The sequence below is a fragment of the Tauraco erythrolophus genome, chromosome 4 (genome assembly GCF_009769465.1).
Source record: "Tauraco erythrolophus isolate bTauEry1 chromosome 4, bTauEry1.pri, whole genome shotgun sequence".
In the NCBI taxonomy this organism is placed as follows: domain Eukaryota; kingdom Metazoa; phylum Chordata; class Aves; order Musophagiformes; family Musophagidae; genus Tauraco; species Tauraco erythrolophus.
Window position 1 is genome coordinate 52,671,125 of NC_141468.1, and position 144,179 is coordinate 52,815,303.

At 40.9% G+C, this 144,179-nt stretch overlaps 1 protein-coding gene across 2 annotated transcripts; it reads right to left on the bottom strand.

Annotated features, from left to right (window-relative positions):
• Nucleotides 1–2,914: 2,914 nt before the first annotated feature.
• On the bottom strand, nucleotides 2,915–78,284 carry EEA1 (early endosome antigen 1). Of its 2 annotated transcripts, XM_086610917.1 has the most exons (30): nucleotides 78,261–78,284; nucleotides 69,124–69,216; nucleotides 66,078–66,200; nucleotides 53,590–53,717; nucleotides 49,746–49,800; nucleotides 49,536–49,601; nucleotides 48,664–48,703; nucleotides 47,697–47,804; nucleotides 47,489–47,610; nucleotides 45,575–45,730; nucleotides 40,429–40,545; nucleotides 35,303–35,641; nucleotides 30,884–31,033; nucleotides 29,739–29,858; nucleotides 29,305–29,508; nucleotides 28,512–28,712; nucleotides 26,955–27,068; nucleotides 25,602–25,757; nucleotides 23,528–23,667; nucleotides 22,587–22,917; nucleotides 21,037–21,138; nucleotides 19,384–19,578; nucleotides 18,357–18,539; nucleotides 11,325–11,510; nucleotides 10,736–10,867; nucleotides 8,696–8,881; nucleotides 8,153–8,391; nucleotides 6,563–6,683; nucleotides 6,125–6,223; nucleotides 2,915–3,849 (listed from the first exon to the last, which is right to left on the bottom strand). In XM_086610917.1, the coding sequence occupies exons 1-30, from the start codon at nucleotides 78,282–78,284 to the stop codon at nucleotides 3,727–3,729; spliced, it is 4,353 nt and encodes a 1,450-aa protein (XP_086467043.1). In that variant the 3' UTR covers nucleotides 2,915–3,726. The 2 variants fall into 2 exon arrangements, with proteins under 2 accessions (XP_086467043.1, XP_086467044.1); XM_086610918.1 differs by lacking the exon at nucleotides 66,078–66,200.
• Between the last annotated feature and the right edge of the window lie 65,895 nt (nucleotides 78,285–144,179).

Sequence of the window (144,179 nt, forward strand, 5' to 3'; positions counted from 1 at the left end):
CATCTCAAAAGGCTGAATTAAGAACAACGCTACTAGAGCTTCTACCACTTCCTCTTTCCTGCAGAGCACTTTCCTCAGCTTTCATAGGTTCCCATTCAAAAGCAAAGAGCATGAACACAAGTGAGTCTTTTAACCATTTCCCTAGCTCCCCAAGATATTTCTATCATCTTCCTCTGCCTCATGCATTCTGTCCTTGTGCAGTTGCGGGAAGCTGCTTCTTCCCTCTCAAAATCTCTTCTGCTCCACGTGGCCGTCGTTCACCCTGAGAGCAGCACAAGGCTCCGTGTGCTACACAACAGGGCAGAGCTGATCCAGGCTGAAGCACGACTGTCACATCTTTACCTTTCCCACATTTCTGAAGTCACATGTCAGACAAAGAAAGGCCTGAAAGCAAACTCTTTGGATTCTCTCAATAAGTAAGTAGAAAAAAAATTCCCAAAGGCAGAGATTCTGTTCGTATTTTCTATTCAAAAGATTCTTATGCCAAACAGTTACACAGACGAGGAGAAACAGTGAGTCCAGAGGCTCTGTTCATACGGAATCATTGCAGCAATTGTTTCTTTTGAGTAAGCAACTCTCAAGATCGAACCAGAAAGGCAGGTCAGTATTTCACATAAACCACAGTTGTACCTCAAACTCTTCTACAGCGAGGAGAACCAGTTACAAGACTCAGCTGGCTTTTGGGAAATAAGAATTTAATTTTAAGAAAACTCCTTGAGGCTGCACATGTAGAACCAGACAGGTAAGCTAAGAAGGATATGAAACATATCGATGACTACTTCTGGAGAAAAGGGATTAAGAAGTTTTTTTTTACTTGAGAGTTAGCCAGGACTAGACATTTTTCATAAAAGAGATTCTTCTTCATTCACATATAGAGCTGCCAATAGATAAACACAGAGGAACCTGCCTAATGATGGCTAAGCTTCCATCATTGTGACAGAATTTAATTCCTTACCTAAGGCAAGAAGTAGAGATCTTAACAGTTGGCACAATTTTGTAAGACACAGAAGGGCCTGGGGTGCAGGGAATTTATTAGGGTACTTAAGACAAAGGGTCGCTCTAAATATTGGAAGGCATGACCCCCGCTCAGAAGAAATAACCTTAACAGTTTTGAAATAACAGATACAAAGGGAAGAAAAGTTAGAGACAGGCAAGCAAGAACAAACAGGTATAAATAAAATCACAACAAAAAAGAAGTTTGGAGCCTACATGAACTCTACAAGAAACCTCTGTACCAAGTACAGAAAAGAAAGTATGAATAAGACATATATATTGGCCTCTTATTTAGAGCTTGGCTTACAAATAAGCCAGTAGCAGGAGATTCACACCACTGTTCTGAGCAGACGAAATCATATAATTAACATAACATTTAAGACCCTCTCCAGTAACGACTGTCAAGATGGAGTAATGGAAAATTGAGGTTTGTTAGGTGTAGCAGGAGTTCGGCTTCTTCCATGAAAAGCTGAGGGAAGGGACAGAAGAAAAGGTCAGATAAACTGCAGCAGTTTCAAAGAAGCCTTTTTCTTAGCAGGATACCTAGCGAGGAAGGTCTGGATATCCCTTAGAACAACAAGGACCTCTCAGGGCTTCCAGGGTATGGGCAGAGAAAGAGATGTTCTACAGACTACTACCAGTATTGTTGGCTTGCTTTATAAAACCCACATATAAGGGTTTCTGGAATATTAAAATCCATCCACCGAATATTGTCATGGTTTGATGTGGAGGGGGGGTGGTTCTGGTGGCAGGAGAGGGGTTTTGCTCCCTGCAACCTCCCCGGTTTTGGAACCGGGTTAGGCTTAGTTCTGGCCACCAGATCAGACTGCCATCCCCCTCGGGATTGAGCCAATAGGGCGCCTCTGCGAATTGCCCTATTTAAGTCAGGACAAAGGGACCGGAAAAGGTGCTTCGCCCAGGATCGAGCAGAGAAGGGAGGAGGGCACTGCCCCCGCTCCCTGGCCCCCCGCCGGGCAGCTGCCTGGGTCGGGCCGGCGCCGCCCACGGAGAATGGCGGCAGCGGAGCCAGCTGGGGAACTCGGGGGCACCCCACTCCCGGGGTGCCCACTGGGCTGAGTTCACCTGGAGAGGACTGAGATCTGAGAGAAACAGCTGCATCGACAGCAGGTCAGTGAGGATGGAGCGGGAGGAGGTGTGCCGGAGCTGAGTTTCCCCTGCGGCTGATGGTGAGATAGCAGGTGGCCCCTCTGCAACCAGGACGGCCTCAGTGGAGCAGAGACCCACTCGCAGCCCGTGGGGAGAAGATGCCTGAGCCTGAGGATGGTCGTGTTGGGGTGCACGACAAGGCAGAGAGGCATCTGGAGTCTTCGTGACAACCCACGCCGGAGCGAGTGGCTACAGCTCCCTAAGTACCCGAGACTGTGGTAAAGCCCACACCGGAGCAATCTGTGGGGAAGGATTGTTTCCAGTGGGCTGGACTCACGCTGGAGAAGTTTGTGGATTTTTCCTCGTGGGTAGGGGATCCATTGGAGCAGGGGAAAAGGGTGTAAGGACTCCTTCTCCTTTAAGAAAGAAGCAGCAGTAACAGCACAGAATGAACTGACCTGCACTCCCCCAGTCCCTGCCCCCTGTGCTGCTGGGGGGAGGAGGTAGAGCCGGGAGGAAAAGGAGTGGGGGGGGGAAGGTGTCGGTTTTAAGATCTGGTTTTGTTTCTTTCTGTCCTCTCAAGTAATCGGTTTTTGTTTCCCTTTGTCCTTCTAAGTAATCATTAATAAACTGTTTTGCTTTGAGAAAAGCTCTGCCTGTTTTGCCCAGGACCATGGTTGGTGGGTGCTCCCTCTGTTCTTGTCTCAGCCCTCAGTCCCTTTGGTTTTTTTTTTCTCTCCTCTCTATTTTACTGGAGAAGGAGAGACTGTGTGAGTTTTAGTTGCTGGATCAGCCTAAAACCACTACAAATATGTAAAAATGAAATCAATTAATACGGGATGGAATATTGTAACGTATCATGTAATATTCCTATAATGCCAGCTAAACTTTGTCTCATCATTTGTTCACACGTACCTTCTCTCAGACACACACACACAAAAACTATGCAATACAGTATGTGTAAAGATGTTCCACCATCCAAGCGCTGTCGTTGGATAACGACTCGGGTTCCGATACTACAACAAGTTCTAAGTGGGCAAATAAAACTGAGTTGGAGTTGAGTCCAGCTGTTACCCTCACTGCGGAGTTTGAACTTTAGAGAGAAAAGTCCAAGAACCAGAGAGATAGAAAGAAAACAAAATCACAAGGGGTTATAAAGAACATCAGATATGCAATCAAATGCAACAATCAGTTATGCTTTTACAGCAACATTTGATACATAAAATCCTCACAAGTTTTTGCATCTTCCTTTTTCTTTGAAAGAAACAAGAATAAACTGCAATATCACATAAACGTCGTTTCTCTTGAACAAAAAAATAAAAGATAAAAAAATACATTGTTACTCCTCTGTTTAAACTTTATTTACAAATAACTGGATATTTCTAATCTAGACATAGAAGCTCTTTCCAGGATAAACGGCAATAAGCTATGGATGATCTGAGCCCATGTCTCACAAAAAATACAATAAGTTTTACTTGGTATCAATAAACATTTTAAAATATACTAAATTTTGCCAAGTGTTACAATCATTGTCCAAACTGAATAGTAGTCTGAGTGCTGAACGAAGTGCATCAACAGAAATTACAGATTTTAGTGTAACATTTCTTTGTCACTCACGATAGCCAGTTATCCTTGCAAGTCATTAAAGCAAGTATCACAGACCCGGACAGGCTTCTTAGAAGAAGGAGTTAAGGCATTCTTTGCCGAGCACTCGGCACAGAAGATATTTCCACACTGTCTACAATGGTGCTGTGAAAGAGAAGAAATACACATGCTCAACATCAATGACAGGGAATCAATCACTAGTAGAGAAGCACTATCATTTCAAGTGAACTCTCATATTTCAGAATTTAGTTTGAATTTTGAAATAGTAGTTGCACAGCACACAGAAGGACAAGAGTAAATCCTTTCTAAAATGTATAGGAATAAAACATTCAGAAGCATTTCACTCAGTCAGGAGACTTGTTTTGGAAGTGAGCTGGCTGAATTTCATCCTCCTCTAGAATTTCTCCTCTTGAACTTGTTCTGGTGACATAAAACATGTGCTTTTTGCATGTAACTACCTGTCTTCAATTAGGAAGTAGCCTTGAATCAAAGGATCTAGAAGCCCTTGTTCAATGGCTAGCCAAAGGACATCACTACTAATAAGGCAGGACAGAGAGAGCCACCTAAAACCAAGCCAGGAAGCACTGCAAAATTAACCTCATGAATATCCCTCATCTACTTCACTGCCAAGTCACTTGTTGGAATGGTGGCAATCTGTGGATGAAGGGCAGATCCTGCCAATTGAGGGATGCTAACATCTTAGCTGACCCCAGCTGTTTTCACAAAGGTCTGACTACAGACCTAAAACACATCCAGCTGTTTCTTCTGTTCCATGTTGTCATGGTTTGATGTGGGGGGGGGGGTGGTTCTGGTGGCAGGAGAGGGGTTTTGCTCCCTGCGACCTCCCTGGTTTTGGAACCGGGTTAGGCTTAGTTCTGGCCACCAGATCAGACTGCCATCCCCTTCGGGGTTGAGCCAATAGGGCGCCTCTGCGAATTGCCCTATTTAAGTCAGGACAAAGGAACCGGAAAAGGTGCTTTGCCCAGGAGGGAGGAGAGAAGGGAGGAGGGCACTGCCCCCGCTCCCTGGCCCCCGGCTGGGCAGCTGCCTGGGTCGGGCCGGCGCCGCCCACGGAGAATGGCGGCGGCGGAGCCAGCTGGGGAACTCGGGGGCACCCCACTCCCGGGGTGCCCACTGGGCTGAGTTCACCTGGAGAGGACTGAGATCTGAGAGAAACAGCTGCATCGACAGCAGGTCAGTGAGGATGGAGTGGGAGCAGGTGTGCCGGAGCCGAGTTTCCCCTGCGGCTGATGGTGAGATAGCAGGTGGCCCCCCTGCAACCAGGACGGCCTCGGTGGAGCAGAGACCCACTCGCAGCCCGTGGGGAGAAGATGCCTGAGCCTGAGGATGGTCGTGTTGGGGTGCACGACAAGGCAGAGAGGCATCTGGAGTCTGCGTGACGACCCACGCCGGAGCGAGTGGCTACAGCTCCCTAAGTACCCGAGACTGTGGTAAAGCCCACACCGGAGCAATCTGTGGGGAAGGATTGTTTCCAGTGGGCTGGACTCACGCTGGAGAAGTTTGTGGATTTTTCCTCGTGGGTAGGGGATCCATTGGAGCAGGGGAAAAGGGTGTAAGGACTCCTTCTCCTTTAAGAAAGAAGCAGCAGTAACAGCACGGAATGAACTGACCTGCACTCCCCCAGTCCCTGCCCCCTGTGCTGCTGGGGGGAGGAGGTAGAGCCGGGAGGAAAAGGAGTGGGGGAGGGAAGGTGTCGGTTTTAAGATCTGGTTTTGTTTCTTTCTGTCCTCTCGAGTAATCGTTTTTTTTTGGTTTCCCTTTGTCCTTCTAAGTAATCATTAATAAACTGTTTTGCTTTGAGAAAAGCTCTGCCTGTTTTGCCCAGGACCATGGTTGGTGGGTGCTCCCTCTGTTCTTGTCTCAACCCTCAGTCCCTTTGGTTTTTTTTTTCTCTCCTCTCTATTTTACTGGAGAAGGAGAGACTGTGTGAGTTTTAGTTGCTGGATCAGCCTAAAACCATGACAGATGTCCAGACAGTGTTTAGAAAGCAATAGTCACAAAGCACCAGATCATGTTGATGCTTCATATTTTCACCTATATCTAATTTCAACAAATTTACATTCCTTTTATACCTGTAAATCCAGTTCAGAATGCTTATAAATAAGTTTATTGTAAATACTCTTAAATCAATGTAATTTTGCTTGCTCGCTTAGGGGATTGAACTATTTTAATACTGTTTATAAACTGACGCTGTTAAAATGGCAAAAGAAGCATGAATGAAGTAAGCTCCAAACTTTAATTTTAATATTTAAGGCATTGCAAGCAATAACTGTACTTTGAGATGCCCCAAGTATCACAGCACTATTAAGGCCATTTTCTGAAGTTTGCATCCCATCTAAGAGTTTGAGAGCAATAAAAAAAGAAAATCCCCACAGACACACAGCAAAAAAACACCTACCCTTCTCACTGTCACTGAAAAGCCTTTTCCACAGGCCATACAATTCTGTACCTCATTGTCTTCTGCCCATTTCCTGTTGAGGGCTTGAGTGTGTTTGATCTATATAGAAGATACAAAAAAAGGTATTTTTTTTAAACTCATGTCTAATTCTACTAATTTTCTCTGTTTTCACTGCACACACTACCCAGTGCCATACAAAAGCACCAACTCTGCCATAATACTGAGAGCCTATATTTGTTCAGAGGGAAATATTCCAAGTTTCAAAACTATGAGCAGATTTAAGAACCCACAGACAGCAATACAGCCCTCATACACCACAAGCATAACGTCTTAATCACTCTAGAAAGGTAACCCACCACGAATTTGACACAAACTTGAATTCTCCTAAGTTCTCATACAGAGAATCAACAGGTTTAATTGCTCCACATCAAATTATACCTGTAATGACTGGTTTTCTCGGCCAAGTTCCTGCATTGCAGCAGTAGTGTTGTCCAGCTTTTTCTTCATTTCTACAAGTTTGGCTTGAAGCTTTTCAATTTCTCCCTCACTTTTTATACACCTGAGGAAAAACAGTAAATAGTCAGCTCAAAGCATATGAGGCAACGTACACTGCCTCCTTTGGGCAGGTTGTCACGACTGAGAAGTTACTCTCATAAAATTCAGTCAAAAATATCCTTACTGTGAAAAGTTCTTGGATGGAAAAGACTGGAAAAAATGTTCTGTTGTAGCAATCAGTTGAAAATCATCTGGCATTGCACCCAAATACCTGTGGCTTATTAATACCTGGAGTTATTCCCAAAACCAGGGACAGTACTGAATGCAGTTCATCAATAGCAAGCCCTGCTAAGTACTCCTGTGCAACAGGACACTCTCACAAACCAGCTGCAGTAGATCAAGTCAGATAACAGAGCAGAAAAGAAACCTTCTTCTTTTAGCAAGGCCACCTTCCATCAGCTGAAATTCAGTTAACTGTCGAAAGCCAAATTTCAGAGGGTGTTTTTCTGCCAAGCTGTAAACAGCTACTGGCTGAGTTCAGCACAGTATGGCAAGGGATTGCCAAAGAAAGAGAGTCTCACTTGAATTGATCCCATCCTTTCCCAAGGTCTACTGCTCAAAAACTAAATCAGCAAGCTTGACAGTATCAGAAAAAGTTTTCCACTCTGCCTACAGCAAACATATCAGGAAATAAGGATGAAAAAATTTTCCTGTCTCACAGGTGATTCTTCTACCCTTGTAACGGCTGCGTTCAGGTAACTCCCGCTGCCTTGCACGCCTCCTGCTGCCTGAAGGAAAGGCGCTCTGCTTACCTAAGTCTTAAACATTCTGTAGAAGCAACAGCAGAACTGGAGAAGACTGTAGGTTTTCAGAAGGAAGAAAATGACTCTTGTGTAAACATTAGTCTATCTAATACAATCACACATTCAACAGTGAGCAGTAGGCATAGCTACAAGTCCCTAAGCAAATTCTATGTTACTAGAGGCACTAAGGAGCCTGTTCCAGGCTTCGGGATGACTAGGGCATCTACTCTGATTGAGTCAAGGCAGGGGAGCCTCAGAGTTATGGACAAAGGTAGTTAACTCAGGTAAGAGAAGCTTCCTCTGCCAGGCCTTGCAACAGTCACACAACAGAGGAGATAAGAAGCCACAACCTACACACCTCAAAGTTCAGAGGAGCCCAATGGATTTGGAAGGCTCTTAATGGACAAGCATAAATTTTCAGGTATAAGCACAGAGCTGTGGCTTTGGTGATAAATAAAGTCCTGATAAGCCTGTCTGATTTTCTACAAAACGGTCACCCTGTCAAAGCCCACAAAGAGCACAGTTTGTTCCCAACACCACTTGCTGTGCTTTGGCAGGGACAACAGAAGGTCACACACTCTGGAAACTGCACCCACAGTCCAGGCACTAAGACAAACACGGATTTAAATAACGCATGCATAAAGAAGCCTGAATCAACTGAAACAAGTTTTCAGCGTGAGGTTATCCATTTCCCAAACTATGCTTCCACATCGTCATGATCACAGCTTACCTCTCCAGCAAGGCTCTTCTCTCATCCTGATTATTCTGCACTGTTGCTTCCAAGACGGCAATGTCCCCACGTAAATCATCCGTCTGTTTCTCCAGCTCGCTCACTCGCCTCTGACTGCTTTGCCACTCTTTCTTCATGGTAGCCAGGTTCTCATTCAGAGCTGTGACCTGCATAGTGAGCTTGGTCTCCTTTTCCTCATGTTTCCGTTTTTCTTCTTCTCTCTCTTTTTCCTCTGTGTGCTAAGAAAACAATTGAACAATGAAAAACAACTGTCCAAGTATTTTTTCCCTAATCCCTACATTTAATTGAGGCAAAGAATCTTACTGTACTAGAATCCCTACTTTTAATCAACAAACCCTGTAAGACAAGGCTGTCATCCCACTGAACTTCCCTACACCATTAAATGCCTCAGATTTCTGACCTTGTCATTTAAAAATTAATGTAATGTGAAATTGATGTCAATTCTTTGCTTCCTCTCTGTCCCTAAAAGAATCCAAAGGCATGTTCATAAAACAACAGTCTTATACTCTCTAACATACTAACCAGTTTAGCTTCAATTTCAGTGCATTCTTTCTTCAGCTCCTCTTCTCTCTTTTTCAGCTGATCTTTGACAGCTTGATGGGTTTTTTTCTCCTGTTCCAGAGCTGAATTCATATTATCTATTTTGCTCTGCAGCTCTAATTTCTGTTGAATCAATAGCTGTTTTGCATCCTTGAGATTTGCTACCTCCTGTTAGAATACAGATCTCAAAGTTAAAGTAGCAACATTGAAAGTGTAAATGCTTTAAATTCAAAACTATTGTAATTCTTTCCAAGGAGAGGACAGCAATAATTTTAGTTTTATCACTGGAAGAAAGGATTATTTTATAGCACAAAGTATCAGTGATTTTAATGATTAAAGATTTTAAACTTACATCTATATTATGAACAACATCCAATTTTTTAAATTAATTTAATGTATGTTTCTACTAAAGAGTGGAAGCTCTGATGGATTATTTTCTACAGTTCTTTGAAAAGATACGTCCGTTGTCATTTTTTAGTCTGTTCTAAAATCTACTTCACATTGTTCTCTAGTTGCAATAATGAGGTTCAAAATGTTGTAATGACAATGTAAAAATCAAGATGGAAGAAAGCTCATTTCTATTAGTCTTAAACGTATAAATAATTACCCTATGTGCTAAGCAAGTAGGATGATACATTCGGTTTTAAATATTAGTTTTACTTGTTCTTCTGCAATAAAACATAAAAAAATCTTGAAGTAGAATGCTTAGTTAAATTTATAGGAATGGATTTCCTTAAAATTACACAGCCAAGCTGGCAGGTTGTTGTGGTTTAGGCCAGGACACAGGTACTAACAGATTGATAGGACTGCCAGTTTTCCGTAAATTAAAACTTCTGTCACAAGTCAAAACCAAACCAGAGGCAGTAACAGAACATATCCTGAGGAATGGGAGATGCCCTATAGATGCATATCTATCCACTTCCTGGTAGGAGAAGGGAATCAGAATGGATGCTTTTAGGAGACGATTTCTGGTTCAGTCTGCTTGTATGGAGATGGAGAGATGAATATTAAGCTGTCATTGGTGTGTATACATTTTTATATACATCTTTACAAATGTTACTCTTTAGAATAGAGATTTTAGTAATGGTAAAAATTACAACAAACTTTCCCTAAAATCCAAGAAAGTAATGGGCATAGATTGCCTGACAGAAACAAAGTACAGACTTCTATCTAAACATGAGACCATTTTTAAACAGTGGAGAACAAAGCAACATCTGAAACTCCTAAAGTATCACATTACTTTCTTTTTATTATCGTATAGGGACTGTACCTTCATTTATACTTGTGCAGCAACTTAAACCTTGTATGCTCAACAGATGCAAATATAACTCCTACTAGTATAATATGGAAAACACAAACTATGGCCCTTTTAGGAGTGTTTGCTTCTACAGAGACTAAAAAATTAAATACATAGAATGTGGTGAGAAAAAGGTTGTTTTACTGAAGACTAAAAATTATTTAATTAAAGCCTCCGAACTTTTACCGTTTAGCGACCTCATTTGATTGTTAGGACTCTGGAAGAGAGTTAGTCTTTTATGAGGCTCCTGACATTGTTTCTTCCCTGAGTGTGACTTTTAAAAGACATTTTAGAAACCACAGCACACCAAGGGAGTTCCAACTCTACCACACATCCTTGAGAAGTACCAGATGAGTCATGAATGTGAAGTTTTCCAGATATTCTAGGCACTTTTGGACATCTCTGTGCACTTCAGAATAGTCAAGCAAGGGTGTGCACAGTGAATCTATGGTGAAACAGGAAAAAAGCCAGGACATACAACCCACCTTGAAGCTAAGACGAGTTATGTGGTCCACCTGGCCAAGAACACTGGGAACCAGCATTATCATTAACTAAGTCAGCATTGCTCAGAACCTCAACGAAATCTGTGCTTTGGTTCCCTTACCTGTAATACTGGTATTTACAGCAACCATCTTTGCAAAGCCATTTCAGGTAACATCTACTGAGTAGGCACATATTTCTTATCAGATAACCAACTACATGAAGACTAGTTTGTCTCGATATACCTTCTCAAATTCTTGCTTGCAGGCTCTAAGCTCTTCACCCAGCTTGGTACTTTCTTTTTCAAGTCTATTTCTTATTTCTTGGAGCTCTGTTGTTTTACACTTTTCATTAGCCAAGTCTTTTTCTTTCAAAATCTTGAAGGAAATAAAAAGTGCCAGAAACGTTACTTCTTTGAAATTCACCAAAAAAAAGAAAAACAAAAAAAACCCGCAAAGAACCAAAAAACATTCAGGGCCCAAAACCTACTTGGCAGCTTTGTAATTAAGAGGAAACAACTGCCACATATCGCTATCCACAGTTCACAGTGCAAACAATTAGCATCATGTTTGCAGTTTTAGATTTAAAACTAAAAATGTTTTCCACATGTCGAACCACTTAGAACAAATTATCAGCCTATTTCAAACCAAATTCACTTCAACTGTCTGTTAAAAGTCTCTGCAAGAGGTTCAGTAGAACTGCCATTGCTATGCACTACAACAGTGTCAGGCCCCCAAAATACCACTTGTTTAGAGATGTAACAGATATTTATAAAGGGTGCTTGTGTGGGGTAGATGTGTCTGTGTGAAGATTTCAAAAGACAGAGGCACTTACCCTGTCATTCTGAAGATCCTGTAACATTTTGGTCTTCTCGCCCAGCTGCTGCTCCTTCTTTGATGCATCCTGCTCCAGCGTAGACTTTGCTTTCTTCAGTTCCTGAATCTGCTGGTTATTGCTAGCAATTCGATTTCTGCTGGAAACTAATTCTTCTTGAGCTAGAGCAAGTTTTTCTTCTGTGGACTAATTACAAAGAGAGCTCTGCAAATTATCTGTCAGTATAAAAGCTTCAGATACTCAACAGTCACTTAATTCCTCACATGGAAAAATCATTATCTAGCATGCAACATTTAGCTTCTAACACTGACAAAGCATAGTTACAGAAACTTTTAGGTTATGAGGTTACTCTAAGTAAAAACAAACTACCCCAGTACCATTTCCAGCAGCAATACCTTACTGTACATATTCCAGCTTGCATCCTTCCACAGAGAAAAGATAAAAACATGCAAAAGGGCAGAGAATGAAAGGTGATTGATGAAAAAGGAATGAACTTGAATTTGCTCACACAAATTTATTCTATTCTCTGGGCAAATGAACTGCTACATAACTCTAGACAGCTGTTACTTAAGAGGCAGTGAAGCTATACTGTGAAGATTTCAAAAGTCATTCTATGCTACTTTTTACCAATGGCTCAATGAAGCTACTGTTAGAACAATCATGAAATTTTTGAAAATCCTAAAATGAAATGTACAACCTAAAAATGTTCATATCAGGACAAAACATTTCATAGTCTCAGCTGCATTAGCATTTTAAACACAAAACTTAAACTTCCATTCAAAATCTACTACAGATTTTATTTTAATTCACCTGCAACTCTCCCCATTACCTAGGAAAAGAACTTGGATTTATCTCTCTACAACAGGTCGCGTAAACCCAAGAAACAACCTAAAACTTGCACTCAAGGCTCATTCTACTTGGTCACAGTAAAAATCAAACTTTGGGCTTCTTCTTGACTTAGTATTCTGGAGGTTATTTTTTTTAAAGCCTTTGGCTTAGGCAAAGACTAGCTCCACTTAGAAGCATGTTCTTTCACAAAGAACCAATGAGAAAGAGAAATATCAAATTCATATCCTCCACTCTGCTAAAATATTGGTATTTTATGGAAACTTTTGATGCTAAGATACAGAATGTGAAGTGAGGAGATTTATTATTAGTGATAAATTTATTACTTCAGTGCACCACTAAGGATTTAAAGTCTTTCAAGATAAACTAAATTCTTTTTGAAGCTCTCAATTAAATCCTAATCAAACCTGTTGTTGAAGGTTAGTGATTTTAAAAGGAACAATAAAAACACAACTTTGACTTCACTTAATTATGCATATGTTTTAGCAATTCCCATGTTGATTTATAACCAAATTGATTTCTGATGCCTCCCAGCCCTTCCTTGTAATGTCCGAAGTGCTTTGCCTGTCGAGTCAGACTTAGTTCAAAACACCAACAGATAGAACACTGCTGATTAAACAGCATTTTCAACAACCCCACTGGCTCTCAAAAAGCTCAGACTGGCTTTTAAAATTAATTTGCAGACAAATTATTTGATATGCTTTCTGAGCTATTACAGTTTATGACTTAACACTTTGCAAGGTGTTAACTCAGCAAATGTTTTAAGCAAAATACAATGTGCATTTGCAATTTCAAGCTTGCAGCAAGGTGGGTCTTTCAGAAAGCAAAATTATCTCTCTCTGCTCCACTGTGAGCAGTGTAGTACCATATTTTCCTAGCAATGAGAAAGGATGGGAAGTGTAGCATCCTCACAGAACATCTTCACAGAAAAAAACAATAGTCTCTCCAGTTTTAGAAAGAGGTAAAATAAAGACACAGCTTTTATTCAAATTCATTTCCAATAGAAGAAATGTGATTACATCCAATTTGCTAGCACAGGATGATGAAATGTGGCTATGAAGTGGACAGTGATACTCAAATTAAAAGCCTCACCTAGGGGATATTCTTCTCTCATTGCTCCCCTTCCTTCCCCCCAGGTGTCTACACTGGACAGGTTATCTCATTGTGTCTACACCTAGGCTAAGACAATGTAAACGTCCTTTTAAGAGGAGCCAGTATTAAACATACTATGCACTGCATTACGCACAAATGTTTCTACAACTCAGCAGTTTCTGATAGAGCAAACTTGGAATTTTGCATACAATTTAGCATACTACAGCTTACATATACAAGTGCTGCTTAATTGTTCTCTGATTAATAATGATGCTACCTACCTTAATTGGGAAACTATTCAATAGAATTTCTACAGTAAATGCACCTTCTAGCTATTTATGCCTGCCTTTCTGCTTTGCTCAGAAGTTCCTCGCAGCATCCTTTCAAAATGAGCAGAAATCTTCTGGCACGTGGTTAAATGTTCCAGTTATTATCCTTGCTCCTGGCTTAGTCTGCACTGAGACTGTACTTCAGCCTGATTCTTTTGGACTGCTGAGGAGCCCACATCTTTAACACAAAATCACTTCTCAAAACATCTGATGCCATTTACCTTATTTAATTATCATTCAGTTTTGCAATTGCTCCCAAACTATGATAGGTGTTCTGCCAACAAGATACCCCCAATCCTCACATAGCTGTTTAGGATGGCAGACAAAACTGAATGCATAGAAAAGGTACATACAGAACAAAAGAAGGCAATCTTAGTTACTTTTGTAAATAAAACCAGATCTTTGGATGACTAGTATAAGGTTTAAGTAAATAAAAAAATAAGAAGATATCACAGTCTAATTCAGTACAACTTGGGCTGCTGCAGTGCAAATAATAGTGTCAACAGCAGAACTAGCTGGGTGTTAGGACCTGGGCTTGCTCATTCTGCTTAAGCAAGGTCTACAAATGAGCATTTTAGTCTTTATGTCCCATCTTCTCCCCCCTCCTCCAACTCCAGCCCACGAGGAGAGACATGAAATTATTCATAGATGCCAACCTGATCCCACCTCACTTCTTAAGAAGTAGAGTTAGACTGACTGTAGGCAATTTAGTTTCCTGACTTGCAGACCTGAGGTTTGGCAGCATGAATATCATCCCAGAATGTCTGCTGAAGATACACTGACAGCGATGCCAATATTGGAGGCAAAGAAACATTCTTTTGAGAACACAGAGGAAACCAGGACTGACTACAAAAAGTGCAAATGCCAAGACTGAAGGATACTTGGCAGAGCTTGGGAGAGTGGGATTCACACAAAGTGTATTTGCACTAACTCAAAATCAAGGCAAAAAAATAAGTTCTGCATTTTTATTAACTCTTCTATATAAAAATTGCCTTCTTCACAAAAAAAAAGTTTCATGGGTATATATATAAATATTTATGTATTTTATATACACACAAATGTATTTTGTGTATATCTATATACACAAAAATATTTAATGGTATTCTTTTTTTTGTTTTATATATATTCTGTTTTATCAAAAACTGTAGGTTTTACAAGCACCAAAATCCTGCCCGACTTCTTTTTCCTGTCACAGAGACAAAAACATGCGACTTTAGTTACTGTCATAGACGGTGCATTTTTAAAACAAAGTAAATTTGCAGCAAAGCGCATTCACAAAATTATAACTACGTCTCACTTCCAAATTGATTACACCACTTCTCACTTCTCCTCTGCTAACACCGAACCAAGTTTGCATCTGGCTACAGCTACATAGCTGGGATCTTCTGTTACTGAACCAGAAAGGAGGATTTTAAGGGGACCTGTCGTTCTCCAGCCACGCTGAAAGCGCTGCAGAGAGCATAACTCGCTTAACGCTTTGCGTCTCTCCCTCATGGAACGTTCTATCTCCAACTGCAAAAACTTTCCCGAATCCTTTGCTCACTTTTCAGTCCCACCTCAAGTCTCCCAGCCGGAGCCGAGCCGGCCACGCCAGCAGTGACATTCCGCAGAGATGCCAGCAGATGGTGCTCTGTGTACGGCCCGACTCGGCCATCCCCTCCCAGGAATCAGCCCCACCACCCTACTCACCGCAGCCATCCGCTGTACGGCCCCGTACCATCTGTCCTCACGCCTGAAACCTTGGCCTCACTCATAGCTACGCCAACGTGGGAATATTTCAGCTTTCCCTTAATATTTTTAATTAAAGAAAAGCTAGCATTGGCAAAATCTCATGATAGGGCCTGGCCATGCCTCTCCTGGACAACGCTGATCTTCAAACCGTGCTGACTCCACACGGCTGTGCAGGGAGTTCGTATCTCTATTAAAAATCCTACACTGAAAGACACGGAAGCTCACCTTACATACAAGTTTTAATAACTTCTACTACTGCCTCCTAGTCAGATTAAGACCAATCTGAACCTCAGCCCGTCCACTGGCTTCAGTTCCAAACCTGAACCAAAATCCACAGCTCTGGCTCAAATGATCTACTTTTATCAGCTCACCTAAGGCGAAATATAAAGCAGACAACTAACTTGGAACTGGACTATGAAACTTCTCCATAAAGCTCTTCTGACTTGAGTGGTATTTTGCTATTCAGGTCTCAAGACTAACGTTATCATGCCGAGGCTTTCTGAATGTGCGTTTTCCTTTGCAGTTTCCTGAGACAAGTTATTGCTTCTTCAGGTTCACATTGCAATGAGGCAGCACATCCACAATGAAAGATCTGCCCCCCAGCTTTTCTCTCTTCTACATTTTACAGAAAAAAAGTGGCAGCAAGTAGACCTCACTAATCCTAATTAACACACTGTTTGTTTTTTTAAACTAAAATCTAGCAAACAGTCTCTGAGTTGGTATATCACTTCAGTACTGGGGACCTCAATCTTCTTCAGGCTCTCTAGGCTCCACAGAGACTTACATAATACATCAAGTTCCCTGACTGCTCATCTTGAAAATCTTGTTCTTCCGTTGCGATCACCTTATTTTACCTTTTTGCATGGATGTTCTCTCTCTCCTTTGCTACCATCCCCATTCAGGTTCAAAAGCACATGGGATGTCTACTGTCCTATTTTACACTTGCCAGAACAAGAGGTCATCAAAATGGTTTAATAACACTTATTCAGAGCTATTTTTGCAACAAGCAACACTTAAATGAAAACTATACCAAAAAAAACCCAGTTATTGAGCACATCTGATGCTTTTACAGGTCATTGTATTACCAAATGTTGATCTAAATGCATTGCAGGAAATTAACTCACAGACATACATGTGCTATAGTAACTGATCATAAGAAAGAGTATGTTTAAATCACCTTTGCTTATTAATCATGTTGATGTTCTTCACTTTTACATAGTGATTCAACCAAGAAACACTAATAAATAAAGCTTCTGCAACCTGCAGGGAAATGTGGCAGGTAATCTAACTCTACAGAGCAGGAGCACGATTAATAAAACTCCAATGGCCTATATGTAAAGGACCTATTTATCTTTTTCTTAAAATAACCCCGAACTTGGAGCTTGGCTAGGACTCCACAGCTAACATGGGTCTATCTGAAACAGCCACATGACCTTTAACGAATTTAGTGGTGGGACCAAAAGGCCTCCACTGGGACAGGTGAAAGGGAGCTCTGAAATCTAAGCAGTCACCAATGGGTACCGGTTTCGACTGGGATAGAGTTAATTTTCTTCCTAGTAGCTCCCATGGGGCTGTGTTTTGGATTTGTGCTGGAAACAGCGTTGATAATGCAGATGTTTTTGTTACTGCCCAGCAGTGCTCGCACAGAGTCAAGGCCTTTTCTGCATCTCACCCCACCCCACCAGCGAGCAGGCTGGGGGTGCACAAGAAGTCAGGAGGGGACAGAGCCACGACAGCTGACCTCAACTGACCAAAGGGATATTCCATACCATATGACGTCATGCTCAGCATGTAAAGCTGGGGGAAGAAGGAAGGGGGGGACATTCGGAGTGATGGCGTTTGTCTTCCCAAATAACTGTTCTGCATGATGGAGCCCTGCTTTCCTGGAAATGGCTGAACACCTGCCTGCTGATGGGATGTAATGAATGAATTCTTTATTTTGCTGTACTTGCGTGCACAGCTTTTGCTTTACCTGTTAAACTGTCTTTATCTCAACCCACAAGTCTCCTCATGTTTACTTTTCTGATTCTCTCCTCCATCCCACCGCAGGGAAGTGAGCAAGTGGCTGTGTGGTGCTTAGTTGCTGGCTGGGGTTAAACCACCACACAACGGCTCCCTTTATACATAACAAAGCAAACAGAAGCTGACATCTAAAATGGATCAGATGATCTGTCCAACCAAAGTGTCTATTTCTCTCCATAAACTTCAGAAGAGCCTAGAACAACAGTATCAGACAGACACAGACAAAGCTGTAGCGGCATTCATCTGAAGTGGTAAGTGCCAAAGCCACTCATCTTGCCAGTAGACAGCCTGTCTCTGCAGCACAGTATGTCCTGGGACTAACTGGAGCATTGGCTTAGCACTGACATGGAAGAGGAGCAGAAAAAAGGACAAAAACCACCTTTGCTGACTGACTCATCTCCCAGCAATACTTCTTTGAAGGCACTACACCCTAATACCAAATCAGATAAATTCATCTTAGGAACAGCAAAAACTTCAAGGACTAAGTTCAGATAGCTGTATTCCAGGCAGGTCCCTAAACCTACTCTTTCTGTTAGTTTGGTATCTCTGAGTGTTGTCAATCAGCCAGGAAGAAGCAGAAGGGACAAGGACATGGGAAAAGACTGACAACTAAAATTCTAGTTAAATCATCTATAAGATGGTAGTTACTCACCTGCTGGCAGAGACTTTGCCCTAATTAGCTACACTGTTGAAATTAGTTGAAAGTTACAATATATGACAAGAAGAAGCAACGCAAAAAATTAACTCTTAAAATAATACAAAAATAAATCATCTTTCACTTTGCTGCTGCACAAATGCAAGTGTAATTCAGGCAAGCTGGTACATACCCTTGGCTTTAAATTAGTTTAAGGATGTCCTTTGTCTGCAGGGAAGGGACTGAACAGCATTAAAATCTATATATGGCAGAAAAGCTTTTTTCCTCCTATACACTTCTTGCACTGTTTCTTGGTCTTCAAAATGGATATAGACAGATCTACTAACTCACATATGACATTAATATTACTGTAAGTACCTTAAGATCTTGCCTGGTTGCCAGCAGCTCAGACTCTTTCCCATAAAGGTCCAGCTGCAGCTTCTCCATGTTTTCCTTATGTTTTTCATGGGTCTTCTGTAACTCTGCTAGCTTGACTTTCTCTGCTTTAAGCTCCTGCGATGACAAAATTGACTGCTGTTGCAGTTTATTCTCCAGTTCTGCCTGAAACATAAGCATAGCAAGTTTCAATTAAAGTTACAGACAGTAAAGCAAGCCTAACCATTTCAATAAACTGCATTTCTACTGCAAGATAAAATTTTTTTCCACTTACGAAACAGCACTTCAGTAATCTGATGTTTGTGATTTTACAGTAATATTTTGTAACTAATTTAACAACAAAATTTAATTCATGTCAGGAGACTAAGTGACATTAAGACCAAACATTAAAAATCTAAATAATGTTTCCAAGTCCTAAAGTTTCCACAGAAAGACTAAAGCACAAATATGATCATGTGGCATAGGGCAGCCAAAGCTGCAGCAACATTTAACAGTGCATGGCACACAACACAACATTCCCTAATGTTGTAAGATATTTGAACTCTTTCCATTATGGTTTACGAGTTTCATACTGTCACTTAGATAAATTCTTTTGGTATAATAAGAGCAGACTTGGTTTAAAACTGCCATGGATGTTCCGAAACGCTGCAAATTTGTCTAAACCACTCTCAGAAAACTCTACTGCTTTACAAGAAAATGGCAGCTCTTGCCTCATAGCATGCTCCTGAAGCAAAACAAAGACATTCAATCTAGCCATTTTTATCACTTTACAGAAATTCATTTCCTACAGAAGCCATATTTCAGCACCGGTTCTTTTTACTTTATTTGTTGTTGTTGTTCCAATTTCCAACAGCATCTGAAGACCTGGTTTCCATATCCTGACCTTATCATTTCCAACAAGACTACAGCAAACATCTGTACATCACAAAGATATTGACATAAAAGCTGCAGCATTTATCAGAGAAATTTACATTAATTTTCTTGAAGGAGTAAGAGAGGCCAGTCTTACCTTTTCTAAAAGGGCAGTTTTTAATTCAGCTTGCAGTGTCTCGCTATGTTTTTTCTTCTGCTCAAAAGATTCCTTTAACTCTCTCAGCTTTCCCTGGAGATGTTGCTCATTTTTTTCTTTCTCTTTCAGAAGACCTTGAATTTCCAGTACTTGTGCTCGTGCTGAATCAAGTTCTATCGACAACTGTTTAGAAATCTATATTCAAAAATATTAAATAACTGTATATAAATTTAACTTAAATCACTATTTCTACATGCCTATTTGTACAACTGCATGTTGAACCATGTGGATGACAAATTATGTAGTTCAAAAAGCAAACAACTCCACAGACCAAAAACTGATCAAAGCTGTTAAGGATGAAGATACAGCCTCAGGAAATCAGCTCCTAGAAGACTGCTAGGAGTTGGGGAGAATCCCTTAATTGCAGGAATCTGAAAGACCAGCCCTATTCTATTTTTCTCTAGGCACCTGCTGTCTTCCTCGGCCAGAGACCAGATACTAAGCTACATCTTTCTTGTGGTCCAGTATGCCCACTCGTACGGTTTTGTAAAGAGCTGCAGATTATTTGCAGCAAACAGTTTCCAAGTATGCTACTGTTGTTTCTTGCACACAGAACCAGACCATCCCACAGTATCACTGCTGCTACTTTCTGCTTCAGATCTAGGTGCTCCAACACTGCCAAGTAGATTTAGATCTTAAGAGTTACTGTAATACATTAAAATAATTTTTTATTCCAAATTTCCTACCCTTAGAACAACTGCAGTCCTTTTCACCATTAAAAATTAATAGCAGGCAAATCTCCACCCAGCAGTAGTCTGGGCTCTTCTGCTGCCAGCTGCAGCAGATATCAAACTCATCCTCCTGCACTTGCCACAGAGCACCATAGTGCTTCTGCTGAACGAGAGAGGAGCCAGGGGAGTAGCAGCAGTAGTCATAGAGCAATTACCAGCACACCTGTACATCCACAAACCCTCTTTCAGGCACTAAGAGTCCATCACAGTTCATCAAATTGTGTCCACTCATCGTATCTTTTCTGATTCCTTTAGGGAACACACGACAGCTTGGGTAAAGAAATCCATGAAAGTGGATTTGGCCTTCAGGTTGCCAGCTGGACTACGTGATTTTGTAGTTTGAATGCTCATCTTTAAAAAAGAAGTGCATTTGATTCTTATGCAGTCACAGGCAATTATACAAGTTTGCAAAAGCAACTAAATCCTTCAAGGACATCTGAAAACGTCCTGTCAATCACTCAGAGAACAGACTGATCAGGCCTCAGACTAAAACAGATCTAAGGATATGAGATAATAATTTTTATTGTTCACAGACCGTAAGTATGAAAAAAAAAAATCGAGGACAAGGGACATGGTAATACAAAACAACTGTTTCACTAATGAAAAAACCTGGAGAGCTAAAATCACCCACTAGGGTATGTGGGGCAGAGAAAGACAGGATTAAAACCTGTTTTTTAAAACTTCATACTAACATCTTTGAAGATTTTAGTATCACCTTATTTCAGTGCCTCAGGCAGGTTACAATTTGAGAACTGCAACCTCTTTATCTCTCATCAGTCCCAGCACGTGAGACTGAAAATGAATCTTTTAAACATTTATTATTATTGTTTCAGAGAATTTTGAAACCAAGTGGACAGCTTACCCCCTCCTTCTTTTCCAGAGAGTTTTTCAATTCATTCCTCTCTTTAGCTACAGTCTCTGTTTGTACCTGGAGCTGGTGTTTTACTTCTTGGCAAGATTTTTCCTAAAAAACGGAAGACAAGCAAATTATTTCTGTGAGCTTCTAAGACTGAGTTCCAGGTATTTCTGCAAGACCTATAAAGCTTTGAAAAATAACACTTTCCTTTTCAGAGAAAAAGCTTTCCTTCTCAGCTGCAGACATGTTTTTAGCTAAAAACTTCTCAAAACTTTAACAGTGGTAAATCTAAGCTGAACACAGCTGATACCCTGTACTTCACACGTGCAGGCACATGCCAAAGAAGTTTTTTGATTAGGCATAGTCTCCCTGTTCAAAGCTGATGTTGGCAGCCCTTCTTCTCATAGGGAGCAGTAGGCTCATCACTCTCCTCAGGATCCAAAATTTCTTTATGTTATAGAACTCACAAGCAAGTACATTTGCAGGATTTGTACGCCAATACCACATTTTAAGCCCAAATACTATGCACTTAAGTCAGTGGTGAGTCTCCAAATGACTACAGAATTAGAAGCAGAACCAGGACTCCTATCTTTAAGTCTAAACTGGGGAGAAAACCCTTCAAGTTTTTAGGAGAAACAAATATTTAAATAGCAGTAACTAAGTAAAGCAAACAAAAAGGCTTATCTTAAAAAGGTGAAAGAGTAAAGGAAAAAATGTTATTTTTAACTAGGAGCAGGATTTTTTTTTAGATCAGAATAAAAGCAGCTATGAACGGGTTCTGGGAAATGTTGACATGTAAGACGAGAAAGGCCCTACCACGTCTGAGGCAGGGGTATCAGAACAACCATGTAAGAAAATTTATAAAACGTGTATTGATATAGTGCTCATTCACATTACCAACGAAACAAAAGAAAGAAGAAAAAAAAAGTGTTTCAAGCCTAGTGAGAGTTCACTCTTGTTACCATAATAGACTGCTCTGGTCGTCAAGCATTTGTTGCTGTACTACCACTTGTGAGACCTCTATGAAATTCAAATAGTTCTACTAAACGACAGACAATGTTACTCTGCCTGCAGTACACAGCCTTCCAGCGTGTCCGGACAAGTGTACAGCAAAGTTCTCTACAAAAGACTCTATAAAAGAAACTAAAATTGCCTCAGAAAAACATGTTTTTCAATATGGTGACACTTTAGCAAAGGGTTTAAAACTGTGTTTTGTAATAAGGCTGATGTATTTTTTTAAAAAGGGGACATTTCCCATCGAATTGTTTCACTACTTTTCTCCAGCTCATTTCCTTCACCATATTAAAGCCATGCAGCAAGGAAAAAGGGATCCTGTTGTGTGATAAGACTGATGTTTAGCAGCACAAACATCCAGACAAAAAATTTTAAGGTAGGACACATGTATGAACAACTAGAAATCACAATTTGTTTTTCCTTAAGGCAATTAATTTCCATGCATTGTCATTGTATGTACACTGATTTCAGACAGAAAGCAAAGTCATTTCATCAGACTGTAAATACACCAAACTTAATGCGCAATGAAAGAAACTACTAACCATTTCTGCCACTGCTGCTTTTCCTTTTTGTATTTCTTTTTCTAATTCCTCCTTTCTTTTTTTGAAGGATTCAGAACTTTTTGAGAGCTTGTCTTTGGTAGCTGTAAGGTCCTTTAATAGCGTATCCTTCTCTAATTTCACTTGTTGCAGCTCTGATGTTACTGCTTGCATTTTACAGTCTAATTCCTTGAGTTGTTTACTTGTATCTTGATTTGATTTCTCAAGGTTTTGTTTGAGGCCAGCCTTTTCCTCCTCCTGCTTTGAAATTTGCTGTTTCGCTTGTTCGAGGGCCTCAGACTTCTTCTGTAAATCCAATTTAGCACTAGACATCCTGCAAATAGAAAGAGAAAAATAAAGTGTGTTGTTTGGGTTTTTTTTTAAATTCTTCTTCAAAGGTTCTTTTATATCATTAAATGTTTTTATTATTTAATATATTAACTGTAGAACTGCTTAAAAGTATAACTTCTTCATCTAGAACACAGGTTTTTTGTCTCTCCAATGAAGACATACCAGCCACTCTAAACACTACTTTGAGATGGATTTTTCTTCCTCAAATATTATGAACAGGAACTACCCCTTTGCTGCTTATGCATAAATTGCAAAGTAGTCTTTGAAAGTTACAGAGCTGTGGATATTTAAAGGTGGACCTCAGTACATCAAACTGTTTAGCTGACAAGAAGCACAGTGAATAAACTGAAGTGTATTGAATCACAGTAGTCAGTGATCCACATGAGACAACATGGCGGATGGAGTCTGCATGGCATGCAGAGTGAAAGAAAACAGGTGGGATATAACTCAGTTCTCAGAGCAGAGGGAACACACTGCTTTTATCTATGATTTTAAGAAATCACAGGAGAGAAGAACAAAATTTCAACTCCAGTCCAAACCACTCTAGTTTTACGTCTGACTTTGAAAAGTACTATAAAACAGGAAACGCATACGCTTCTCTTGCTGCTTCAAGTTGTTTACTTAGTTCTGCTGTTCGGAGGTCTAAATCTGTAGATTGCTGTCGCTGCTGCTGTAGCTCCTGAAGAGCTTGTTCTTTGCTTGCTTTAACATCAAGAATGTCAGCTTCAAGTTTCTGAGACAGAAAAATAAAAAGTTAGAGCCATTAGAACACAACCAACAAAGCAATAAAAAGTAGAAGTCATCTAGTCTGTGAGTACCATTTACTGCATAAAGTCTTTACTGTAGAAAGCAGTCACAGTTCTCGCACTCCATCTACCTATTTAATTAGTTTGCTATTTATCTTTCATCATTTAGTTCCTGCAAACCTCTTGCTCCTCCAGAAGTAAACTGTTTTGGTGAAGCATTCTGAAATTGTCTTTAAATTAAATGTCAAGCAGACATTTTACTGCAAAGTAATAGACAAAATGCATAAGACTTTAAAGAGCCTATCCAAAAAAAGGTCATACATAGTGCCCAGCTTTGGGGCCGGGTTCTCAGCCACCATCGAGTAGTTTCAGCAGTTTCAAATGACTGCTGAATTACATATCCCAAGAACTCTGCCATTCTTTACAACAAAACCAAAGACATTAACTACAGCTGTAAAGAAATCCTAGCTTGCCTGGAAGAGGTTTCTCTTAGTTTGTTTTAAGAAGGTACTTGTTCATTTACATGGAGTATAAAGAACACAGGAGTCTCCAGCAAATGGGCACTGCTTAGACTCCTCATCACACTGGCTGTTTTACAGGCACTTCCGCTTTCATGCAGTAGCCATAAAACAAAATGGCCAAGTTTCTCCAAGAAAATTCCTGAGGGCTTTTTGTTTTCTTTTTTTTTTTTCTTTTTTTTTAAATATCATGCATTCAACTGGAATAAACCAAAGAATGGTGATGACACCAAGATTTTACACAGAGTTGCATTCCTGTTGACAACATCAACAGCTCTGCTCAGTTTCACACTTCAACTACCAGGAACCTCATAAAATCTTGTGCAAGCAAGCACTGTATTCCTCCCAAGCATTTGTCTCTGTTGGTTACTTGTGAAACTTTAGCTTTCACAGCTAAAGGATAAAAAATAAAAACAGAAATAAAACCAGGCAGAAAAAAACAGCATGCAAAAGCAGAGAGAGATGGAAGTACAAAATAGTTTCACTAGTAATGCACTGCTTTATTTTTTAATTCCATTCAATTTAAAATTTAATACGGGGAAAACAACCTCCCTTCTCTTCTATAGAGCACATAAGCTAGGGAAAACACTCCACTTGGTCTTGAGCATAAAGACCACTAATCTTCCTCAAAACAGACAAACAATACTGCAAAACCAATTCTGCATTGCTCCTGAGACACCTGCATCACATGGTTTTATGTATCACGAATTTTGACCACCAAGAATGCTTACCAAATACTGAACAAAGGTTAAAGCCCAAATTTAAAAGCTCTTGAGCATTAGCACTAATTCATATCCTTAAATAAAAATATTAGTATCTCAAAATACCGGAAGATTCTGCAAACCTTCTGCCAGAATTATGTGTGCTTCAAGACAAAAACTGATTCCAGAAATGGAATGCAAACCTTAAGATCAAGTTAGAGGAAAAACATTGATAAAAAAATCTTGATAAAATGCCTCTGTAGAAGCCTGCTGAAAGGCTTTAGTAACAAGTTCAATCAGACATTTAGCATTAACTTGGGCTAACCAAAGTAACACATATTCCCTGCTACTACTTGTAAAGTGTGCAAGGCTGAACTTGAAGACTCTAATTTTAGGAAGTATTCATATTCCCTCTAATAACACTTTCCAGGAAGCACAGAGGTTAGCAGAAGCACAGGTACAGGAAAATGACAGTATAGTGTCAATGTTCTAAGCCTATCTTCTTAATGTCATATGTTAGCATGGAAGAAGATGAGAACAGGATTAAAGGGTGGATCAGGAAACACTAGTGAAAAAAGAAAACCTACAAAAGTGGTATTGATACAATCTTTCTCCCATAATTGGAGCACAGCTTTTATCACATACTACCAAACAGTGGAGAAATCAGTTTCTGTAAGCTCAGATACTGTGTTCAATACAAACCTTAAGCTGTCCCTCTAGCTCTTCAGTTTTCTGTTCTAAATAAAGACGTTTCTCTTTGTGCTCTTTAAGATTGGCTTCCAGCTGAGCACAGTATTCCTGCTTGTCATTCAGCTTAGCTGTAACCTGATCCAACTGAACGCTGACCTTATTTAACTCCTGAGGTAAAATGAAAATATGAGGGTTTTTAGTTTTTAAATAACTTCCAAAAATGACTAATGTCACATATGCTTTAAATGATCTAATGTGTTCAAATTAAAAAGGAAAATAAGGTTTCTTTTTTTTTCTGAGCTGCAGGAAATTGAGAGGGGAAAAACAAACACGTGCACAAATTCTGTTAAACTGATGAAATTTCTTTTAAAGCCTCAATACTCCTCTTAAACTTTGGTCTGTGGGCTAAATCTTAACAAAGGTGTTTTTAAGTTATAAATTGAAGAGGAATTGTAGGTAATAAATGCACTAGATCCTGCAATTAGTACAAAAGTAACTAGAAAGTAACGCTGCAAAACCTTACAGAAAATTTTTGCTGTCTTCATGAAATCTCCAGCGTCACCAAAGAGGAGAGCCAGTACTGTGGAAACAGTCAGTTGTCTGCATACCAGAGATGATTTCAAACCATTTGGTTCAACATAAAACAACATAATTTCCTCAAGAGACGTGAATACATTCACCTAGTAACCACTATGATGACAGTTACATCAAAACTCATTGCTCTCCAACCAAGCTGATTTATTTCATTATTAATTATTTAATAGTTGCAAAAACAGGTCTTCTGTTTATAGGAATTAATTACATTCCCACTCTAAAAAATGGTGCTATGTTAGCACCTGCTGGATGTTTCGACGAAGACCACTGCAGCACTGATTCTAACAATGCTATTATTTGATTCAGCAGCCAGTGGAATGCTTCGCTAGAGTTAACACACATTAAAACATGCAATTTTAACAATAGTCTTTTGGGGTTTTTTGTGTCAGTTGACACACAGAAAATTATTTCTGAATACAGGCATCTGTATATATTATCTGCAATAATACTTAAGAGTTTTCACTTGTACTCAGTGTATTCTACAATCTTTTATTCATAACAAACAGGTGAGAATTTAATTATACTCCAATAGGACAGCTTGGATTCTGAATCATAATCCTACAGCAAGGAGTGGATTCCTCAGTAAATTCTTTACACTGCAAAATATATCTGGTCTAGATTACAGCAAAAAGAACTGAATACATATCACATGGTTAAAATATCCTTAACGATGATTTTGAAATGTATATTCACATGCTTGTTCAGTATGTAAACAGACTATTCTTAAGTGTTTAAGTAGTTTTTTAGGTGACAAAGAAACTTGCTTATAACCTGTTGCTTATCTTGCAGTGCATGCTGAGCAGTGTCCAGATGATTCTGAAGATCCGCTCTTTGAGCAGCTTTTGATGCTTCTGCTGAAAGTAGCAATTCAGTCTTTGCTTTTACCTGAAAGACAAGTTGTATTTCACTAAAACATCTATTTTACTATAGCTGACATTCTTTTTTATATTCCTCAGTAAGTTTAATAGTACAATCACTAGTTTTCATGTGCTAGTGTAAAAAAACCAAAAGCAAACAAAAAAAAGAAACCCAAATAAATTTCAAGGTTTAGAAAAATATCAGGAATTTGAGCCACGGTTACTTCTTACCTTGAGCTAAAAGACAGGCAAAAAAAGGCAAAATAAAACAACCACCAGTCCCACTCATCTTCTATTCTAGGAAAATATTTTTACTTAGTAACAAGGAATAATTGGATAGACTTACTGCATTCACACCCATGCATACCTTGACAACCTCAGACTACATGCCCATTTAAGGGCCTCCAAAGTTTTTAAAAGCAAAAAGAATAAGAAACAACAAAAATATGCCTCTACATGCATACTATCTTTTTCTGCTCCTGTCTGTCTGATAGGGAGCAACCTCCCTTCCTTCCAAAACACCCAGCAAACAAAATTTAGAAGGTGGGTACGAATGGTGTTGGTGCAGAGAAGGAACATTCAGGGTCACCTGCTATTGTGGTTTACTGTTTTTCTCCCTAATAGAAATGCTACTTCTCAGAAGACTGTAAGAAAGCTTACATTGCCTTAAAAAGCAGTTCCAACAGTCCATAGAGTTTTTTTTCAGTTCTAGCTCTAGTGTCTAGGTGAAAAAACAGCTCAGATAGCGTAGCGAAGCCCAGTAAAAACATCACAAAGGTATATCAGAAGTTCCTAGACCTGTTTGGAAACTGAGTAACACTAATTCAAAAGACACTACAGTGTAATAATCCAACAACAGTACTAACTGCTCCAAGTGTACCAATGAAAGAACTTCCGATCAAACGTTATTTATTCTTCGGGACAGCTGAACGTAATTAGCAGCTTTTACCTTAAGCAGTATTTAATAGCAGCAGAGTCTACCTTCAGTCCATACTGGGGAATTTCCTTGTTTAGTAAATTAAACTGAAAAAAAGGTGGCATGCAGCTTTTTGTTTTGTTTTTGATAAAAGTCACCAGCACAAGAAATTTCTAGGCAACAAGAAGATCTTAGTGACTTGACAGACTTTCACTCTGGTGCAGAGAACCTAGGACTGGTAAGAGCAGGGTTTTGGAAGGCTAATCATTACAAATACAACAAGAGATGCTTGAGGACCACTTTTCCCAACTCAATTAAGAACTTTAGTGGTTTTTTAATTAAAAACCAACAAAAAACATATAGACAAAACCAAAAAGCAACACTTGCCATCTATTGCTATTCTGAATCCACTTACATTTTCCTCAATTTTATCTGCATTATTCTACTGTTAGCAGAATATGCAATTTTTCCCAAATTGCTTTGTACATTCTCTGGAGAGAATATAGAAATCACAAGCAGGATTTATCATCATTAGACAGAACAGAGTTCCATTACCTGTACATCAAGTTGTGATACTTTCTCTTTACTTTCATTTAGCTGGCTGGTTAGTTCAGTGATGTTTGCTTCCAGGGAAAGAACACGGTCTTGAGCAGCTCTTAGATGTGCCTTTTGCTCCTGCACTTGTTCATGCAAATTCTCTTGGGCCTGTTTATGACTTTCTGATTGATTCTTCAGCTTCTCTGTCAGCTGAGTTACCTGCAGTGAAAAAAAAAAGAGATAAGTAAAAGAGAAGGCTGGAACAGCATGTCCAAGGAAGTCATAAATCTTCTGAATTTTAGCGTATCTTATCATGGCTTTGGAGACTCAACACTATCACATTTCTTCTGAACTATGACAGTACAGCTGTATTATACACCATACCAGAGTTTAAATAAGTTACCAGTTGAAAATGGAAGCAAAAGGGAATCGTCAATTTGGCCTTACTGTAAGAAAACCAAAATACTATGGAGACAACAGATGCAGGCTAAACTGAATTTTGGTGTTGAAAGCAGGAATTAAAACTCTTTTTTAAAATAAGAGAAACAAATACGTATATGTATCCAAAAATTATTTGTAAGCACGTATTACTAACATATACACATAGGAAACATCTAGGAATTCCTTCACCTATGCTGATAGCAAAGAACTCACCAAAACACAAGTCCTGTGAAATTTACAGTGAGATCTTTAAAGTACCACAGAAATAGCAAACTACAGAAAAGGTTAACGTCATATCTGATAAGCAGAAAAAAAGGAAACGAGTCAATAATGAGAATGAGAGAAAAGAAACAAGTGTCTGAGTTCTTACCTGTATTTGCAATGCATGGTTTTTCTCTTGCAGCTGGTTAAGAACTGCAGTTTCTCCTTCACCAGCTTGAATTTTTGCATATAAGTCCTCTCTTTCCTTTTCTAGCAGAGAGATGTTTTCTTTGCTTTTTTGAAGTAAAGCCTCAAGATTTTGAATTTTTTGGTCCTTATCTCCAATTTGTCGTAGTACTTGCTCCAAATCATTCTAGAAAATCGCATAACACCTTCCTTAATTATAGGGACCTTAGAAGTTATTCCTAATGCATAAAATGTTGGATAAATTTATTAAACACTCTCTGTATATTCTGTTCCACATTTATAAGTTAATTTATGGAAACTAGTATAAGTCATGCAAGTTGTTTTTACAGAGAAAATATATTTAAACTAAAGAAATCCTGAAATACACTTTCACATGAGGATACATAACTATATTACCTGGGCTTCTCGTAGTTTTGCTGTAGTATTTTGCTGAAGTGTCTGCTGTTCCTGGTGCTGCTGTTTTGCCTTATCTAATTGATGTTGCAGTTCTGTGGAATTTGTTGCTTTTTCCTTTAGCTGAAAAAAAACCCACAAAAAACAACCAACCAAACAAAAAACCAGACTGAGGAGTGAACAAGCACTATTCAGTATGCCAATAGTGCTCCATGTTCATTTTAATGCTAAAAGATTTTACTCTGAACATGAATATTTGAAAATGTATAAAAATAAAAGTGTGTGACGCTAGTTAAAGAATCAAAATCTAACCAAAGCATTCGTTACTATTAATAGGTGAGATTCTGTATCGCAAGTGAGAATGATAAAACAACTATGAGACATATATATATTTTAGCTCTCAAAAATCTAAAACATAAGAGATTTTTAGTATGTTTTTCCCAGCAGTTGTTAAGATGTGACATGACTGACAACATAGATAAGATACCTGTAAACCAACATTATTATCACTATTATTAGCAGTTTTAGTAGCAACTTCGGTTTAGCAATCTCTCCACTTCTCTACCGGTCAAGGACTTGCAAATTAGCTACAGAAAAGCTTTAAAAGCTTTGACAACATACCACTCAGATATCTGGCCAATCCCCATACAGGCAGCAGAAAATCAGCAACATATACAAGATGCTCATTAAAACAAATAAAAAATAATGAAATATGTGATTTCTGCCCATCCGCCCTACACAATTATTAACTATCAATGACCTGCTGTGCCATGTTCACTTTTTCTTCATGTAGGGCTTTATCTCACAAAAACATCTACACACAAAAGCCTACCCACATGAGCTTAGGTGCACCTAAGTCTTTTTTTCGTAAGGTCCTTAGACAAAGCTCCTAAGTGCAAAAGCACATCTTTTGTTCATCTGTAAAGCACCATGAACGTACATGCATCCAGTGAGCATTTAGCCTTACAAAACCTGTCATGCAAGTGGCTTTTTGGCAGATTTTGACAATTCTACCATAAGACTTTAACAGTATTAGTCAAATGACATTCCCATAAGGACAAACTTTAGACACTGCAACACCACCACAAGTGGATATACAGGCTACTATCAGAACCAGAGCAAACTAGAGTCTGTATAAAAGTCCCTACCTGCTCTTCAGCACGAGAAAGTTTTAATTGCAGATCGGCCACCTGCTGCTCTTTGTCCATCAGTTTCTCACTAGACAGTTGCCTCTGCTCCTTGAGCCGCCCGTGTGCTTCCCCCAGCTGACGTTCTGTTTCTAGAAGCTTACTGTGCAACTGTAAAAAAAAATAAATAAAAAGTCATCCATTTTTTTAGTCATTCTTCAGTCAATGGTGCTGTATTTTAGACTCACTTCGTGCAGTGTTTCCCCTAGGTTTTAATAACTCAGAGTAAAACAACTACATGAGCTCCGGAAGTCATGCATGTACATCATACACCTCAGAAACACAAATCATGTTAAAGAACAGCATCAACTGCACAAGCATCAACGAATACTCAAAAAAGTAGGTGGGAGGGACCCAGAAATATCCTCATTTATCTATAAAAGCCCTTCAATATGAGTTACAGAGATTTAACAGAAACACAAAGAGGGCAATTCTTCAAAGACAGAAGGACTATTACGTAAAATAGTGAAGCTTAGAGCAATCTCATCTTACTCAGCACACACCCTCCCTCCTGTAGATTCAGCAGCTGAAGCACCGTGCCTTTGCCTGCTCCACGGGCTTCCACAATACATTGTTATGCATTGCTAGACTAGCGAAAGCGTATTTTTAGCTTGAACTGGCTACATCAATGGCATTCATTCTCTGCGGAGAAGAGATGCGTGAACCTTCAATGTAGGGTACACAATGGTCTTGGTGGCTTATAGTCCAGCACCTCCCAGCAGCAGAGAGTAAGTAGGGGGATGTGCTCTTCCAGCTGGACATAAGCCTGCCTTATAATTTTTTCAGTCATCAAAAGCAGTACTGCACCATCTTCAAAGTGCAAGGATGGCCTTTTACTATTCACTGTTATAAAAAGCGTTCTCCATAAAAATCAGCTGTACTTCTATTTGAAACTGCCACTAACTGCCTTGGGTCACCTCCTGCCTACTTCTACATGAACACATTCACAGATAACACAAATGAACTTTCAACTCAATGCAAAAACAGAGAATGTATCAGGACTTGCAGCACAGCAAGAGCTTTCTAGAGGTATCAGGATAGACAAAGCTTGCTTTCCTATGAATTTATGTCCAAGACCCTTGAACAATTCTCTTTTTACCTCCAGGTCCTCCCTTTGATATCTCTAAACCTTTTTCATACTTTCCTCAAATCCCTACTAATATCTAGACAAAAGGCAGCATGACCTTGTTGCTCACTGCAAGCCATCACTTGTAGACCAGGCTGGCTGCCTTGCAGGACGGAAAAAGAAACGGTGCTTTTAGTAACATTAAATCTTCCTCCCAGGCATGGAAGGGGTGAGGCATGAACATAAGTCTCTCTCCCTTACCTGGTTCCCTGTTTCCACAAAAATTTAACACTGAAGAAGCTAACACTGAAGACCTTTGGACCATCTGTCAAAATGTGACTGAAGCTATCAAACAACACAAAAGTTGCAGGAGATGGGCATAGACAAATGTGTGTCTGCCTTATTTTCTTAGGAAACTAGGCTAAATTATTTGTTTATATGTCCACAACCACAAAAACTGTGAATGAAAAGCTGTTCGGCCTGTGACTGAGATGCTGATTGATAACTGAGACTTCACAGTTAAGAGAGAGGTAGGAAAAGACAGAGGACAGGGCAAGGAAAGACCAATAATCAAGAACTTTTGTCGTCTTCTGCAGGAACCACTAAATTATTACTTCCTCACCAAAAATATGAACAAGAGCTCAGGAAAAAAAAAAATAACGAAGAAAGAGTGCAACGAGAAAACTACAGAATTCATGATTATGCTGATACTGGAAAATGTAGAATCAGCAAGCAATGTTTTGCAAAAGTCACTTTTATTACAGGCACAGCCAAGTATTTTTGAAGGATTTTAGTACTGACTTTAAATAAACAGAACCATAAAATCCAGGATTAACCTATGTCACAGAATAAAAAATTATAGGTTTAGCTACAAAAATAATAATATTTAGACTTTCAAAGATACATCCAAGTAGATTGAAGTTTTCTCAACGACAACAGTATTTATTAGCAATTAACGTTTCTTCAAGACTGAAGGACCTCATATTTTCTTGTCTTACCCTCTTCCTATTGCTGTGCTGGAACCAATATTATCACTAAAGCTTCCTTCCATTGTGAAGATCACTTCCTTCACATCACCCAAATTCTAAAACATCTAAACTTAATCAGGTCTGCATGTGTTTAAATGAATTTGAAGAAGATGGCAAGGATTCTCTGAAATTGACTAAACACCTATACGTATACCTTCATAAGCAGCATTCATTGTGTCAACATAAGCTACTGGACTACCTGCATAAAAAGATAATTCCATTGAAGTATTAAGTGGACAAACACGAGAAATTTAGTCTTTTCAGGACAACAGTAACTGAACTCTTGTTTGGAGGGAGAGAGAGGAAGAGAAGATTTTGCTTGGCTTCAATTTCATTTTATACCATGTGTGAAAGGCTTTTTGCCCTCTGCTATTGTTTTACAACACAATTCCAAAACACATCCTGAGATCCAGCAGCTTGTTCATGTTTCCTTGCTTAGACTGTTTTCCTTCCCAATGGTAACACCAGAGAATATGCAATGCCTCCATTTCCTTTCATAGGAATTCATTCAGCAATGCATTATACACCTTCCTCCCCCTTCATTTTCCCATCCTGAATCCTTCCTGAAAACGCCCTCTCAGGTGGACGCCAGATTTCAGCTCAACCTCTTGGCTGTGCTTCTGAAGCTTGCAAACGTGTTGCCTAGGCAGACTGAGGTAGTTTTACCAAATGAGGATTCCTAAGCAGATAAATAACATAATTATCTTCCCTCCCTCTGACAGAAGACTGATGGGAGAAGGAAAGTCATTCTGGGGATGGAATACATACATACATGAAGTTTTGCCAAGGCACAGTTCTTCCAAGACAAACTATACACGCACAGCTTGCAACTTAATCTCTTTCAGACTTGACAAAGGGTTGAAAATTGAGAAACACTCACTTTAAAATGATAAAGCTTTAGTGAGAGATTAAAATGAAATACATCAAAAAATGTGATAAAAAACAGATTATTTTTTCCATCTTAAGACTGGACACCACTCCTGACACACAAATATTTCTTCAGTCTAACACATTACTCCCCAAGACACTAGATAGAACAGAGTTCAACCAGCCTCAAGTATCAGTATGCTCAATGTTACACCAAAGTCCTGCTTCCACAACTCATTGGACTCAGCAGAACAACATGTAAATGGTGGGGGGAACATATGCTCTGGGTGTTCTCAGCAACATAAAGAGAAGGTGTTTGTGAAGAGATTACAAAGGAAGCAATATTAAGACTCCATATTATCCCTGCTTTTCACACTAAGTATTCCCTACTGTACTTACTATTCAATTTTAAAGCAAATCAAGCACAGTTCAGTTCTAATGTAAAACAAAGATTCACTTTTCTCAACCTTTCTGTAGAACAGTAAAATCACTAGTAGGAGTGAAACTACTTCTGATACTCTTACCTGAATTTGTTTTTCTCATAACCCGGATTCATTTTAGCTTCAACTACCTTACTGAACCAGAATAAATAATCTTGCTAACTTCTTAGAATTTGTCTATTACCATATTTGTCACGGAAACTCGATGTTCTTGGTTGCTCTCTAACTTGACAATATTTCCCTTCTTTCAGGGAATGAATCAACAACAAAAAAAGAGGAAAGGAAAAATGCAGGATGAAGGAAGAGCTCATTTAACTCTTTAAGAGAAAAAGAGTAGTCAAAAAAACCTGTCTCAGGTTAGCTAAAGCCTTTTTTATTCATGTACAAAAAACCCTCAAGTCAGAATATGAGAAATAAGCTACAAAGTTTATGCTTGTTCAACCTTGATCTTCAAAACTGAAAGTATAAAGACAGCTCTAGACAAGAGTTCCAGACTAAACAGAATTAGTAAGACATTTACTTATCAGAAAAGAGGGAATTACACTACAGATAGACAGATATTAGACTGACATTCCCAGAAATAAAAATATGTAAAAGTCATTGTAACTGTAGATCTTGTTGAGTTTGATTGCAACACAGGGGCTACAACTAGGTTCACTTGCTCCTGACAAGAGTTTGGACCTACTGAAAAGGTTCAGATGTAACTATATACAAATATCAAAAAGTTTCTGCACTATTATCACAGGCTCTTCTTTTTGCCTGTTCTCCCTAAGGGGAAGATGTGATTGTATTTCATTCTCTGCAGTGTTAGGAGGAATGCTTTATATTTATTCAAATACAAGTACTGATTAACCACTCCCCTTCAATAAGGAAATGCAAATGCATGTGCGTACAAGATGCGCATGCACAGTTTAAAATCCTGATGGGATGGTTTAAGGAAATGCCAATAGGATCATCTAGGAGGTTTAAGGAACCTTACCTGACTGAGCTCGCTTTGGAGTTGCAGGCCATGCTGCTCTTTTTCCTCCCTCTGCTGCTGGAGCTGTTTACATTCTGCCTTGAGATGCTGGTACTTTGTCTCTACTTCGGACAACTCTTCTTTAAGTTTCTGGCTTGCTTCCCCCTTCTCACCTAGCTCTGTCTGTAATCTCTGTATCGCGGCTTCAGAAGCAGACAGCTTTGCCTGAAGCTGTTGGCAGTCCAGGTCCTTCTGGTGAAAGCTTGCCTGGATGTTCTTCTTACTCACAGATACTTCATTGTGTTTTTCTTCTAGTTGGGTGTAGTCCTGTTCTTTCTTCAGCAGCTTCTCAGTCAGACTCTATGAAGAGAGTTACACAGCAATTCAAGTGTAATTCTGCTCTACAGCTGTTCAATGCATTATTCAAATTTCTTCTCAAGCACTGATGCTGAATGGTGAAGAACTTGCTCGAAAACATTATTAAAGGAAATATTGACCTCTATTTTGTATTACACAAATGAATTCTGGAGCCCATACAGCACACAGTTTCAACTGGAAACACTGTTTTTCATATTCTCACATAAATACACTTTCCCTTACTGAGAACACACACAAACTCTATTTCTGTACCCTGAAGACTAATTTGCTTTCCCCGAACATTCAAATTCCAGGTTATTACAATTGCATTTCCTTGGGGAAAAGTTGAAATAGTAATTCGAATTATTAGCATACAGAAAAAGTTTTCAAGTATCGTTGTGCTTCACATAATTCCCTAAGCAACAACATTTGAGGTTTAATTCCTGTCTAATCCTGGGCAATCATCATGCTAGTCATTTTTAGAAGAACCCTAATTTTGCCCTGTCACTATACTTACAGCATGACCCGCTATCCAAATTATGAAGAGAACCTGTGAAAACTAATAAAATTTGTGATGTTGATAAACCACAGAATGAAACACTCATGATTCAACCTTCATTTTAGAAGATAATGTTCTTACATTTTAATTCATACCATCTAATTTCCTTGCTTACAAATCAGCTCAAAGAGGATGGTTGCTTTGAGTTTGAAAACACTAAAAATTGGGATTCCCTAAAGGAAAGACACGAACATCTCTGAGCATCAGATTTTTCTTACCACATTAACAACAGTAAATGTTACAGGGTCTAAGGTCATATTATCAAATTTACACACTGAGACAAACACTGAAAAATGAATTATTTACAGATAATTTTCAGCTATTACATAATGCTTTTTATTAAATTTCATGAACTAATCAAAACTATATTCAGATAGAAATTAAATATCTTAATGAACAACATGTAATTCCAGAAAGTTTGGGGTTTCCCCCAGCCTTCCCTGAGGCACTAACTAGAATTTCAGAGAGCTCCAAGCAGGACAAAACAGCCATGAGAACCATTTTGATTTTCCAGTGGCACTTTTTGAAGCACAGAAATACAGTTACAGGGAGGCCCTGGTCATTGTCCAAGCCAGGTAATTCATTCCATCTTCTTGACAGGTACCAACAGGTTCCATTTATTGTAGCATCTTAGTGATATCTATCTCAGTGGAGCATTACCATGCACACCTTTTAAATGCTTGCATTCTTCCCGCAGTTTCAGTGACTACTGTATTCTCTAGTGACCTCTTCAACTAAAACATAGAAAAATAAAGAACACTTCTAGCATGTCAGCCTGAAAAAATGCCAACATTGAGGTCAGTCTTATGTATCAAAACTTTAGACAGTTCTGCAACTTTGGAATAACACTGTTCCAAAGATAAGATAGGTAGTGCTGCAATTCTAGCTATGCTGGGCATCTTAAAAGCTCACTTCTGCAGAGTATCCAGGGATGACATCTGTTTTTCCAGAAGAAAAAGCTGTAAAATTATTCAAATAAGTTGAACAATTTTGTTCTTTACAGATTTTAAAAATTATGACTATATTGGTCATTATATACCATATATAGACACTTCTATCTTACAATCATGATAAAATAAACAGAAAAATATATAAAAAAAAAGAGGTTAGAAAAGACGCAAGCTTTCAAATCACAACTCTAGCAGTCCAACAAGCCAGGGGAGAACAAATGAAATTAATGCCTTATGTCTCCACTTAAAAAAAAATATACTTTATAAGCATATGACTTAGCCAAAAATTCTGGCTCAAGACTAAAGTTCGGCTATTGAATTCTAGCCCTGAAGTAGTATATTTTGAAATGTTTCTTGAAAAATAAAATAATTTGTTGCTGTTACAGGTATGTAAAAGGTTTTATATAGGCACATATAAAATGCAGGAATAGAGCACATAAAGAACATACTGAGGTAAGGTGTCATTTTTATCTTCCTGAAGCCAGTGGCAAGGCTCCCACTGCTTTTAGAAAAGGTTTCACCCTCAGAAAAAGTTGTGATTCCCTTTTCATTAAGGAGGAAGGGCCAGGCAGGATCATTAACATTCACAGTGAAACGTGTTCCTGAAATACCAACGCACTACAGCACCTTTTTCATCATAGTTTGGCAAGTTAGAACTGAAGTATTAATATTACTACTGCTTCATAACTAGATCCACATGTCACATGTAGAACAGCTATGGCCTACTTTGTGAAGAGTTAGCGCAGGGCACTAACTTAAATTTTCAAGTTGCCAGGGGGGAAGGAAAAAAGAAAGAGAAACAGTTAACATTGTCTTGAAGCAGACTGAGACTCTGGGAAGCTTTCAGGAATGCTATGTGAAACAAAAAAGAAGCAAAGTCTCTTCACCATCACCTCACGAGCTATCCAAAGGACAGTCAAGAGCAGCAGCTACACATGGTTGGAGATGCTGCTCCACATTCTGTGCTACTCTTCTCTCTTCCCCCTCTGAAGAGCAATACGACAATGAACAGCAGTGTTTAAAGCCACTGCCCCTGACAGTTGAACACCTTCTGCAGTCATGAATGGCCGGACAGAGCCACAAACAGCTGCTGCTGCTTTTACAAGAGAAGAGCTGAGTTTGCCCAACAGTCTGGTACCTCCATGTGTGACTGAAGCCCACAAGGAGACTCGAGGCCACAGCTGCCAACCTATAGTCTTTCAGGTTTCATCAGTGGACCAAGCAGTGTTTCCTACCTGGATGCACGTCCCAGTTGCATCCTAGATATATAAAGGGATATGTGGGCACACACGAGCCACCTCTCTTCCCCAAGCCTTGATTTCAACAGAAAAAAAAAAAAAGAGGGGACGACAGTATGCTGCTACAGCACTCAACAAAGAGCCTTGAGCCTTTGAAGCTCACAAGAAACAAGGGGCAACAGCACACTGATCCCTTCTTTGATAACTGCTCCTTGGAAAAATACAAATAATACATGTTAGTAGTGACAGTGGCCAGGCAGTATAGAACAAACTCTGTGGTCACTGATCAAATTTCAGAATAGTTACATCAGCAGAAGGTTGCAAACTAAGCATTTTTCCCTGTAGATAATACACCACAATTTTCTGAAAAGAAAACAAACAAAAAGCCCTCATGCAATGGGTTTAGAATTACAGCAAGTCTTATGCTGTTTTTTCATACACTAGGTCTCTTCTGGGCTACAGGCCATTACTGGCCTCTGCAAGGCAAGCCAAGGCCTATAATTACAGTGCTTTATAAATGAAGGAAAGGCAGTTCCTGCTGGTCTCAGAGAACTGATCTTATCTACTTGTCATCTGCTCTTCTCAGTATAGCTCCTGAAAACATAAGAAACAGCTTGCTTGCTTGAGGTTGTACATGAGCTTGAAAAACTATGCGTCAATGCACAGAAACATCTTCCCACATTGATGCAATATATTCTACCCTGCATTAATGACTCCTCCCTTCTCCCTAAGTTTCTTCAAGAATGGCAAACTGTTCGAAGCAGGAGCAATTTCTGTTATTTGGGAAGCTAGGTTCACCTTCTCCGGTTCTAAGTCCAAGTCCTCCAGGGACAAAATTCCTTGGCTAGCATACCATGTTTATGGATATCGCCATTCAAAAAGCTGCATAAAGAGGTGGCTTCAAACTGCTTTAAGTCACTAAAACTGTAGGAGGAAAAGTAGCTCACTTCTACTTCCTTTTTTCCTATCCCTCAGGTGGTGTTCGGCATTAACCTGACATAGCAGAGGACTCTCTCTTAAAGTACGGTTATCTTATGCATCAATTTGTTTCACTACATGTTGTTAATGGAATAGCAATATATTCAGGCAAGGGCTCTATACTGTATAGCAATGATTTTGCCAAAACCTTGTTTCAATGTTGCTGGTCTGCGGAAAAGAACAGCATGCCAATTCTCACCATCTCAGTTCTGCCTCTGATTTAATAAGCCAAACCAAGAGTCATCCTACTAAAGGCAAGTTTAATTTACTGAATTTTAATTGCACCTTCTTATACTCTTTGCAACCGCTGCTTCAACATTAGATTACACTAAATACACATAGTTTGGTCCCTGTCCATTCCTGCTGCCCAAGACTGACAAGGTTTCTGGTAAATACACATACATAACATGTACAGTTCATATACGGTGTTATATATACACACAACCAAAAGCAGCATGCATCTTTCTCCTTGTCTCCTTTCCTCCCTTACCTCCATTTATTACCCCACAACACATGCTTTCTTAATGCAAACACAAAATGCAGCAAGCTCAAAGGGCTTTGATAAAAGCTCTCGAGGAATACTTATGAGAAGCTCCTGGAGTTTATTTTCTATCATTCACGACTCTGATAAATGGTCAGAAAATACAACAGCAGCACAATCTAAAAGCTAAGAAACTGAAAAACCAATGAAGAGAGCTCAAAATGTCTTCTGAATTACAATTTTTAGGCAAATATTGTAATATTTCAAAGGGTACTGCTTTTTCTTTTAATAGGTCAGATGGCAATACTGCTTAATAATAGGTAGGTAAGCATAAACTGCAGCAATTGGAAAGCTGCAATAACAACAGCCCTCAGGATTTTGGTTGTAACACACTGATCATTAAAAGATAGTGTTTGCTTGTACATTACAACATCCCTCGTGTTAAACAAAATGGCAAAGGAATTCTCAACTTCTATAACACCAAGAAGTGTTTTGTTACAGTCTTCAGTGCTTCCCAAGCCAATGTGTGATGTGTTTCCATTTTAATGTGAACCGACAAGAATAGGAAATAACAGCATTCTCACCTGGTTTTTCTGTTCTAGCTCTTTGACTGAACTCTGTAGTTTTTGCAGCTCCTGAACATACACAGCTACCTCCTGAGGTCCTTTGGCAAGTTCAGCTCTTAACTGATTAATGGTAGCCTGAACAGACAAAAGGAAAAATCCACACTTAAAACAAAGCTTTGCATGCATAACCCAAACAAAAGCAAGATGTCTAGTAGCAAAATTAAAAGCATCTTGTATACAAATAAACAGCTTAAGAAAAAAAAACACCTGCAATCTCATGTTAGAGCACCATCAGCTACAGAAATACCACCGAGCCTAATTTCCCAGCTGAGATTCATTCATGTCCTATTTCAGAAGACATAAATTTTCCCCAGTCCAATAGAAAATTCCAGGTTGAGCCCACAACCGAAGAAAATCACAACAGATTACCCATTAATCATTACCACGGTTCTAGCTCAAGGTGAAACCCTCCCAAGTCATTGCAGTTAAGCGGCCAAAAGCTTTGCCTCCCTGGTAAGAGAAATATACTAGAGAAGGCACTAGAAGTGAGTCTGGCATCTGAAGCCAATCTGGTGTGTGACTTTTGGACATATCAACCCTGCAGGTCAGCATAATCAGGGTAACAACACTACTTTGTTAAACAGGATTGGCAGAAAACAGAATATATCAATGACTGTACAGTGTTTGAATAAAGAAAGCAAAGAAGAAGAGCAATTTAGATGGGTAACAATGGCTGCCCTAAAGCATGCTGCATATGAATGCACTCACTTTAAATACACTATGTTAATAGTGAGCTTTTTACAGAAGTTTTAATTCCTATTGTTCTCATAACCACAGATTTCAGGACAAAGGTATAAATACTGAATTCAAAAAAATAACTAAAGCAATAGAATGGAAGCAGCAGACAGTAAACATACTATTTACAACCTTCCTACAGACAAAGATGAAAGAGAACATATGAACACATTATATGACTACATATAGTTATTAATTCTGATTTTCTGTAATGCTGTGCTTTACAAGGCTGGTTCATTACAGACCTGTTAGCTAAAACACATCCTGGGATCTGTCTTTGGCAGAAAAAGAATCCAGGATGTTCTCAGAAAGCAGTATGGATATTTCACTACTGAGCAAATATAGTGCAGAAAATGTGCAGAAGCTTGTTAAGGACACCACTGCAGCCTTTCCAACTAGAATTGTAAATTATACGCATAAAGATACATTTCATTCATTCACAATTCAATAAGCCAGTCCCATATTTCATTCTTAACATGGAAATACACCATGGAGGAATATTCATTCCTTACATTGTCTGGCTGATGTGTCTGTATGATTAATGAACCAGTAAGCAAACAGGAATGCACCTGCTTAACAACCTCTTGAAATTATCTTGATACAACAGAGATCTACCATAAAAAGCTTTCCAAAAAAATTTACCTCAAATTTAAATGTCTCCATGAGAAAGCAGAAAAAATAAAATGGATGGATGAAAGACAGAAATAAGAGGTCACAAAAGCTGTTAGCAGACACATTTCCTCAAATTTGTTTTCAAATATTCCAGTGTTTTTCATGCTTTTGCTTAGTGGTAAACAGTTCTGGCTTTATTAAATTTATGCATAATTTAATCTACTAATCTTATTCTGTGGGCACTCAACAATCAACTCTAGACTCCGTCTTTTATGAAGATTTACCAGATACCGAAACAAATCCCAATCTGCAGAGATTCATAGAAATGCTTAGCTCCACAGCAGTGCAGCTGTTTTCACAATGTGTTTACTATGCCAGAGTCACTACAGGGAGGAACTAAACACGGAAGGAGTATCTCAGAATGAACATTCATCTGAGATATCTAGACACTGGAGTTTCAGGTGCAACTCTGAAATAAGGCATAAACACCCAACAAAAAAAAAGAGAAAGGACAACCATGAACACATTTAGGCAACAATTGTAGAGATATACTATTTTTCACATCCCTCTCCTGCAGCATTTGAAGACACTCATATAGGGTTAAGATGCTCTTTGTTATTCTCTTCACCCATACCATAAAACTAACTTATTTTAAAGACATCTCACTTTAGAAAGCAATATTAATATATGCATCCTCAGTCAGTTTGGCAAAATAGCCAAGAATGGCATAAGAACCACTTTACTCTTTCAGTCCTTGAGGTAGCCTTAAAGAGCAGAGCTGAGATGGAACATGGCCAAAATGTTATGGTCAAGATTGTATCCATTCTGCCAATGAAGGACTTCCATTTCTTGTTTTCTAGGGCTAACAATTTTCACACTTTTTAAGAAAAAAAAAAGGGTTTGTTTTTTTTTTTTTTTAGGGTGGATGAGCTACTTGAGGATATGGTTTAATGGGGATTAGGGATGGTTGGACTCGATGATCTCTAAGGTCTTTTCCAACCTAGAAATCTATGAATCTATGAAAAGTAGAAAAGTTTTCACCACAATGACTTTGAGTAATTTTTATTTTTTTAAAAAAAGGTCTGATCTGTCACTTTATATCAACAGAAAAGTTTTTATTTCAAACATGTCTTGGGCTATTGTTGCCATATGTTGGAATTAAGCGGAGAAGGCAGTAACATTTCTGAGAAGAACCAGACTGCCACTGCTTACCATATTCTGCCACGCAGCAAGCTGGTCTTCTCTGATTCAGCCTACATACTAATGACACTACACAGACATTTGATATTATTATAATTGCTGCCATGTAGTTTATAATCTTTCCGTATGTTTAAGGCTCCTTATATGAACTCACAGTAACGGCTAGGGGCATCATGCAGCCTTCGCCCCCATCTGCCATTACTTCCAGGAGGACTGAAAAAACCTTCTTCATTTGTCTTTTTTTCCTGTGGAAGGTTGCACTTTAAAGCTACATTTTAAAATGGCTAGTTATGTCAAAACTTAAACATACTTAATTTGAGGGAACAGGAGCAATTCATGCTTCTGTGAGAATGTTTTAAGATGAAAGATTTTTGTTACACCCATGTCACCATGTCATTTTATCTTCACATGAAAACTAAACATCTCAAACCACAAAAGACTACAAAAACAGTACTTTGAAATGAAATTTAAATTCTGCAGCATAATTGTGGGATCTCACAGTTAAAATCAAATTACAATTATGCAGCAACTTACATGGCCACATAACCACATTATATTCATAACTCCAACTGCGATACTCCTTTTGTCACATCTGATGAAGCTCTTGGCACACATAATTTTAACTCGAAAACAATGGTAGATTCATGTTCAGTACAATACTGGACCCTTGTACAATTCCTGGAGCTCAACATATCTGTTGGGGGGGAAAGGCATGAGAGAAAGCCTGAAGGAGTTTAGAAAAATGCCAGGCAGCACTCCTCTAAAGCTCCGCAGTGCAAATGAAGAAACAGTTAAAATTGCAGTTCTGAAATCTAGGGCACATGAAACCCCAGAAAAACAAGATGTCAGGAATCCTTCACATCCATAAATCTCAACAGGACAGAGGATACTAGGAGTCTTTCAGAAACTCTAGATGTTTCCTCATGTAAGCTGAGGAATTCTGCAAGGACCCCACGTCACTAGAGACCACAGCCCTGCATTGACAAGTTTTGCTGGCATTGTTGCATTGGTGGGGGACAACAGAACAGGCAGAAGGCAAAATTAAAAGGTCTCAAATACAGCTGACAGTCTTCAGCGAAGATCATTACGCTGTCAAGCCATTCTTTAGTAAAACTACACCATCCAACCTACTAGTGAGATGTGACAACACCCACCAAGAGAATTCTTCCACGGGTATGGATTTACTAACTCCTCAGTAGAATAAATCATATATCAGATAAAAGCCTTTTTGGTGATACTGTATTTTTTTTTAGGATTATTAAAAAAGGTCATTATCTCTGTCAGAGATCAAACAAGTGTTAGCCAGGAGGGATCTAAGACAGTTCCAAGTCAGAGCTGTTACATCCTTTTGTCTCCATCTTGCATGGAAGTGGAAGCATTGACTGGTGCAAAAGCAGAGAAACCAAAACCAAGAAAACCGAGTATTTGCTATGGGAGAGGCAGTTAGTTTTGCTTCCTTAAACATTGAGTTGTCATCAATTCTATATACAATAACAGAAAAAGAGCTAATATCACAAATCTCCCACCAACAATTTAAACACCTTCCACCAACTCAGTCAAAGCAGAGGCAAGCCTTCACAAAGTACTTCTGAAGAAACTAGCATATTCTGCAGCTCAAGAAGACAGTGAGGTTTTTTTAAATGGGATGAATTTAAAAAGTGCAAATACAGGAAAAGATGGAGAAAAAATATTAAAAATCCCCATTAACATGAGAACAATCGATTTTATTTTCTACTTTAGACTGCAGCAACAAAGAGAGGAAAACTAAGGTGGTGTTGCCTGGAAACAGATTACAGGTGACATCCTGACATCTCGACCTTGAGACACGGTGAGGCCTGGCAGTCACTCACTTTCTCCTGTAGCGGGTAACAGGCCACAGTTGGAGGCCATTATGCAGTGCATTGGGGGGTACATGTGCACAGAACAGATTTGTACCTTACACACAAAATATTCCTACAATAATTAACAGGTGTAAAAAGGTTTCCCATTTGACAGTAAAAACTAGAAAAAAAAAACAAAAATGAAAACTGGTTTACAATATCCATTGAGATTTTTAAATCTTGTGTTAAGTTCAAGAAGCACCTATAAGAATGAGAATATTCAAATTATTATCTACATTATACATTTTAACACTCTAGCATCCATTTTCAGACATATCAACTCAAATACTAACCAAAACCACCATTTTCATTAACAACTGTTTTTATCTGCATGTAGCTCAATAAGGGAAACAACTCTTCGAACTACACAGGAACTGCTCTATTTCTCTCTCCCAATGGAAAGAGCACAGCTCTGCTAGAAGTTTTTTTTCCTCTGCTATTGGGCTCTTGTAATAATCTTTTGTCTTAAGGAAAGCTTTTGCAATAAAAAGCATGAGGGCTTTTGGAGGGCAGATATTGACCAAGTTACGCAATTTAATGTAATGAAGAAACATGTCTATTAAGTTAGAAGATTCTGTTACAAAAGAGGCTTTTTCATTATGAAAAATTAGTATTTTCCATTTCCATATGAAAATCATGGCAAAACTAACACACACATCTTTAGGTATGACTATTACCTCTGAGTTAGCCTGCTCTGCCTGCAAGTGCTTGCACTCGTCTTTCAGCTTTTCAGATTCTCTCTCACGTTCCAGTGTCATTTTGTCCATCAGCGTCTGAACTTGGACCAGCTCCTTTTTCAGGACAGCCACATCTTCTACACCAGGCCTTTGTAGCTGAAAAGCAGAAGAGTAGCAATAAGCGACATGCTGCTGACAGACGTGCTTCCACTGTCAATACAATCTCTAGAAAACTTTCAAATCATCAAATTTATAGACAAGGTGACATATACAGTATTACAGCTGTGGGGAAAAAAAAAGAAACAAACAAGAAACCAAAACACAACACACATCCCTGCCCCCACCCCCAACCCCCGCCTCCTCCCCCCCAAAAAAAACCCAAAACACCAAACCCACAGAAAATTACATATCATTCCCAAAAGAAACAGGATTTAATGACTGGTTGTCAGTTCATGCCTACTAAACTTTGAACTTGTTGACTGATTTCAAGCAAATCTGACAAATGAGATAAGGTCTCAAAGATTAAATTTCTGTAACTTTCACGTAGATAGATGACTAGGGACAGGATGAAGACCTTCGCTGGAAGAAAACACTGAAGTGACAGGAAATCCATGCAGGAAATCTATCTGAACTCAGAATTCCCTGTGAAGCAGGCTGTATTGATTCCACTATTCTACAGAAGGAACTACTGTCTGTACTATACTGCTGCAATACTCACAAGCCCCTCTCAGGACTGAGACACATAACAGTCCAGTACTACTACACAGACTTTTATAAGGACACTGTCTCTGTCTTCTAGTACTATTTCAGATGAACAAACAAAACAAGGGCAGCTGAAGGAAAAGTCTTGAAGGTACTGTCAGATATGCCTCATATTGGACCCACAGGTAAAATGGGGTGTTGGTAATTTCATCTAAAGCACCATACTGTCCCTCAAAGTGAAAAGCTATGGAGGGGAGGAGAAAGGCAACACTGGGCACCAAGGAAAAGTACAGAAAAGGAAATGCTGGCATATAGAAAAGAAAAGGTACAAGAAAAAGGGTAAGAACACATAAGGAGAAAGGAGGCCAAGAAACAATTAACCACATGAAGAGGAATGGACAGCTCCAGTGGCTGGGCAGGGCCAAGCAGGACTCCTGAGCCCTTCAGGGCAGCTGACTACAGGGAAGAAGGGGAATAAACAACTACTTTCCTCCAGAGTCTAAGCAGTGGCTGAGTGAAGGAATGAAGACAAACGAGAAGCTAGGAAGTTCCCTTCATTACTGCTTTGGAAGCAGCATGACTGCCGAGTCACTGGGATTGCTCCTGAGAGCCATGGCTGCATATAAAAGTCATCAGGAGCCAAAATCCTGGAATATACACACATGGGTATTATCAGCCAAGCACAAGAGGGACAACATTAACGTACGCATGGTGATGACAGCTGCCAACCTTTCAGCCACCATGTCACAAAACACCTCTCTGAGCATTTCTTATGAATGCAGCTGTCCAGGGACAGTCCGAGCGTAACACCTCATGGAAAAAGGGGGATCTAAAGACAGCTGTGAAAGTCAGCAGTGGCATGCTCTGAGTACAGGCTCTGCACAGCATAGCTGTATGTGTAATCCCCTGCAAAACTGCGAAAGAGTAGAGCATCAAACAAGCAGACTATAATATAATATAATATAATATAATATAAGGTAAGGTAAATTTTAATGCGTAAGTCAGAAACTACATGTATTTCCTCACCGGAAAAACAGTGAAAACAGGTCAGTGAACAGATCAGAAACAATGCTGTTCTTAACTTTTTCAGCCCATGAGCAGATATCTCTGAGTTCGTCAGAGTTTGGAAACTTTAAAACCGCATTTGCAAGCATTTAAGTATATCCCTCTCTTGACTTGAAAAGAACAAAAACACTAGCGTGATGTGAATACCAGCTCTGTCTTTAAGTCTTCCACTGTACTTCTCTCCTTCTGTAGTTCTTGTGTCAGGTTTGTCACTTTATGTTCCGCACCTTCCCGAAGGCTGATTTCTTCATCATACTTTGATTTCAGATCTAATAAGAAGGAAGTTCAATAAATAATCACTTGCACAAGTTGCACAATTAGAGAACAGAATCAAACCCCATGTTGATATACTTACCCACAATTTCAGTGGCCAGTTGTGCTGCTTTTTGCTCAAATAAGTCTTTCATTTGTTTAATGTTAAAATTTTCTACTTGGATCTCTTCTAGTTGCCGTTCTAATGATTCTATTTCCATAAAAAGAACAGTATTATTTTCTGGAAGAACTAGGACAATACAGTTACTCATGCCCATAATGAACCACAGCAGGTAAACGAGTAATCTAAGTTCATTTAACATCCAATTAGCTTAGCAAAATAAACAATTTTACTGAAGTTAAATATCTACAAGCATGATACTGGAACCTGTCACTAGTTGAGTACTCTGCAGCATTAAGTACGTATTAGTTTTCACTGGTCACAAATAGATCTTCAGATGACTGTAACATGCTGCTGAATTCCGAGCCCCGAACTGTGATTAAAAGCTCTTTAATCATGATTAGTCAGATACTTTATGAACATATAAGGAAAATTTTATTCCATGAGTGTCTCATGAAGAAAAACATAGAGCAAAAATTATTGGTCTGCAAAACAACAACAACGAAAAACAACAAAAACTTCATTGTTTTCTTTGCTAGCAATGAGTACAGAAAAACACTAAATAAAACCAGCACTGACAAATGCTATAGTTTAAATACCAACAATCACTGTCTTTCTCAGCAAAAGACTTGTACTGAATGACTGAATATATGAAATTATTAAAAACATGTTCAAAACTACTCATGAGAACTGCTTTCGGAGTCAGGAGAACTCCAGTCTCACTTCTAGACATTACAAACCCCGAACCTCTAGAACATTTCCCCAGACCATAGCTATCAGAGCTATCTATCTTAAGCACTTAGAATGAACTTTTTTTCCCCAGTAAACACCATTCTAGCTTTCTAGCTCTTTAATTTATCAAAAGTGTTTTTTCATAAACCTAAAAGCTACACTGAAAAAAATTTCAGAAATTCCACATCAGTGCAGAAATTCATAAAATGGTAGCCACCTGTAGATGTAGCCGCTGTCAATCCATCAGACTTAGAATCCTTAAGAAAACAGAATAAATGCATCATTAGACAGTAGGAATAAAAACTACTAATTCCCAGGTTCGTCCCATTTTTGGAAAAGGCAGGAAAATAAAGACTTCCATGCTCAAATACTGCATAGCAGTGTAAAAATACCTGATTTCTAATAGTTATATCTGGAAGACTGGAAAAGGCCAAGGTGATTTTCCATTTCGTGTATCACTACACTATCAGGCTTCCAGACTTGCAAGACTCCAGTAACAATCCCCTCCCCCTCCCTTTCCTCAATATTGAAATATGCCCTAAAAACAGAGATTACAGACATCATTAAATACATTGTGAGAAGGCATTTTGTCAGAAAGCAATTTCAGAGGTTTGTAACAATCCATTATCTAAGTAGCTCACAGTAATAAAAAGTAAGAGCTTCCCTAGGGCACAGCACATCACAATTTGCCTTGCCTTGTTTGTTCAGTTCATCTGGACATCTGTGAAATCACATTACTGTTCTCCAAAAGTTCTTACAAGAAAGACCCCATCGCCCCCTTTCATACAGAGGAAACACCATATCCAATTCATTGTCTTTAATAAACTGAGTTCTCATTAAGCCCAACATAAAAGTCTAAACTGAACTTGTAGTGAGTAATATGGAAGAAGCATTATCTATTCTGACTTTGTTCTTCAGGTTTATATATAGAATTACACTGTGGAGAGATAACTAACTTTGTTTTCAAAAACATGTCAATATTCAAATTATGGAACTAACTAAATCAGGCCACGTGCCTTACAAAAAAGGTATTAATCTTCAATGCCAATGCTGATGATAAACCTGCTTCAAGTATTTTAAAGCAATTACTTGCTGCCGCTGCCCCTGCAATTTTTCTAGTTCTTTCTTCAGCTCTTCTGAATACCACCTCTCCTCCTAGGGGGGGAAAAATATATAAAAAAAAAAAAAAAAAGAGAGAGGAGACAGGGGAGAGACAACTGTAAATTTGGTTGCTTAAGACAATAGAACACTTTGCAATTTGACACAAAGAACTAAGTGCAAGTAAAATACATTTCCAACCTTCAATGAAGCTTGCAAGTCTTGGACTTCTTGTCGGAGCAGTGATACTTCATCTCTGAATAAACATATCCATGGAGTGAAGAAAATGAATATTCAGTGGTTATATTTTGTCAATTGCACACAGGTTGTAATGTGTATTAAATAACTGGAGTGACAGCCATGTACTACATAAACATAACTTACATAATTATAAATAGTTATTTTTAGATTTTTTGAAACTTGGAACAAACCAGATTAACAGATACTTATTAGTTCACTTTGCACATCACTTGAAAAATGCTGAACATATTAATTGGATAAGTAAACAATTAGATATGCAAAAAGTCTCTTGAAAGTAGAATGTAAATCTAAATCGGTGCATCAGCTCAACCACACGAGTTCAGAATGGCAAAGCTGTACACTGGGACATTTAAATGTTTTGCATGCCTTTTTATGAAAAGGACAGGTCTATTTTCCTTCACTTTCCATATCATGTAAAGGAACACTGCTAAGAGACAGCATGCTGTCTTACTCCTTTTGAAATATATGCAGTTACATAATTTTTCATCCACACAGCAATTCCGTGTGCCCCACAGACACATTCACTTAATGGTCTGAATGTTTAAAGCCTTGGGATTTTAAATTCTCAAATTTCATGCTTAAGCCTCCAGCCATGCTAGAACACAAGAGCCAAGGCTACAATTGTTATTAATTGATTTAGGCAGCACCCTTCTAAAACACAGGTCTCTGTACAGAATTGCACAACTGTACATACAAGAATAATGTTGCATTACTGAGATACAGCCCCTCCAAATTTAGAATACACAGGTGATTAAAATCATGAAAACAAGCCCTTTCTTATTGTTTGTACAGTGGCAACAGTGAGGAGTACACAGAATGTATGCACGTGGGTGCCAATGCCAACAAATTCTCAGTTTTATACCATACAATTCTATTGCTGCTGTGCTGCACTATCTTCTCCTCCACAGATGTTCTTTTAAATTATCTTGTACTTAGGAGGGGGCGGGGGGGGGAGGGGGGGAACCAAACACAAAACCAAAGGAAGCTATTCCTTAGCTAAACTGAGAAGGAATAGATTCAATCTACATTAGCATATTAACATCAGGTGAGGGTCATCAAGAAGCAAGTGAAACACATGTACTTGAACCAGGGAAGCAAGAACTCCAACGCAGACCAATTTTAATGGCAAAACAAGCATGGGATATTGGGAGGCTAATTTTTTTCAGAGGAAGATTTTCTGCTATTTACACATTATTCTGCCCATGTGCAACATTCACTGGATGTTCACAAATACAGCTTTAGTGAGACAAGTGTAGCTGTAATCCAAAACCGGTATGCTGGTTGTAGGTGGAGAAAAGGGAGCAGCTTTCTCATCAGTGTAAGAGTAACTAGATCAGCTAATATTCACACCTAAGACTATAAATGAAATCTCAGGCGGGTGAAGCAGTTAAATATGTTGAAGCTGGGCCTGGGCATATACCAGATTTGCAATACTAAAGCATTTAAGATGCTCTGGTCTTCGTAGCAGATAAAAGGTTTTGAGCTGTATAAAAATAGTTCGTAGTAGAGAGGAGGGAGGAGAGGAGGAGAATGAGAAGAGAGTTTGTAAGGACTCTTCTACAGTAGTTGCCTCAATACTCCCAACACAGTTTTGCTTGATAGTTGTAAGATGAAACCTAAATTCAGTTTAGCTGACCAATGGAAAATTAAGGGCAGCAGGGGGAAGAAAGTGTAAGGGATGCCTGTAGACACCGTAACTTTTTCTTACTGCCATTCAAATGCTCACCAAATCTCCCTTTCTGCTAGGGCTGTTACAATCCCTTCCTCCTCTCAGCACATCTGAGCCTCATCATCTGGCAAATCCTTACTACCTTTTCCTTATGCTCCACTCCGTTGCCCATCTGTAACGCCCGTGCCTCCATCCTAGTACAGAGTACCAGTGGCCTTGCTGAATTGCACTGGAGAGTTGCATGATTTACTCTTGGCACTTACTTATGGTAGGAGATGGGGGGAAGAGGACACAAACATAATTCATAGTACCTAGCTTTCTCTATTGAATAAATAAGGAACTTCATCTCCCAGTCTTGGTCCTACGAATTACATGTAAACTTCACTCCTATACTGCTAACAGAGTGGCCCTCTGCTGCAGCATTTCTTTCATGCAGTATTCTGAGTCTTGGAAAAACATGTTTATGTTGAATGAGAGTTTTCTCAAGCAAACATGCAACTGAGAAACATTAAAGAACGCCACACTAAGAAACAGCTCATGTGTTACACAACAGCTCTCACCAGACTCCCTTCACTCCATCCAAACTCCCTGACCTTGTCCACTTGATTTCAATTATATGAGAGAAAACAAAACCACTTGTCCTTAAAACTGTCAAGAGCCAGGAAAAAAATAAATAAATTTCACCAGCCAACATCTGGTTGACATTGGAAAATTGCAGGCATAAAAATAAATCTTTTATAAACTATATAAACAATATAGTTATGAACAATAATTCCCCCAATGTGAATGCTATTATTCTACTAAAAGTATCATTTCAGGTCTAAGTTTTATCACTCCGAAAAGGATTAAATCAGAGAGAGAAGAAATACTCAAATAAATTCTGCACACAAGAAACTCAATACAACTCCACTAGTACCCTACCACTTTTCTCCTACATAAAACCCTAATTTTGATTTCTTTTGTTGCAGCAGCTGGGAAAGAAGGCAGCTATCCACAGGAAAGGGCCCATCCATGCATGAAGACATGACTTCTGCTAATGCTGACTGTTACTGGCTTACCAGCTCTGCACAATACAGGATCTTCACTCAGATACCAACTGAAAGGTGTTACCTTCCACACTTTTCTCACCGAAGAACCACCCTCTCTTGAGTAGGCCACACAGCTCCATTGGCAGGTGACCACCTGCAGGGTTGTGCCGGGTTTACCGCTGTTTGCTGAATGAGGCCACCGGCAGCTGCTCACTCTGACACTGCTGTGTACAAACCCAGGGGAGTTTGGGGGAGTGCAACAAAACAGCAGCATGGGCTGTCATTTACGACAGTCCAAAATAACACGCTGAACAGAAAAAGAACGAGCAGGAAGTGAAAGGAAACCTATGTAAATTTTTCCCCTAAGAAAAAGCTCTCCAAACCACAGGCAGACTATTCAGTTAAATTCTAGAGAAAGTTTTGCCTTACCAGTTCCTGCTACATACTGCTGGTCTCAAAAATAAAACAACCTGATATGTTTCCTAAGAATATATTTAACAATACAGTTCTGACCAAACAGTTCAATAAAATAAGTTAAAGAAGATTTCTGAAGATCAGCATGGAGTTTCTGGAATACAGAGGGAGAATTAGTGACACAGACAGAAACTTCTCAGACTTGCAAACAACTAGGTAATATGGGAACCTATTTAGGCAAATACTGATGTTAAAATTACCCAGTAAGTACTCTAACTAACCAGAGACAAAATCAGGTTTCTTTATCTTCAGGGTTGTCCTCCCTCACCCTCAAAAGATGAAATTTCGGCTTTATGCTGGAAATTAGGAGAAACCTGTTTTTTCTGCCACACTCCTAAAAATCATTCCAGTCTGTAATATTGCATTGTCAGCTGCATGAGAAACAGGTGATTTAATTACCAATATAAACATGCATCTCTGGTTTTCATTTATTGTCAGATCAATATCAGCCAATGTAAGTTTCAAGCTGATTTTAATCGTAGTTGGAAATGGGGCATGAACATTTAAATACTTGACTACATAATTAAGTGTCCAAATTAATACAGCCTTCAGTACAATTAGAAGTAGCTCAACACTGACACAAAAGCACATGCACAAATGAGTACTGTTGCACCTTTCTGGTGACAGATGACCTTCCCCTCCATGAGTTGAATCAATGCCAGAATTATGAACTGCTTCATAGTGCTTGAACAGCTCCTCAGCTGATCCATGAGACTTCATACATAGAGGACAAATGAAGCCCTATTTTAAAAAGGAAAAAAAAGTCAACAAGTAAAATTTTACTTTTTTCCATCTTATTTTTACACAGAAATCTAAATTTTGTTTGTGCATCTAAGAAGTAGCAGATACAATTGTTAAGATCCATACTAATCATTTAATTCTTTGATAGGAGTTTTGGAAATTAAAAAGTCAGAAATACCTACAAAAGCCATATTCCGTTATTCAGTGTTTTTTTTTCCCAACAGCATTACATACTAGCAACAAAACCTTTATATAGAAATACTAAGTCAATTTAGAAGGACTGCTCTGCAATTTCTTTCACCCCAAGAAAATAATTTTCCATACAACTTTTCATAAAATCAGACTCTTCTCCCAAAGAGGTGGTAGAACTTGGAGTCAGGTCTTAAAAAACACTAAAGCACTCTAAAGCACAGCTATTCATACATCTACTATCACTGTATTTAGGCTACTGATTTTAATATAGAATCATAGAATGGTTAGGGTTGGAAGGGACCTCAAAGATCATCTAGTTCCAAACCCCTGCCATGGGCAGGGAAATCCTCCACTACACCAGGTTGCCCAAAGCCTCATCCAACCTGGCCTTGAACACTTCCAGGGATGGGGCATCTACAACTTCTCTGGGCAACCTGTTCCAGTACCTCATCACCCTCAATGTAAAGAATTTCTTTCTTATATCTAACCTAAATCTGCCCTCTTTCAGTTTAAATCCATTGCCCCTTGTCCTATCACTACACACCCTTGTAAAAAGTCTCTCTCCAGCTTTCCTGTAGGCCCCCTTTAGGTACTGGAAAGCTGCTATAAGATCACCCCGGAGCCTTCTCTTCTCCAGACTGAACAGCCCCAACTCTCTCAGCCTGTCTTCATAGCAGAGGTGCTCCAGCCCTCTGATCATCTTCGTGGCCCTCCTCTGGACTCGTTCCAGTAGCTCCATGTCCTTCTTGTGTTGAGGACTCCAGAGCTGAACACAGTATTCCAGGTGGGGTCTCACGAGAGCAGAGTAGAGGGGCAGAATCACTTCCCTCGACCTGCTGGCCACACTCCTTTTGATACAGCCCAAGATACGGTTGGCTTTCTGGGCTGCCAGCACACATTGCCAGCTCATGTTGAGCTCCTCATCCACCAGCACTCCCAAGTCCTTTTCCTCAGGGCTGCTCTCAATCCATTCTCCACCCAGCCTGTACTTGTGCATGGGATTGCCCCGACCCACGTGCAGGACCTTGCACTGGGCCAGGAGATTAAGAACCACTTTTTACCTTGCATGTAATTAATTGGTAAATGCAATTCAGAGAAATATTACCTCAAGAAAATCAGATCTCTGTAACCTAAAGAATCAGAAATCATCCATTTTCATTACATCACATTTACTGCAAGCTTACCAGAGTGAAAATTTAGCAGAGCAATGCCCTCATTCTACCCATTAGCCCACAGACAAATAAAAACAGTAAATATCATGTACCTCTAAACATTTGCAGAGTGTCCAAACTGCCATTTATCAGAAGTACTATCCATCTCATTTTATCTAGCAACCTATTACCTCTGCTTTTAAGGGCTGAACTTTATGTTGGTTCTTCCCTCATTTGATTATCATGTCCACTCCAAGCTCAATTCCCATTTATGCTACAGCCCATATGCAGCATGGTGGCAAAACAGAGACATTTCAGAGTAAGAGGAAACAATTTAGTCTCACGTTAAAGGCTCCCTGTAATTCCAAGCTGTGCAAAGAGAATCTCGTGCAAGAGACATGAAGGCTCCCTGTTTCTTAAATTAATTTCAAATAAGCTTTTTGCATTTTATACGTTACCCTTAAGTTCCTTCTGCCATTACAAATTGTGGCACACACACTAAACCAAGGTTCTCCAGTATTCAAGAGGAGAGTACCCCTACAGGACTACCACACTTCACATAACATGCTCCTGTGTGATTTCTGAAGGATCCATGAAGAGTTGTGATACTTCTTTCCTTCTCTTAACTTTGCCTTTGGATGTTACTAGACAAGCCACTGGACTTTAAATATTAGCACAAAATGAACATAGTGAACATGCATGTTGATAACCACAATAGCGCTCATTTTCTAACTTGACATTCATAGTTCTTTGTTTCACTAGTCACTAAGAAATCAACAACCAACACCTCCATGGATTTCACCCAGGAGAACCAGGGTGTTCAGCCACTCAAGCATGGCCAGAGCTCCAGAACATTGAACAGTGACTTTGTAACTGCTATTACTTGTTTAGTGTTTCAGAAACAAATAACTACAGTTGCTTGTGAAAACCACCACATACCACATTGAAGACTACCTTTCGCACAACTAGATCAAACAAAACAGTATACTCCTTCCTAAACCGACAACAGGCCTTTACCTTTAACGACCATTTATTTATTTGCAGAACTGATCAACACAGTTTCACTTCAGGTTAAACCAAGTTAACTCATATGGATGTGTATGTGCCAAAATGGGTACAGAAAATTGGTTAAACTACTAGGTTCCCAGTAATGCTTATCTGATACAATTAGCACATAATTATATGATAGCAGCAACAGTCACTCTGAGCAAAAGAACCAGAGGGAGACTCCTGGCAAATAGCAATGGCAATGCACTATAAGAGGGGTCAAACAGCAAGGGATTTATTTTTCCCAGTAGGTGAAAGCAGTCAGTCTCATACAGTGATGCTGCAACAGTATCCTTTTGAGATGAAATGCTACCCAGCCATTCTCAACATTTAGTTTAGTTTCCCAGTGATGGGAAGGTTTGCTGTTCACAGAGAAAAGCAAATGTTCCTCCTAGCACCAGTAAGCACATCTGGAGAGAGCAAGCATAGAAAAACGCTCTGGCCGCTCCTTCTTTTTGCCTTTTATTTCTTTCCATTTAACCAGCAAAATCTGTTTCTTTGCTTGTTTTTTTGTGGTTTGGTTTCATTCTGTGGAAATAGAAGTCCTGGAGAAAAGGAAAGAATAGATTATACGTGCAGCTAACCCAAGGGGACAGCAATCAATCATTTGTCTCAATTATTAGGCAAAGCCAGCCCAAGATTTCCTAGGCAGGCAGGCAGGCAGATCTGAAGGCAGTGGCTGCAAGGACAAGGAGCCAGAGGCAGAGCAGAGCTGCCAAGCCAAGGAAATGCGCTGCAGCTGAGAGCCCACGGGGTGGGTGGGAGCTCTGAAGGGGCAGGCGTGCTATCTCTGGCAGAGAGGGAAGCACAGACAAAAACTCTTCTCTATGGTAGAAACCCCGTTCCTCTCACATAGGCAGGGGTAAAACGTGCATCACCCACCAGCTCCAGCCCCGCCACCAGCACTGACATGACCTCAGCTGGCCTTGTTTCTCGGGGACACAGCACTGGGTTACGGCTCTGACGCACACCCTTACTCTAACACATTTTCTAGAGGTCTGACACACAAGCTCTAACAGAGTAAGACGTCACCCTTCTGCAACAGGACATCCTCGCCAGGGAAAATGTCATCCTTCCAGTGCAGAGCTGGGGCAGGCAGGAACGCCGGCTCCTACAGCTGCAGGCACCACCACTCGCACGTCAGTGCCCTTAACCACACGAACCCAGGACCTGGCTGGTGGGCTGACAACATTCAGATGTCGACTCTGGCGTCAGCAGCATTAATTTAGTTGTCTTTATAATAAGTAAGAAAATCAGAATCATCAGGATCCTCCTGGGCACCAGACAGCAAAACAGAAGTGTAAAGGTTTTCTGGGTCTGAAATTAGTAGCCTCAGGCAACAATCTTGTTTGAGGACTTGAATTGGTGGGTCTCTTACTTTGTCTCTTTTTAAACTTTTTTTTTAAAATAAAGCCATAAAAATACCTCTCTCTCTCAACATCACCTTGAGATGAATTTAGAAAATATATGCAAAAGTGAATTTGATTAATCTAAAAACAAATGTGTGAGAAGAAGGAAGAGGGGAAGTGTCCTAGTTTTAGCTGGGACAGTTAGCTCTTCTTTTTAGCAGCTAGAAGAGCTCCGTGTTTTGGTTTTACTCAGAGGCTCGCTCTGAGAAGAATGCTGATAGCAAGTTGATGTTTGAGACTCCAAGGACTTTTCAGTGTGCCGGAGTGCAGAAGCACGGTGGGATAAGGGGGGAGCATAGCTGGGACAAGGGGGACACGATTCCCCTTGTGATTTGTGGTGGAACTTAAGATTGAGGGCCAAACTGGCCAATTAGTATTCCACATCATGCAGCGTCATGCCCAGTATAAAAGTGAGGGGCAGCCAGGAAGAAGGGCTTTTGCGCTTTGGCTCTTTCGCCACTTTTGCTCTTTTGCGCTTGCTGCGCTTTTGCTCTATTGTTTTTCTTTTTTTCTCTCTCTCTCCCAGTACTCCCACTCTCGGAGTACTCTCTCTCTCTCTCTCTGCCCCTCTCTATTTCGGGGCCTCGCGTTCGTCCGGGATTGCAGCTTCGGGACAAGACGGGCTTCGCATACGAGGGGGTGGTGAGCATCTACACTGTGTATTAAATCATCTGTATTAAATTGTTCTTATCTCAACCCACGGGTTTCCCGTTTATCCTTTAATTCTCTCCCTCATTCCTGGGGGTGGGGGAAGGGGAGTGACCGGCTGTGTGGGGGGGTTCAACAGGAAGAAACTTGATGGTCTGAGATGCTTAAATCTTTAAGTGTTTTTGTTAGTTTGCAGGAATTTATATCAAGTGCAAGATACTCCAATATCAGGACCATGTCTCCCCTGGATAAAGAGGAGATTGCACAGTTACAACTGTGAGATGTAACACTGGTCACCACAACTTGGGAGACCCGAAGGGTCCTTCCCAATAAGCCTGCACTTGGCTCCCTTAACTAACGGACTCCTTTACAGAAGCAGCAAGTATGAGAGCAATGTTCTTGTATTTAAAGAAGGAAGCTACTATATAAAACAGGCACAGTTACACTTTTCAAAAGGCTGTATTTGCCAAGAGATACTTGGTAGTTTCATTTTAAAATGCATTTAGGAGTTACTCTGCATAAAGCACAGCCATGGAGAAGTGAAAGGCAAATCATATTCTTCATGCAATAAAGGCAAAGACTTATAGCCCCTGCAGTGCTGCAACGTTAAGTCATAATTCCCTAACTCATGTTTCTAATTGGGCTTTATCTTTTGCTTTACACAGGGAGAAGAGAACCCTAAAGAAGTTAAAGGATGATTAGTTGGGTTTTGGTTTTATAAGCACAGAATCTTTCCACCAGCAAACAACAATTTACTGGATCCAAAGCTTTTTGCAGACGCCTGTCAGTTAACAGAAAATAAAAATAAAACCACAACCACCACATACACAAGTTTTTATCGGGAAAGAGTGCTTAAGATCACCACAGAAGTACTGAAGCAAGACTGAGCAAGAACAGTAAAAAAGAAAAGGAGTCCAAACCAAAACTCCGCATACGCACAGTAACAAGCCACGAGGAGTCAGCACACCACTCAGCTCAGAATAGTCCCTGGCCGAGCGGTCAAGGCATTCCTATGAGAACGAGAGAGGTGCTAAACTTCAAATCCTAATTTGCTGATCCCAAGGGAAATGTTTCTCTTTCAGGTAGACACCTGCGAGCCATGCCTGGCACCAAGCACCTCCACAGCACCACACTGTTGGCGGTGGGACAGGCCCTCCTCGGTGCAAAGACTCCAAAAGTACCTGTTTCACACGGAGCAGAACAGGAATTGCTATGCAGAAGTTTTGTAGGAAAGTGTCTTGCCTCAGCTTGAATTGTAATGCCAAATTTCACTAAAGATCTCGAGCTCCATGGAAGTGCCAGAGGCTTCTTTACTTGCCTTTCTGAAGGCAGACTTATGAATAAGCCTGTAGGAGAAAGTTTGTAGCTATTTTTGCCCTCTAACAGTGAAGATTTACTTTCAGGCCTGATAAAGTTAAGCTTTTCAGTGTGCTCTCTCCTAAAAGGCATATGAGGTAAATGACTCCTTTCGGGTAACATTAATATTCGTACAAATCATTAATACAGTATTCTTTGGGAAGCACGCCAAGATGCTAGAAGCAACACTGGAAGGAAACCTCTCGCCACAAGAACGAACATACTTATTTTTATTGTACCAATATAATTTACAGGGCTATTAGCTGTTGGAAGAACTTGGCCTCCCACATCGAAACACACTGCCCAGCGAGAGCAGGGGCACGGACCCACAGGCACACCACCAGGCTGACTGCAGGCCACCGTAGAGCCCTCCTAATCCCAGACTATTTTAAAACCAATTCAGATACAGTTTATGTAACAGAAAAATTAACATATAGGACTGAATGAATTCTGTTTCTCTGGCTTCTCCTTGTATGACTCTGAAGGACTAGGAAGGAGGAGGGTAGTGGTGTAAAAATATTTTTCTGGAAATTTCAGCCTTCTCAGAACGTTGCCTTACTTGTAAAGTTTTTTTTCTCACCATTCTGCACAAACCTGATCTAATGAAGTTGTGTAGCATGACATTTTGAAAAGCAGTATTCTCCTTACTCACTAGCAAAGAAAATAGAAGATTTTCAACAATATTCCCTCAGGCTGCTGGGTCCCGCTTGAGGTTTAAAAAATAAGCAAATATTTCCATGTAGGTGTCTACTCCCCAATCACTACCACTGGAGAGCTATTCAACACAGTTAACAGTGGAAGAAACTAGTCAGCTGACCTAACAAACGTGTATACCATATGTAGGGTCAGCATAACAGCTCCCTGGGCTCCATCATCGATAAATGGAGTTTGAGACACCTACATACATATGCATTATATCTGTCTTCATCTGCCAACTGCACTTTTTTCCCCCCAGAACTTTAATGAAATGGTCTTTGTAGAGGTAATACGAAATCTTGTCTTAAGTAATTAAAAAGTGAAAGCACAGCTTACTTTATTTGAAGCTTCTTTTTCACAAACTAAAACTGGAGTTATCTGGCAGAAAGAAGACAACACTTCTTGAAGGACAGTCCCATGGGCAAAACAATTTGTACAGAATGGAATTCTGATTTGTTCATATAGTTGGAGTCCAAGAAAAAACGTACCCTACTGAAGTTTGAAAGTCACAGCGAGAGCTATGCAGCTTCCTTAGCATTTTCTTGAAATATCTGATGACTGTCTAGTCTATTCTCCAATCCCATTTTAATACTGCATAGAACTGAACAAGCAGTCCTATTTAGGCTGCTATGATTGCTGCTGATCTACAGCTGTATGTGGCAGAGCACCATATAGCACAAACAGCACATACAAAGCTCTATTTGCTAATACAAACAGAGCTTCTGCAACATCTTGAATTTTTATCCCAGCAATTATGTCATGAGTCAAGCTTAAAGAACCAAGGAACTTTGCTGTTTTCCACTGAGAAGTCAATTTTATTCCGCAAACACTCTTCTTGGAAAATATTTAAGTAGTGTGGTGAAGAATAAAAACAACACCAAAAAAACACACAATCAAAAAAAACCAAACCCCACGGAATTTCAGTAGAATTGATACTTTTACCATACAGAAAATATGAGTAATTATTCTAGCATACAGATGCTACAGGACAGCTTAGTCCAATCCAGTATACACTTTAACATATTCGGCATTCACTTGACCAGGCTTTCAGTTTAAATAAATTTGAGTTTCTTGGCTTCATCTTTGACCTTCCAGAAATACTGGTCCAGCACTCAAGCCTATAGCCTGTATCCAGTGAGCCGCATGAACAAAAAACAATAGCTGTGATTCAAGCCCAAAGATTCGGACCTATGTCTGTCATGCCTCAGAATCCAGACTTGACAACTCTTTCCCAACTGTATTGGTACGATGCGCTGTATGCTGTGAATGAAGTCCAGCATCTTTAAAAATTGAAAGTTCAAGAGCTGTATAGCACGTTCACGTGCTCAGAGGCATAAACACTTTTCTGGAGTTGATTTTGGTTCATGTGTGTCACGAACAATTGGAAAAATTCTAAATTCACCGTTCACATTTTTCCACTGCAGGTGGACTTCCACAGCCTTCCCTGATAAAAGATGCACATCTTCATCAGCATTTAAACAGTAAGTCTAAGGTAAGACTCGGATATTCTCCAGTTACGTAGTGATTTAAAGGCTGAAGCATTTTACAAGACAGAAGGTTAGGAACTATATATACTTAGAGCCAGAGAACAGCAACGTACTGATGTTTCAGAGCTGAAAGATGTATCAATTACTGTCTAGGTTTTATTTCCCAAATATGCATTGAAGCAATTAACTTAATCCTCAGGAAGTTCTCAGAGGCAGATTAAACTGTCTGCCTAGACAGCAAGGGCAAGGCCACATTTCATAATTTATTTTAGAAGTCTTACATACTGATGAAAAATAATAAATAATGAAATTTTTAAGTTAAGGAATAAATAAATTATATCACATTATGTATTGTTAAAAGGAAAATACATGCCTTCTACCAGAAAAAGCCATTTCCTCTGTGTTTACTTGAACAGTAAGACAACAGCGGCTTCCTCAGATAACATCTCTATTAATCATTAGAAAAGTAGGTAAAAAAGATCATATTTTATATAACTAAAATCTGCAGTCCATTTCCATTTTACAAGTATTTAACTTTCTGGACAAAACCAAAAAAGGTGCCTCACTATAGTTTATTTTATACCAGACTGCAGACTCAACATCTTCCCAGAAAAGAAGCTGGATTCTTCCTAAGAACAGAACCAACATAATTTCTAGTTCAGTTCTTTTCTGTTTTTATTACTATTGATGAGTAAGACTATAATTCTGTCACAACCTACAAGACTACAATTTTGTCATGAATTAAAAATTCTAATCCAGTGGATTCTCTATTTCTTAAAGAAAAGTCACATCACATAGCCAAGTCAAATCAAACCAGTATCTCTAATGTTTCATTCTCTTAGTATTGCTCAGATGTTGCAGCAAATTAATGAACTAACGTAGCTCAACCAATGATTTTTCTTTATGTGCAAAACAGGCGAGTACCACTGAGGTGAAAAGAGGCACTGCAACCTAATTTGAGAAGCAACTGAAAGAGCAGCCAAAGAGAATAAAATATCAGCACTAAGGCACTGACACAATGTTCTGTGCAAAACCAGTCTGCAACATTCCAAGGGCATTCATAAAAACAGAAGATGCAATCAATTGCATCTACAGTAAGAGACAAATAGGAAAAAACCCACCGTAAAGAATGAGGTGTTTTCAAAGAAAATATTAAAATATCCCAAATTTTTGCACAACTAGTATGCCACTTGACACACTAGGCAATCCTGCTATGAAAAGTCTGTTCAGAAAACATCAGAGTTGAAAGTTATGAAGAACTACTCAAGAGAACTGTTTAAAAATTGTCTTAGATTTAGCCTAGTAGTAGATAAGACAATAGATATCAACAACCACTACATTCTAAACACTACAGGACGTTTTCTGGATGCCTGAGGAGAAACCAGGAAGGGAAGTCTGAAACTAAGCCTCTCTCACTGACTCACTGTTTAGATGTCCTGCATGTCCAACAGAAACAGTCAGGAAATGCTGGAAACAGTTTAGAAATGTATCATTCCTTTAGGAAAAAAGAAAAAAAAAATAAAGAAGCCACACAGCTTTAGTTAGCGACACCAGTGTATACATGAAAGTTGGGGAACAATGTTCCTGTTTGGGAACCTGGTGATGCATGTGACTTCCACAGAACACTTGTTTGGCTGAGTTGGCTACATATGGACAGAGACAGTTGCCAACATTTTGGTGGTTGTTCCTGCAGCTGAATAAGCCTTTGTCTTTTAAAGTAAGGCTTCAGCAGTGCTCAGGGGGCAAGAGAAAGTATTTCACTGTTGTTTTCACCAGTTCTCATACGGTGCAACCCCTCATTCGAAAAACGAGGGCTGCACAGAGAGCTGTTTAAGAGGAAGACCATAAATAAGGCCGTAGGCAAGTGGCGAGGATCCTTTCCCACTACAGGACATCAGACACCTCTGGAAACTCCAGGAGTGGACGCCTGTGACTGAAGAACAAGACCAACTCTTGCTGCATGGAGGACAGAGAGGAGGGAAGGTCAAGGAGAAGAGAGGGGCAAATGACCCAATTTACTAAAATTTCTTTAGCAGGGAGGGTGTATTAGTGGAAGACAGCTTAGCAAAGAAAGCTATAGGTAAAATTAAAAGCAAGGTACCCATGCTTTTGTCAAGCAAGTGACAATTCTTCAGGACTCACAAAGTGTGACCAAAAACTGCACCTGCAACCTGTCCTATGTCCACATTTGAGGAGAACGCACTGGCGAAAAAACTGAACTTGGAAGCTTCTTCAGCATTGTTTCCAATAACACATATTTGAACTCTTCACAGTCATATTCATAAGCACCAGAAAGCCAAACACCACCCTAAGTAAGCCAAACTCAGCAACGTTTCATGCTTGCCACAGAAGATGACATTGATACCAGATTACATTCTTCTTACAATGTTGACTCAGGAACGGCAAAGAAGGGTGACAACCTGGTTGCGTTGCTGCTTCAGGATCACAATGTGCTTGCTACAAATGCAAACCATCATTTTCCAATCAACAAACGAAGACCATCAGCTTCTCCGTAATCAAGTATTTTAAACTTTACCTATTAGTATTGATGATAAACAGATTTCTCCACTTTTTCAATGCCTCTATGCATGCTGATATAATAGAAGATCAAACTGGGGGGAAAAAAATCTACATATATGAGCATTCTTTGTTTCTCACCTCTTCCAGATATTTACTGAAATCACCATACCAAGAAAGACAGCTTTAGCAACAGGAAACAGCAACAGCTAGAAACAACTGAATTTGCATTTCACATGCTACACTCAATAGACAAGTTTTATCAAGTTAAAAAGTTGTAACTGGCTATTGACAAGCAAAAGTACAGACAAGCAACTGATGGTGGAAAAATAAAAACTCAAAGTGGGCAAGAACCTGCAGTCAGCTCCAAGCAACTATGTCAAATATAATCCAGCTAAATAAAAGAGTATCCTCTTCAGGTAATCAAACCACCTCTGATGGCTCACATCCCACAATCTACTGATATCATCGCATCAGGAATGCCATGATCTGTCACTGGTAAATCACAGATTATTCAAATGAGGTACTTGCATTGTGACCAGATAAAGAAAATAAAAAGCTGACTTGACCACAGAGCTCTACAGACGGTCCTTGCTTCCACAGGAGGCAGTGAGGAGTCAATCTCCTCAGTCTCCACTTGTTCTGGCTCTGAGGAGGTCCCCCAGCACTCCAGGAGAGCAGCATGGGCCAGTTTTACCACAGACCCTGCTCAGTTTAACAGGTGACACTTCACCCTTGAAGAGAGATCTCAAGTAATTCGAGGATAATCAGTGCATCGATGGCTTTCATCATCTTTAGGAATAACATCCCACAATTTGAAGTTTTCCCTTCAAAAATCAAGTGTAAATACACACTGAGTGTAGAGAAGGTAAAAAGCAGTACTTAGCAAATGCATACAGCAATAAACACAATAAAATCACATTGCTCACATAGGCTGGAATAAACACTGAGTCCAAAACTCAACAAAAGTAATGTTGGCAGAAAGAACACAGAACTTTACCTCCATACAAACCTATTCAGTGGATGGCAAGCTGCCTGTCCCCCGAATTCAAATCTACTCTCTAAAGGTTCAGAGCAGGAAAAATTCAGATAGCCTTGTGCAGCTGGAGGCTGTTACCTTACAGAATCTAAATTCTTCCAATCAAGAAGTGTAAAACTGCACACTTTGTTTTAATCATGCAGTTTTACACTCCTCAATTGGAAGAATTTAGAAATGCACTACTACTTATAATGCCTATTAACTCAAACAGCCTTTGCTTTTTGTTGGGGGCATAAAAACACTCCAACAAAATTCTATATTAAAAAATTTGTTTTAAAATTATTTTCATCATGCTCCTGCAACACATCAGACTCTTAAACATGTTCAAGAAGAGAAGCTTCCAAATTTTTTATATTCCTGTTCTCCATTCCATCTTTGATCCAATGTGCCTATCTCCCACTAGAAATCTGCTTTAAAAATAGTTAGCTAAGAGCTCAAAACATTTTTCACAAAGGATTTACCACATCCAATGCTGTATTTATCACTACATTGAGTATGAAGTAAATCAAACAATGTAATAGTCTTATTTAAAAGAAAAACAAGCAAAAGCTGTTCAAAAAGAATACATTGGTGACTGCAAGTCTCTCAATAAAGCAAAAGCTTCATGCAAGAGACAACTGCAAACCAGAAAGCTAGACATAGATTAATTCCTCTGCTGAATGTATACTTTGGAATCATGCATAAGAGATCAAATTATGTTTCAGCAAGGAATCAAAAGAAACTATTTAAAAGCTGACACTCAAGCCATGAGAAAAGATGCATGTTCACTTAAAGCAGCCCACTACCAAAGCTAATGAAACAAAATAAACAAGACCCACAGTAACAGCTGGGAGGTCACGAAGCTCCTGTCTTCCTTCTGTCCCAGTGTGCTCATTCTGGTAATGTTCAGACAGATCAGTGGGAGTTACACACACTTTCATACATAGTGGACAGATGAAGCCCTGTGAAATGTATATTTGTTTTTAAGAAACTAATAAAGACAAAAAAGCAGATTTGGAATCAAAAGTTGTTCAAATTCTTAGGCTGAAAATTCTCCACAGTCACTAATAGCAAAATGTGTTTTCCTTTTGGAAAGACAGTTTTTGCGAACCACGTATCAATATCAAGGAGAAGGCAAGAAGGAACAGTTATTAAGAATATAAACCAAAGAAATCCAGAACACACTTTTTAAGCTAGCACCATGCTGCATACTACTATATGTTTTCCAGACATTCTTGGTACCTCCTTCATGTGGCAGAGGAATAAGCTGCATTACAAATTGTGAATGGACCATCATAAGGCATCACGTCAGATCCATCACGCAGTTTCCCACAAGGGTGTCCAGATGTTTCACAGAGAGAGACCAGGGTGGTGCGCTGAGACTGCAGAAATACCCTTCTAAATTAATAAGCAAGTTTGAGGCAGCAGGAGCAGCCTAGGCACCAGCACAGCCGCATGCCTGGCTGGCATGCTTGCTTAGGGAAAAATACGCACTTTCCTTGGTAGAATTTAAAAAAAAAATATAAAAAAATCAGCATGCTCACCATATATTTACAAAAGCCAAAAGTTAAATTGGTCTCTGAAGAACAACAGCTTTACATCTTCAAGACACGTACTACATGCTTAAACACCTAGAGAAAGCAGGGTGGAGAGTAAAATGCAGTGGTCCTCTGTCCACGTTGCTGTCTGGAGGATGCCTACACCTCCTTGGCAGAGCGCTACAGGCAGGCGGGACAGACTGAACACAACCCTCTGTGCATGCACGGAAAGGTTAAGGCCCCCCCCCCCAAAAAGAGGTATCTGTGGCAAACCTGTCTAGCGAGCACCCTGGTGGACTCACAGCAAGCAGAGAGTATTTAGCAACCCTGTACTGCAGACGGCATTGCGCTGGGACCTCAGCTAAAAAGGCAGGACAGGCTCAAGCGTTCCCTCCTTACGCAGATTGCACAGTGAATAAAAGATGTATCTAGGTTTGATTACATGTCAATGTGTTGACATGGCCACAAGACAGGACTAAAACAGACTTTCACCTCTTCTTGAGCAAGGAACAGTTTGAATTTGGACTTCCTCACCCCTTTTGTTTCATACTACAATTCTCAAAACTCAGTATTGATTTCAACCAAGCTTGAGGAGGTAGTAAACACAAATATCTACACAGATTTTATAATTATTCTCCATTTGAATCTTGCAGCAATATGAATTAGAAAATCTAACCAAGAAACTGGAGTGAAAATAAGTCAACTGGATTTCTGACTTCACGTAATACTAGCGAATCAGGTGGGAATGTAATGATAAAACGAAGAGTAAATATTCTGCAAAGCCTGGCTAGAGTGCTCCTGGAAAGAAGTTCTCAGGGAGACAACACCTCAGGCCAGCTGCACAGGAAAAGGAAGACCAAGAGAAAGGCTCAAGTTGTGTGCTGTGACGTGTGAATCTTGGAGAATAAGAAGCTACCACCAGCTTAGGAGTTCAGTTTCAAACAGATGTTGAAATTACACGCTAAGGAGAACACCTCGCTTGTAACCAATGCAACAGATGGTGGAATTACTGACGACTAAACTTTTTCACGTTATACAGTATCAACTAAAAGGGACATGGCAGCCTTTAGTCTGACTCGGTCTCGACTCAGTAGCAACAAAAGCCAATGGTGCAACAGTGTGGGCACACCACCACTTTGAAAGCTCGTCCTATGTCAAGAAAATAGTATTGAAGTACCTTGGGACACTCAACAAGCTGTACAGTGAGTGATATTGCACTCCCGTTAACAGAATTGTGCAATTTTAGCCAACTTTAGAAAGAAGCAATTATCTCATTGCACATTTTTATGCTTTAATTAACTACAAAAGTAATAAGATTTTAGTCTGCAATTTAAGAATATTTAATTGCTTCAGGGACGGTGTAAACATGCACAGAAAACAGATTTGGACTCACAAATGCATGACATGTATAACATGCAGCAAAACATTAAGGAATGTCTGATTATACTGACTGTAACAAGGCTTCAAGAAATAAGAAATAAGCAGATGCACAGATGGAAAGCAATCAGGATTTTAAAGTGCACAATGAAAGTTTCTCTTATCAGAGCAGACATAGGAGTATTTAAATAATCATACACTTTATTCAGTGTTAGAAAGAGCACTTTGGTCCCTTTAAGGCTGTAATAGGAGCAATTAACATTGCACTGCATTTGTATGCTAAACTTGAAACATTTTCAAGATAGGTAATCAGGCTACATTAGCACAAACTAGCTTCAACAGCCAGTGAAGTCAGTTTCCATTTTTCAGTGTTAATATCTGACAACACTGTAAATCCAAAGACATTGTAATATGGGACTGAAGCAAAAATAATAACTTATTCTGCTGGTTAAGTATGGCATACAGGACACAAAAAAATAGATAGGATTTACAAGTGGTAGATTTATACACCAACACCAAGCAAAAACCAACACGGCTGGTATTTCACAAGGAAGAGGAGGTCTCCAGTATACATTATAGCTTAGCAGAAGCAAGGTGAAAAGGGAGCACAAGTGGGATAAAATGTTAAGCCTCATTTTTCAGAACTCTCATAAAAGATTTATTAACGAGGAGTCTTAAGCTTATGTCTCATTGCTTTTAATTTTAATAATTCATCTCTAGGATTATAGGAAAGATTATTTGTGACCATTTAGATAAATAAGCCTAAAAATAGAGTTACATATAAATATGGCCTAGCCTTCCTTTATTTATTTAAATAAAAAACAATTCTTAGAACATGACACTTCTGAGTACTTATTTAGTACAGCTGTTACTTAGGTAGGGCATCAAAAGTTACTCCCAACAGCCTCATGAATCAGAGAAACAGCAACCCAAGATTTAAGACTTCAGTCCCATGTACAGTGTGCAGTACCTCAGAGGAGCCTTCGTTATTCACGTCCACGGCATTTCCTGGTGTGGCAGATGAATCCGAATCTGAGCTCTGAGACCCACCTCTACCCGGAGTCTGAAATAGAGAGGAGGAAAGAAGAATGAGTGTCTACAGACTGTATTAAATAAAGCATGGTACGTATCCTTTGCAAAGGCCTCTCTTCTACTTACTGGAATATGGAAGTATTTTCCCTCCACAAAAGCAATCAAGTGAACAAGCTGACAAGCAATTACATAATTTTCAGTGCACCATTTCAACAAAAGCTTTTATCCAAGACTCTTCATGCTTCAAAGAACAAGCAGACACCAGAAGCGAGGGCCAGGGTTTTAAACCACTTCTTCTCATGAACGCTCAACACAAAACAAAGAATTAGGCTAAACTCTGCCCTTTTATCACTCACACTGATGTTAAATTAGGTCTCTATATCCAATTGGAAAAGACTAAAAATTACAATCTAAACAGTTTCAGAAGTAGTAAACTGGTATTATGCTACTTTCTTGATAGCTTGCCTAGAATCTGAAGAAGCCTTTAAATATTTGAAAGACAGAAAACTAAGGAGTGAGGACCCTGCTGATACAATAAGCACACAAGTAGGTACACTGCCTAGATTTGGAACAAAAATAAAAATCAAGCCTGTGGTAAATACATTAATCAGTAAGACAACCTATAAAAATTAACGCCTTTGATGAATATGTTGAAAATCAACAGTATTGACTTGAAACTACAGATTTAGATCAAAATAAGCAAACAAATTTGAAATACTACACGCTTCAAAATCTGGATAGATGGATCACAGTTTATAATCCTTATTAACTGTAACTTTTATTTAAATTTGATTTAACTACTCTTACTCATCTCCAGAACGCCACTGCTTGACCGATGGCAGAGTTAGCATTCTCAAAGCAAACATCAGTAAAGAAATTATATTAATACTGATATGTAATCCTAGTTTCAACAAAAAATAAAAGTTAATTATCCAATTCCATGATGACAATTGCAAATGGGATGAAGTAATGCTACTGCTGTATTTTAGCCCATCTGGAAATAGTTGTAATGTTATAAAGGATTCTCTAATCTAATATAGGGGGATTAAAGGTACAGAATTTTAACTATATAGATAGAAATCCACAGAGAGAGGGACAGAAGAAGATAAATAGTTTTAGTTTCAAGATTTTTGAGACACCAAGATCTAACCTGTTTTAGAATTTTGTTGCTCAAGTATAGCCTCTTTTTTTTTTCAGACAAATCAGCTGTACAACCTTTTATAAGACATCTGCAGCACGTATGCTTTTCCATACTTTGAAAATTAAGTACATTTTCCTGCTTCGTTTTGATAGAATGTTGTATTTCATAAAGATAACATCTTTTTATTACTAATCAAATAAAAAAATATTTAAATAAAAGGTCAAGTTTACTGATTAAGGACTCAATTCCCAGTTCAATTTTAGAGAGGCTCCAGAGATCAGTCAAAGGGAAGTGAGGAGGAGTGAAGCAGCAAGCTATTGGGGCTGGCAACAGTAAGCGAAGGAGAGGATCATCTCTCCTCATTCCTGTCTTCTCTGGAGTCATCAGTTAAGTGATCGACATACGATGGTTTTCCTACTCCGGTGTCTTTTTTATTTTAGCTGGTTTATGTTTCTAAAGAAAATAAGAACACAATATAGTTTCCTTCCAGTACAGCATATAAAAGCAATAGATGAGGTGACACAAGCTCTCCAAGTAAATAATAGGAGAGGCAAAAAGGGTGTAAGCAGAGAATATGATGCACATACAAACCATGTCTAAACGAAGCCATTAGTACTTCTCCTCCAGTTCACTGATACAGACAGTAAACAGGGCACATCCCAGCATGGGCGACGGGTGCATGCTCATCAAGTTTTCATACCATACCAAACTGGGAGGACCATGCGATACGCTCCAGGGCACGGCTGCCGTTCAGAAGGACCTAGGTGGGCTGGAGGAACGGGCCAACGGGAACCTCATGCAATTCACCAGGGACAAAAGCAGAGTCCTGTGCCTGAGAAGGAAAACCCCTGGCAGCAACACAGGCCTCTCTGCTGAAAAGGACCCAGGGCTCGTGTCAGACAGCAAGTCGAACAGGAGCCAGCAGTGTGTCCTGGCAGCAGAGAGGGCCACCGGCACCCTGAGTTGTATTAACAGGAGCTCAGCCAACTGACCAAAAAAAGCGATCATCCCCACTGGCCAGCACTCGTCAGACCACGTCAACGTACTGCATCCAGTTTTGGCTCTTCCAGTCCAGGCAGTACATTGATAAACCAGAGCGAGTTCAGGCCAGCAAGGCAGCTGGGGCTGGAGCACCTGCCCTGTGGGAAGAGGGTGAGGGAACTGGGCTGGCTCAGCCCCGAGCAGAGACAGCTTTGGGAGAACCTAACAGCAGCCCTACGAACACCTATGAGGAGGTCATCAAAGAGAGGAACTCAGGCTGCTCCCAGCGGTGCATAGCAGGAGGACAAGACAAAAAAAAAAAAAAGAAAAAAATAGAGGTTCCCACTGGATGCAAGGAAAAGCTTCTCCAGCGTGATGCGAGACCTGAACTGGTCCTGCTCACAGCAGGAGCTCAGACTAGAGAGCTCCTGAGCTCCCGTCCCGCTCAAATTGTTCCGTGATCTCTGAAGCACTGCCCTGCAGAAACACACGTCCTGCAGAAAAGCTCCGAAACACAAGTTTAGTAACTCCATTAATGAAGATGTGGACCATGTGCATTGACAGTCAGAGGAATAATATCTAAAACAATTGGTAGCCAAGTTTCTCAGTAAGACAATTTAGAACATCGCATCTAATGTTATGAACAGTTTTCTTCAGTTTATACATTTCAGAAGTTCCTTTCCATGAAAGCCATAAACCGCAATCATGCAACCCAGAGATTAGGCTTGCTTACGAATCCTTTTTGTGCAAGAACAAAGAACCCAAAGAAGATGTATATATACATATGTCTACGCAAAGGAAGATGAAGAAGTCAGGTGTCAAAGTTTTCTTCTGTCAAGGAGCTGAACTTTCATGATACAAGAATCAACTTCTTATTGAGAGAAATTTTTTAAAAGGCTCTAAAAATCTGAACATGATAGAAAGACTTTTGTATGGCAGTTAGCTACGGTGGCTGTTCTGTTCTAGAAGGCCTAAGAACTTAGACTCTTATCTGTTCCAGCATCTACATCCGCAAGTAGAAATGGGATGTTTTGAACTGGAGAAAGTGTCACGTTCATGGATATGCACTTCTTTACTAATGCTTTACAAGAAATAGAAACCTTTTGTTCCACTCTTCAGATCCAAAAACTGAAGAACATGCCTTCACGTAGCCTTAGACAGAAAGACACAAGAGCAAAGGGAGAACCTGAACAAAACTCGATAGCCTGGGCAATGGCAACAAGGGATGGTCCGACCGTCTTTTTAGGCAGGCAGCATATACCTCCACTTCTGCAATACCTGAGTGCCTGCTTTCAGCACACCTAATGAATCATTTCAACCCAAAACCAACAATCTTCTGTGACAACACAGTATTTTCCTCACCTTTTAGCATAACTTCTTATACAACGCTACAGTGCATTGTTAATCGCCCATCACATTTCACTCCAGAGTCGACTGCATTTCACAATAAGATTTGCATATTAAGTTCTGCTAGTTCCAGCACTACAAATTGGAGATCATTAGAACCTCCAGGATGAAAGCGCTTCTATTAAAAGTACAGTCTTATTACTACATGGTTGATTAAAATATTTGCTTTATGAAACACTTCAGACATGCTATAATCACACTAAAAGGCATCGCATGACATGTCTTATTACATGCAATATACAAGACAGAAATTATTAAACAGTACCTGGTAAAATCCTTTTAACCTTTCAAAAAAACAATGTGCTCTCTTTTAAAAAGAAAGTATCATTCCAAGCTAGATTTGGAAAGCTTAGTACAAACGGGTGGCATTTTCTGGTGAGTAGCATGCACAAGGAAGAAGGGTGGGAAGGAAAGAGGTCATTACATATCTTTCAAGATCAGGAGAAACACCCCATAGCATCCATTTGCAAAGTGATACAGACTAGCAAAAAAATTTAATCCAATTTTGGAAGGATGTTATGGAAACAGAGACCCATAAAGGCAATTATCTTTCAAAGGCTGTAAAACAATTTAAACATCCTTCACCAGCCAAATAGAGATTAGGAATATTTTTAAATTGATCATTGCATGATCAAATAGGTTCACACACATGTTTAAGCAAGGCTGCCAGACCACCATTATATCACATTCCATTAAAAAAAAAAAAAAAAAGGAACACATTGAACAACTCAGACTTTGTGAACTAAGGAAAGGCTCAGAATCATAGAATCATAGAATGGTTAGGGTTGGAAGGGATCTCAAAGATCATCTAGTTCCAATCCCCCTGCCATGGGCAGAGAAATCCTCCACTACACCAGGTTGCCCAAAGCTTCATCCAACCTGGCCTTGAACACTTCCAGGGATGGGGCATCCACAACTTCTCTGGGCAACCTGTTCCAGTGCCTCACCACCCTCAATGTAAAGAATTTCTTCCTTATATCTAATCGAAATCTGCCCACTTTCAGTTTAAATCCATTGCTCCTTGTCCTATCACTACATGCCCTTGTAAAAAGTCCCTCTCCAGCTTTCCTGTAGGCCCCCTTTAGGTACTGGAAAGCTGCTATAAGATCACCCCGGAGCCTCCTCTTCTCCAAGCTGAACAGCCCCAACTCTCTCAGCCTGTCTTCATAGCAGAGGTGCTCCAGCCCTCTGATCATCTTCGTGGCCCTCCTCTGGACTCACTCCAGAATGATGCTCTTGTTTTCAGTTGGACTATATAAGGCAACAAAAGGACTTATGAACCTCATAGGAAAAGTAAATCTTCACACAGGCTTCTGTATACTTATTTTTACAAAATTAACATTTGACCCTTCAAGGCATACCTGGAGTTGAAAGACTGAAGCAAAATTACTCTCTCACCCAGCGTCTTTCTTTCCCAGTTGTCAGAGTTACATATGTTTACTTTGCAGAGAAGCATATGTTTCTACTACTAGCACTAGAGTTGTAGAAGTAATATGCTAAACGTCATAATTTTGTTCTCTGTGTTTTCTCAAAACTGTAAGCTAATATAAAGAAACATCATTAACAACAAAAAGGACGGAAACGATTGCAGCTTGTTTTCTGAAAAGGAACAGAAAATTATATAATTAATGAGTTGAGCTAATGCATTAAAATGACGGAGTATAAATATGGATCGCTACCGTGTCATTTTTGCACAGTCATTTATCTGTCTATAGCTATGCTCCATTCAGTTGTGATACTCTTTTCAGCAGTTTTAAATTCAGAATAAATCAAACCTTTGAAAAAATATGTTAAGCTTTGAAAAAGTCTGAACAAATATGGATTTATACAGTTTTCCCAGCACAGATTTAAATACTACAGAAGGGTACTATTGTCCAAACCTATTAAGGTCCTGAAGCAACACACAAGAGGCAAGAATGAGAAGATAAGAAGGCCAAAGCCCTTTTTATCAAACAACTCTCAGTGCTAGAAACAGAGTACAGTGCAACACAGAACAGTAATACTGTTTACTTCTAAAGAAATGTGACACTGTTTTATGACTCCGTAAAACGTAATGACTCCTGACTTCATAAGACATAAAACTTTTCTCTACCATCACACTATCAGTTCCACGCAAGCAGACCTTGTGCCCAGGAAGAGGCACGAGTGCTCCCTTCAACCCCACGGGGAGGGCACGGGCACAGCTGCAGTACAGCATCCATCTGAGCAGGTATGCTATCTAGTGAACCCTGCAATTATAAATGCAAAAAAAAAAAAAAATTATAGGTAAGGCATGAGACGCAATGCATCCCAGACACAGAAATATCTCTGCTCCTGAGCCTGGAGTAAGAGAAATGTGACCGTACTACCCAAGCTACCGAAATGCCTGCAAAGCCCTGTTCTCCACCGAGACCCCAAGATCTCAAGACCAAGAACTGAAGCACTGTTAGAAGCAGAGTAATAGGATCTGACCACCCAAACACAGCACAATCACTAACAGTTGTAGTCAGCCAGTTAAACACAAAGAATGAAGACAAAAACTAATGTAAACAGTAGTCACACCGGCCCTTCACTACACAACATGAGCAATAGGAAGAAGGCTCAGAAGAAGATCAAAGTAATCAGTTTTCCATCAGCTGAAAATAAATGCCACCTCCTTAAAAAAAAGTGTTTTTTTCTTTTTATTTTTTTAAGTTTTGGTATCTTGCAAACATAAGAAGTGAGCTCTGCTTTAACAGACCAGAGGCAACAGCCGCTGTCCCACTAGTAGCTAAACAACGGAGGGGACATAACGGCCACAAAGGGCCTTCAGACTTGAACATAATAAAGAAAAGACAAGTCTCTAAAGAGTATGCTGACAAAAATCGAAATATCTAGGCAGGAAAGTTGTGTCTCAGACATTCCACACAGATGTCTTTTGGGAAACATTACCTTTTTCTACATCTGCATGACAAGCAACGCATGAAACTGAAAGTGGCAAGAATGAATGAAAGGGGGCTTTACAGTGCAAATGTACAGAGCAGGTAGACCCAAGACTTCATACTGAAAACATGCGTAAAATTTAGAAACAGCTTGCAGGAAAGGACCTAGTTGAAGACAGCACAGAGTTACTAACTTCAAAAACTAAATGAGTGATGCTCAGTAGTAATGAGTACAATAATACTTTCTATTTTGAAAATATGCTGTTCAAAGTCACTGAGGACACTTTTAAAAACAGAAGTTACAACTGTTGAAGAAATAAAAAGGTGATCAGGAAACAGGAGCAGTGCAAAAAAGAAACGTCTGATGTTTTAAAACTTCAGGAATCAGAATTTCAAGTAAGTGGCTAAGACTATAAAAAATACCTGTGTAGCTTTTGTCTTTCTCCTTTGCAGCTTGCTGGTCAGCTGAGTTGCAAAAAAAAAAAGGGAATGTAATAAAGAACTCCTTTTTTTTTTTAAACACATTTTCATAACTCAAGTTATATCACCAAGAATGACTAACCATCCAGCTAGAAAAGATGGTATCACTTATAATCAAATAATAAACCCAACATGTATACAAGAAACTACGTTTCAGTGACTGGAAGATGAAGAGGTTTTGCCAGCTGCATTAACAATGCACCAGAAAAGGATCAAGAGGAGGTTCCGTGGCCTTCAAATTACTGCCTCAGTGATGTGGAAGATAGCAATATTTATGCTCTTTATGAAGAAATCTGACAGCAAGCTAAGGCTCACTATTAACATCAAAGTACATCAGAAGTCTTTTTCATGCCCTGCCAACTGCAGATTGAAAGTCAAAAGGTATGTATGAGGCTGTGCATACAATCAATACTTTCATAAGAAGCTTAAAGCCCTTTTAATAAGAGGCAGACTTTTAAAGCATAGTTATTTGCACCAATTAAAAGATGAACACCTTTAAAAATCCTGGCATTTCTCTATTTATTTTGGGGGCTGGAAGAAGTCTGTTTCGCCTTTGATGGCAATTAGCTCTGCTGTAATCCCGTAATTTTCGGGAGCCACTGGGGAATAGCTATTTGTTTAAACTTTTTAGAGAAGTTGGCCGTTTCTAACAAAAAAAAACCTTTTGCACCGACTTTAGACTTTTATAGGAAGTGTTTAGCTGAACGCTTGGGGGCAAATTTCCTTTGGCACCGTATCAAGCTTTTTCCTACACCACAGAAGCCTTCCTTGACGGCCTGTTATTTATCAGAACCAATAAACACCCAGTTAAACGCTGCCAATATTTAATTAGATCTGTACTAAGTTTCCCTGCTTGTTAGCAGGGCTTCCCATCAAAGTTCAGGAAGGAAGTTCTTCCCTGTAAACACGAAGCTCCAAATAGACCAAGAGTGATCTTCACCTGCTCAGTCAGGGTCTATGACCGAAAGACAATCTGAGGCATGCTTTACGCTGAAAAAGTTGGCGGTATGCATACCGACGTGCTTTCTTCCTCTCTGTTAACTCTCACTCTTGCAGCAGCGCTTCCTCGCATGGCATGTAAGAAAAGCATGCCAGCGTTTCCCATAACACACCCTTTCACAGAGGTGCTACGCAGACAGCACGCTTCGAAAGGAACACCAGATCAAACAACACCGAGGGCGGCTGGTTTCCCCTCTACCCGTGGGCGCCTTCTGCGCGACACCGACGCCGCTCTCTTGCGGCGCGGGATGCGGAGCGCGGCGGGATGCGGAGCGGTGCCTGCCCACCGCCGGCGTGACTCAACCCTTTTCGGTGCATCCTCCAGCCGAGCGCCGGCGATGAGGGGCTCCCCGAGCCCTGAGCCACGCCGGCACCTGCCCTTCCCCAGCACCTCCTCGACAGCTTCCACCCGAGCGCGCTGCGAGGCGGCCAGCACCGCCCCGGAGGTACGCGAGGATTTTGGAAGGCGAGAAGGGTTTCATAAATGAGTGTCACAACTCGGCTTCTCAAACCAGGCGGAGCTGCTGGAAAAGCCGGTTCCTAAGATGAAGGAGGCAGCCGGCCGGCGGCTGCCGGGCTGCCTTTCAGCGTTAGGAGCCTGTCTGCCTGCTGGCCCCCGGGGAAATAACCCCGGCTTCCCGCGGCGGCTCTGCCCACGCTCGGCTTCCCCTGAACCTGCCCTGAGCGCGGGCGGCCCACAGCCGCGGCGGGCGGAGGTGCCGCCGCGCTGCGGGAAGGAGCCGCGCTGGGGCAGAGCCGCCCCTCTCCACACGGCCAGGCCCCTCGCCGGGCCGCGGGGGCCCGCCCGCCGCCGGCACCCCCGCCCAGCCCGGGGGACGACGACGCCCCCCGCCGGGATGCGCCGCGGGGCCGTCCCGCCCCGCCCCGTCGGGGCTCGGGCCGTCTCCGGTGGCAGGCGAGGGGGCGGCGGCGGACAAGTTCGCGGCCGCTGCGGGCCTATCCCCCCTCCCCTGCGCCGCAGGACGGCCCGGGCCAGGCCGGCGGCTCCGGCCCCGCCGCGGGGAGCCCGGCCCCGAACCCGGCCGGCACCAGGAAGCAGCATCTTCCTGCCACGCCACGCCACGGCACGGCAAGGCACGGCAAGGCACGGCACAGCACGGCACGCCGCCCTCGCCGCCGCCGCCGGGGCGGGTCTCGCTGCCTTACCCGCTGCAGAATCCGCCTGAACATGGTGGCGGAGCCCGGATGCCGCCGGGCAGCCGCGGCCAGGCCGAGGGGGAAGCCGCGGGGCCCCGCTCAGCGCCGCCCCCGCCCCGCAGGAGCCCGGCGCGGCCCGCTCGCCCCGTGACAGCCGCCGCGGCCGGGGAGGCGGGGCAGCCGCCGCGCTGGGGCGGGACCGTGCCGCCCCGCCCCGAGGAGGGCCGGGACTGCTGCCGGCAGGCCGCGGGGAGAAGAAACGGGGGCGAGGGGGCGCGAGGTGCCCCGGCGGAGGGCGGCGGGCCGGCGAGGGCCGCCCGTCGGGACGGGGCGGCTGCGGCGGCGCGGGTGCGCGCGCCGATCTCCTCCCGGGGGCTCCTTGCCGCCGCGCCGGGCCCTGCGCCGCAGCGGTCGGTGCGCCGCCCGCTCTTTGCCTTCTCTCCCTGCCGCCCGGGAGACGTCGCGGCTGCTGCGGGCAGGGGCGGGGGAGAAGGGAGGACGGCGGTGTCTCCTCCCGGCCCTCGTCCCCTGCCCGCCCGGCCTGCAGCGCCCGCGGCCCGCTGGCCGGGAGGCGGCCGGGCGGGATCCCCGCGCCCCGGCGGCGCGGCCGGCGCCCCGCAGGGGCTGTCCCGGGCGCCTGGCGGCTGCGGGGCCCCCTCGCTGCCGTCGCTTATCTGCACTCGGGTCCCGGCCAGGGGAAGGAAACCAACCGTAGCTTGAACTTGCAGCCGAGGGCTCACTGTACGGGGCAAAGCGCAAACGCGGCTCCGTGTTTATTTTGTTAGTCATGCGGCATTGAAAGTACTGCGGAATGCACGTTAAAGGAGTCCTGTTGAAGCATATTTGTTTGGATAATTAGCTGGAAATGTAATTCTGAAGGAGCGGTTGCTTCCTTCGGGCCTTGACCTGAAAAGGCAACCTTGCGGCATGGCCCATCAGGTGTTCTCTAAGCACCAGAAAAGAACGTTTTGCTCATACACACTCAGGCAAACGCACACCTACTTTCAGACAGAAGCTGGCTCAAAAACATCAGTCCGACCAGAAAAGAATCTATATCTATAGCTGCTGAGGCAAAAACGCACGTGAGACGTAGCAGGAGAGTTGCTGGAATACCCGTAGCCTCTATAGTGCATAATTCAGCATGCTATAGTCTCCTTTTCTATTCTAAAGCTGCAACTTTTACATGTTGGATGCAAGACAAAGGGTCATGAGTAAATAATAAACCTGTTCAATGACTAATTGTGCCGAGTAGTGCAAATATCATAGCAGAGCACCAGTTGTGCTGCAAAGATTGAGCGCATTTTTCCACTCAGAGGTTGACATTTCTAAGCACTCTGAAATCCTCAGCGTGAGTTACGAGCACATGACCCGAAGGATTCGGCTTGCAGCAGCTTAAGGCTTGAGGCACGCTAGCGTTGCGTGTTTGAACTCAGTTTAGTCCAGCTACAGGCTCCAGTGTGTTTCATGCTAATGTAATTTATTCCAAAACTGGGGCAGGTTAAGAGAGCACGCTCAGCTGGTAATGACATCATCTGATGAGCAGTGATGTCTTTAGTCACATCCATTAGATCATTTTATTTATGTGTCCATAGTATGAAATGGCTTTGAAATTTGGCATACTGTATGGCAGTAATTAGATTTGTTTCTGTATTTTGTACATGGGATTAACGATGGGAATAGAATTTTCTCATATGGCTGTACAGTTTCCTAAAAACCTAGGCAGGTTGCAGACATTTGCTCTAAATCTAATCAAAATGGCTGCATATTTTAATATCCCACTCCCTTTACTACATATTTCAACAAGAGCAATCGACGGCCGAGATGATGTATTGCTGGAGTGCTCAATTTGCCATCCCCAGGTACGTTAAACAACCCATATTTGCAAAACATTTTTTACTCTCCCAGGTTGGTGATTCCCGAGTGCTCAGAGAAAGGTGATAGAACGTTGAAGACACTTGTTAAAAGTCTTACATCAGAGGAGGATTTTCTTAGGCAAGTCTTGCAAGGAAATGCATGATCCTTTATTTGTGTGGATGTTTGTGTGAACGTATGCATCTGTCTCCCTGTCCATCTGTCATTCCCTTGGTAACTTATGAATCCATCAGCCGATTTCAATCAAATACGACAGAGCCAGATAAGGCTCAAAGATGCTAAGTTCCTACAGATTTAAACAGGTGGCCAGGGAGAAGAGAGACACCCTATTGATTCCCACTTGTAAAGGAAAGACTGCAGTGTGACTGCCTTTACTAAATACTGAAGAATGCACGTAAGAATTCACTCTTGGGGCAGAGATGTAGGAAAAAAAGATGTCATCAGTCCCATTTCCAATGGAATTCCTTTTTTTTAAGAGTCTCAGACCAGAGTCATGGCAAAGACTTTCCCAGACATTCACCTGGAAGCAGGTATTTCATCCTCTAAACAGAATCCAAAGGTTCAAAGTCTGAACATCAACCTCTTGCATACCTGCAGAAACCAGCATGCCTTTATTTCACTAGACAACTGAAATCAAGCTTTTCACTATATAAGCAATATTCAAGATCTCAGGAAGGGCCAGCATGTGCCAGCACCTCCGAACAGATAACTGACTTTTTTTTTTTAATGGTTATGCATATGGCCAGTTAAAAGCAGTGATTCCTGGTCCACAGCTGACAGCAGTCAGTGCTTATGCAATCTTCTGCCATCACTGAGGGCCACCAGGAACCTCCATCACTTGGTACAAAATGCCAGGGAAAATAATGTGTGATATGTCCACAGCCCATGTGCTCACTTAGACTTGTGGCCTATAAATTTGCAAAGATTCTGGGCTACAGTCCTACATGTTATCAGTGTTTATACAGATGACTGCTTTCAGTTGTGTTAAGTTCTGACATCAAAATTTCTTGGTCATAAACTTCATGGGTTCACGATGTGCTGCACTGGAAAAGTATCGCATTTTTTCAAGATGTTACTTTTAAGCATCCTATTTATAAAAGGCAACAGAAAGCCTCTGGTAGGCTTTTTTTTTGTTTGTTTTCCTAGCTCTTTTAACTGCACATTTTTGACTGTCACTGTATGCTGCTTATATATTTTCAGCAAATAGCTTTCAAATTTACCCACATCTTTTTCTGAGGCTCTCTCCTTTCAAGTTAAACTCTATGAATCTCAGTTGAACACAGTTTGTTTAAATGATTTGTATGTTTAAAACCATAACAACTAGCAGGTAGAAGTAATACCATGTTAGAAATCCACATCACAAACCATGAACGGACAAAGAGAAATAGTAGGATTAAAGAGTATTGAAAACTTGCCAACCATCTGTTTTCAAAGATTAAAACTTTTCATAAACTCCGCTTTATCTCCTCAGCCAAGCTCTTCCAACAAACCTGTGTTCCAGGTATTGGAGAAAACTGGCTTCTACACACAATTTAAATATGGGCTAATAAAAAAAAAAACCACAACCAAACCCCAAGAAATGATACAACTTAGAATTCTGTGATTCTACCATATGGAAATTATCGATCAAAAGAAGTCTTTTATCTTAAAATACTTCATACAAGATAAGCACAGCAAATTTGTTAGCTCTTCAAAATTCTTTATAATATTTGTACAAAAACTACTGTGCATATTTATTAAATGGCAGCCAATGAGTCAATATAGAGATAAAGATTATGGTAATCATCTCCCTTTCAGCCCTTAGTGATTTAGAAAACTTGCCACCAGGAGTCTGGATTCTAAAATGATGGATCATCAAAATGGAGTGGTTTGCCATGCTCAACAGGTCACTTGCCAAAAAATAAAAAAAAAAGGTAAAGTACATAACATTTCATGAACAGATTAAGTTACGATTAAGTTAGTAAATCCGTTACTACAAAAAGAAGGAAGCTATTGTAAGTGCAAAACTGTAATTCATAAGTAAGTAGTACAGCATAAGTTACAACATTGCTGAAACCAAGAGAAAACATGCATCTGGGATTTTCAAATTCCTTTGAGTGGTTTATGAGCATGTATTCCATAGAAAATTGGGGTTTGGATGTTTCTAAATCAAAGTAGCATTTCATCAAAATGTCCACTTTCATTGTTTAAGAAGAACATGGACAGATATATGAAAATTCAGGAAGGAAAAGCTACCTTAGGTAAGAATGTTTCGGTTATTGATGCTCCTATCTCTCAAAAATATTTCCAATGAAAATATGCAGAGTAAAGTTTGAATTCATGTTTTCTTTGTTTTGCTGGGAAACTGCAACTGAAACTCGTCACTCTTGCAGGCAGCACCAGTGAGCTTGAAGTGGCTTGCTGGCAGAAAACGTAAGAAAAGAGAAGTCCTTGGGGAAACTAGTGATACAGAGAAATAAGTGTTAGACGGTTGGGATAAGACATCAGTGAGACTCACAATACATCAAGAAAAAATAATTTCAAAAGTGACACAAAGAGGTGAAAAGTCAAAAAGGTGGAAAATATTGGGAACCACAGAAATTCCACATTTTGTTTCAATCCTTATAGACATACGAAGACACAAAGTCATAAAAGTGTATGACAAAATTTGGAAGATTTATGAAGTACGGATTTGGGCACAAATGCATTTTCAACTGAAGGCAGGGCTGCTTAGCAGCACAGATGGGCCAGTGCCATATAATGGAGGTATATGGACCCTGCCAGACAGTGCTAAGGCAGGCAGCTGCCAGTCCCTCCCTGCCTGCCACCTGTATATATATGGCACATCTGCTCCACAATAGCCATAGAAGAACTAAGATATCCAATTAAGAACAGCTAAAAGGCTCCTCAGAGTTCTCAAAATATGAAAATTTGCATTTGCTACTAATCTTATTATTTATGCAGGAATATAATTTAAAATGGACAACGGCTGAGCATTAAAATGACAGCATCTATCTTGCCTTCAAAATTGGAGCCTGACAGTCTAAACTGAATGCTCAGAATTTCATTATTTAACATTTGATCCCTCTCAGCTCTGTTAGGAGAAACAAATATGTTTAGCCCGGAAAAAATATTCAGTGTGTTTTTAAAATGGTGTTAGCAAATCCAGATTATCCAGTAGCTTGGGCACTAGTCTGAGACTTGGGAGACTGGATATAATTTTGTACTCAGCCTAAAGCAAGTTCCTCACCTATTAAAAATGAAGTACTGATATCTCTCTGTCTTACGGGGTATTGTGAGAATAAAGACATTAAAGAAATTGGAATCTAGTGACGAAAAGCATTGTAGAAGAGTCAAATATGACTATTAATGTATATTTATTAGCAGTCAGTTAGGTGTTGATAACAAAATTATGAGCAGGGAAAGAAATGAGGTCTAGTTTCCTATGAAGAACATATCCCATAGCTTCATCTTTACAGAAACTTCGTCTTCTGTCTCTCCAAAGCCATGCAGGGCCCCTACCACACAGGAGACAGGATGTGCTGTGATCAGTCCAGAGCTGCACAGCAGCTCCTGTACATCAGCTTGTCTCACTGATTTTTCCAGTGGCATAAATTTGAATTTTTTACCTCTACCCAGTCATCAATTTTGCCAGAAAATCAAGAAATGTAACTACCTTTGAGACATGAATGCTTCTTTCCGTCTAGACTTAAACTGCCCCATGGGTCCAAAAGGTATGTGGTGGGGAGCAGAGGGGAAGGACATTAAAGACACAAGAGATCATCTCTGTCTCCTTAATGAGCTAGGCAAAACCCAAAGGGTGATTTTAGTCTGCGTTTGAACTAGTCACCAGTCATTCCTGACCCATTACCTTCTCACTACAGAGAAAAATAACAGCTCTTCAGTTATTCACTGGAAGTACTGAAAGAGCATCAGTGCTTCACCTTGCATGTGTCAGGATGACTTTGTTTGCTCAGCTACTTTAGAACCAGGCTGACTTTGTGATGACGTCTGTAACAAAGAGCTGACGACTGGAGGCCAGCTCCTGTGCTACAGAAAGCCTCTTTCAAGTCAGTGCAATTACTTGCATGAGTAACGAGCGTGTGCACTAAAAAAGATTGCATGGCTAGCTTTAATACCAAATCCAAGAGCTCCAAGTCATGACTTCTGTCCAGTGTTACAGAACCTGAACGTTGCAGGATTCTCACAGCTCCCCCCAGGTAACCCCAAGTAAAGACAGAAATAATAGAATGATCTCTATTAACAACAACAAATTGCTCCAGCGACTGATTTTTTTTTTTTCCACCCACTCCAAAACTGAATCACTGCGTGGAATATGTCGTGTAGCTTTGCTGTAGTAGCTGGAGAGACAGGCACTGGAACTAGAGAAAGCCCGGCAGCATGCAAGAGAACTTAAGTCATAAATATGTATGAGTTCATGTAAAAAATAAACCTGATATTAATACAACCAAAATCTGAGATGGAGAAGATCTGCCACTGAGTCATGCAGAGCAGTCTTTGCCAAATGCCTCAGCTAAGAAATTATTCTTAGTTGAAAGCCTGCCACAAAACAAACACTTTCAAATTCCACTCTGAAAAGCTATGGTGATACCCTGGCCATTCTGATCCTGTTACTCCAGAGACATTAGCTCTTGCTGGCAAATTTCCTAGGCACTTTCCAGTAAATGGCACAGAAAACGGATAAATAGGAACAAGAAAGGGCATTGGTGGAATTCCACTGCAGAGTAAAATTCAAATGCTTTGAAGAACACATTCTTTGAGGTTGCTTATCTGCTCACTTTGGTATGTGCTACTATACATATGTAGCTTCTCTTTCCTTGGGTCTTACACAACAAACTTATTCATCTCCATCATTCTAGACATGTTTGAGGCTATTTCAAAGATTTTTCAGCAAAATGCTTAAAATGCCAAACGAAATAAGCAGGGGAGCTCTTAGTTGTGCAGATTGTAGGGGATGCCAGTAGTACTGATCATTTAAATTAATCTTATTAGGCCTCTCTTAGTTACAGAGGAAACATAAGATGAATTTTCAGCGCCATGTATGAAAATTCAGTGATAATAGAGTTATGGGCATTGTTTTGATCACCTGTCTCCATAATTGCAAAAAAAGCTGAAGGTCTGTGGGGTTTTTTTTAAACACAAATCTAATCAAATATAGTAAGAAGCTTTTTTTTTTTTTTTAACATATGAAGGACCACACAGCACTGATTCAAACAGTGTCCTCTCTCTCTGAAAATTAATGCACTATTTGTTCATGGCTTTGTATATAAGCAGATGCAATAAATGTTGACTTTGTTAGGAGTCACTGTGTACATGCATTGCATCAGCAATTCAGTTAAATATTTTTAAATGGTCAGGATAGAGGCTGCTAACTAAAGAGAACAAATTTTAGCTATAAAAGAAGGTTGACAAGCTTTCTTAAAACAGTAAGCATATACTCCTGTAGCTTTACACTAACATACAATGCTTATGGCATCTGTTATTATAAACTTAACCTTTCAAAGTCTTCCAGATTTGTATTTTAATGTTACAAATTTACTGAAACCAGGATCCAAAATGCTATTTTTAAGCTGTAGAGTATTAAACTCCTAAATGCCCTGCTGGCCAGCCCTCGATTTTCTTGCATTACTAGCTAAACCTGTCTATGTAGCAACTGTAGTAATGATTTAAACATGAGGAAGAATCTTGGGAATAGGCAAAGGAGGATTACAAATCTCTCTCAGTTAAACATTTTTTTTTAAAGTTAAAATGTTCACACTGAAAAAATAACGAATGAGACCTTTCATTCACCATCTGCCTTTCCTGGTATACAGCAGGTAAGAGCTGTAATTTCATAAAACACTAGCTAAAGTTTGGAAATAAACAAACAAACAAGTTAATTTATAAATGGAAAACAAAATGCGCATACCAAAGCCTAGGGCGAAGGAGCACTGGGAATCAATGGAGGAAAATGTAACAAATGCATTTCCTGTGGGATGATGAAATGCTCCAGAATCAACCCTTCAACAGCTGAGGCTTCCCTTTCATTAATGCCAGCTACATGCACTACTGGGTCAACTGACAATACAATTTTAATCTGGATCAAATGCGCATGCACCACTGTATTTCTGCTTCTTCTGAACTAACAAGAGTGTGGAATATAGTGTTAAAGCAGCTTTATACTTTCTGTTGACTATGATTGCAGGCCAAAACCTCCCCCCATCAAATCCATTATAAAGCTGGTCAGAAGAAAGTTATTGCTTTAAAACAATGCGAACACATTTTACTAGGTGTGATAAGTTTGCAGCAGACCTGCGTTTTTTACTATTTGTGCTGGTAACTTTTCTGATCTAACGGTAAGTACCCTGAAGCCAGATTTAACAAGCCGTGTAACCACAGCTTGGCCTCTGTACCTGTCCTTTCTTAGACAGTTGTTAGCTGTAACGGTAAGAGCAATGCCAGTCATGCATATGCTCAGAAAATAAGTGTTCACTCCTTTTTTCCTACTTGACAGTGTAATGATACTGAAATGGCTTCTCCAAAACTGGATGTTGTATATTGTAGAAGACTATAGCATGGGCCATCTCTGCCTCAAAAAGTTTATGAACCAAATAAGCAAGAGAAAACATCTGCTAAAGAAAATATCTTTTAAGATTAAAGATTATAAAACCAATTAAAACCATCCAACCTGCAGAATGTCTCAGTGGTGGTTTAACTACTTGGCCAGACTATGTGTTTAGTGCACCAAAATCTCTTGATGGGTTTGCCAGGTGATTTGGATGAACAAGAAATGGAAAACCAGGTGTACTGTTTGAAGTTGGCATATTTTTTTCATATTAGATTTTCTGATAAAATATAGAGAATTCTCATAATGAATAATGAAACCTGTTTTGGTAGAAATTTCAGTTCAAAATTTCGTGGATGATTCTCATTTGCATAAAAATCTTTTCTTTGTAAGCCTGTGTAGTGTAAGCACAGACCCTGACAGTGTAATTGCAAAAATACAAGGTTAAAAATGTCATTTGTCTTTAGGAAGAAGGCGAAGGTCATCCACTACTACATCATTTCTAAGCTGCCAAGCAACATGATGTCCACAGCCAATCTGTACAAGACATCCATTTTATAGCTTGGCCCAAGGCAGAAAAAGAAGTGGGCAAGCATTCGGTGTTTCATTTCAAGAGATTCAAAGACATCTCCCAATAGGTGTCAGATACTGAAGGCTGGACTCTTGCAGACAGTGGGAGTTTTACTGCTGGCCTCAGAGAGGCATTGAAATCACTATTCAGCCAACACTAAGGAAAGAGAACCATTACACATGGTTTGTGACTGGGGAGAGCTTTTCTGGTCATCCTGACTTTTGATTTCCATTGAGCACTGGGATCCCTGTTAGGTAAAAACACAGCTTGGAACTGTTGACATGGAAAAGCAGATAAGGTGTACATGTCCATGTCACAGAGGTGTGTGAGACCACAGCAGCAGACTCGGCTGAGTGTGGGAACCAGAGTGAATCCCTTGGCTGCACCATGCAAGGGCCCTGCTCTGAGGTGTTCCAAGGGGACCTCTGTCTGCCTATAGACATACATGGGATCTAGGTGAAAAAAGCTTAAACACATTGAGTCACAATATTAAACTTTAAACATTGGGATAATACAAATGGAGCTATCTCAGTCTCACTGGGGGTTTGCAAAAAAGGGCCTTGAAACAGAAAGGGGTCTTGTGAAGTGGTGGGCGATTAGTTGTACTGAGTAATGTACTGGAGTGATCCAAGAATCTTATCTTTATAAAGGGTTCATTGATGTTTAAATAATGTTTTTATGAATGTAACAAACAGCAAATATTAAAAGATACGCTCAGATCTGAGCAGAAATTGATGCTGAATGAGGTTATTAACCTGAAATATATTTTAAGAGTATTATAGAGATTTTAAACTGAAGTTGCAGTCAGGAATTCAAATTGCAGCTTGTTATTAAAGATGTTGGTTTCCTGATGTCTGCTACCCTACTTACGAAGAACAAGTTCTGGCTACTGTAACGATCTCTGCATTGTAAAAACATTTACAGATGATTATAACAGATCTGTCCATTTTCAGTTGCCAAGGTCCTACCAATACAAAACTCTGTAAAGACCAGAACTTTGTACAGTTACTATTTAGTATCTCTCACTGACCTCTTAGTGCAGAGGATGGCTGGGATTTGCGGCCCTGTGAGAAACACTCCTCTGCACCTCTATGATCATCATACAAAACCTGAAGCCCCCTGACAGCCTGTGGTGGCAGGGGAGGCCTCTGGGGCTTCTACACTTTGCTCCAGAGCTATCCCTCAGCGAGGCTTCCTCTTCATCTCTGCTCTCACTGCATCCTCCCTTGAACCCACCAAATGCAGACTTGTTAGGATCTTGGGCATGCCCTTCTACCCAAATGTGTTCCTGTCTGTTCTTTGTGATATCACTGCAAACATCTGGTTCCTCCACAGCAGTTTTTGTCTTTCTCTGGGAGCTGAACTGACACAGGGGCAGATCCCACGGGCTGTCCCCCCACGGCAGCGTGCTTCCATCAAGTGACTATGACCATCAAGCAACCCACAAAGGGAGCGAGACTCTGTCACAAACTAAATCTCACTTTCCTTCCATATACCAAAGGATATTTCTGAGACCTACAGCTGACAGCAACAGTTTTTACAGCAACAGCAGCCCAAGAAACAAAAAGGCAATCATCCAATGCCAGGCAAAGATGCCAAAAAACCCCTATGATAGTCTGACCTACAGATGGAGTAAATGTGACCCAGGAGTCCCTGCTAAAGCAGAGGATCTCTGAGCCATTCCACCCTTCCACCTCTGCTGGCGTAGCCCAAAGGGCAGATCATGTGATGATTACTAGTACCTTTTTTAAGCACATTTTAATATACTATTTATCTGGAGATATTTTTTTGTTGTTTATCCCCATTGTCCTTAGCAATTTTCATTTACTGAGTTAGACTGCACATATTTTTCTGGCTGATGTTTCACTGCAGCAAATAAAAAATACTTAACTGCATCTGGGCAGCGTGCAAGTGAATCCTAATCCTACATTGAACCAGTCCTGGAAGGAGTGTTTTCTCTCATTTTCCCCCGAGAATGGAGCTTGAGCTGCCAGAAGAGCCTGCTGAGGAAAGCAAAGGTCATTAGCCACTGTGGACGAGCTCAGTCTCTTTGAAGAGACCTGTGTTCTGCAGACTTCAGGAAACTAAGGATATTATGCCTTTCGTTACAAAGAGCTGTGATGGTCGAACAGCACCCAACAAATCACCGACAAGTCATGTAACCAACCTCAACTTAGCAGACAGCCTAGGCAAGGACGCATCACATTCAGCATTCAGGCATCTCCTGGCGAACAGTTTTCCATTCTCCACCCTGACTGCTCAGCATGTCAGCGTTGTTTTACATCACCTTTGCTCCCAGCTACATTCAAACATGATGAAGCCTTATAGTGCATGTGTTATTAGCACTGTTACACAATTGTTACACAAGCAATCATTAGTTCATTGAGTGCCTTTTTTCCCCTCTTCCCCCTGCGTCCTAAGGGTCTGCTCACAGCATAAGCTAACTCCGTTTTTCAGCAGCTAAGGAAGGTTGTGGTGGAACAGCAGAGGACTGTCTGACCAGCAACATGTCATGCAGTGTGAGAACTGGAGGAGCATGTGGGGAAGGTCTCTGCACAGAGTGCACGAGAAGGGCTATTTAGGAGAAATAACAGAAAGCATTGATAACAACGAACATGCTTCAGTCACTCACTAACAGGACTGTCAGAACTGTCCTTACTTGTCCACCTCCATGGAGGCCCCATAGCTTCTTTTGCACTCATGGAGCCATTAACAAGTTGAGAGCCTGACCAATTAAATAAGTTGGATGTAATAACAAAATTCAGCCATCTTATACTCTTATCATGCACATACATACACAGAAGGACTGATTTAAGGCGATATAGGCTGTCTGACATTTGGCATTCTCCATCAGTTGAAAACTTGTCCAATTCAGCATTCGTAACAATCTTTCAGTCTAGTATTTTTTATGCAATTAATACACAAGTAAGTCTATCAGTACACCTGTCTACCTTTGAAACAACTGCAGATACATTTTTTTCCTATGTCACATTGAAAACCTTTTATTCCTAGTCGGCAACAGAATTTATTTCTCATCTCAGATCCATTCACCCTCTTTCCAGGAAGCTGAAAAAAACCTTCAAATGTACTCTTATTACTTCTTTTTTCCTTATTTTCTTATTTCACTGTCCTGTTGACACACAGTCCTATGCTCGTAATCCAGGGGGAACTGCTGTATGTGTGGCTTGTCCACCACTGCAGAGCTAGAGGCAAACTGGAGGGTGGGTTTCCCCCAGCCCAGGAGCTGTTTTGTCCTATCCCCTGCTAGAATTCAATTGCCTACCAAAAATGCTTCTCTTCTTTGAACTTCTCTGTAAATTTCAGGCCAAATCCATCTGCAGAACAGTGATTCCTAGGGCTACCATTTTTCCAAATTATAGCCATACTAGGAAGAGGTGTTTATGCAGAGGGATCCTGCAACTAGCTAAAAATCTACTGTAGTCTTTCTAGGCTTGCTACAGCACATAGACTGTGAGTCACAACTCCCAAGGCTTCCAGTTAACACCACTGCTAAAAGGCAGAAACGATCGATATAATTTTTCTCAGTGAGTGATTAAGACTGCTTTTAACAATGCAGTCATGCATGCTATGTATTAAAAGGGGTGATTCATTAGTTACATGGAAGAGGAGCATCTCCTTTTCCCAGTTCAGCAGCCAGAGAGATTAGCCAGTGCTCCATGAGCATCAGTGATTAGCATGTAGGAAGAGAGGAGAGGAAACACTGGCTGTGCCCACATCTGCAGTGCTATTCTCATTAAAGCAAGAAAGAAATGGGGGAATTTTGTATTCAGCAGTGACATTGTTTTAGTTGTGCTTTGCATAAGCCTGATGGCAGAGCTGGCTGTCGGCAGCTACTGGCAGCTCCCTCCTCTGCCCTGCAGTCACAGGTGCCTCCATCCAGCCCGGAGCATGATCTTCACTGCCCTGCTGAGCAGAATAGCAATACCAGCTGCTCTGCACATCACGTTCTGATGTTGCCCTGGCACATACATGGGAAATTTGTTCATCCTGATTTTTGTGGCGATTGCCTCTTTCAAAATAAAAAAGAACAGTTATAGGTAGGAACTGGCAAAGAGGACAATGACAATAATGTGTTTTTTTCTTTTTTGAACTATGTTGTTGCAGAAATTAAACTTATAACAGCTCCTCTCAACTTTCCATTATCTTAAGTTTGCTTAAGGATAATCTTCCTTTTTAAGATGAGGTCATTGAGGTCATACATACAATAAAGATTATGCCGCTCCCAAGCCTGTTTAGGTTTGAGTTGCTCCACATTGTAAGACACTCTTTGCAACGCCCTGGTGGTGCAATATAGTAGCATGATGGCATAACCATCGGAAAGGTAAGGCTGGAATTTCCAACAGCCTTCTTCCTGTGAGGAGAAATGATGCTGTCAAAGCCTGCATGCAAAACATTTCCAACAAGTGGAAATTGATGTTGCTGTCTTTTCATTGCAGCGCGACTTTAATTTATGGGCAAGTACAAAGCAATTTCTTTTCTGATGAGACTGATCATAATTGCCACATGCAAGACTTACATCTCTTTCCCCTTTTCTTAGAACCCAAATATCAGATACAAGTATAACTTATGTGCAACTCATTTTGCATGCTTCTAACTACAGTCTCATGTAATAATCATTTGGACATGCCGTACTCAGAAAACTGGCAGCAATTCCAAGATTGACGTATGTGACAGATCTCTGGCACCAGCATAAAGATATTCAATATCTGCAATGCTAGTACACATACAATGCCCTTGCATCCAAACGTAACTACCACGCTATTCCAAAGCACACTTATATCCTGGATTCTACCAATTTCATAGAAGCTGCATCATTAATTCCTGGGCTAAGCCTTTGTCTTAGTGTTTCTCTCTCTGCTTTTGCTCAGTCTTTCTTTTGACCTAATCCTGGCTACCCCTTCTTGCCTTTCACCTCTCTTCTCCTCTGTCACAAGTTGCCTCCTTGGCTGTCACAGCACCAGCTATTTAGGCAAAATGATTCATCTTGTTCTGTCTCACTCACGCCTCTCTTTTCTTGAAGAAGTCTAGGTGGGATGAAAGCAGATGCAGCCTCCACATCCCAGGACAACCCTGACCCACGTGAAGTGGTAGCAGCTCTAAGGGGTGGATAAAACAACCCCTGTCAGTCTTTCCCTGCCCGAACACTTTTGAGCAGTATCCGGCCCTGAATGTGGCCTACCCTCAAATCTCCTGTGCTGGCTGGTATTTATTACCAGCTTTTCGTTACCTGAATCCCTTCTTATTTCACCTTGTTGAGTGCAGAGTATGCTTCCCATAATGATAGAATGGAAGAGTCTCTGTAGGTGCCTGTCTAGCTGGGTTCCTGATAGAAAGACCATAGGGATTTCTGTTTATATTATTAATTATGTAAGAGTGTTTAAAGTCTTGGCTACATAAATTCCATACAATAAAATTTCAAACAAACAATTTGAAGCAAATATATTAGTACTGAAGTAAGAAGTTCTTTAAAAAAAAAAGATTTTTTTTGCAATTCAAAAATAGGATATTTTGGTTTAAAACAAGAATAATTTTCGTAGCTTTGAAGGTCAAAAAAAAGGTCTCTTGAAAACTAAACAATTGAATTGAAACATGGCCAGAGTTTGTTTTCATAAATAGTGGAATATATTGACCAAAGGAAGGATCTTCTGTGAAAATCTCATCTTCAGTCAAAAAGTTTAAATCTCCTGAATCGCCTGAATATATGCACAGAAAATATTGGACACCAAATCAAATCATGCTAATTATATCTATGTATATAATCATTGAAGAGCAATTTATTCCATATAAAACCAGAGCATTATCAATTCCATATGTGAAGTGTCATGTAACTTATATTATTTTTCTTTCACCATTATGTCTCAGCTTTCACCAGAAGCTTCAAAGACAAATAAATCATTAGTCACTTAACTGGTGATGTATAGTACTCATATCTGTCATCTCTGGCAGGGTTTTGCTTTTAAGCTTAAGTTAAAGCAATTCATTTGTGTCCTAAGTGACATAAGTACATAAACTTCATTGCAGCAGATCTCTGATAATGCTGAACATAGAGCAAGGTCAGACCTTGGGAAGGAAAAGTGAGCACAGTGATGAATGATTGCTAAGATTATTTTTTTCTGTAACTCAAGCCAGCTTGTATGTTGCTCTTCTGATACTTCCTTGGAAATGACTGCATCATTTTAACTAAAACACTTCCTGCCTTCTCCCCTCTGCTCCCCACAACAACCAGAGGCATTTATTTAGCATTGAAAACATCTGAACAATTTTTCACATTTAAGAAAGCGGGGAAGAACTGAAAACAGTGTAATTTAATGGAAAGAGCTAGGCAGTCTTTTCCTAGGAGTTAATACCTGTGCTCTGCATAACAGGAAAATTACCATTTTTCTTTATCAGTAATTCAGTGAGATTGTTACTCTACCACCCTCTGAAAGGTCATCTATAACAGTTAATATATAACTCACAGATGTGTCAGTTCCTCCCTAAAGTGTTATTTCAGGCGTTGCAGGGGAATTCCCTCTGATATCCACGCCAGAGCAAAGGTACACTGGAAGCTGCAGCCTGCTTGGGAATGTCTGTCTCCCATCCCAACTTTGCCTCTGGCTGCTTCTTCACACTCACTCTGCTCTGCAACTGTTGTTCAAGCTGTGCTGTATAGCAGCTCACTGAGCTGATCCAAGTTACAAATAATCTTCTTTATTTACAGAGTTGTTCTTAATCCAGGTTGCTTTTCTAACCAGAACGATGTCAGAAACTGCAGTGCTGGTGCACCTGAGGAGGCAAGGCCCTGGGACAGAGAGAAGAGAAAAGCAGTCGGGATGGCGGGTACTGGGGAGGAAGTGTGCCTGGGTTCACAGAACTGCTGGCTCAGAGGGCGTCTCTTCCCCTAGTAGCGTAGGATGCAGCCAGAAGGGTGTTACCATAAACCATTAACAACCAGAAAGTGCACACACAAAGGGATCATGCATTGGTTTAAAAAAGACTAAGACTAAACAGTAAAAATTTCTTGATAGGTGACTTCTGCAGAAAAAGTAGCTATAAACGTAGAGGTGTTAGAGAATGTGTATATATACACACGCACATGCGTACACACACATATACGTATTCACACGCATACAAAAAATATCTCTAAATTTAAAAGAAATGCAAAATATGTCTCACTTGAGAGTTTTTGCCAGCCCTCAAACCTGCATGCAGCTCTGATGAAAGCAACAACCAGGAAAGCCTATAGAGGGAGCAGGTCACCTTCTTTTCCTGAATGACAGGAGTTTTCAACCTGAAGTGAGGACCCTCAGAGAATGGATGAAGGCAGAGGATGAAAACGTCTTAGGGAGCAGTCCCAAGGGCCAGAGCGAGTTACCCTGCAAATAGGGCGAGCAGCAGCAGCACCTGCCTCTCAGGGGATGGGCAAGAGGGCTGCAGATCCACATCTACCGTCTCTTCCTCCTTCCCTCTTCTTCAGGTTCACACCTGGGCCCCGCAAAGGGTCAAGAATCTCTCAGTGTTTTCCCTCTTCTGCAGCTTCTGGGGTGTCCTGGCACTTCAGCATGTTGCAGGATGGAGATTTGCGTGTTTAGAAATTGAGCCAAATTTCATCAACACCTACAGCCAAAGTAATAGAGCACTGCCTAGAAGTAAGGGAAGAATGCACTAAGAAAATTCCAGTATTTCCTGTTGAACAAAAAGAATAACTCTAAAATGTATAACTGTATGACACAGACAACATAAGAGAAGCAGTATTAAGCAGAACCAATATTAAAACTGCATTCAGTAGACAGGATATACGGAAATATCAAGGAGTTAGTTATTGTCACGAGAGGCTATGTGCCTGGATCAAACATTATCTTTATTCTAATTTACATGCGCATACACAAAAATTTCTAAAAACCTTTAACCCATGTATACCTGTATTGTAGGTCCAGAAAGCTGGTATTTGTAAGACTGCAAAGCCCAGAAGGCCTGGCCTAGTCAGAATTGCATTTGCTCAGCATGACACAAATCTGTACTGAAAGCCTTTGCCTTACCATGTTTATTGTAGTTCAACAAAGGAGAGGAAAAGATTTTTTTTTCTTTTTCTTATTCTTTTCCTTTTTGAAACAGATAGGGAGCTGTGACCAAAAAAGTTTAACAGAAACTGGATCTTATCAAACAAACCCAGATTCAGCCTTTGAGATCAAAACACTAGCAACTAAAAAATACCTGGTTGGGAGCAATGACTTTCATAAGATGCTTGACCGAGTGGTAGGTGTGTTCTCAACTTAAAATAACAATTACAAGTGAAAAAATGGTGCACAATACCTGGCAAACACACGTGCGTCATTTACCGTGTTGTACCTGTGAGTTCTCTTTGTAGAAAGATCGGCCACCAGAGTGTGCCCCAGCTAACTTATGTTTCTGTAAAAATCTAAGAACTGGCATAAAGCATACAATTATACAATATTTATACATTAAAATTATACTAAGAGTTCTTCCCTGCCACGCACTAAGGTCTAATAATACTTTAGCATCTGTCTCCCGGGGAGTGAGAGCAGGGCTTAGGATTGCAACGTAAATAGTTAAGCACAGGTCGTGCAGCAGTAAAAGAGAAAAGGAGCACTCTATGCCCTTCAATTCCCAGGCACTGCAGCATGAGGCATTAAAAAAAGATAACACTACTTTTCTTGAGCTAACCCATATAACATGTTTCATTTTTTGATACAGGTTCACGTTTTTCTTTTTTTCTCTCATCATTAGAGAGAGGCCATTTGAGGAATATATTCTGCACAGTGATGTGATTCAGCAACTTTCTGGAAAACATAAATGCAGCTCTTTTTTTGGTGCACTAATGAAACACAACTGGCAATAATTTTCTTTGAATTGAGCCTAACTGGAAGCAGGCGATGTACCATGTAAGCTGAAGCTCAGTGGTCTTGGATCACGATGTCATTTTTCATGTTTTTTTATATGATTGAATATGAGCTGAACGTACCCTGCTGCTCAAACCAGGCCAATGACAACAAATACATTACTGTAGGAGCTGTTGTGTTACCAAGAAAGGCTCAGCAAATACATTTTGCTTTTTATCCAAATTCTAGGTAGTTTTTGTCCATACCAACATGTGAGACTGCTGTTTCTGCGTATGTCCTAAGGGCGTATCTGCGGAAAGGTTATCCTGTAGTTCCATGAGGGCAAAGACCCCTGTCATAAGCTTGCCCCGTCATAACTTTTTTTGCATAATTGAATGGTACTTAGTAACACCACCATAGAAATACTATGTAATTTTGCAGATTTGGTATTCTTTACCCAGAAGTGCTCCAAGTCTGGGAAATGAAATCAGGATTGAAAAGCATTTGCCTTAAGAGGAACAAATCTTCCTCACAGTGACACACAGGATTGTCAAGAGATTTTAGGAAACCGTAGTGCCCTGGGGCTTCATAGGCACGTTTCCCAGCAAAAATACCCTAATAAAGAGATCCTTGTCTATTTAGCCTGATAGAGCAGTCCCATCTCCAGGCAGGCACGATGTGGTAGCCCTGGCAAGCAACGAGTGCCTGAGCGGGGATGTGTTGCGTGTCCTCTCTTAGGGCACACGCTGCTTTTTCTCCAAGCAACACGCGGGAGCGACGGGCAGCATGTGTCCCACGTACCACCGTGACCCGTCCTGCCCCAAGCCGCGGGAGAGCTGCCGTCGCAGCTCTGCAGCCGGCAGCAACCACGGCTTGTGCGGAGCAGGTCGCACCCCCTCTGCGAAGCAGTCTGAAGATGAGAAGTGCTGCGTAAGCGCCACACCAGCCGTTATTGTTACTGGCAGAGCTGCGTGGGGACGTCTGCAGGCAGCGCCTGTGGGCTCGGCTAACCACTAACCAGCATGGAGCCTTTACTCTTAGAAGCACCACACAATATTCCCCAAACGTACTCAGATTTGCAAAAGAAAGAGTCATTTTGACAGCAAAGTCTTCCAGTGACTAAGTGGCCAGTGTGTTGCTGGCATTAAATAACTGGCAGAATTTCTATCATAAACACTGCTATCAGGCCGTTGTATCTCAGCTGTGAAAACTTGCTCCAAGCTAATATTTGGCAAACAAGACCCAGCAAGATAATCCTTTTTTTAAACACAGGATCCTATTTGAGTAATCTGCAGACATGTAAATCAAGAAGTCTGCAAGCGTGGGCCGCGCTGGCACCTTTGCTGATTCTTCTCTGCTGATGCTATGGGCATCAGGGAAAGTGAGCACCTGGCATCCCAAAGCACTTGCTCCGGGGCTTTCCTTTTACCTCCAGATGCCCTGAATGGTTCAGATAAAAATGCTGGGGAGGTACAGGGCAGTGCAGAAAAGCTAGAGTCAGTCACAAGACACAGAGAAGAGTTTCCCCAGGAGAAAAGCCCACCTCCTAGGAACACACACATAGGAACACACTGATCACCTTTTTATACAGGTGAAGACCACCAGCTGCTGGAAACCCCCAGAGTCCTAGCTAGCCATATAGGTGCCTCCTACCAGATCTGGAGTAGCCAATTCCATGTAAGTGAAAGAAAAATTGCACTTATTTCTATCTCAAAGGAAATGTCCGCTGTTGCTTCAAAGCTAAAACAGCTACTTGGTCATAATGCTATAATGCTGAACCAGCTACACAGTCCTCTTGTGTTTCGAAAGGTTTCCTGTGGAATCTACCACATCTGACAAATGCTTTGGCGGAAAACATGTCATCCACTGGCTCTTCTGAATGGAGCTTTCCAGGGTTTGGTTGCTGGAGCGGCCTAACCCACGACATCTGCACAGAATATCCCAGGACAAATAAGCGGCTAAATGCAACAGGGCTGGAAAACGCAGCACTGAACAAATGGTAGCAACTCTTTATGTATCCATATTAAAGTATTCAGGATTTAGAGTCAGAAATACTCTTCTCATTTATTTCATTATTAAAAGTCTGTTACAACTAAGGGGTTTTTTTAAATGCTGAGTCTCATTTCCAAATGCCCTGAGGGAACAACAGCTACAACAGTGAAATTAGGAACTCATTACTGAAGATAAAATTAGAATAACTAAGCTCAACACTATATAGGGAAAATGCAGTTTTAAATGTATGAGGTAAAATATTTTCTAACTATCCCAATGTTAAACTTCATTTTGTCCTTGGAACAAGCAAGGGCAGAAATTTGTGACAAGCTATGCCGTTATTAAATGCGACTGAGTTTCGTGCAAGTTAGGTGCTAAATCAGTATATTTTCTCAGTACAGTTAAGGCCAAAGAGGCTTAATAAGATATTTTTAATTAATTTTTAATTAACAAGACTTTTTTTTTTTTTAAATGCTTTTAACCTTTCCTTCCTTCAGGATTGTGATTCAGGGAAGTACTGAGAAAACAGATGGTTTACTTTCAGTCCTGCTTACACAGGAAACCTGGAGGGATATCTTAAATGAAAGAGATTCTTTGGCAAGCGTGGAGAAGCCACTGCTGTCACACCTACCACCTCCATGGCAAGAGTAGCAGAAGGTGACAGGTATCCACCTATTTATTCTAGGGCAACCATTCAGATAGATACTTCATAGTGAAATTTCCTGGCACTTACATTTCAGAGCATACATACTACTGTGCCTTGGATTAGAGTTAGGCTTCCCTTATCACTCCTGAACAAGTATCTTCGTGAGATGGACGTTCTCACACTGCCTGCGTGCAGCACAGGCACAGGTTGCACAGGCTGGAGAATGACAGTTCCTCCTCACTGAAGGTCAATCAGGTTGAAATTGCATTCCCTTTTTCTTTTGACGAGCAAAAAAAAGAAATCACATATTTCTAAAACCAGAACTGTGTCCTAATACCCAAAACAGGATACAAGGGGTGGGGAGTTGTTGCAGTCTGCTCTTTCTTCTCACATGAAGTAACTCCCTTCTTCCTCCTTCTCTTCCAGCCTCAGACGTGTGGCTGTCGTAAACTCTTTAAGGGAATATTGTCAAATACATTCACCAAACATTCTGACAGTGATGAAAAAGAGTGATTTAAATGAAAAAACTATGGTAATGAAAACACCCTGGTTTGAGCAGTGCTTTACATTAGTGAACAGCTCATTTGCTATTCCTGGGTATTAGAGTTAAGCTCAGTGCTTTTGCAACAGATGTTTTTGAATAAAGGTTAAAGAACGTGTTTGTCTTATGTGACCTACTCGAAATGTTTGTGGAAACAAACAAGCACCCTCTTCTTATGGCAGTGTCTATAGGTCTTGAAACGAGCAGACAGACCAAATACACATGGGTTTCGCAAACTGTTCTCCAGCAAAAATCCACACATACGAGCTGACTCCTTATCTGCACTTCAATCAAATGAGCTTATTGTTAAAGTTTTACAAAGCAACCCAGCAGCAAGGTGAAAGATGAAGAGATTACTGAATAATAGATAAGAATATTTTTAGTCAGCGCAGATGTATTCATGTATCTGAGAAAGTGCCAGGAAAAAGCCTTCAGAAAGGCAATGGCTGAACTCCAGCAAAAGCAACTCGACCATCAGCACCCCATGAGGGCCAGGGTCTCCCTGGGTCTGGGGTGCTGGGGATTCCCCATGGGAGGTGGTGGGCCAGAGCCCAAAACATGGCTGCCAGGAGGGCATCGGGGCACCTGAAGCAGCCCCAGCCCCGGGCACTGGAATGGGGACATGGACCTATGGATGGGCCCAGCTCGGGGGGCTGTAGACCGTCCCTGCTGCGGCACCACTGGGGCAGGGACCAACCGCCCCAGGGGGCTGAAATGGGGTCCTGGGCTGTGGCCCCAGTGTGAGGAGCCCCAGGGGGCTGGGCAGGGGCAGTGAGGGCTGGGGGGTGCCCACATGACACTGGCACTGACATGCAGAAGTGCAGACTTACTAAGAAGAAGTTCCCAGTCTTTCTGCTCCTGGAATTGATGAAGATACTATTTTTGCTTCCTTTTCACTCATAGTTTCATAAGCCCAGCAATCCTGTCCTTAAATTTGCAGCAGCTGGAACTGTAAAGCCATTCCCAAGGTCAATCCTTCCTATCACATTTCCTACAGTGCTGTTAAATGCAGGGGCAACAAAGAACTTGTAATGCTCTGGAAAGGACCTTCCCCACATGCAAAAGAAGGAAACTACCAAACAGTCTGATTCCTGCACTCTTCTGCTTCTTACCCGGCATCCTTTAACCGAGCAAGGATCATTGCTCCCTTGTTACAGTCTGAAGAGACAAAGATTTTTAAAAGATCTTTTCACTGCCTGAGCCAGCCCTCTCTCTGTTGTTTTTCCCTTTTAATGAAGATCACAGAGTGGTTGACATCTTTGATCTCACCACAGATCCTGAGAGCCTCTGAAGAAGTGGAAGCACAATAACATCATTCACTTAAAAGCTACGGAGATACTGACTGAAACTACAACTACTGAAATAAAGTACCAGTGAATAATGAAGAGTCTATTGGATATTCAGAACTTCATTCATTAAAAAACATTTCTGAAAGGAACTGGTTCATGTGTCCCTGGGAATGCTAATACAAGAACCACCATGCTAAATCACACTTGGCATTTAGTCTAGAATCAAAGTACTTGCACATAGTCCATCCTCCCACAACACTGACTGCAGAGCAGAAACACCCTTATCTTACCTTGTGTATAACTGTGAGACTATATGCAATAGTAGGGTAGAAAATCTTTTAAAAGACAGATGTAAACAGGGAAAATTTATCACAGTAGTGTGTAAGAAGCACAGCTCATTACAACATAATGGTATGACTACCCCAAAAATACTGTACAGTGTGAAAAGACCCAAACTTTGGTCTTTGGGGGCAGAGACAGCCAACAACCTGCAGCACCATGGAGCTCAGCGCTGCTTAATTTACCTTGATTTTCTGACAAAAAATTTTTGGTGAACTCATTGTCCCTCTAACTAGACTGCTGCAGGCAGTTGAGCTAACAAGTTCAAAATTAGCTTGATGTGTCTAAGTTCTTCAGTCCTGGAGAAAAAGAGTAGATAAGAGCTGGTGCTTGAGTCTGCAGCAGAGACATGGCCCAGAATTTCTGGACCCCCATCCAGCAAAGCGTTTCAGCACACGTACAGCTGTAAGACTCTGAATAGACTTGGCAACTGCAGCAACTTAATAATGCTGAAGCATGTTGTGAGCTTCCTTCTTGGACTGGGAGTTATCTCAGAAGGGTTGTATAAAATGCAGCGGAGCCTCACAAAGCAGAGACCAACAGTTGTTCAGTTTCTCCCCACCTGGATGCACTGAAACTAGGATGTTTTGCCACAAAACCCAGACACATTAAAGCCATCGCCAGAGGCCATCAAAGGCCCAGCAAAGTCAGTTTTGGGGGAGGTGGGCAGGTACAGACAGGACACTTGTCCCAAGGCCAGAGAAGCCCCAGTGCCAGGTGACAGAAGTCAGGGTGAACACTGGCAACATGGGACAGGGAGCCCCACATCATTGCTCTGTGTGCCACTGCAGTGTGCAGGGCCCAGAAGGCTGCTGCAAGTAGCACAGCTTGGTAAGGAAATAGTGGTAAATAAATCTGTGGATTATATTCTCCTTCTGGTGACAACCCTCTTCAAAAGAAACCCAAACCAAGCACCTTCAAGATGAGAAAACCACATAAGAACCCCTCACAGAATCCCATCCTGTACCCACGCACACACACAAACACCAACATGTTTATCCAAAACAATCTCACAAAGGATCTCACTTCAGATCTTGCAGATTGCATGGGAGTGGAGGGTCATCCACATGCAGATCCACTGCTTTTGCAGCTGTTTTGATCCACCATCTGCATCTTCCTCTTCCCAGATACCTCAAAGCGAAGGTTCAGAGTGACTGAAATACTGAAAATCTCTCTGCCTGCAGATCGCATCATTTGGAAATGGCTGCGTTAGCTGATCTTCACCCTCTCTAATTGCACCATTTGATGTTTGAAGCTGTGTTTTCATTTCTGAGGAATAATGCACATGCCTCAACTCCCTTCTCAGATGTGCTGTCCCACTGCTATTCCTTTCTTCTTTAAGCTACAGTTTGGTATTCTTTTAAGTGAACACAACTGCCAGTAAAGCAGTCCCCACTTTCTCCCACTCCCACATCTTCTACCCAATCATCTGTTGTACTGTGCCATCATAAATATTTGTGTGGCTACATGGTGAACCAGATCAAGGAACGGATCCAGCTGAAAACAGCCCCTGGGAAAAAAAATACACATTTTTTCCAATATAGCTCCCCACAAGGTCATACAAATGCTTGTGCTGCCAATTGTCAGGAGGTTTCTGTAAGAACAGGAATGACTGACTGAAAGAAGGAAGGGGGAACAGTCTGCTTTTTTTAAGCAGCTCTGCTGGGCCTAATGTGGTACCATGGTTTGGCATGGGCTTTCACCAGCATTTGTCCCCAGAAAGCACACAGAAACCCCTGTTTTGGGGAATAACAGGCACAGAGCTACTGAAGGTTCCTCCTTCAGGAGTTCTTTACACAGCGATATCTAATTCTTGTGTGCATTTGAGGTCAAGTCCATAATGTCCAAGACGGTGTCCTTATACCTTAAGAAGAGCTTTCTCCTATCAACAAAAAGCTCAAGGATCCTTTGAAGTCAACTTCTAGCACTTTAGAGGCACACTTTAGAGTCTATTTCTCCTTCTCTCACTTTCTCCGGGTTTGAGGACTGATGAAACAGAATACTGCCTGGTTACCTATTCCACAGCCTTATATTTAAATGGGGGGGAAAAAGTCTGGAAGCATCACCATTTGATTGCATTTTGTCAGAAAGACTTATGAAGACAGCTCACCTTCCCATTTAACAATTTCTAATAAACTAAACCCAAAACTAGAGCCAGAAAGTCCTGACACTAATTCTCTCAATTTCACTTCTTTTTATCTCATTTTCTTTCTTCACAATAAAGTGACAGTTCCACTGCCGATATTTCTCAGGATATGTGTGATAATCTTTTGTGAGACACTTGAAAATTGCAGTTAAATGCAAGTTTGCTGCTGAATAAAGCTGTACAGAATACAGAAATGTCCTTCCCTTGCCTCCTCCACTTCAGTAAAAGAGAGTCAAGAATTACTGTTTTCTCCCCGCCGGTTTGTGGTGTGAGATACGAAATTGGCTGATCCCATGAGTGGGAGGACTGACTACAAAGAGAACTCTTCTTTTATTGTTTCCAGCAACTGTACAATTAACTCAAATTGTGGCTATCTTTTCACCAGTGGGCTTAATGCATTCAGACTAAGGACAGTGTCTAAGAGAACACCACAATTTCCTGAAGAGATTGCAAATCAGCAGTCTTCCCTGAAAATTGTATACCATCACTTACCCTTCACTGAACTAGAAACACAAAGGCAATATGTTATCATATGCTGGGGAACTTCCTTCACACAGTGTGTGTGCCGTGGCAAGTTTGGGGACAGAGCTGTGACAAATATGTTGATGGACATACTGAGCTTGAGGCAGCTTATCCAGTGAAGATCGGGGAAAATTGTGCACAAAGATAACAGGAAGAGACTGACCCTGGTCATCTCTACTATTTGGGTAGCTCTGCTAATTCTGGAGAAAGCTGAGCAGGATTTGGCAATGTAACAAACAGGCAAACATTTTTAGACATTAAACTGTTTTGAACTCCAGGAACCCGAGAGAATGTAAAACCTACTGCTGAGTAGAGACTGTGTAAGGAAGTCGGAGGCCTGTTTTTAACATAACCTTGAGAAAGTCAGCAAGAAGAGCTACCCCTGAATTTTTCCTCCAGCTGCTGGTTCCTCACATTTCATTCTGTCTCTACTTCTGGCTGTAATAATATGGCTGTCGGGGCTGTGATGGTCTCAGGACATAACCAAGGCAATATTTGTAAGGATAGGTCTTAGTTTTTACTAAATTAGGTTGTGTATTTGAGGGGGAAAAAATGGACAGGTTTTCAGGCACACAAGCTCATCTCCATGTCACTGAAAAATCAGTGTGCCTGAAAGTGTGTCTGGGCTTTTTCTAGCTGTATCTGTCTAGTAAAAGATATGACATCTCCCTTCAACACCCTTCTCCTTGATTTGATGCTCAGCTCTCTTTCCAGTAAGGAAGCAGTCAGTGTACAACAGGCAATATTTTCCCCTGCAGTACATAATAACACAGCATTTTGTGAGATTTGTCCGCAGCTGCTGTACAGAAAATGCGGGAATATTCTGCAATATTTTTAATGTTGTAGTGTCATAGCATTCTCCAGTTCTGCATGAGTGGTTAAAAGGGACAGGAACACAGTAGGACCCTGTTGTCAAGGGGAAAAGAAAAACATGGGAAGGAAAATTCTCTAGCTTTTGCCTCTATGGGCCATCAAGAACTGAAGAGGGCAGCACCCTGACGCGTCGGACAGCATGTTTCTGTGACTGAAGACCAAAGAAAGCCTCTGAAAGAAGGGTGCTGGGGGGAGAAGGAAGGATTTCTAGCAATGCTTTGCAGAACAGTGAATTTCCTCATATTCAAGTTCGGCTAAGGGCTGCGGTGAAGACTAGGAATGCCTTAGATAGATAGGACGAAAGGAGAAAATAACGCCCCAGCCTTCTGCCTAACGCAGACCGTATGGACATTCAAGCTGCCGATGAATCAACATGAATCAGCCCTATTATACCTCAGACCATAACCATGATGTAAACAGAGGTGATGCAGCAGCTGACTCAGAGGCACTTTGCACGACCAGGGTGAGGCACAGAGCTGGGGACAACAAGCTGTCAGCCATCTCCAAATAAACCCATAAAGTCTGGGCAACAGGCCCAGGGGATTTTGCCCTCTCTGGTTCAGATAACCGATACATATCATGCCAACCTGTAATGTGCAAAGGCTCACCAGCTTCCTTTAAAAGAGCAAGTCCTCCTTCGGGATTGATTTGTCTCGCTGGTGAGGTCCCTGACGACAAGCAAAGGTGCTGTGACTACAGCTTGGCTCACCACACTTGAAGGAGAGAGAGGCTGGTCATTCCGTAGGATCTTTTCTGAGAACTGGCCAAAGAGTAGCCAGGGACATGTGTAGCGACTCATGTCACTAGCAAGAGCTGCTCCACAGGAGGCAAACAGAAATCTACGAGACTATGCAATAGGCTATGCTGAGCCTTTAAAAAGCAGCTCTCAGCAAGGGCTGCTGTGTGAACCTCACCATGGACACCCGGGAGCAGAGCCACATAAGGCAGCAAACCACACTGCAAAATAATAAAGAACACATTATATTTCAGTGGCATCAGTTTCCCAGTCCAGTCTCTCACATGGTGATATGAACAGCTGTGTTGGCATGGAGGAAAGGGCCATCTGGCTTGAGAGCTCACTGGGATCAGGTCTGTCGCCAGGGAATTCCCCTTGAGACTATGTTCCTGAGCTGCCCAAGAAGTCTTGACCCTCCACTCTAGTTCTCTGAAGTACAGTTTCTTTAAAATATTCCTCACATGCTACAGATAATAATTTGCTGTCAGCTTGTAAGGAATGTAACCTACGTGCCTCTCCCTGTGTCATATGCAATGCTTGCTGGCATGCAAGAAATGCAAGCAGAGCTGCCACAAGAAGATTTAGGAGCATCCCTCTCCCAGACCATCCTACTATGATGCTTCTTCCTGCCGTTCACACTCCTGTTACTTGCCACCGGGGACCTGCAGGCCCTGTGTCTGGGCAGCAACAGCTACTGGCATGCCCTTACACATCACCCTGGCTCTGTGCTCCCCAAGTTGTGACAGTCTCCATGAAGCCCCTGCATGGCTGATGCCACCCTTGGCCTGGCTGTAGCCATGGCTCTGCACGTCGGTATGCTCCTATCCTTCCGTACCACAAGCTCCTCTCTTCAGTACAGATCAGATCCAGACCATGATAAACATGCTCATATCAGTAATAGGATGAGGCTCTCAGAGCTCCACGCTAAACCTGGACACAAGCGAGGCCTGTAGTAAACCAGCGACAAGATTCATCTCACTAAAACTTTTGATGCCTTCAATGTAAACATGCAAAACTGAGCTAGTTGTCTAGACAACCTTTTTACTGTAGCGGAAAAGCACTTCTGGAGTACAACTTATCTGAATTAATTTATATATCTACCTTAGAATGGGATGACTCATGTATTGCAAAGTATTTATTCGTCACCATTGAATCTATCAATGAATCCCATTCTAGATGTCAAACAAGTGGACCTGTATTTGCTTGCACTATTTCTTACAAATACCCACTTGGATACATTTATATCAGCTTGGAACTTATTTATTCCAGTTTCATTTGCATAGTTGGAGTTGATTCTCACTTAAACATAGCAAAACTTTAGAATTAGGTCTCCCATCTGTACTTTCATGCACACTAAAATCAATTTTTATTTTTTTTTAATTGAAATTGCATAGGCTGCTGAAAAAGTGAGCTACATCACTCTGAGCACTGGACACAGTGCTCCTCTTTGGCCTTTTATCTCTTTGTACAGTATGCTGTGGTCTTTTTTAATGTTATCTCATTGGAAAATAGCAGGGGCTGACATGGCTGGAATACCAAGGGGGACATCTCAGACGGGTGGGCACTGCAGACTTCGGCACTTACTTCGATATCCGCATTACTGCAGCTAGAGTTGGGGCTACCTGATCTTTCGCTCCCTCTGCATTTTGCACATGAGGCCAGGAACCTGGAAAGGAACATTGCTCTCCACACCAGCATCAGGCAGGGAAGAACGAAACAGAGGTATATATTCAACAGAGCTATGCAATCTCCTACCAACACACTGTGGCCCTGATCCTGAGAGATGATAGATGACTTTCAAGAGTAGTCCTGCACCACAGAAGGCACTGCCTGCTTTGTCATTGGCTACAGAAGAACAGGCTCAGTAGCACAGGTATCACAAAGAGTTTGACAGTGAGGCAGGTACAGAATTGTCTAGTGTTTCTACCTAGACACCATCCTTTCAGCTTTCACATAATTTATAATTAAGCTGTAACAAATCAAAATACAATAGTCTTTATGCAGTGCCACATTTGCAATTCTTATTCAGGACAAAGCAGAAAAGAATAAAGAAAAATTTCAATAGTGTTCTTCTTACTAAATAAAACTTGTGTGGATGTGATCTGGCTTTTACTAAGCTAAGCATACTAGATGGTCAGAGGGCTTCTATCTCTGTCAGACAGTACTGATCTTAGCTTTGTATTTGTGCTCTTGAAGAAATGTGTGCAACAGCATGACAGAGTCAAAGGACGCCTGAAACAGGTTTAAAGTTTGAATTATAGAACCACAGAATAATTGAGGTTGGAAGTGACCTCTGGAGCTCACCTAGTCCAATCCTCTGCTCAAAGCAGGTCCATCGCCAACACTGTATCACATCACTTGATCAGGTTTGCCCTTGCTCTCAGAGCACTTTCCTGGGACTGAGGCTTTGGCAGCCATGATGCTTTTTCCAGCCTAAGCCATTCGTACTTCACCTCCAATCCAGGTTCTTGCAGTGCCCTCCCAGCACAAACATTTATGTAGCCTCCTAAGGAAGCGATTCAGCTGAAATATAATCTGTACCTCCAATACAATAATCATTTTTCAGCTGGAATGATTTCTCAGTCCAACTTATTCTGCAGTCATACTCACAACTGCGCTAGCACGGTGGCGGGAGAGCCAGACAAGGACAAGCAGCCAAGAGGTGGAAGGGAAAGGAGGAGGAAAGAGGGAGGAGAATGTCTGCCTGAGCCAGAGCTGCAGATAAATGAATTCTGCGCCAAGCCCAACCCTCAGAGAAGCAAGATTCAATTCCTGTTCAAGCCCCTTCACAACTACAATCTCCTCTTCTGTACAAGGTGGAGGTGGCTGACTTCACAGAGTTTGCAGATGAAAGATGAAAGGCATGACAGGTATCGCTTGACTATTTTCACATCCACTGAACTTAGTGGGAAAACTCTACCAAATGCATAGGAGCCAGGTGAATCTTTACATCTGTTAGAAAGGAGAAATAAGCACAAAGTTGGCCTGAACAGAAGTATAAAAGAAATAACATTTTCCAACTGAAATAGCCAGACTGGCTGAGCTACAGAATCTGGGGTGTCTCCACCCAACATCTTGTGGAAAGGCACTTTCTTCACAATTAGATCAAGCCTGAACAAAGCTGGAATGAACTCACCTCCCTTGGCTCCAGCTTTCCCGATTCCACAGTATTTCTGCATTTGTCAAAAGGATTCAAAATGTTATTCAAAACAACTGACCAGAGGAGCAACCACTGATCAAAATAATCTGAGTAAATTCCAGAGTAGTACTAGATTGCTGATGCACTGAAAATTCAGGCAATTGATCCTCATTAGTGCTACTGCCAACACGCAAAAAAGACCTGATTCATCCCATCTAGCCATAGGTATTTAATGCAGACATCTGAGTTGGAAGCCCAATCACACTAGTCTCTCTGTGTAGTCCATGAAGAGTAACACACACCCTGAAGATAATTCATCCCAACATCTAACTTACCATTTCTGTATAAACCTATCAGAGGTCAAGGCTGCCTTGCAAGCACTACTCAAACCCCCATGCTCATCCCCGACGAGTGAAAGGCTAGACACACTCCCCTGTCACTTTTGACTCCAATCTCAGTCTCTCATTTCTACTGGCTGGAGTTCAAAAGGCAATTTGAAAGCCAAATACAGATTGAACTAAAACTCGAGTTGCCAGAGACTATGATTACTAAAATCAAGCCAATACTGAAGCTTGAGCTTATTTTTAAAACTACATGATTGACATTGATCTGCCCAGATTTAAGGATAATACTTCTAACCAGAGTATAATATTCCCATATAGATTCAGCAGAAGCTGAGGTCTCCAACTAGTCCTGACTTTCATTGTTACCCTGCCTTTAACATCAAATGTATCCCTATCAAGATTTCCAGTCCTACCAAATGTGGCAGTAGGAATAAGCTCCTGGCTCTTAACTGTCAAAATTCCTAATTCATTTCAGCACATGTACCACACATGTAGTACCAAAAAGCTGCCTTAACAGCCAGGATTAGCTTTAGCTAGAACCCTGTACCAAAGCTTTAGCCTCTGCCCACAGCTATATCACTGATGACAGGTTCAAACTGAAGGGTGACTAGGAGAGCCACGGCCCGCAGGCCAAAGACATCTAAGTACATAATAGACACAATACATGTCGTATACAGACCGACATAAACCAAACTCTGTAGTGACGGTACTTCTCACAGTTAATATCAAGAGCACAGTTGCATTCCTTTTTGAACAGAACACAATATTTAAAATTTGTATGTTCCCTTCACACAGTATTAACTTAACTTTCTAGGATTGATTCTATGGACAAGGCCTGTATAATTAAGAAAAGGGAAAATGTCCTAATTCTACTTCCCTGCTAAATCCCATCCCGCAAATCACTGCCTTATTCAGAAAGCCAAACTCACTCTGCTAATTATAAATTCTTCTCCCCCAATTAGGTAATGGAAATAATAACAAATTACTTAAGTAACTAATCACAGCTAAATAGCACAGCTTGTATTGTGGATACCAAGTATTCCATACAGTAAACATACTCATGGAATATGAACAAGGAAAGTGCAGTCTGTCTGCACAAACTCCACAAGCGGAAGAGGTTACATTCCCTGAGCGAAACGCAGCCAATAAAAAAAAAGTATTTGGGACTAATATGAAATGCAATTAATATGTCATCATCCAGAAGCTTTCAGCTTCGGCGCATTACTTTATTTTCAAGATGCCATATGAGCCGTTTTCTGCCTTAGTACCATGATACTGAAAGGTTCTATAAGTGGTTAGTTAAAGAGATCTCAGCAAATCCTGCGAGTAGAATATTTCTGACTTACTCTAAGCGCATGCAAAGTGAAAGACCAGGCTGATAGCTGATTACACTGCTTCTAAACATGTCCCTGAGTGTCATGTACAGTCTGCACAGTGACTTTTCAGTGTCACACGGCTATTATGTAGAAACAAGTTGATCTTTGGAGCATTTTAGCTTAAGGCTTTCAAAAGGCATCATATATTTTCATATTGCCAATCCTGACTACAAAGAAAAATTTAATTAAAACTCCAATTAGTAGCACTCCTGGATATGAATAAACTGAGCATGGTTTCACACTTTGAAATCCAAGTGCTAGCATATTTAGCTTAGAAATTAGAAGATTCTGGCAGCTAACTAGTCAGACTACAGCAGGGCAGCAACAAACGGAAGAAAATTTCTGTTGTGCTCCCTAGATAACAGATTATTTGCAATGGTTCATGGATAAAAGGACAGAAGAAGGATACCATACCTCTGCCTTTGCAGTGCAGTATTAAAATATCCCTGTATGCTCATAAGCAGAAGTAGTTACCATATTAGAGCAGGAATAACAGGAGAGGAAGATTAGTTGCAGCTTCTGGTAAGGAGGAATGGCCAGGGGTTCAGACACTTGCCTCTGGTTTGTGACACCTGACTCCAATTCCTTGCCATGCCTCTGCATAGAACTGGGAAACCCACTGATTGTCTCTGTGCCTTCTCCTGTAAAATGGCAACAGCAGACCACCATTACTCCATGGGCACAGCATAAGGAAACCTGGCGAGAGAGAGAGGTGCTGAGACATTGTGAGTATAGCTAGATGTGTAGCAGAGGAGACTTAACAGCTGGTTGCCTTAGCATGCCATGGTCCTGCTCCTCCACTTTCCTCATCCCTCTTCCTTGCCTATATCCCTATTTCCAACTACACAGCCTCAGCTCCTCTCTTGTGTTACTTCTGATGCTCTATTGTACCATAAAGCTAAGCAGCAAACTTGCTAAGCAGCAAAAAGCTATACTTTGTCTTTGTGTTGAGGTTATTTTAGTGCTGTCAAGTTAAGTCAGGTCAGTGTACAGTTAGATGAGTCCTAGAGACTCTACAGTGGACAGTCAGGACTACGCGGGAGGAACAGAACAGGGGAGAGCAGCAGGATCTCCTCCCTTTAGCATCTGTAATTTGCCAGACTGGGAGCTACAGCATGTAACTGCCCTTGACTGATGGGCACCTTAGGCAGCAGTGCACAGGTACAGAGAAGAGCAGCAGCTGTTTATCGCAAGGAATGGTGATCAAGACCTGATCCAGCACAGACACCAGAGCTCCAAGAGATGACTGACAGTATAATGGAGCTGGAGCTTGGTATTACTTTTTTAAAAAAGAGACTGAAACTGTAGCAGCCCAAAAATATAGGTAGGGAAGTTTATTGCCAGCTAAGAAGAATATATACTCTCTCTCTCAACACAGAAGTTATTAAGTCTTGGTTTCAATTGACTGCACAGTTCTACCCCACCGGATTTGATACTGTTGTTCAGTTTGCTTGCAAATAATACCATTTTCCTAATCTATTTTGCTTTCATAACATGCTTCAAGGACAGCCTGTGCATTTGAATAAGGGCATACCAGGTGGCCATCTTCTGCAAGACAAAGCTTTGGCTCTGTGCAGCAGGACATAGTAAAGACATTATTTGGTGACTGGATGCCCTTGGATCTAGTGGGGCTCAATAGAATATCCTGGGGCACATTAGGAACTGTTGTTAGCTTTGGACTAGTGTTCACAACCACTGTGTTGTAATAAATGTGTAGTGATTGTGTGACTGGGTGTGCCCGTCCCCGTTCCAGCATGGTAGAGCAACAGCACATATCGCTGTTACATCTAACTGCTGTGAAAGCTGAGGCTGCCACCATTTTATGCACAGTAAGTCTGAAGCGTACCATGCACCTTGTCGGGGGCGACTAATAATACATTTCTGATCACTGCTCATTCCGTCCATAAGACGGCACCTACAACAAATACATCCACCATCCCCCTGAGTCTTGGGATGAGATCTAGGTAAATACAGTTAAAAGCATGCCCACTTCTGCAGAAAACAGCAAAGACGAGCACGAGCCTGTTGGCATCACCCCTGTCCACCTTCCACTCACCGGCCTCAATGACTAAACCTTCATTTAAAGCAGATCCCTTGGGAACCACTGTCAGCACACATATGGAGCACAGCCCACGCTCATGACTCTGGCTCTGCAGCCAGGTGTCCTAATTGCTCTGCTACCAGACCTCGATGGGCTGACATAAATTACATTATTAATGGCTGGCAATAGCTGTTGGAAGCTGTGAAGCAGGTTTATTAAACAGATAAATGCACCACCTTGAAGAAGAATGCAGACTTTACCTTTCATGGTAGCTCCTCTCCAGTATTTATCCCGAACTGCGGTGGTGAATTACATTGTGTGAAGAAGGCAGTCAGATCATAAAACCTGTAAATATTTCTACCCAGTTTGATTAACAGAGGAAGGGAATCGCAGCTGCTAACATCTGCTATATACATATTTCTGGATGCTGAGAAAGAATGGTGATTACATTTCGTTTTCTTATTTTACAAAGATATATAAGAATATCGTCTGTCAAGCTTCAAGAGTAGATCAACCAGCTTTTCATTCTCAGGAGAATTCCAAAATATCAGTATTCAAAGGGCACAGAGCACACCTAGAAATATGTGCTTCAAGGCTCTCAGTACACTAGAAGTGCAATGAATAAATGATTATAACAATAAAGCTGTCTTGCATGTAAATAACAGCTTGCCTTGATGTTTAAATTTAGTAAGTGCTATTTCCAACTGTGCATCAGTTTTGATTCGCCTATGACAAGGCCAAATCATGAAGTATTGTTCTGATGATCATAACATAATGGTGCAAGGAATGGGACGTGAAAACTAGGTAAGGACAATTTAGGAGAACAAAAGAAATAAAAATGTATTCCTGGGAAATGAAACCAACAGAAAGTAAGTGTCTCCATGGTATTTCACAGAAGACTTGAGGCAATTTATTAGTTCTTTAAAAATTTATATAGGAAGGATAATTGGCATCACCCAATTTTAGGCCCTTCCCAAGCAAGCAAGTCGCACAATATCCAGCAGAGAAGGAGAGGTTGCTTCACTGGCTGATCAGGACTCTCTCTGTTTTCCGCTGCCTGTCCAGCGGTCTCGCTTTCTGCTACCTACAGAGGAAGCCGAGGCAGCCTGGCTGGCTAACGGGCTGACTGAGGCCACAGGTTTCAACAGCTGGGCTGTTGAAACGCGTCACGAAGGCATCAAGAACAACTATCTTAAGTGTCTAATGCTGGGAAAATGTGCCTTCTCTCCTCTATCCAATACTGCATTAATCTGACAGTCTTTATATTATTCACACATCATTTCTCAAATAAAAGGTTTTGAAATTAACTTAGCTGGTTTTATTTGGGATTGTCTGGGGTTTTTTTTGGTTTCTGAAGATCAATGTATCTTACAAATACCCAATGCAGAAAACAGCCTAGTAATATGTCAGACAGGATGAAAAATGTCTTTAAAGGTTAGCTACATTTTCCCCTGATGTAGCAGCCTACAGGATCTTAGGCTTTCACTGCCTCCCATCAGGCAGCTTAAGAAACTTCAGACACTTTGCAGAGAAAATAAGATAAAACGTAATGTCATTTTTTTAAGGGCTAAGTGATTTCCAGAACTGTGTTTAACTCACTATTTTTCAGCAAGTTTTAGTTTGGTTATGGAACTTCTTACAGAAATTCCATTTTCTGCCCCCTTGGAAAGCTTTGGTTTGGTTATTTTATTTAGCACATCGAAAAACCCTGGTGGAGATAGGACAAGTTAGTTTTAGTCTATTGAAGCTGGCTGGTCTGGAGTGTCCTTGACTTCCTGCTCCACTGGGGCTGAACAAACAGCTCTAACCCATGTCTCCCGGCCCATCACAAATGTCACTATCTAAAACCCAGAAGCACGTTCCTCTAATCTTTGGAAGTACACAGAACCAACTGCACAGAATAATGTCCAGTTTTATAGCTTGAACTATCACACATAAACAGCTAAAGAGACAAAATGTGCTGCCACGAGATAAATGCAGCCACAGGGGAAAGAGAAGAAAACCGGAAAGATGAAGAGGGCCAGAATGGACAGCACGTTGCACAGCAGGAATAACAGTGCAGCGTCCCTCCTGCTTTACAGCTGGGTTAGGTTACTCTTTTAATTTATAGAGATTCACTTTCTACAGTCAGTACTCTCCTTCGTTGGTGGGAATACTGAAATCCAGCAAAACAAAGCAGATGCTCAGGTAATGGCCTAAACAGGCAACCGTGTAGAGGCACAAAGGGTTGCTGTGCTCTTTAGCGCAGGGACAGATGGCAACATAGGACTGATCAGAAACACAAGCCTTTATATTCCCTTCGGAGCACTACTCAGTTTGGCTGGTTGGTAGTTCATTCCTGTCCAAATCAGCCACATTTTCTGGATGTCACCTTTTGCCAGATGTCACCTAAAGCCAGATAGCATTACTCCTGTCCCTTTTACTCTTCATGTCCTTTCCCTTACCATTCACAGAGTTTTCACTGATTATCCATAACAATGTGGTCTGAAAAAACATTTATTTTGATTTGTTTTTTACAGCTCTGTGCCATTCCTATTCTGCTAATAACTGCTCCAAGGAACAATATTCAGCAGAACGGATTTTACATAGTATGTAGCCAGCAAAAGCTGCTGTGTAATGTTGTTAAAGAGGCAGTGTATGCTCAACTGCAGCTAAGACTGTTATGCCCGATTTCAGGTAACTAAAACAAGGGTTTTCATCACCAGTTTACAGTTTAGCTACTGTTATTGCAAGAAAGACTAATTTCTTTTTTAGGTTTTCAATCAATACCATTTTGATAAATACATTTTCTGTTATTGCATATAAATGCATTCGATGTAGATGTTGTGAGTTTTTAAGTAATTTTCTAGGACATTCTTCTTTCTCTCTCTTCCAGGACATCCTATTTTTTTATGTCTTTTTGGACCAGATAACAAATGGTTTCTAATATTAGGAATGCTTTTTCTTAATTCTGTATTTTCTACATTGTGCCTAGATTTTAAAAAAAAAAGGTCCTCTAAGCCTGAAAACCCACACTGGCACCAAACTGAAACTGAAGTAGAAAGCTTTTTAAAATGCTTCTCAAACTTGTTTTAAGCTGGAAGCATGACTACAATGTTTTTCTTGGCATACCTTGTTGCCTTTGAAATACACAGACCACAATTCTTGATATGTTCTTGTTTTCCTTGTATTTTATTTTAATAAGATGTGTCCCTTGGGAATGCATGGTGAGTCCATTTTTATAGGGTGGCTCTGGCATCTCTCCACTGCCAACATATGTTTTTGTTGAGTGTTTTTTTAAATGAGGTTCAGAGATTTTCACAGACCTAAGCAAGTGTCACAGACTTTGATATACATATTAGATGTAATATCTAGTGGTAACCCCAGAAAACATTAAAAATCAAGTGCTTTGTTGCAGAGGAGCCAGGTAAGCAAGTCTTAGAGCTGTCCAAATAATGTAAAAACCTTCTTGAAACAGCCTCACTGAATTCAATACCTAAGCTCTCCGTTATGAGTTGTTCAGAAATATCCTAAGACCCAACACTCTGCTCTAACAGAATTCTGCAAAAAGCAGTTTCACAAAGTTGGTTGACAAGAGATACAGGAATATGGAGAGAAGGATGGAAGGGGAAAAATTGGTTTATAAAGATAAGTGTATTTGATCAGAAGACAGTAACAATATGACTTACAAAATACAACTTAAAAATACTGTCCTCTAAATTTCTCAGTCTCATGATTTTTAAGTCATATCAGGATTCTTTGGAGGGTCAAAGTGTTAGCTTTACAGTGACTGGGCTGTGTGTACTGAAAAGACCTCATCACTTACAGATGGTGAGCAGTCCATGCAATCCATTGGTCAAATATAGCTGTAATGATTACTTCAAGGCTTTCTAAAACTTAAATGTGTTCATGGATACTTGCCAAAAGGAGAAAAAAAAGAGCTATGTAGGTTGTTTGGAACAAATAGTTACATGAGTCCTCACTGATCCTTTCAGTTGCTGATACAGCTTAGAGGCTAAAAATTTTCTAAAGTCTCAAATAAATTCAAAATAAAATCAGTCTGCACTGGCAGAAGTTAAAACCTTGTCAGGAAAGCTCCAGAATATTCAGTGGATGTGACAGTTGCATCATTCATCCAGCTTGTTGGCAGCTCATGTTCAAATCCACTAGACACTCTTCCATTATTTCACGGTACTTGAGGATCTCCTGAACAAAAAAAGAGAGAAAGAAAAAGAACTATTTCAGGAATTATTATAATGTTGGAGTCCACTTGTACTTTCTTGTACTTTCAAACAATTCAGTTTCCTTCTTTCCTTTCCTCTTTGCTTGACCCAAATATAGCACAGACCACTATAATGCAAAACTATATTCTCAGTTTCACTTTGATTCAGGCTTCTTGGACATCCACACCATATGTAAATCTTGTGTGTTTTCTTGCATATCAGTTCATACTCTCTTGGAATTTTAAAATATTTGTTACAGAATTGTATCTTCCGATTGCATACATCCCAAACTTGGTCTTAATTTCCCTTTTTTCCCTTCTTCTCCAAATAAACTGAAATTAATAGTTAATGTCACTGCTCATGAAAAGAACAGATTCCAGGCTTCTATGATATGACAGGAAAACAGAAAAACTGTCCTTCTTCTTGCATAAGCCATACATATACTATGTTAAATTTGGTATAGAGAGAGCAAACCTTCCAGGATCTTGGCAAACTAATTCCATCACTACTTGCAGATAAGATGACTGGTGGTAGTAGGAGGGCAGAGGAGAAGAGTGGGTTTAAAATTATATACACTTGGTAATTCATTGCAGAAAATAAGCCTAATAGGTACAGCTGGTTCATGGACATGGAGATGTTTCAAATGACCAGCACTGCCCTTGACAGCAGGTGGTGTTTTGGATAAACGGCATGAGGAAGTAGCTAGCAAAAAACTTAAAACACTTAAAAAAAACTGTGTTGGAATTTGATCAAAATGTTTTTGAGACAGCTCAGCTTCTAAGAGACATGCAGATCATTTCAGTTCAAAAGCAATATCCAACTGAGCAAAAATCCCGAAGATAAAAAACTACACAGCAGTAACGCTTGGTCAAAAGGGCTTGCACTACTCTAATAATCACTTGAATGGTACATATCAGACACTGCTTAAGCTTTAACAGCCTAATTTGAAGACTCAGTGTTAGACTTCAGCCTGAAAAAGCTGGGAAGGAGGAAAGGAGGGAGGAAAGGAGGGAGGAAAGGAGGGAGGAAAGGAGGGAGGAAAGGAGGGAGGAAAGGAGGGAGGAAAGGAGGGAGGAAAGGAGGGAGGAAAGGAGGGAGGAAAGGAGGGAGGAAAGGAGGGAGGAAAGGAGGGAGGAAAGGAGGGAGGAAAGGAGGGAGGAAAGGAGGGAGGAAAGGAGGGAGGAAAGGAGGGAGGAAAGGAGGGAGGAAAGGAGGGAGGAAAGGAACATCCCACAGCAACACTCTTCTCAATGTGGGGTTCTCCTGGGAGCACTTTAACCTGGGTCTCGCCATCCCCCTCGCCACAATATACCAGAGGATCAGCACTGCAAATGTGCAAGGACAAGATACAGCTGCTGTGAGAACCGCTCTTGAAGGGGTGCAGGTCTAAGACCTGTATTTAATCTTCAGTGTTGCATCCTTATTCCTAAGGGATTCAGAAGTTTGAGACTCTTGACACTTATGTGAAAGATCACTTACAGAGAGAGACAGGAAAAATGGACAGCAGCTTCATCATGCAGGTGCAGTGGGATTATCCATCTCCAAAGAAAAGCTCTGCAGAAAACAGAGCTTTCTCAGGCCAGTCTCAGTTTTGGATGAATTCCCACTGGAATTAGGCCCGGCACAAAGCTGACTATCTTCTACCCGGAATGTAAGTCACATAAATATATACAGAACTGTGTACAGATAATGTAGTAACTATTTTGAAAGACACTGAAAATAAAAAGAGCACAAAAGTCACCTTTGGAAAGAATGGAAGAGAGAGAACCACATGTAGCAGATGACAATCCTGTCACTTAAGGCACTTCTGGAAGACATTCAACCCTGTGACACGCAGCATATGAGAACCCAAACAAAACTTACATAACGTTGCATTACATTGACATAGTTTTCTAGGTAAAGGCACTGGCTGCAATTCATATAAACATATCCATGGAAAAATAATATCTCATCCACATGTACAAGATTTACCAAATAAGAAGAAGTATCACAGCACTTGACAATTATCATAACACGCACTTCATGAAGTGTGGCTATGAAAAACAATATCCAGGGTTTCCTAACAGGAAATAGGTAATGTGGGTTGATGTGAGAGTTATTCAATTGTCTTCTGCCTTCCAAGGTAACAATCTTACTCCATGGATACTACACAACTTAGTTCTGTGGTGCCCTGCACAAGTCTAGGTTCGGTAGCACTTAGTATTTTCATTTTGATGCAACACCAGGACATATTTCACCTTGTCCTAATTCTTGTAATGCTATACTGGCAGCATATAAATCTCAACCTCCCCAACAGAAACTCCAATTAATATTTAAGCTATGAAGACTATTTTAAAAAGAGTTATGGTGCTGCTTTCAGCCTGCTAAGCAAAAATTCAGAACATTGAAACTGCATGTTAAACACTACAAAACGGAAAGTGGAGGTCACCAGCAGCCTGATCTGTAAAGATATTCAAGTCTTTTTGTTCTTGACAAGTAAGAACTAAGCATTTGTTAAAAACCTAACCATGATAATAGTCAGTAAACTTGTATATTTGCACATCACCTTGGAAAAAGGCATAAACAAGCCCAGCCTTTTGCTGAGAATTTAGAAGCATAGCTTCCACTGTGTTTCAGGGTCTGTATACTCTAAAAAAAGAGGTCTGCATCAGATCCCAGTGAGTTCAACATAAACCCAGTGAGTAAGAGTCAAGCACAGCATTCTTCTTTTCATCGTTTTCCTCGTGTGATGCAACAAAAGACATGAAACGCTTTCAGACAGCTTGATCCAAGTGGATAAAAGGAAGGAACTGAAGCAGTTTCTGCTATTACAATACACTCACTGTAAAATAATTTTTATTTCCCCATTCCTTGATTGCTCCTATTCAGTCCAGATACACATGCTACTTCTGGCCCTTGTGCTGCCTCAGCAATCTGCTCAGAGAATTCTCTCAAGCTGTGTCTATGCTGTGGGAACCAGCAGCGTTTTGAACATCTCAGGTGTATGCATAGCTGGCATGTCTTTCTTGACCTGGGGCCTATTAAGACTCAGGGCCAGTTGTTGGCATCCAGCTTGCAAGGAAAGAGAAGTGTACAGATTGCTTTCTCATCCTTCTTCCTCCATAAACTCTTGTTTTCTATAAGAAGAAAACATATGCAGGCAGAGTGGGAGGGCATTACAATGCGGTCCAGTAGGATCCCCATTGAGACCTTTCAAGAAACCTTAAGAGAAATTACATAGTAAGATTCATCTTTCATAATGGTGCTCATCCACAATTTTGCACATCTTTGAAGGAATTATCACTCTACAAAGTTACAGACAACAACATGATTAATTTTTGTCCACATGCCAACTTTCTGCCACAGCCAGGACTCCCTCCTGCCTACCTGTTTTGTACCTGTGCTCTCTGGGAAACTCTCCATGTTGTCCACACTGAGAGCAGAGATCCCTTGAGATGTAGTTGCACGGACATGCACAGGGCAGTGCGTGCTGTAGTGACCACATGCACACATCTAGAAACAAAGAGAACCAGAAAAAACTCCACATACACACGGGAAGGGATCTTCTCTGCCATTTCAAGCAAAAGTACGCTGACTCTATCTGAAAGGCTACTGGGTGTTGACCTAGGCCTTTTGTCAAGCCAAACATTTTGATCCCAGTCATATGATCAAATTACGGCACCTTAACAAGTTAGAGCCTGTCAGATTAACCATGCCAGCTACTCACGAGCATGCTCTCAGACTACCCCAAATACGAGGTAACATGTCTCACTTAAGTATCTTTCATGGAGGCTTAAGTTGAGTCACATCACCGTATAACTGCGGTGTGCTAAGTTCACACGCCTGGACAAGTACCAACAGATAGTAAAGCTCTTCTGAGCTCTACTAGCTCAGGGTCATCTTCTCAAGCCCCTGTAACCCAACCATGTGCTGAGACCTTAGTAACTGATTGCAGACGCAAATAATGATCATATTGAGCCACGCAAGTAACCATTTATAAACTGGACTAAGAGTAGGAGGACGTAAAGGGTTGATATATAGGTACAAGGATGTTAATATTGCTACTTTGGGGATAATGTCATTCACTTCAGGGTTAAAACTGCACTTCAGTTTTCACCAATGATGGTGAGTGCATTTTAAAATTTTAGATTACTGATAAAGAAATAACTCTGTGAACATACTTAGATATATATCTCAAATAGTATTCCTAATTATTACCATCAAAGGTGAAGGGCCCATTCACTGAGATTATCCTTTACAAGTACAGGCACTCTGGAGTCTCTGCCCAGAGCACCAGCTCAGAACGGTACAGTACCTTCTCCACACGGCATGAAAGACTCTTCCTCTCAGCGAGTACCTGGTGCTATAGGTGAAGACTGCTGCATATACCTGCCTCAACACACAGCTCTCCAATGCCCTCTGCACTGCCCGCACCGGAGACAAAATCCATGAGATCCACACTGCTCTTTTTTCACCAAGTGAAGGCCACCTCCAAAGCCTGAGTGCACGACAAACAGCTTTCTGTAAGAAAACCCCTCCCAAACACAAAAAATGGACATACCTCCCCAATATCAAGCCTAGGCTTTTCCCAAAGCCACAGAAAGTTAATCCACTATGAGCACTGCTGTTGTAAACCACCTCTTCACTATTTGGAGTGGCAGAGGTGGAGAGAGGTTCTCTTGGAAAGCCCATGGTTTGTGTCCAAATTCACTATTCTGCATTCCATAAAAATCAGAACTCTTTTCACTCAAGTTCAGAACCAACTGTACTTACACTGAGATGAAACGCACCACTGCTTTTACAGAGGAATGTGTTTGGCAGCTTAACTATCAGCAGCATTATCTGGGCAGCTTCTCATTCTGTACCACTAGCTCAAAACATGTTATCAGCTGTTGTATTTTGGATGCGCACTAAAAAGCGACCAGATACTTATCACAGTAATATTTCTACCACACAGTTAGCAAACCCACCTACATAAGGATTCAGACTGCTGTTTCTACAGCGTAGCAAAGTCCCTACCAACAGTGTATGAAAGCTCTGTCATGAGCCTTAAGTGCCAGCATTGGTTTCCATTATGGGGGGAAAAAGTCGTACCCATACAACTCTGCTGGCTGAATTCATGATTTTGCACTGGTGTGACTGCAACAATTCAACTTAGACATTTGAAAATTATACGTCTAAATCTGATTTGTGTTTAGCACTCTGTACAGTCAATGGAGAGGGACTGACACCTCCAGGGTGAAGTCTGTGATTTGTCTTAGACATTTTACATACATATACTGAAGGTACTATTTCTTCCATTGACTAAAAGGAAGCCCAGGACACATGACTAATTTATATGTGTCTGAATTTGGGAAGATGTATCCCATGTATAGCATCAGAGAGCTTTATACAGGGAGAGTTTATTTTTCTTCTCAGACTAGAATAAGGTATGTCAGTATAAGCATTCCCATTTAAGTATAACTGCATCCCACTGGGATTTGGGCTGGTTAGAAGTACACTGCTCTGAAAAAACGTCCAGTTCAAAAAATTCTGTGGTATTTTAAGTGCCTGTAGCTGGCCTCTGCCACTGGAGAAAGAGGCAAATATCATACCCAGGACTTTCCAATTCTCAATCTTGAATAATTTATTATTTGAAAGAAAGAATTTACATGACTTACTGTAACTCGGTCAACAGACGTAGCTTGCACATATTAAATTTTCTCCTGCATGTCACAAAAAATGGAGAGAAAAAAAACCAACACCACACGCTTTCACTGTGACAGCTCCCTCGATCCAGTTCCTTTTCCTCACTTTCTCCACATCACTATATTTTTTGTTGGGATCCTTCAGTCTTTTCTACAAGCATGTCACATTCTCACAGTGCCTTTTACCTTTTTTATCCAAGTCTGTAAAGACAGAGGTGTAGATAGCTTTGCCTACTAGCTCAGAGGAAAGAGTGATGTAGTTAAAAAATAGTAAACTAATAGCTAGAGTCCACCGTTTACCTATTTTAGCTGGGCTGGTCGTTATATCTGAGCTGGTCTCCTAGGAATTTACTTATGTCTCCACTGCAGTGATAGGATATAGTCAGGGTCATTCCTCCTATGATGGTGAGAGTCTCCCGGCAGAGGAACCCTAAGGTATGGCTACAGCCCAGCTCATGCTGGTGGAGTAGGCTGGCCCTCTCAGCCTGCAGTGAAGTTCCTACCATTACTGCATTGCTGTGATTTTACATGAGGTAGCCAGAGTTCAGCTCCCTCAGGTATGGCTACCCAACTCATCATCACATCTCTGGCCACAGCCTATACATACCCACTTTTTCAGTGTAAGAGGCATACGTTTCTGTAATGCTCCCAACAGTTTCAAGTCCTTCTTTTTCCCCATGATGAACGATCAAGCAATGCTAACTACTTCTAAGCTGAGGTGTCTCTGCAGAAAGATCTAGCTCCTTTCTTCCCTGGCTGTGAAGGGGGTAATTATTTCGTGAAGTCCTCTTGTTGATCTCCTACTGTTTTTTTTCCCACCAGGAGTCCTTTGTTCCTCCTCCTCTCACAGAGGCTTCTCATTCCCATTCCTAGAATAATCATCTCTGAAACCTGCCATCTGGGGCAGATCCAGATTCCACCTCTCCTCTTGAGCAAATTCCCTGCTAGCATTTCTCTTTTTCCATTACCCCAGCCCAGTGAGTGATCTCCACAAAAGCACAAAGTGACCAGAGAATCAACAGCCCTTTTGCACTTCCAGCTTTCTGAAGGCCAGTGTGCCTCCAGCTACTTCTTGATTTTTATTTCACTTCTCAGGAACCTGAAGGAAAGAGGAGCTGATGGTCTTCAGTCACTAAACAGAAAAGCAGATTGTTTCCAGTATGATAAGGAGTCTGGTATGGGCTGTTGTCTCTTTGCTCTGCCAGCTCCAGGTGGCTCCACAAAGGCTGTAATGACCAGTGTGTGAGCTAGATGTTTGCCTCCAAGACCTACAGGTGTTTCAGCTCTCTAATCTTATGCTATTTGAAGTTACGCACAGCTCAAAACACAATCAGAAGTTTCATTTTTAAAATCAATTAACAAACAGCTGACTAAAGAAGAAAAATCCTACATTCCCAACAGCAAACAGATGAACTTCTGTTTTTTTGTCATACTGTACTCTGTTCCATTGCCTGCTCCAGAAAACAAATACCTCATTTTATTCACATTTCTGAGATACTTTATCCACCATAACTTAATATTTTCTTAGCACATAACTTTGTGAAATACAACCTCTCCTTCTTTTCGTCCTAGTTGAATGACTTTTTCATGTTTTGATTAGTCTGAAGAGAATGGTGGAGTACTCCAGTTATACAGATACACAGTTGCCATATATGTAGCGAATTTAACCCAGACTTGGAACTTCCAAGTAATCTATATTTTCTCACTGAAAAAAAACAAATACAAGAAGCATCAAGATATTTGCATCACCATATTTGTGACAGGAAGGATAGAATTCATCTTTTCTAATCCAGGAGTTCAAAACTCAGATGCTGAAGTGTAGGGCAGTCATTCTTGATTCTATGTATAGTCAGTGAATACACTGAGTACCTCTTCAAGACAAGTCGTCTTGCCCTAGTTTGTGACTACCATCAGATTCATTGCTTCCTGCAGGTCAAACTCTCTCTCTCTCGACTGCAAAGAAAGCCCAGGAAGGCCAGTTTAGATTTGGGGATTTAAATTTTAATTAGCTAAAACAGAGAGAGCTTTTATTTGATTTGTGAGAAATCAAATAATGATAAACTTTCAAAATTACAAAAAAAAAAAAAAAAAAAAAAAGATAAAAGCAAATTCACAAATCCAGTTACTTGAAATGAGATAACAGAAGTCACAACTTCTATGCTGGCAACGTACAGCTGAGCAACCATGAGAAACAATGGTATGATGGTGGCTCTGAGACAACAGCTTTAGTGTCTGGAGCAGCAACAAGACTGCACCAGGAGGAACCATGAGGAACACTCACCCACTGATTTTGGAAAATCACCTAGACTTATCATAGCAACATATTAATCAGAACTGCATGATCCTAAATGAAGTTTTCATAAGCATTTAGGAAATGCCATTCTAGCTAATTCATGAAACCGGTTAGATCACAACCAAAGATACTGTCCTTATTTCAAGACAGGAAAGAAGAACTGTTAGTGAGCCACCAAGCACTTCTGTTCTTTGTTAAATCAGGAGCAAGCTCCACAGAAAAGGCATTGACTTTGCTTTCAGAGAAATGCCTTACATGATGCATCTTAAGCTGTGAATGAAGAAATGTGAGCTCCTGAGATGAGTCTGAAGTCAGAAAAAAGGTCAGAACTCCCTAAACACACACAATTTGTCCAAAACTGCAAAAATCAAATATTTTAGGAACAGAAGGCCCATCTCTTTAAAATGGCACTCAATTCATTTCAGTCAATCCACTGAGATGAAAGCTACAACATATGGTGGGAGCAAAATCAACAGTAAAGTTTACAGCCGGAGATGCCTGAGAGGAAAAGTTCCCAAGAAAATCCAGAAAGGACTGGCAAAGCCAGTTCTCCAAATTTGCTACTGTAATGCTAGCAGCACTTCTGTTATTACATAATGGATTTCACAGGTATTCAGCCATTATTTTTTCAGGAAGACTCAGAACTATATACTGTCTTACGATAGTTCCAAATGTGGGAGAATGTTAATTAAATAACAGGTTTCAGCTATATAGTTCTGATTTCAGTCATGACTGACTAATTACGCAGCTTTATCTGTTGGAAGCCAACTGTTATCTTACAGAAAGTTATCGAAGACAGTTCAAAAATATCTCCATTTGCTCAGCCAATCTAAATATTAGATTTTTTTCCAGAATCATAAAAGTTGATTTCAATGATTTCCCTGGGACTGAAAAACAATGCTGTAAGCAAGCAGGATACTAAACACAGTTTAACTTCATAGTAGGAGAGTTACACCCCAACCAACATAAGGCTTTTTTAACACTGCAGCCAAGTCAATCATGTATTGCTCAGAAATTTGCATTGTTCAGAACTTTTTCAGATTTGCAAGACATTCCTTTTTGACATATTTCAAAAGCAGTGTTATAATGTGTAGTTCTGCACAACGATTAAATTTATCCTTTTTTTAAAGCCAACCGTATTCTGGGCTGCATCAAAAGAAGCGTGGCCAGCAGATCGAGGGAGGTGATTCTGCCCCTCTACTCTGCTCTCATGAGACCCCACCTGGAATACTGCGTTCAGCTCTGGAATCCTCAGCACAAGAAGGACATGGAGCTACTGGAGCGGGTCCAGAGGAGGGCCACGAAGATGATCAGAGGGCTGGAACACCTCTGCTATGAAGCCAGGCTGAGAGAGTTGGGGCTGTTCAGCCTGGAGAAGAGAAGGCTCCCGGGTGATCTTATAGCAGCCTTCCAGTACTTAAAGGGGGCCTACAGGAAAGCTGGAGAGGGACTTTTTCCAAGGGCGTGTAGTGATAGGACAAGGGGCAATGGATTTAAAATGTAAGAGGGGAGATTTAGATTAGATATCAGGAAGAAATTTTTCACTCAGAAGGTGGTGAGGTACTGGAACAGGTTGCCCAGAGAAGTTGTGGCTGCCCCATCCCTGGAAGTGTTCAAGGCCAGGCTGGATACCACCTGGTGTAGTGGAGGGTTTCCCTGCCTGTGGCAGGGGGGTTGGAACTAGATGATCTTTAAGGTCCCTTCCAACTCTAACCATTCTATGATTCTATGATTCTTTTCTAATGAGGTGAGAGACACAAACTTCTGTTCTAAACTGTGTGTTTTCTCTAGTTACAAGCATAACCTCATCATTTTTGAGGCAGGTAAGGCCTTTCAAAGGCCACCAGTGCCCATGACCCCAGGTGGGTGCTCACACAGTCCTGCCTACCTTCTTTTCTGGTTCTGCTGTGAATATGAACATTCTTAAAGGATCTTTTATGGGTTTTGTACTTAAGAGAGACTTGGGGATTTTCTGCCATGCAAAATGTTATCTACAAAATTCAATGTAGCTTCTGAAGGGAATGTACTATCCTTACAATATATCCCTTTCTCTTCCTTTTCCCTTCCTTCCTCTCCCCTCTGCTCTCCTCTCCTTAATCCACTCCAAATCGTGCTCTTGCTTTACCTTACTACTGTGATGAACTATGATAGCGTTTTGAGAGTGACTGTCACACAATACATCCACACAAATTTTTGTTGTGCTATTTGTTTACTCCATCCAGATGTAATGCAACCTATTTTTATGATGTCTGGAAGTGGGTTGACATTAAAGCGAATGAACAACTGTTTAAGACAGTTGACATGAAACTATGCCGGTCTTTATCATTCATGTCGGTCAGTCTGATAATACTACTCTGATTACAGGATTATACTAAAACCAATGAAGTTATATTAAATTACTACCTGTTGCCACATCCTAAAACTTGCATAGTTGGGCATTTATGAGCTGCTACACAAAGCATCTTTGAGGTCTGAAGACTCTTCTCTCCAAAACCCCTGCAGAATCTCCACACGGGTTTCACATGCAGAAAGAGGCAGGTAAGATGGGCTGAGTAAATGCACTGGGCAGGATTCATGTACTAATGAATAAAAAAAAGGCTACAAAAATGCAAATCCTCCTTCCTTTTATAAGAAGAGCATAGATTTCAGTCCAATACTTTATGGATAGACTTCCTCCACCCACCTTTTATTCAGAGAAAATACCTATTATAATTCAAAAGTAGCAGCTGATCATAATTTCAGGGATAGATAGCAGCTTCTCTGAACAGGACTGGACCACTATGCATGTTTGTTGGTGGTTTTTGTTAGTTTCAAACCATAGTTCTTATTTATTTTCTCTTATTCATTCTTGTCATTTTTGCTTCTTCAAAGCAATCTTTTGCATTCTGCTCCCTTCCTAGTGCTCCTTACACTCCCTGATACTACTTTTATCCACACACTGACTGTGCTTCTCTCTCACTGTAAATCTTTGGTCCTACTTTTGTCTGTGCACCTACTGACTCTGCTGGCTCTGAGGTTCTGGCACCCTGTCCTGCTCCACCTTCTCCCTCTGTGTTTCCTTCCTCTCCTCCCTCTAATGATTGCTTTCCCTAAATTTCAGTCATTAGAGACGTCAGGAACAGACAGCGTCACAACCACATGGAAAAGTGTTTCCTCTACTTCCCATTTTAAGATAATCTCTGTTCCAGATGGTTACAAGCATTACCTGGTTGTGAATTGCTAGTATGCATTTACTCTAAAATTAGGCAACAGAGTGTAAGAGCATTAAATTGCAAAACAGAGGGAGAGAGACAGCAGAAATTGCCATGTTGGTTGTTACAGCTGCTTGCCACACCTATAATTAGCATTGTCTGACAATTTCCATTCCATGGTGTTTTTTTAGTTCTGAATACTTTGCCAGATCTCCATCTCCATAGCTTAAATTTTCCAGCTGGACATCTGCTTTAAGAAAGTATCCCTCAAAACAGTGCAACAATGTGAAAGAATGAATCCAAAGAAAAGTCAGCTTTGCTCACATTTCACTCATGTTAAAAATACAGGTAAACTTTTTCTTTGGAAAACTTTATATCCCCATACTTGGGGATAGAAGTTTGAAGCTTAGCAGGGAACATCCTGGTGTAAGAGAAGACCCATTTCTCACGTACACAGGAGGAGAGTAGCCTGAGACAGGAATCTTAGGGATTGAATTTTGGAACTGAGAATAAAACATTAGGTTGAAGAGGAAAAAGCTGTCTACACATGGCAGAAGGATAGAAACCCGCTAGGATGTGGTCCCCTTCAGAGAAGGCATCTCACCATTCTCCTGCTGTAGCAAACACAACATGTAAATTAACCCCCTTCCCTCTGGTGAGGGAACACAGGAAGGATGGGTATACGTCTAATTAATCTAAAGGCTTCAAATGGCTTACATAAGGCATCAATATCATTGTGAAGTCACTTCTTAGTGTTTAAAAATCTAATAAAGTAGGTCTCATACTGTGAAGCATTTTCTATTTGCCTTTTAAGCCCTGTGAAGTGCCACATGACAAAGCTGACCCAGAAGGCTGCAGAAAATAAATAGGAAATGGTGCTGTTGCTTGCATTACTTGGTCTTTGTCTCCCCTGCACTACAATATTTTTGCTCTACAAAATAAACTTTCACTGCAGCTATACATACCATTGGTTTGCAAAGACCCTGTACCTCATTCAGTGCACACAAGATCCTACTCAAAGATGCCTTCCAAAGAAGACTATTGGCTCTTCAGCTTTGCTTCTTTTGCTGCAGAAGTTGTAAAGTGTGTGGTAAAGTAGATTTACATCTTCCAAAAGAGAAAGGATCATTCCACAGCTGAACACTTCCAAGAATAAATGTATTCTATATTTGTGTCTGCCATAAACTTCCACAAAATGCACTTTATGGACTTGTGTTGTTTCAGAGATATGTATAGCTCACTAGTACATGTAAAGAGCAAAGTGCCCATGGTTAATAAATCCCTCAATTGTGCTTGGTTTTAAGCATGCCTGCCATCTGTCCCCAAACACCTCAACTGGAAGCCTGAATCCCCACTACCCAGAACAGAACGCCAAGCAGAAGACTGGGAATTGGACCTGGCTGGACTACCACATCCTGGCTCCCAAAAATGTGAGAAGGAGTCAGTCTGCAAATCCTTCAGCCCCAGAGCTAGAAACAGTAGCTACACTGAGCTCCAGACACTTCTACTGAATAAAGGGTTTAATAACAGTGGAATAAGGAATGCATCGCTTACTTTTATCTACCTAACTGCGAGGTCGTAAGTAGAGACAAAGTACTCTTTGTATTTCCTGCAGCTGAAACCACCTCTATTTCCTTCTTGTAGTAAAACTGGACAGCCACTGGACGTGAGTCATTCTGTAGCAAAAATACACCTTGTTTTGTAAGCATCAGGGTCCAGAGTGCATCAAGAGGCCTTACTTGTGTTGATGAACCTCACCTGGGGCCTCTTCCACCACCCTGCCCATGGCCCAGGACTCCATTTCAGCTTAGTCCAGAGCCATCAGTCCCTGCGCTAGTGATGCCATAGGAGTACCAGCCTCTAGCCATGCCTCCTCCATGGACTTCAGATCCACGTTGCAGCCTTGTCTCCAACTCTGTCTCTGACCCCATCTCCTTTTGTTCTCAGACGGACACCCTGGATGGATCCTGGAGCTGGGTCATCACTCCCTGAGTCTGGGGCTGTCGATGGAGCCTGTTACCAGCAGCCAGCTCTGCTCACCATGTTTGGCCCCATGGGAAAGCACCCCATTGGTTAGGGCGCAGTCTGCACCGGGGCGATTGTCAGCCCCAAGCTCCCCATCCCACAAAGGAGAAAAGTGCTATGAAGCACGAGATAGTCTACATTTGGGTTCACTTATAACACAGTTAGTCTTCAGGTAAGAACTGGGTCAAGCTGTGACAAGAAACCATTCTTCAGAATACCAGGTTAGACAGTGACTGCCCAAATCCTATCTCCTCTGGACACAGAGTACGTTCTTTAAATTCCTGTTTTCTTATTTTTCCATTTCATAAATGCTGTTCATCTTATACCAGAATCATCTGGTTACCCAACATTCATGAGAGTCGATGTTCTTCATTCATCTCCCACATACCTTCGCTTTTCAAAAAGTATGAAGTATCACTAAAGCACCTTTTACAAAATGCTTTGGCAATGCATTGGATCCTTCCACCTCCAAACACCTTTTGCTTTCAGAAACTGTATCTGAGTTGGACACTGGCACCTATAAAAAGCACTCTCTTGAGTGCCATCTGTCAATGAGTCTTCAGCAAGGCTATAAAACAAGGACACTGACAAACACATGCCAAAACACAGTGTACGTCAGTTTGAGCATTTACAAAAAATATTCCAGGTTATATAACCAGAGCAGCAGTCCTATATGGCTCCTCAGCCTCTTTTACGTCAGCCTCCTATCAGAGTTGGCATTCCACGTTGGCTTTGAGCCTTTTTCCATCAGTCAAAGGGGATATCATCTGCCCCTTTGCCAGTTTTAACACCAGAGTCAAGATGCTGAGCAGCCACAGCAAGTGCAAACCCTGTGGTGTGGTGTAGTTTGAGGTAAGTAGAGACAATGTTTTCCAGGAAAAACGTATCCAAAGTAGACGTAAGCCTGCTGAACCTAAAGCATGAGTCTATGTATTAGGTGACAGGAAAATGGCCTGACAATTCAGATGCTGGATGCTCACCCCAGCTCAGCTACTAACACATTGTATGACCTTGAGCTATTTCTTTCTCTGCTCACCTCCATCCTTTTGTTCACCTTAGCTATTCCAGTCAGATACTTAACGCTTTCTCCAGATACCTTATTTGACAAATCTTGTTATCGTTCCCAGTATTTTTTACACAATATGACCACCAGTGGCTTGGCATGGCAAATTTACATAAGACGAGTCCACACCATGCAAATGTGCATAGCTTGCTGGTGGTAGCTGGCTCGTGGAAGCGGAGTTGTGTTCTTCCTTGGCAGCAGTGGTTCCTGACTCTGTGCTGGCCAATGGGCAGGTGCAAGAGAAGGTATCTGAGTGTCTGACCACTGTCAAAATATCTGTTTCCCATCCTCTCCAGGATAAAGACAGGAGACTGGATTTTGTTCTGTACCACTTTGACGTAGCTGCAGTACCACCAGTAGCTTTTAGCCTGGGGACATCTGCTACAGCTGATTGAATCTGTTTCCTGGAGGAAGACCTGCCATGTTTCCAAGAGCAGTCTGTCCCTGTACCACCTCATTGGACTCGTGAGCCCAGAGTGAACTCATCCAGCACTAGCCAAGGAGAGCAGGCGTCAGCTGGCCCTGCATGGCAGAGCTACAGTCCTATGTTCAACTGGGAAAACTCTGAAAAAGACAATCCTCAAAGAGATCTGGCAAGTGTGGGGGAAAACGGGAAGGCTACTATAATCCCAGCAGCAGAGCAGTGTGAGGAGAGGTGGTACTGAAACGGCAGCTAGTGACAGCAGGCAGTCAAATGACTGAAATAATCAGCAAATTTGACTAATGATCTCAAGTGCCAAATCCATTCCAAAGCTCTTAAAAATCTTGCTGAACACAGTGAGAAAGACAGGAGTGTATTTCCGTGTCTTTTCTCACTGCAAAGAATTAATGGGTTTCATTTTTATCCATATTCTTAATACTGAATGGGCAAGGAAAGAGTCATGAAACAGCGAACTGTGAAAACTGCCTCTACAGAAACATTTATTACCCGTAGCATTTTCTGCACTGATTTCATAAGGAGCCATTACTAGGAAAAGAGACAAATCACTAGGTTGGCACTTACAGGACCCATGACCTTTCCTCAGTGAAACTAATGACCTTAATGAGAGGGTATGATACGCAACAACATGTCTCCGGCTGTCACTACATCCAGCGGTTCAGGTCTAGGAGGAGAGAGAAAGAATGAAGATAATTCACGAAGAGCAAACAAGACAGAATTTTAACCTGAGATTTTAGGTCATATGGTATAAAATCAACGATTCAAAACAGAATGGGCAAGTAATTATAGTACACTCTTCCACCGTATTATTTTACTTTTATTTCAGAATTTCTTCTTCCTATAATAGAACTTAAAAAAAACCAATACTTTAGATATTTGAGGATTTACAGTTTCTCTCATCTCCTGTTTTGTTTAGAGCCTTTTCATAAAAGCATCAACAATAAAGAGCCGAAAAGAGAAGAAGAACTGAGAATTCAACCACGAGTCCCAAAATAGAAAAGGAAGAGAGAGTAGTCTTGTTTCCTGACATGAAAGGTCCCAGGAGGGAAGGCAGCAGGCTTAAAAAAGAAAAAAACCTCTTCCTTCCAAGACATTTTTCAGATTTTCCCCATTTTTTTTCAGACCAAAATATCATCAACATCAAATCATTCTCCCCAACACTTTTGCATTAAACCAGCATTTTCTAGTGGAAAACTTCTGTCAAAATGTCATGACCAACTCTATTTAGTAAATTCTGTTGCTGTGGAGATGTTCTCAAGGTTACAAACAGAGCATTAGAAATAATATTTTCTCAGCCAAGCTGCTCCTTGCTTACCCAGCAAAGGAACTGGTCAAATCACCACTCCCAAGAGCATTCACCTGTGAATGAGGGGGGTAGACCAGCCTGAAATGGAGATTGCAGCATTTTCCAGGTAGGTTGAGTCATTTTGTGAGATACTTAGCCTAGTTACAAACAGTTATTCCTGACTTTAATTTTTAGTTTATATTCCGTTTCTAAAGAAATGTATCTGGGAATCTTTAGGCCCCAAGTAAACATTTAGTAATCTTTTCCTCTGAAGATAATATGCTGAATTCTCCACTCCTGTGTTTGCATTTTAAGCTATGCCTTTGCCTTTTTCCCTTGAAAAAGAAAATTAATCCTGCCTTTTCATGCCTTCAGTTTATACACCTCTATCTCCATCTATTTTTAGAGAGCAGGGAATAATAGACAGCAGATAGCTGTTGATACCAGGCAGTGCTGGGTGAGAACCAGGTTCCAAGGATAGTAGTGAAACTTTTTGTTAGTAGCACTTCCAGTTTGAACCTTCAAAGTATAGATCAGGCCTGTCTGGACTGACATATTAAGTTTCTCAGACAACGATGTGGTTTTGCCTGTGTTTGTACAGATGGATGTACACATCTCTTTAATCAAATAAGAGTAATAGGTTATATCACCCCTGACCTGATAAAACCAATGAAGTAGGGTGTTTTAAGTAGTATCCCTTAGAGAAGTTACTCTGAGACATATCTGTTCAACAGCAGGGAGCCCACTGTAATACAAGACAGGCCCAGCTCCTGCTTTCATTCATTAATAAGAGGCCTTCCCTCAGCTGCCTTTTTGAATCTGGACATCCCTTGTTCTACATCGTTCCTCATAGCATAGTTTTCATGAAGTTTTTTGATTATCAGCTTCAAAACCAGCTCCTTTCCACCTATTCGAGAATTGCCCTCAGTACTCCTTGCCCCAAATTCACCTGGTCCCACTCCTTCTGGTATACAAATCTTAAGGGAATAGGAAATGGACCCAGAAGTGCCATGGCCATTGGACATTAGGCACTCATCCATTATAAATTCACTCTGCTGGTTCAAATGCAATAAAGCATTTTTGACGGATTAATTTTGCACTGGTAGTTTTTATGCCAGATCAAGCACTGCCCATCTTTGCATGGCCACTGTAAAGCCTCAATAAACACACAAAGCCAATATCCACTCCAGAATGTATTCAACAGAAATGGGATCACATGCCCATTCATCATCTGGGTCAGGTTTGTACTGCTGGGTGACCCAGGAGGGGGTATGTCAGGCAGGAACAGTCATGATAACAACACCTGGGGGAATTCACAGTCCATATAGAAGTGGGGGATTCTCCCTTAGATCATGGGATTATGTCTGAGTCTGTGGAAACTGCTGTTTGGTGGGGCAACTTCTGCTTTTCTAGCCAGCACCACCTTTGGTTGGCTCTCCTCCCAAGCGTGCGGGGAAGGGCCCACACCCCAGCAATGCAGGCTAACTGGTTGTACCTTGCAGGTTTGGCCTCAGCCCTCTGAAATAGAGCAGTTTCGTCACCCTAATGAGGGGTGGACTGGACCACTCCTTGGTGACAATATCTGAACTCTTCAGAGAAGACTATTCACAATGATTAACAGAGTCTGTCATTCCACTCGCAAAGCCATTGATGATAGGTTATCACTCCTCAAACATGTCTTTAGGTTGGAGAATTTTTAGCTACCTGTGGTTTTACAGCTTCCCCAACCTTTGGCCATGCTATGCTTAAGCAATTCAATAAAAATGACTGCTTCAGCAACAACTGAAGATAGGAAGTAGGGAATAATCAGTGTGCTTTCAAGAACTAAGTGGTCAATAGTGGAACAAAATACTTTAATCTGCTCACAGAGTGAACCTAGAATGCTCTCACAGTGGCCTTGTTGAAAAAAAATAAAAATGGATAAAGAGCAGTTGTGTGGGTCTCAGGTCCCTTTTAAGTAAGGCCAAGGAGGCAACAAAAAGGCTTTGCTCTTTCTAGGGAAGATGGGAAATCTGAGACCATAGTTCCACAGTAACAAGTTTTCGGCAGAAACATCCCGTCCTGGAGCTCCGCCTTCACCTCCCATTGGCCAAGCAAGTCCTTCACTGCTGCACTGTGAAATACCACTCCCACACCACCACTTCTGAGATCCTGCCGTGAACTCCACGAAGGAGCCAGTCTGGGTTAAAAACTAAGAAAGGTTATTTTTTAACGCAGATTAGTTCCTTGATCTTGTTCATGACTTCTGTGTTGTCTGTTTGAGGGGCTAGTTCCTTGCAGTGCAAGAGACGAGTATGTGGAGGTACTAGGAGAAGAAAGCAGGAACTCCTTTATCTGGCACAGCCACCAGATGCCTTATACTGTGGAACCACAGCCTGAGGCCCTAACCTCTAAGAGATCTAACCTCTTGAAAAAAAAGTCTAACCAACTGTCCCGGTTTTGTCTAAGAAAAAGATCAGGCCATCTTGTGATGTCTTGACAGGTTCAAATGTGGCACCTTGCTGAACCACTGAACACTGCTTTGTACATGTTGCCTAGTAAAGAAACCTTCAATTTATAAGGATTTTGGCAACTGTCCCTTGATTAAGACTCTTCCTTTGTAAAAAAAGAGAGCTTGCTCTCCTCTATGTTACAAAGACTTATGACGACGTGAGAAATGTCAAGGAAATTGTGAGGAGAAATCAACAGACTTAGGAGGATCTTGGACACAATAGAAAAGGAGAACATACAAATACCTAAGTAAGTTTGTTTCAATAAGTAACAATAACAAAAAGTCATAAAACAACTAGCTGTTCTTCCAGGAAACCAGCATAGTGACCAACATGCTCTTCAACCATAATATGATCTAGGAAAAACAAATAGGTAAACTGCATGTATAGACCTTTCTTAAGTCACCAAACTACTCGGCAGTAGTTTATAATCATTCAGCATAGTTTTCTAAAGCTTTACATTCAGCCGTATGATCATTATAAAAAAAGAACTGCAAACTGTAACTGCTGTACTCAGCAGATAACCTCTGCTGCAGGATTTTCTAACCTGAATTTAGGTCATGTGACTAAGGTCAAGGAAAAGAGAAGATTTTTTTTTCAGCCTATCTCTGTAACACCTGTATTGAAGAAATAAATCTGCCTTTAGTTGTGTGCACCTGTACTCAAAAAAAGGAGCCAATAAAACCAGGAAATCAATCTTCAGTGTTTCCCAGTAAAAAGTATCTGCTTGTTCAGATCTGTCAGGTTTTGTAGGCCCTTAAAAAATAATAAGTGAGATGAAAGTGTAAAAGAGAGAGCTTGGTCCTTAACATGTCCTGTGTATTAAACGCTTTTTGAACGTTCCTGCTTGAACTCCACTCTGGAATAGCCTCATTAGTATGGTTTATGAGTCATTAATTCATCTTGTCAATATTATCAGAAGTTTTTTTCTATAGCTTGCCAACCATTCCCAGTTCAGAGAAAGGAGAAACGTGGCACAGTTATAATAAACCAGTTCAGGGATGTGAGCTGCATTCATACCCACGCTGACAATTGCTCTCTGGTTTGCTCTGCAAGCTGTCCTATCAGTTGCCCTTATCCTGTTTCTCAGATTTGAAAATTCCTGTGTCCACATAAGACTCTTCAGATGGAGGACTGAGTCTTATGGGCAGGCTAGTGTAAAACGTATGAACAGTCTTTGAATCAAGGATGAGAAAGAGCCTCCCCAGCAGGGAGTTGTCCCCAGCCATCCACAGACTATCCATGCTCTAACTTCTGTGCACCATTGTCTACCCCATTTTTAAAGGTCGCAATTAGGAGCCTAAAGAGAGGATATGGATTCTCATTTAGCCTAGGTGCGCTCCTACAGCCTAGGATGAGCCAGGAGAAAGAAGTAGGGTTCAAACCTGCTGTGCAATTCAGCACTTCTTGTTTGATATTTTAGAGATCTGCAGACTACTTTGCACCTTACTCTGAGACACCTGCCTTTCCAAGGACTGCCTTGGAGCCACAGGGTCTAACAGCAGGCTGTGAATTCCACGCAGGGAGTCGGGACCCTGCAAAGCAAGTGTCACTTTGACAATGCCGAAGTCCCCCGGTAGATTTAGCCATCAGTGTCTAACCAGTGACAGAAAGAAATAACTATTCTTTTCAGCTGGTAGAGCTGCAGTAATAAATCCACAACTTATTTTCCTGTTAATTGCATCAGGTAGTTTGCTGCTTACAACAACTCCTTGTGCTCCCTCTGGGCCAGATTTGTTATTCATTTCCTCTGATACCAAGGCATTTGCAAGTCATGTTCTTCAGGGTCATAAACTTCCCTAATGATTAAATTAACAGCATGAAATTCCAACTTATAGGACTGACAAAACGGGACTATGGAAAACTACTGTCTGGGTTTTTTTTGGTGCATGGGGGGGGAAAAAAGAGGTGCTACAGGCATCATCCCATGTGGAGTTGTTCTCTTTTTCAGTTTGTTGATCTTTCTATTCAGCTTTGTGATTCCTGGACTAAAAAAATAAAATAAAATAAAAAAAAATCATTATAAAAGCAAAAACTGTTGTTCAGAGCAAACTCTGAAGTATTTTGGTTAAGGATATGAATTTTCCTACTGTCTTACCTTCTACACTACTGCTAGGCAAAAATAAAAGCCAATCTATGCAGTCCAAAAATTAAATAATCTTGCAGAAATAAAGTATTATGTTACTGTACATTTGAGAAATAAATATTTTTTTTTTAAGATCTACCTCTAAAGATGCATGAGAAAATTATTCAGTGTGTTTTATCTGTGTTCAGTAAGCCAAAAATTTCATTCCATTCCAGAAGATCGCCCAGCAATAAGACAAGGAGACCAACCACGCTTACACTACAAGCCTGTGTCAAGCTCTACACCTGCATATGATAAAGACAGCCACATGAACGGATAAGGGCGTCAATAGGCTGATGATAGAGACTTAAGCCTCCTAAATCACATGGCAAAGATAAATTAGAACTATCTGCCACCTACATCAGATGGTGAAGGAGGCAGGAACACAATGCTCTGGATACCAATTAGTAGCATAATGGAGTCAGTATCTCATGTTCTAGTGTGTCAAATTCCAGCAGTGCCAGTGAGATCAGAACAGAAGTCGCAGCAAGGTCACTGCGATCCGTCAGCAGGACAGCTTCAGCCAAGAACTGCATCCTAATCCCTGTCTGCTGAGAATCTAGAGGAGGAGAAACGCCTGAAGTTTAAATGCGCCTAAAGCAATATCCTCCAAGGGCATCAGGCTGGAAGCAAAATAGTGCTACACAAGACAATAAAATGCCGTTGAGTTTAACTGCTAAATGAGCACTTTTTGTCTTGATACAGGAACGTGCTGAAGTCTATCCACAGAAACAGCAAGGACACCAGCAGTGTGGCAGGGACACATTACTATACAAACACCTTCAAAGTGCACACCACCTACCCCACTTCGCTTGGAAAAGCTACCTCTGTATGGAAAAGTGACTACATCCATACTCACTCTGACAAGTTAGTCAGTTCAAGACATAGTAACTGCAGCAACAAAGTGCTACACAAATGATTTATCCTCCCAGCATCACTCGTCAAGCAGAGAAATAACGTACCTGCTGTGCAATGCATGAGGCACAAAACAAAAATCCTTGTCTCAACTTTTTCCAGGCCCAGAGGTAATTAATCAGAGCTTATCCACATGTGCTAGCCTACCCCTCTGCAGTATGGTCACACTCGCAATGTTAGCACACTTCTGTCATGTTTCACACTTGCACTGAGGCTGAATGTGGCCACAGCAAGCAATACAGCTGCCAGAGCAAAGATGGAGAGGAACACAATTTCTCTAATGTACTCAGAGTTCCTGGAAAGTAGGACGAAGTCATACATTTGGGCTGTGGTATGGTGCACTGGGGTTGTTGCTTTGCATGTAGGTATGATCCTTATGTGCATGTTACAAAAATAAATATTCTTTTTTTTTTCCCCACGTGCATTGAAAAGCCTTGATGCTAAAAAAGTAGCTGCCCTAATTTTGCCAAAGTATGTGCAAATATGATAGAGAGAAGGACCCACTCCTAGAGATTAAGAAACACATTAGTCCCATCTTTGTTCTTTTTGAGGTCCACTGGCTCCTGTTGTTTGCTTATTCTGCCATTAATCTTCTGTCTGTTGAGAATTATTCTTAGAGGGATTTATCTCCAGGGAAAAAATTGGGAGTTAAATTTAACTTTTAATTATTCAAAACAGTTGTTGAAGTAAAGGAGCGGGGTAGACCAGTCAGTAGAAGACACAATAGGAGCAGTGTTCATGCTGTGCCCTTTTCAGGCTTCTGCAAGCTTCCACTCAGGTAAGGTTTCATATTGCAACTGGCCAGATCTAAGAGTCAGACGCTGCTGTTACAAGGGGTGGGCTGCCTCCTCTGCCATTCCTTTCCGTGCATTCCTGCTCCATCCTTTGCATTGCTTGGCAGCTCAACTGAGCTGATCTGACTCACTAAATCCTCAGAAGAATATTCACTAGCTCACATTGCTAGTTTTTCGTGGGTTCAGCAAGCTGAACAGGTCCACCAAGGGCAAGACGAGAGCCGGGAATGAAGAAGGGGAGAATTGTGCAGCTGGTGACAAGAGGAAGAGAGAGGGAGAAATGAGAGAAACTAGCATTTTCACATGACGGTGATCTTTAGATCCGCTGTGCTATGCTACTACGCTATGAGATCTCATCCTTACATACTACAATGGAAGAAAAAAAACAGTTTCTTTACAATGCATGAGATGACACCTTCCATTTGTACCACAGAAATCTTTATTTTACACTGAAGGAGCTCAAGTAATCAAGTGATGGGACAGTGACTGCAAACTACAGAGGCAGATAAGAGATGTTTTGCTTACAAATTAATTACTGACTGGAAGTCTTAGCAAGTGAAAAATTCTCTGTTGTTCCTCTCCAGAAAGAAATTAAATCAGCTAGGCAATACTTTGGTATGTGATAACCTACAGGCTGTCTAAATAGGCAAGTGGTTTGAACAGGTAAGGAAGCTCACAAACACCTGGCAATTTTCATTTGATCAGGAGGTGAACACAACATTTTAAGTCTGTATATAAACGCTTCTCATTTTGAAAAAGCCAACTAATTCACCTGCTGTGAAGTGCTAGATTTCCTCTTTTTTCTCCGTTTGCCTGCTATTTTAAAGTGCGTGAATGAAAATGGGCTTTCTGAAATTTGCAGAGGGAAGTAGCATTTACAACCCTAGCAGAGCCACTCGACCAACTTAGAGGTACAACTGTGGTCACATGGAAAATTCACCCAACAATAAAGTCCCACTTGCCTTTTCTGCCCCCTCATACCTGAACTAGTCTGAACAGTGTAATCAGTATGAAAGAAGAAGAAAGTGGAAAATCCATTGGCAAATGACTAATGGTGCTATCTCCGAACAGAAAGCTGAAGGTGAGCTTTCAAGATAAAGCACACTCCTTACGTTTCAAACTGTCCTTTGAAACAGGAATAAAGACAACTGCCTCCATCTTCCTGTCCTGAGATGCTAAGTCCTAATCTATGCTGCTTATATTCTTTGTGTGATATACATCTTGTAAATCAAAGCTGACCTTTTTTCCAGCGCAGGGGAAGGTCACTTACATCCTTCTTTCTTTGTCTCTTGTCCCTTTGCTGGCTGACTGGTCTTTGCAGTTACCATGTTCGATACGGATACCTTTGCCCTTGCCCCACACTCCCAGAGGTGCCAGTGTACAGTCCATTTCATTACTGGAATTTTTACCACTGGATTTCCAGCTACCACCCCTCAGCACCTTTATGTCTTCTCTGCACAGATCTTCAGATGTCCAAACTCTCTGGTCAAACAGCAGCAGCTTGATGTTCGGTGTTCCTCCTTCATCATTAAAGAAGCAGGTTTTGCTCTCTTCAGCTCCGACTGACACTAGGCATCTGATGTGTTCCTGCAGTCAAGCAATTGGTATCAAGGCTTCTGGGTTTCTGAGGGCCCACTGCTCTGCTGCTTAAAACGCAGAGATTAATGAAAATGAAGAGACTGTAGGTAGGTTGGGATAATAGATGCTAAGAAAAGGTTTTATGCCTCCTATTTCAGGCCAATGATGCAAAGACAGAGCCAGCACAGGTAAGTAGTATATGGGAAGGAATGTCCAAAAGGCTTCTGGGTAGGTGTTAAAAGACTGATTACTTCTTTGTATAGAGTACACGCAATTCAGTGAATCCATCTGGCACTAACAGCTGATAAAAAGCCATCAAGGTAGCTTATGACAGTGCTTTCATGTGTGGCTCTGACAGTTGGTTTAGATTCAACAATGCATCCCATGCTGAAGGGGGAAACCCAGGTTAAATACAGAATTAGCACCTAATGAAGATAGGACCTGATGGTAGAATCTCTCCCAGGAGCTGAGTCTTCCCTCATTAGCAAGGCAGAGAAGCAGAGCAGTAATATTCCTGTCACAGTGCTAAGACTAATTGAGAAGTGAGGCAATCAATTCTTAATTTCACAGCTTCTCTAGTTGCTATAAAAGTACAACTTTGTCATAATCCATTCATAAGAGATTTCTCATTGTGCCAGCACAGACGACTTCTTATGCCATCGTACGTCCGTATGGAGTTAAAATCAGCAGCACAGGAAGTCTGAGTAAGTGAGCACGAAAAAACATCAATAGCAGGGATAACGCCATAGCGTAACAAACACTCATCCACCGTGAATGGCTCCTACCAGGGGAAAGATTGTAATTTATAACTGTCTTTCAGTCTCAATTATATAGACTGACAAATGAAGAAAGACTTCCTTCCTTTCTCCTGGAATCTCATTCTTGATGAAGCTATTGAATTCAAATACCGATCATTTGACGGGCTCTTCTTTAGACCTACTCAGCAATTCATTTACTACTTAAAAGCTAGCTGATACTGACAAAAATAAATAAGATCTTGGTGAATAATTTAAGACTCTCTCCTCTGAATTTACTGAGCACTGTGTTCTGTTGCTTATCATGGTGGACATTTATTGGACGGACAAAAATCCCAATATAGTAGGAACGCATTTCAACATAAAATGCCTACCATAAAGTTATTAATATAAACCTATTTTTGAGAGGCTATGCAGATGGGACAGGCAAAGCCTTCTGAAAATAATGGATGACTTCAGAGTGTGACATCAGGTCTGCGCAGCTTACACCGGTATATGGTTACACCAGATATCTATTTTGCACAGATAGGTCTTGTGATAGGTAACAGTGTGTTATGGGATGGACCCACATCGGATGGTGCCAATCTGGGCTTCTTCACCATTACAGGAAAATGCTCAGCTGACCAGAATTATGTAGTATGTGTAAATCAATCCCTCACACAGGATATCGAAAGAAAAATTACTTAGTGGGCAGCAAGTGTAAATGCACTGATTAGGACACTAACTTGTATCCCACTGGGCTGTAAACAACCCCCATGCTTCCAGCATTCACATTCTGTCATTTTAACCTGCTGCATCAATAGGTGAGCAAGATAACTCCAAGACAGAGCCTACAAAGATGCTTAAAGATGCGGAAGTTTAAATCAAGGGCTGAGGACCAAGAATACTCAGCCCTATTTTCTCTTCTGGCACTGCAAGGCAAGAGGTCATATGGCAAGTCATTACCATGCCATTACCATTACCACCATGCCTCATGAAAAGCAAAGATAGTTCATCCTCCCGAAAAAGAAAACAGTTGCATTATCTACTACAGAAAAGTACTGAGAACAATAATTAGGGAACTGTTCTTTTATCTGGTATCAATTTCAGTCTACTTCTTCTATTATGTAGTGATGGGTCTATTACAGGTAAAGAGAATTTCACACATGTAAAGAGACAAATATTAGAGCATAAACCTCACTTTTCAAATCATAGCCTTTTTCTTGTTCCTTTTTTTTACCCTGCAAGATTAACAGAATCCAATCATTCTAGTGCAAGGATGAAACAGAATAGATCATGTGCTCCAGTGAGTGAAACAAAGTAAAAAAAAAAATAGAAGAAGCAGAAAAAATAGACATATATGACTAACTAGAGAGAGTCAGAAGAAACACAGCAGCTATAGAAGAAAATTAAAAATAGTAAAGACAAGCCCAGTGACTGAAAATGTGAGTTATGAAACAGACTCTGAGCACATATGAATGAATGCTTTGGCTTTCACACTGGAAAAAGAGAAATCTCAAGAGAAATCTGTATCATTTCAAGATACAGAATTTTAAGCCAATTGTTAAAAACCCACAGAGTGTTTATAACAACAATAACTGCCCTTCTCATATGAACAAATGCACGTCTCCTTCATTTTGCTGATCCCTTTCTTTAGTAGCAATGCCAGCTTAAACAACTCCCACCTTCTTCCCACCACCAACAGTTTGATCCTGTTCTGTTCCTCATGAGGGCAGATGTTTGGGATGTTCCAGAGTGAAAGGTTTCAAACTAACTGTACCCCCAATCTTCACCTAAACCTTGCTATTTTTCAGCTGAGTCAGTTCCCCAACTGCACAAACAGTAGACTGGGAGACTTCAGAATTGGAATAAGCTGCCTGAAAGATGGAGCTGGTGTCCAGAAAGTGCTTAGGACAGCTTAAGCAGACTTGCCATCACTTGCCTTAATTCATTGTTCAGCAAACACTTTGTTTTAGCATCAGCTGGCTCCACCTCCGAGAGAAGCAGTTCCTCACCTCATGGGTCCACCTGATCTCTCCCATCCCATGTCTTCATTTCCTTTTGGCAGGCACAGATGTTTTCTGCAGCTTTACAATAAACAGGATTGGGGAACTTACCCAGCTGAAAACAGATTTCACCTTTGCTTTGCTCAAGTCAGTACTCAAGGGATGCATCTTCCACCTATTTCACCCCACGTTTACAAATTTGAGGGTGCAAGCCAGTGCTTGGGGACAGGGAACCACAGGACTCACTCTATCTGGCTTAGCTAGTATGTGTGTACATGGAATTACAGTCCTGTGGGCCCAAAGCTGTCCTCCTTGGCTGTAGACATGCAGCCACTTGTTTGTTGTAACTATATACAGCAAGAATGTAATGGATTGAAATAGCAACCCACAAATAAATACATCACCTCTCATGTTCATTCAAATCACTTCCAGTTAATTTGATGATTTCTTAATGTGATGGCCCAGTCTGACCATAGATACCTGTGGAACCTTATCACTCAGAGTCACTTGTAAGTAATGTGATTCCTGTCAGCAGAAACAATCAGATAATCTAGACAAGTCGGCTCTCGAAATATCCATGAGGAGGCACAATTTTCATGAAGCCAGAGAGGACGACCCACCACTCTTGCCTTTTTTAATGTCCTGATTGATCTCTCTAAAAACCAGAAAGAATGAAAGCAAAGAAAAAAAACCTCTCCAATCAACCCAGCATGTCACAGTACTGAGAATTAGCAAGGGCAAAGAGAATGCGTTGCTGGAAAACAACATAATTCTTCAAGGCTAACAGATGAGTCAATCCAAAGGCAAAGAGAAGAGAGACAGTAAAGCCATTCACTCATCTAGCCTAGGTAATGGGAATTTGAAAGTATGAGGGGGACAAGTTCCATGATCTTATGAAAGAAACAGTTCACAACATGTTGTGCAAACAGGACAAACAGCGCTGCCAGTGCAAGGCAGGAACTGGACAAAGCACAGAGTGCTGGAGAAGATCCTGCTGCCTGACCTAAGCCTGGTCCCAAGCCTGAAGTTTCACACTTAGCTGCTGTGACAAGTCGTGCGCTGTGTTCTCCACGGGTGCCATCAGCCCTTCCCTCCCTGTCTGCTCCTGCCCTTACATCAGCTGTAGGACTCATCCAGCCAGAAGCTAACTCAGAACAACCAGATGATCCCAAGAAAACTCATCAATATATTTGCAGGATAGGACCACTATTTTCAAAAGCAGCATGGTCTTAAGCTCACTGTGAAACCACACCTGAATCTATGGTAGATGTCTAAACATCAAAAATAGCCCACATGATTTACAGTAGAATCG

Excerpts from the sequence above, each read along its gene's own strand:
- EEA1 (XM_086610917.1), bottom strand. The coding sequence starts at position 78,284 with ATGTTCAGGCGGATTCTGCAGCGG. Across the intron at positions 48,704-49,535 it reads TGCAGGGGCAGCGGCAGCAA|GATTCTAAGTCTGATGGATT; the intron begins GTAATTGCTTTA and ends TGTTTTCTTAAG. Across the intron at positions 11,511-18,356 it reads CAACCAGGCAAGATCTTAAG|TCCACAGAAGAAAAACTTGC; the intron begins GTACTTACAGTA and ends CTTTGTAATTAG.